The sequence below is a fragment of the Mauremys reevesii genome, linkage group 12, assembly GCF_016161935.1.
Source record: "Mauremys reevesii isolate NIE-2019 linkage group 12, ASM1616193v1, whole genome shotgun sequence".
NCBI classification, from domain to species: domain Eukaryota; kingdom Metazoa; phylum Chordata; order Testudines; family Geoemydidae; genus Mauremys; species Mauremys reevesii.
Genome location: NC_052634.1, coordinates 24,798,871 through 24,937,521, shown reverse-complemented (window position 1 = coordinate 24,937,521; position 138,651 = coordinate 24,798,871). Strand labels below are relative to the sequence as shown.

The 138,651-nt window shown below is 53.5% G+C and overlaps 1 protein-coding gene, 1 long non-coding RNA gene and 35 other non-coding genes across 37 annotated transcripts in view; 19 read left to right on the top strand and 18 right to left on the bottom strand.

The window, feature by feature from the left end:
- The window catches only part of LOC120375774 (zinc finger protein 250-like), a gene marked incomplete at its 3' end in the record, with an annotated part of 13,309 nt that extends 3,618 nt beyond the window's left edge, over positions 1 to 9,691 (bottom strand). The window contains exons 1-2 of the mRNA XM_039496703.1: positions 9,637 to 9,691; positions 7,212 to 7,433 (exon numbers count right to left, since the gene is read on the bottom strand). Coding sequence (XP_039352637.1) covers positions 7,212 to 7,433; positions 9,637 to 9,670 — 256 coding nt within the window. The remainder of the gene's footprint in view (positions 1 to 7,211; positions 7,434 to 9,636) is intronic.
- Positions 9,692 to 9,724: 33 nt separating this feature from the next.
- LOC120375777 lies at positions 9,725 to 12,007 on the bottom strand. Its single transcript, XR_005586769.1, has 3 exons — positions 11,973 to 12,007; positions 10,084 to 10,166; positions 9,725 to 9,763 (listed from the first exon to the last, which is right to left on the bottom strand). It is a non-coding gene; the product is annotated as an uncharacterized LOC120375777 (long non-coding RNA).
- An 11,067-nt stretch (positions 12,008 to 23,074) lies between these two features.
- Positions 23,075 to 23,146, top strand: TRNAE-UUC. The gene has a single exon. It is a non-coding gene; the product is annotated as a tRNA-Glu (tRNA).
- Positions 23,147 to 24,743: 1,597 nt separating this feature from the next.
- On the top strand, positions 24,744 to 24,815 carry TRNAA-UGC. Its single transcript has one exon. It is a non-coding gene; the product is annotated as a tRNA-Ala (tRNA).
- Positions 24,816 to 31,794: 6,979 nt separating this feature from the next.
- TRNAS-GCU lies at positions 31,795 to 31,876 on the top strand. The gene has a single exon. It is a non-coding gene; the product is annotated as a tRNA-Ser (tRNA).
- A 1,479-nt stretch (positions 31,877 to 33,355) lies between these two features.
- Positions 33,356 to 33,429, top strand: TRNAT-UGU. The gene has a single exon. It is a non-coding gene; the product is annotated as a tRNA-Thr (tRNA).
- Positions 33,430 to 38,016: 4,587 nt separating this feature from the next.
- LOC120376605 lies at positions 38,017 to 38,232 on the bottom strand. Its single transcript, XR_005587460.1, has one exon. It is a non-coding gene; the product is annotated as a small nucleolar RNA U3 (small nucleolar RNA).
- Positions 38,233 to 43,351: 5,119 nt separating this feature from the next.
- LOC120376379 lies at positions 43,352 to 43,546 on the top strand. Its single transcript, XR_005587261.1, has one exon. It is a non-coding gene; the product is annotated as a U2 spliceosomal RNA (small nuclear RNA).
- Positions 43,547 to 48,290: 4,744 nt separating this feature from the next.
- TRNAQ-CUG lies at positions 48,291 to 48,362 on the bottom strand. Its single transcript has one exon. It is a non-coding gene; the product is annotated as a tRNA-Gln (tRNA).
- A 1,563-nt stretch (positions 48,363 to 49,925) lies between these two features.
- On the top strand, positions 49,926 to 49,996 carry TRNAS-CGA. Its single transcript has one exon. It is a non-coding gene; the product is annotated as a tRNA-Ser (tRNA).
- Positions 49,997 to 56,371: 6,375 nt separating this feature from the next.
- On the top strand, positions 56,372 to 56,443 carry TRNAM-CAU. The gene has a single exon. It is a non-coding gene; the product is annotated as a tRNA-Met (tRNA).
- A 764-nt stretch (positions 56,444 to 57,207) lies between these two features.
- TRNAN-GUU lies at positions 57,208 to 57,281 on the bottom strand. Its single transcript has one exon. It is a non-coding gene; the product is annotated as a tRNA-Asn (tRNA).
- Positions 57,282 to 58,842: 1,561 nt separating this feature from the next.
- On the top strand, positions 58,843 to 58,914 carry TRNAM-CAU. Its single transcript has one exon. It is a non-coding gene; the product is annotated as a tRNA-Met (tRNA).
- A 764-nt stretch (positions 58,915 to 59,678) lies between these two features.
- TRNAN-GUU lies at positions 59,679 to 59,752 on the bottom strand. The gene has a single exon. It is a non-coding gene; the product is annotated as a tRNA-Asn (tRNA).
- A 4,052-nt stretch (positions 59,753 to 63,804) lies between these two features.
- TRNAM-CAU lies at positions 63,805 to 63,876 on the top strand. Its single transcript has one exon. It is a non-coding gene; the product is annotated as a tRNA-Met (tRNA).
- A 2,396-nt stretch (positions 63,877 to 66,272) lies between these two features.
- TRNAM-CAU lies at positions 66,273 to 66,344 on the top strand. Its single transcript has one exon. It is a non-coding gene; the product is annotated as a tRNA-Met (tRNA).
- Positions 66,345 to 67,116: 772 nt separating this feature from the next.
- Positions 67,117 to 67,192, bottom strand: TRNAN-GUU. The gene has a single exon. It is a non-coding gene; the product is annotated as a tRNA-Asn (tRNA).
- Positions 67,193 to 68,749: 1,557 nt separating this feature from the next.
- Positions 68,750 to 68,821, top strand: TRNAM-CAU. The gene has a single exon. It is a non-coding gene; the product is annotated as a tRNA-Met (tRNA).
- Positions 68,822 to 72,041: 3,220 nt separating this feature from the next.
- On the bottom strand, positions 72,042 to 72,115 carry TRNAN-GUU. Its single transcript has one exon. It is a non-coding gene; the product is annotated as a tRNA-Asn (tRNA).
- Positions 72,116 to 73,690: 1,575 nt separating this feature from the next.
- On the top strand, positions 73,691 to 73,762 carry TRNAM-CAU. Its single transcript has one exon. It is a non-coding gene; the product is annotated as a tRNA-Met (tRNA).
- Positions 73,763 to 74,530: 768 nt separating this feature from the next.
- On the bottom strand, positions 74,531 to 74,604 carry TRNAN-GUU. The gene has a single exon. It is a non-coding gene; the product is annotated as a tRNA-Asn (tRNA).
- Positions 74,605 to 76,173: 1,569 nt separating this feature from the next.
- On the top strand, positions 76,174 to 76,245 carry TRNAM-CAU. Its single transcript has one exon. It is a non-coding gene; the product is annotated as a tRNA-Met (tRNA).
- A 763-nt stretch (positions 76,246 to 77,008) lies between these two features.
- On the bottom strand, positions 77,009 to 77,082 carry TRNAN-GUU. Its single transcript has one exon. It is a non-coding gene; the product is annotated as a tRNA-Asn (tRNA).
- Positions 77,083 to 78,636: 1,554 nt separating this feature from the next.
- Positions 78,637 to 78,708, top strand: TRNAM-CAU. Its single transcript has one exon. It is a non-coding gene; the product is annotated as a tRNA-Met (tRNA).
- Positions 78,709 to 79,462: 754 nt separating this feature from the next.
- TRNAN-GUU lies at positions 79,463 to 79,538 on the bottom strand. Its single transcript has one exon. It is a non-coding gene; the product is annotated as a tRNA-Asn (tRNA).
- Positions 79,539 to 81,919: 2,381 nt separating this feature from the next.
- TRNAN-GUU lies at positions 81,920 to 81,995 on the bottom strand. Its single transcript has one exon. It is a non-coding gene; the product is annotated as a tRNA-Asn (tRNA).
- A 2,385-nt stretch (positions 81,996 to 84,380) lies between these two features.
- Positions 84,381 to 84,454, bottom strand: TRNAN-GUU. Its single transcript has one exon. It is a non-coding gene; the product is annotated as a tRNA-Asn (tRNA).
- A 2,413-nt stretch (positions 84,455 to 86,867) lies between these two features.
- On the bottom strand, positions 86,868 to 86,941 carry TRNAN-AUU. Its single transcript has one exon. It is a non-coding gene; the product is annotated as a tRNA-Asn (tRNA).
- Positions 86,942 to 88,511: 1,570 nt separating this feature from the next.
- On the top strand, positions 88,512 to 88,583 carry TRNAM-CAU. Its single transcript has one exon. It is a non-coding gene; the product is annotated as a tRNA-Met (tRNA).
- A 773-nt stretch (positions 88,584 to 89,356) lies between these two features.
- Positions 89,357 to 89,430, bottom strand: TRNAN-GUU. Its single transcript has one exon. It is a non-coding gene; the product is annotated as a tRNA-Asn (tRNA).
- A 2,406-nt stretch (positions 89,431 to 91,836) lies between these two features.
- Positions 91,837 to 91,910, bottom strand: TRNAN-AUU. The gene has a single exon. It is a non-coding gene; the product is annotated as a tRNA-Asn (tRNA).
- Positions 91,911 to 98,801: 6,891 nt separating this feature from the next.
- TRNAR-UCU lies at positions 98,802 to 98,895 on the top strand. Its single transcript has 2 exons — positions 98,802 to 98,839; positions 98,860 to 98,895. It is a non-coding gene; the product is annotated as a tRNA-Arg (tRNA).
- A 15,588-nt stretch (positions 98,896 to 114,483) lies between these two features.
- TRNAT-UGU lies at positions 114,484 to 114,557 on the top strand. Its single transcript has one exon. It is a non-coding gene; the product is annotated as a tRNA-Thr (tRNA).
- Positions 114,558 to 121,271: 6,714 nt separating this feature from the next.
- TRNAG-UCC lies at positions 121,272 to 121,343 on the top strand. The gene has a single exon. It is a non-coding gene; the product is annotated as a tRNA-Gly (tRNA).
- A 3,970-nt stretch (positions 121,344 to 125,313) lies between these two features.
- On the bottom strand, positions 125,314 to 125,385 carry TRNAC-GCA. The gene has a single exon. It is a non-coding gene; the product is annotated as a tRNA-Cys (tRNA).
- A 3,911-nt stretch (positions 125,386 to 129,296) lies between these two features.
- Positions 129,297 to 129,390, bottom strand: TRNAI-UAU. The gene is made up of 2 exons: positions 129,353 to 129,390; positions 129,297 to 129,332 (listed from the first exon to the last, which is right to left on the bottom strand). It is a non-coding gene; the product is annotated as a tRNA-Ile (tRNA).
- Positions 129,391 to 131,275: 1,885 nt separating this feature from the next.
- TRNAI-UAU lies at positions 131,276 to 131,369 on the top strand. The gene is made up of 2 exons: positions 131,276 to 131,313; positions 131,334 to 131,369. It is a non-coding gene; the product is annotated as a tRNA-Ile (tRNA).
- Positions 131,370 to 138,651: the final 7,282 nt, after the last annotated feature.

Sequence of the window (138,651 nt, the reverse complement as noted above, 5' to 3'; positions counted from 1 at the left end):
CCAAACCCAAGGCCCCGGGCTGTTGAGAACTATAGGAGAACTGTAACTGGGACGAAAGACACCGAGGAATGGCTCGAGGCCAGGAAGGGACCTGGGGGGTTGGGAAAAGAGGTGGGGGGCCAGCCAAATAGCCCCAGGCAGAGGGTGACAACCGGAGTAAGGGGGCGGTGTTATGAGTGTTGGGAATTGGGGCATATAGCAGCCCAATGCCCCAACAAGGAAGAACCTACGCAGCGTAATCTGGGGGATTACGGGGAGCAATGTGGCCTAATCGGCCTGGTAGGGGTCACAATGACCTCACATGGATATACCAGACAAGTAAAAATGAATGGTATAAAGACCATAGCATTAATAGATTGCGGGAGTGCTGTCACGCTGGTCTCAGGGAAGTTGGTGGGAACAGACCAACTAACCCGGGCCAAAACCACAGGGGTAACGTGCATACATGGCACTGTGAATTTTTACCCTACAATTCCGGTACGGATTGAGATCCAGGGGAATACTACCAGGGTTTCTGCAGGGGTGGTCCCCAAGTTCCCCTACCCTGTTTTAATTGGTAGAGACTTCCCCGGGTTTGAGAGCTTACTTACCCCAATAGAGCCAGGGGAGGGTAGCAACCCCCAGGCTGAGACAGAGGCAACTACAGATAGCCTCACCCCAATGTTTGCCGAATTTGCTCCAGAGTTATTCTCAGCCCCTGGGAAACCCCGAAAGTCTAGGCGAGAACAAAGGGCAGATAAAAGATTAGGGACCAGGATTCTAGCAGAGAATCAAAAAACTTCCCTTGTGGGTAGGCGAACCCGCTCAGGAGACCAGGAGATAATTCAGGCCAAGGAAGACTCGGAGGCGGTTCCTAGCCCAAGTGGGAGCACCCCAGGGGGAAGAGTAGAAATAGGCCCCCTAGAATTAGGTCAGTTCGGTACTGCACGTGAGACTTTTGGGCAGGACCAGGCCGATGATCCGTTATATGCAAACATGAGGGAGGAGGTAGCGGAAGTAAATGGTGTGCCTGTGGAAGGAAACATCAAAGGCCCAAGGCCATATTATGTGCTCAAACGCAATCTTTTGTCTACTTTCGCCGTCTCCGACTCAAAGAATACTTTCAGGACAACACTGAACAGCACACTGATACACAGTTACCCTCCCACCAACAGCACAAGAAGAAGAACTCCACATGGACTCCTCTTGAGGGTCGAAATGACAGTCTGGACCTATACACTGAATGCTTTCGCCGACGTGCACAGGCAGAAATTGTGGAAAAACAACATCGCTTGCCTCATAACCTAAGTCGTGCAGAACGCAATGCCATCCACAGCCTCAGAAACCATCCTGACATTATAATCAAAGAGGCTGATAAATGAGGTGCTGTAGTCATCATGAACAGGTCTGACTACCAAAAGGAGGCCGCCAGACAACTCTCCAATACCAAATTCTACAGGCCACTTACCTCAGATCCCACTGAGGAATACACTAAGGGTATGTCCATACTACCCGCCGGGTCGGCGGGTAGCAATCGACTTCTCGGAGTTCGATATATCGCGTCTCATCTAGACGCGATATAGCGAACTCCAAACGCGCTCCCGTCAACTCCGGAACTCCGCCACCGCCGTTCGACGGGGGAGCCGCGGACTTCGATCCCGCGGCGTCAGGACGGGTAAGTACTTCAAACTAAGGTACTTCGAGTTCAGCTACGCAAGCGTAGCTGAACTTGCGTACCTTAGTTCGAACTCTCCCCCCACCCCACAGTGTAGACCAGGCCTAAGAAACTGCATCATCTACTCAGGACACTCCCTACACTAACACCAGAACAAATCAACATACCCTTAGAGCCCCGACCAGGGTTATTCTATCTACTACCCAAGATCCACAAACCTGGAAATCCTGGACGCCCCATCATCTCGGGCATTGGCACTCTCACTGAAGGACTGTCTGGATATGTGGACTCTCTACTCAGACCCTATGCCACCAGCACTCCCAGCTACCTCCGTGACACCACTGATTTCCTGAGAAAACTACATTGGTGACCTTCCAGAAAACACCATCCTAGCCACCATGGATGTAGAGGCTCTCTACACAAACATCCCACACACAGATGGAATACAAGCTGTCAGGAACACCTATCCCTGATGATGCCACAGCACAACTGGTTGCTGAGCTCTGTGCCTTTATCCTCACACACAACTATTTCAAATTTGATGACAATATATATCTCCAGATCAGGAGCACCGCTATGGGCACCCGCATGGCTCCACAATATGCCAATATTTTTATGGCTGACCTGGAACAACACTTCCTCAGCTCCCGTCCACTCACGCCCCTTCTCTACTTACGCTACATTGATGACATCTTCATCATCTGGACCCATGGGAAGGAGACTCTGGAAAAATTCCACCACGATTTCAACAGCTTCCACCCCACCATCAACCTCAGCCTGGACCAATCTACACGGAAGGTCCACTTCCTAGACACCACGGTGCAAATAAGTGATGGTCACATTAACACCACCCTATACCGAAAACCTACCGACCGCTATACCTACCTTCATGCCTCCAGCTTCCATCCCGGGCACACCACAAGATACATTGTCTACAGCCAAGCACTGAGGTACAACCGCATCTGCTCTAACCCTTCAGACAGAGACCAACACCTACAAAATCTCCACCAAGCATTCTCAAAACTACAGTACCCGCACGAGGAAATAAACAGATCAACAGAGCCAGACGTGTACCCAGAAGCCTCCTACTGCAAGACAAACCCAAGAAAGAAACCAACAGGACTCCACTGGCCATCACATACAGTCCCCAGCTAAAACCCCTCCAACGCATCATCAGGGATCTACAACCCATCCTGGACAATGATCCCAAACTTTCACAGGCCTTGGGTGGCAGGCTAGTCCTCACCCACAGACAACCTGAAGCATATTCTCACCAGTAACTGCACACCGCACCATAGTAACTCTAGCTCAGGAACCAATCCATGCAACAAACCTCAATGCCAACTCTGCCCACATATCTACACCAGCGACACCATCACAGGACCTAACCAGATCAGCCACACCATCACCGGTTCATTCACCTGCACATCCACCAATGTAATATATGCCATCATATGCCAGCAATGTCCCTCTGCCATGTACATTGGCCAAACTGGACAGTCTCTAAGGAAAAGGATAAATGGACACAAATCAGATATTAGGAATGGCAATATACAAAAACCTGCAGGAGAGCACTTCAACCTCCCTGGCCACACAATAGCAGATCTTAAGGTGGCCATCCTGCAGCAACAAAACTTCAGGACCAGACTTCAAAGAGAAACTGCTGAGCTTCAGTTCATCTGCAAATTTGACACCATGAGCTGAGGATTAAACAAAGACTGTGAATGGCTTGCCAACTACAGAACCAGTTTCTCCTCTCTTGGTTTTCACACCTCAACTGCTAGAACAGGGCCTCATCCTCCCTGATTGATCTAATCTCGTTATCTCTAGCTTGCTTCTTGCTTGCATATATATACCTGCCCAGGAAATTTCCACTACTTGCATCCGACGAAGTGGGTATTCACCCACGAAAGCTCATGCTGCAAAACGTCAGTCAATCTATAAGGTGCCACAGGATTCTTTGCTGCTTTAACAGATCCAGACTAACATGGCTACCCCTCTGATACTCTCTCCATTTTGACAATTTAACATTTATTCCTGGTTTGTTTCCTCTCTTTTAACCAGATCCTTCTTAATCCATGACAGCGTACTTTGCTTAAGAGCCTTGGATGAGAGACCTTGTCAAAGGCTTTCGGACATCCAAGAACACTAGATTCATTGGCTCACCCTTGTCCACATGCTGGCTGACTCCCTCAAAGAATTCTAGTAGATTGGCGAGGAATGATTTTCCTTTACAAAAGCCATGTTGACTCTTCCCCAACAAATCATGTTCATCTATGAGTCTGATAATTCTGTTTACTAGAGTTTCAACCAATTTGCCCGATATTGAAGTTAGGCTTACTGGCCTGTAATTGCTGGGATCACTTCTGGAGCCTTTTAAAAAAAATTGGCATTGCATTAGCTATCTTCCAGTCATCTGGTACAGAAGCTGATTTCAGTGATAGCTTACATACCACAGTCAGCAGCTCTGCAATTTCACATTTGACTTCCTTCAGAACTCTTGGGTGAATCCCATCTGATCCTGTGGACTTACTGTAGTTTAATTTATAATTTTTTCCAAAACCTCTTCTAATGACACCTCAATCTGGGACAGTTCCTCACATTTATCACCTAAAAAGAATGGCTCAGATCTGGGAATCTCCCTCACAATCTCTGCAGGGAAGACTGACGCAAAGAATTAATTTAGTTTCTCCACAATGGCCTTATCATCCTTGAGTGCTGTTATAATACCTCGATCGGCCAGTGGTCCCCCTGTCTGTTTAGCAAGCGTCCTGCTTCTGGCATGCTTCAAAATTTTGTTGTTGTTACTTTTTGAGTCTTCGGCTAGCTGCTCTGCAAATTCTTTTTTGGCCTGCCGGGTTATATTTTTACACGTGGCTGTGACGTTCTCTGATTAAACTATGACCATATAGGTCATTGTTGCAACCACTGTTGTTAGAGCTTTGCAACCAATCTTCTACAAAACGGGGCACGGAAGATGTCTTTGGAAAGGCTATGGTTTGCTGAAGATGATTATGCTCTTAGCATGCATGTAGTTATGAATATTGGCTCTACCTGTATTTCAAACGTTTGCTCCTGGGGTAACACCCACACGGTAGTTAGCCAGCGCATCCTGGAGGGACTATGCAAATTGCGTAGCCCATTAAAGGAGGGAGGGACAGCTCAGTGGTTTGCGCATTGGCCTGCTAAACCCAGGGTTGTGAGCTGACTCCTTGAGGGGGGCCATTTAGGGATTTGGGGCAAAAATCTATCTGGGGATTAGTCCTGCCTTGAGTACCCTATTCTTAATGGACTTTCCTGCCAGGACTAAGTGAAGTCAGGCATTGCCACGTGACTCCAAACTCCATCTTGGACCTGTAATTTTCCACTAGCTGTGCAGAGGGCTTTGTTTGAAGCCATGGGTTTCCCTCCACGTGGCAGAAGCTATAAAAGGCCTTGGAAACACCTCCACCGTGTCTCTATCCTGCTCCACTCTGTTCCTACTCAAACCTCTGGACTATGGACTTATACTGATGGGACTCAGGGACTGAGGACCGTCCAGTTATCTAGAAGCAGCCAGAGACTTATCAAGCCAGAAGTTTATTCCATCACTGCTACAAGTCTGAACCAAGAACATAAGAACGGCCGTACCAGATCAGACCAAAGGTCCACCCAGCCCAGTATCCTGTCTACCGACAGTGGCCAATGCCAGGTGCCCCAGAGGGAGTGAACCTAAAGGCAATGATCAAGTGATCTCTCTCCTGCCATCCATCTCCATCCTCTGACGAACAGAGGCTAGGGACATCATTCCTTACCCATCCTGGCTAATAGCCATTCATGGACTTAACCTCCATGTTATGTATCCAGTTCTCTTTTAAACGCTGTTAGTCCTAGCCTTCACAACCTCCTCAGGTAAGGAGTTCCACGAGTTGACTGTGCGCTGCATGAAGAAGAACTTCCTTTTATTTGTTTTAAACCTGCTGCCCATTAATTTCATTTGGTGACCCTAGTTCTTGTATTACAAGAATAAGTAAATAACTTTTCCTTATCCACTTTCTCAACATCACTCATGATTTTATAGACCTCTATCATATCCCCCCTTAGTCCCCTCTTTTCCAAGCTGAAGAGACCTAGCCTCTTTAATCTCTCCTCATATGGGACCCTCTCCAAACCCCTAATCATTTTAGTAGCCCTTTTCTGAACCTTTTCTAGTACCAGTATATCTTTTCTGAGATGAGGAGACCACATCTGTATGCAGTATTCGAGATATGGGCGTACCATGGATTTATATAAGGGCAATAAGATATTCTCTATCTTATTCTCTATCCCTTTTTAATGATCCTTAACTCTCTTCTTTCTTTCTATAAATAAACCTTTAGATTTTAGATCCTAAAGGATTAGCAGCAGTGTGATTTTTGGGTAAGATCTGATTTGACCCGTGTGTGGGGCTAGTCCTTTGGGATCAGAAGAACCTCTTATTTGATGAAATTGGTTTTAAAGAACCACTCATTTCTAGTCTAGTGTTTTTGTTGGTGACACAAGGGACTGGAATTCCCAAGGAAACTACTGTTCTGCCTTCTTGTTAGCCAGTGTGGTGAAACGAAAGTTTACTTCTGTTGCTGGTCTGGTATCTCTCAGGGGAAAATAACCTCCTGTTTTGGGGTATCTCTGCCCTATTTCTCAGCAGTTTGTCCTGAATTTGGGTATTGTCAGTTGTGACCCACAAAGGCACGGTTCCCGTGGCTTTCCACAGTTTCTGTTCCTTTCTATTTTCCTCAGTAGGATTTTACTTCCTTTTTTGCCTCTAACAGCTTCTTTTACTTCGTAGGTTAGACACGGCGGCACTTTCTTGGTCGCCTTACTAGGTTTGTTTGTTTTTTAAATTTAGGACACATTTAATTCGGGCTTTCACTGTCGTGTTTTTAAGTTTCCATGCAGTTTGCATTTCTCTTTTGAGACCGTACCTTTTAATTTCTGGTAAACCAACGTCCTCATGTGGGTGCCAGTCCCCTTTCTGAAATTAAATGCTACTATGGTGGGGTTCTTTGGTGTTTTCCCCCTTCCACAGGGATGTTGAATTTAATTATATTATGGGCGCTATTACCAAGTGGTCCAGCTACATTCACCTCTTGGACCAGATCCTTGGCTCCACTTAGGACTAAATCAAGGATTGCCTCTTCTCTGGTGGGTTCCAGGACTAGCTGCTTCAAGAAACAGTCATTTATGGTGTCCAGAAACTTTCTCTCTGCATCCCGGCCTGAGGTGACATGGACCCACTCAACATGGGGATAGCTGAAATGTCCCATTACTGAGATTATTTTTACAGCCTCTCTAATCTCCCTGAGCATTTCATGGTCACTATCACCATCCTGGTCAACCAAAGAAGGGCTGGAAAGATGGACATAACTCAGGGACTGAATTTCCCCAAAATTCTTTCCCACGGGGTAGGGGGGATCAATTCTGCCTGTAAATCCCATCGAAGCACTCAGGGGAAGGGAGGTGAAGGAGGAAGCTACTGCCAGGTGTCGCACAGGATAGGTAGGAAGTCACGAGCGACATCTGCCCGGAGGATACATACCTGCTGGGGACAATCCTGAACTCGGAGAACTCCCAATGTCTCTGTCGGGCATTTCAGCTGTTTCCTTCAGCCATGGACAGATTTCGAATTGGCTGAATGATTCCTCCCTTGGGCAGGTACCGCTCAGGATCTCGCTTTCCTCTGAATCATGGAGATCTGGGACCCACGGGTCTCTGTCTTGTTGAGGCTGAGAGACCTCATCAGGTGGGAAAACTGGAAACTCTGCATGGGGAAAGGATATCAGGTGAGCTCAAGGGGATTGCTCACAAATGTATTATTATTTTAACCCAAGGCCATTTTAACCTAGCAATATGCTGAGGCTAGCGCCAAGGAGGCTCAAACGTGTAGGCCGTTCTGCTTAAAGAGGGATTAAACCCCATCTCTGCTGGGAAAACACCCTGCCAGACAATCATCCTCACAGGGGAGTCCTTAAAACACTGAGACTGTAGCTCCATGGCCTAGCAGGTGAAGATGGCAGCCAGCAGGGAAACCACCTGCTTCTTTCCGAGAAAGAGAGGACAAGCGAAAAACAGAGTCACACAGAAGGTGGGAAGAGTTGGTGGGGTTCAGAGATGTGATGCGTGTGATGCATTTTTCCTGCATTCTGCAGGAGCTCCTCTGGGGCGTTGTGCCCATCGAAACCACAATTTCTGGGCTAAGAGCAATATTTTACAGTGCTCTAATATCCACTGGCAGATGACGACTTGGTCTGTACTTTCGAACCTGGCAGCACACTTCACTTGGTCACACGCTTACAAGGTGCGAAGACTCACACCCTGAACCAAAAAAAAAAAAAAAGATAGTCTAGGCTCAGGGAATTCACTTAGGGTTGCCAATGGCTGCCGTGTCCCCTTCCAGAACGTGGACAGTGACTAATTGTAGAGCTCTGAAAACCAGGAAATGAAGCGTGAAAGTTCATACCATCCTGGCAATATCACCTTCACTCTGCCCTCTAACCCCTGACCATGGTGCAGTAAGGATGGTGCAATGGTTACTGTGCTACCGAGGAAACGGGATTCGCCTTCTCTTGGGAGTCTTCAAGTCAAGACTGGATGCCTTTGTGGGTGATGATTTAGTCTAACGCAAGGTGTTCGACTCAATACAAAAGGTACAGCAGAAAACGCTACGGTCGGTGTTATGCAGAAGGTCAGAGTAGACAACCGTACTCCCTTTGGCCATAAAATCTACAAATTTATAACAGATGAGGAAGGACTAAGAGAACTTGCCACTGTTTGTGTTGTGTTCAGAGATGGGAATCCCAGCATTTATCCGCACGCCCTCCAGCGGCGTGCCCAGGTCCAGCTGTAACTGGATGATGGAGGGAGTCGTTGGAGCAGCTTGGCAGAGCTGTGACTGATATAAAGGGAGAGGCGTGGGATCCTTGAAGGAGCAAAGATGCCTCATTTCATTCCCGAGTGTTGCAGGTTGCAACACTAAAGGCGCACAAGGGTGTGTTCTTGCCGTGCGTGTTGTCAGCACCCTGGGGGAAACACGTGCTGGCCCTCGAGAACGGTAATAGACGCAATGACTCAGAAGGAATCATTTGCAGGACGCTGGTGTGACGCAGGAGGGAGCGGGGCGGATTGACCGGGGAATGTCGTTTAGTTTTACTGGGACTATCTGCACGGGGGATGGGAGAGCAGGGGGTGACTTTAGGTGAGGGACAGGACCTGAGCCAGGAAGGGGGGTGGGCAGGGAAGCTGGACAAAGGGGGAGAGCCGGCTGGAGGGGTTTTGGTTTCAGTTTGGGGCTGGCTGGGAAGAGGCAAGAACCCCAAGTCTGGGGTCTAAGCTCCTTGCTCCCCAGAGGGACCTGGCTGAGGGGTCCTGGTTGTACCTACAGGCCCTGCTCGGGACTGTGTTCCTATTGTCTAATAAACCACCTGTATTACTGGCTGGCTGAGAGTCACGGTGAATCGCAGGGAGTGGGGGTGCAGGGCCCTGACTCCCCCACACTCCGTGGCAGCTGGGATGGATCCCTTGGTGATTCCCTGCTCTGTTCATTCCCTCTGGGGCACCCAGCATTGACCAATGTCGGCAGACAGGACATTGGGCTCGATGGACCTTTGGTCTGACCCAGCCTGGCCGCTCTTAACCCTCAGGGGCGAAGACGCGGTGATACTTTGCAAGTCTGAGATGGCTCGTGTGGTGTAGGCTCCACCTCTGCGGGCCCGGCCAGGGATCGGACGCTTCTGTTTGCTAGGCTGGACCTAAAGCCAAGTTTTGCCTCAGCCAAGAGAAGTTGTTCGACTTTGTGCTGTTCTCAAAGTGTTCTGCAGCAGGGGAGAGTCTCTGGTGGTGTGTGTGTGTCACTGGCATATTGGGGTGATGCTGAAACAGGACAGAGTAGAAGTGGCATTGGGGGGTAGCGTGAACCTTAACTCTGCATTTCTCCTTCCAAGAACTGAGGGGACAGGAATCCTTACCCAGCGAGGTCACAGTCTCATAGTTCTCCTGCATGACGTCTCTGTAGAGGGCTCTCTGAGCGGGGTCCAGCAGAGCCCACTCTTCCCTGGTGAAATACACAGCCACCTCCTTGAAGGTCACCGGCCCCTGAAAGAGCAAGAGTCCAACACTCAGAACCTGCTGCCCCACTCACAGCCCCAGTATTCCTGGGGGAGAGGAGCCCATCAAATGGATACAGTGTCAGGGGAATCCCACCCACAACCCAACCGCCACGTGGCTCTTCCTAAAAACTTGGCCCCAGGTTTACCAAGTCCCAGTAGGTCCATCGCACCTCGTCCTCCTCCCTTTCTCCACCCCGTGCATGGCCTGCACCCTCCCACCCTTAAATCAAACTCCCACTTCCCGTGTCTTCCCTGTCCCTCTGGCTCGTACGGGAACCCCCCCGAGCATGTCCTCAGCATCCCTACCTGAACCAGGTCTGCTGCATCCATTTCCCTTCCCTGGGCAGGCTGGGAGAATCTGGAGGGACCCGGGAATGTTATTCTGCAGCCTGTCGGGGGGAGAGGGGTTATTGGGGGGGGGGGGGTTCGGATCAGACTTTAGGTCATTTCACATCACAAGTCTCACTGGCGCTTTCTCTGCAGAGACGTTTTCGACTCCCACGCTGGGAAAATGCTCCATTGCGGCAGTGCAGACCCATCCCCTCCCACCAGGGCTAAACCCACTGAGACCCTTTACATCTGAGATGGTTCCCCAGGACAGAACATAAGAACGGCCACACTGGGTCAAACCAAAGGTCCATCTAGCCCAGTATCTGTCTACCGACTGGCCAGTGCCAGGTGCCTCAGAGGGAGTGAGCCTAACAGACAATGATCAAGTGATCTCTCTCCTGCCATCCATCTCCACACTCTGACAAACAGAGGCTAGGGACACCATTCCTTACCCATCCTGGCTAATAGCCATTTATGGACTTAACCACCATGAATTTATTCAGTTCACTTTTAAACCCTGTTGTAGTCCTAGCCTTCACAACCTCCTCAGGCAAGGAGTTCCACAGGTTAACGGTGCGCTGTGTGAAAAAGAACTTCCTTTTATTTGTTTTAAACCTGCTGCCTATTAATTTCATTTGGTGACCCCTAGTTCTTGTATTATGGGAATAAGTAAATAACTTTTCCTTATCCACTTTCTCCACATCACTCATGATTTTATAGACCTCTATCATATCCACCCCCCCAGTCTCCTCTTTTCCAAGCTGAAGAGTCCTAGCCTCTTTAATCTTTCCTCGTATGGGATCCTCTCCAAACCCCTAATCATTCTAGTTGCCCTTTTCTGAACCTTTTCTAGTGCTAGAATATCTTTTTTGAGGTGAGGAGACCACATCTGTACACAGTACTCGAGATGTGGGCGTACCATGGATTTATATAAAGGGCAATAATATATTCTCAGTCTTATTCTCTATCCCCTTTTTAATGACTCCTAACATCCCGTTTGCTTTTTTGACCGCCTCTGCACACTGCGTGGACATCTTCAGAGAACTATCCACGATGACTCCAAGATCTCTCTTTCCTGACTCGTTGTAGCTAAATTAGCCCCCATCATATTTTATGTATAATTGGGGTTATTTTTCCCAATGTGCATTACTTTACATTTATCCACATTCAATTTCATTTGCCATTGCAATCACTTAGTTTTGGGAGACAGCAGAGGGGGAACTACGCAAAACCTGTCCGGTGCCGAGACAGGAACTGGATCTGAGCCGGTCGGCACATTCCCCCAGCGCAGGGGGACGGATTTCTTATCTTCAGCAAAGGAAATCTCACTTCCTGCACGTTTCACCCTCAGGGACACCCCTTCTCCGTCAGCCTCTTGAGACGCACACATGCACGTTCTATAGGATCAGCCTTGTTATGGGTTTTATTCTTATTCCTTGCTAACTGTCAGGGGTTTGCCAAAAGAAAAAAAAATGGGGTGACCCCTTTTTTTGAAGTCAGTATGAAAAACGTGAACCCCCCTCCTCACGCCCGAGACTCTGCTGCCCACATCTGATCACTTCCACTCACTCGTGGAAGCTCTCAGACGCCTCAGGGTCTGGAGATTATTGTCCTTGTTTCATCCTCTCTCACACCATTCGGGTGGTTGTTCCTTTCCCCCTAGGGAAACACGCCCCTGAGATCCGGATTCGCTCTGAATCCCTGTCACACGTCACGGCAGGAGTGAGTCAGCCACGGGGGTCACCCTGCTTCACACTGTTCCACCATTTCCAGCTGCACATCGGGGCTGGAGGCTGCAATCCCCTGTCGCTAACATGGTTATGGGTCTGAAATCTCCCCATGGCCCGTCAGAGACAGACACGTACCTGTGTCGCTCCCCAGCTCCCGTCGCAGCGTCTCTAGGGGAAGGAGAAGATGGGAGAGGTGAGAATTCAGGCCCTCACATTCATGGAGAAACCCCCATTGCTTATTAATGGAACTGCTGTTAACGACGAGATGGTGACAGAGATCAGAGGCCGATTGTCTGCAGCAGCTGCGTTGAGCCAGCCCCACAGGGCTGCTCCATGGGGAAGGGTGACTCGCTGAGCTGGGCTGTGAGATGGAGCCGGGGTCAGTGACATCACTAGAGTCCCCAACTCCTCCCCAGGGTGAGGGTCGCTCTAACCAGAGGAGACGCCACCCCCAGACTCCAACTCACCTTTGAATCCCAGCAGCACCTCCTGCAGCATGGCACTTTGCAGAGAGAAATCACTGAGTCTCTTCTCCAGCTCCGCAAACGCCGGCTCTGGCTTCCGAAACGTCCCGTCCTCCCTGCTGGGGAAAGGAGGGGTGAGAAATAGGCCTGAGCCCCAGACCCTGAGCCCAGCAACCCCCAAACTTCACGAAACCTGGATCTGAGCTTTGTAGCCTGAGATGGTCAATGTCAGGGTGAGTCACCTCAGCCCTGTGCTCCCCAGAGACGGGAAGTGGGGAGACACTAGAGCAAGGAACGGAGACATTGTTCAGGGGCTTTCTCAGGGACGCTCTGGTTCTGTGGGGGGCAGAGCCACCCCCTACGCTGGTTTACGGCAGTAACAAGGGGCACCAGCATGGGGATTATCGTGGAAAGGGAGGAGACACAGACCAGAGAGTGGGCAGGTCCTACATGCTGACAGTGGCCACAGACAGAGCCCAGGGCTCCAGCAGGGAATGAACGTGAGCCCTTTAATGCCAAAACCCCCAAACCCTTCAGCTGAAGCAGTAACCCTGGGGTGTCCAGCTCATTTAGCAGAGAGGGCCACAGTGCCCTGTCCGTTATGGCCAGTGCATTAGGTTAGGACTCTGTGCCCTGCTCCATTCACAGCAGAACATCCACTGCTCTCCATGGGATACCCACGTACAAAGAACAAGGGGGGAATCTGCCCTTTGTATGGGAAATAAAATTTTAGTTCTTTGCCTGTCACACTCAGTGTCACTCAGGAGGAAAACAGCCCCTACCCGGACACCCTGTAGGGCCCTGCTGGTTCTTCCCCGTGTTTCCTGCCTTTCCCACCCTCCTTTCTCCATTTCTCTCTCGCTTCCTTGTCCTTGTGTCGCTCTTCTGTTCTTCCCTCCCTACAGCAACCCCCTATTCCCACCCCACAAAGGCTTCACTCCCGCCCCCTCCCCATTCCACCTGCTCGAGTGATCAGCCAGGGAACGTTTAATGTTCACATCAAAGTGCTGCCATTTCCATTGACACCCCGCTGACATTAACAGGGGACAGGAGAGTTCACGCTCTCAGAGCTACGGCTTCAGGCTGCTGGCAGCCCCAGCAAGGCAACACTGTCTCCGTTTACACTGGGGAGGTGCTGAGGGCCGGCAACTCACTTTAACAAAGGCGAAAGCTGAGATTCTGCTCCCTCTGAGTACATGACGCAGCCACGTCAGTCCAGGAGACAGGCCTGGTCTGTCCCATCGGCCCTGGGTCTAGCAGCCCTGCTGTGACCTCATTAGCGATCAGACAGTAACCGGCTTGTCTCCTACCTGAGTCAGCCACTAGGGGAGCCAGAATCACACGCCCCCAGGGCAGGGGGCAGCTTCCTATTCAGCGCAGTTATCAAACCTAACGGCCCATGAGAGGGAGTGAAATGGAGCCCAGGACTTACCTGCCCCCAGTGCTCCCAGCACCCTAAAGAGGGGGAGAAAGAGGAGGCCGTCAGGGGCAGTGTCCCTGGGTGGGGAGGCCTCCTGCTCTGCAGGGGTCACCACTGAGGCCTCAGGCAGTAGGGGAATTTCAGGTTTACATTCCCAGAGCAGCTGCTCTCCCCACCCCACAGGGACTTTCCCCTACGCAGCCCCAGCAATCCCTGCGGGCAGGTCCCACTGCGGGAATCTTCTCCCCGGGCACTTTCCAGGCAGAAGATATTTCTCTGCATTGAGAATCAAATTCCCCCCAGGGCTGAGAGACCCAGAAGGCCCCTGGCCCCACTAAACCCATTAACCTGCAGTGCGAGGGGCCTTGGGCCTGGCTCGGGACCTCAGCATGGTGGGGGAGGGGATTTCACCCTCCAAGAGCAAATGCAGAGAGACATTTCCAGGAGAGAAGGTCTTGGGGCTGCAGCATCCAGGACTCCCAGGGCCCACCCCTGGCGCCGCTGCCAGACTCACTGTGTGACCTTGGGCAGGGCTCTGCCCCTCCCTCTGCCTCACTTTCCCCATTTGTCCCAGAGGGATAATGCCCCGACCCCACTCTGCAAAGTGCTTTGTGGTCCAGGGCTCAGAAGCACCTATAGAAACGCTGCGTATGATCACTGCAATGACAGCCTGACCTGCAGGGGTTGGCTCAGCGGCTGCTGCCCCTTCTCTCCTCCCCTCTCGCTGAGCAGGGAAATCTCCCAGGACAGGCTGCAGATGCCCTCATCCCTTCTCTGGACAATGGCTCTCTCTAGCTCTTCCAGCCGGGCCAGCAGCCGCTGCTCCTGCTCCTCCAGAAACCCTCGCAGCTCCTGCCACTCCCAGACGATCTTCTGCCTCTCGGCTGCCGTCTGTTTCTGCAACAGGGAGAGGGCGGCTCAGTAACAGGGGAACATAGAACATAAGAACGGCCAGACTGGGTCAGACCAAAGGCCCATCTAGCCCAGTGTCCTGTCTACCGACAGGGGCCAATGCCAGGTGTCCCATGGATCAAGTGATCCATCCCCTGTTGCCCATTCCCAGCTTCTGGCAAACAGAGGCTAGGGACACCATCCCTGCCCACCCTGGCTAATAGCCACTAATGGACCTGTCCTCCATGAACTTATCTAGTTCTTTTTAGAACCCTGTTAGCGTCTTGGCCTTCACAACATCCTCTGGCAAGGAGTTCCACAGGTTGACTATGTGCTGTGTGAAGAAATACTTCCTTTTGTTTGTTTTAAACCTGCTGCCTATTCATTTCACTGGGTGACCCCTAGTTCTTGTGTTATGAGGAGTAAATAACACTTCCTTATTTACTTTCACCACACAAGTCACGATTTTATAGACCTCTACCATATCCTCCCCCCTTCCCCCCAAGTAGTCTCTTGTCCAAGCTGAACAGTCTCAGGCTTTGTCTACACTGGCACATCTCTCCTGCCAACAAACAGCAGCTACTCTGTGCGCCTGTTAGCGGCACGGCTGTAGCGGCACAGCCGTGTTGCTAAAAGCTGCGGCGTGTAGCCATAGCCTCAGTCTTATTCATCTCTCCTCATACGGAAGCTGTTCCGGACCCTTCATCATTTTTTTTGCCCTTTTCTGAACCTCTTCCAATTCCAATATATCTTTTTTGAGATGGGGTGACCAGATCTGCAGGCAGTATTCAAGGTGTGGACATACCATGGATGTATATACAGGCAATATGATATTTTCTGTTTTATTGTCTATCCCTTTCCTAATGATTCCCCACATTCTGTTTGCTTTTTTGACTGCTGCTGCACATTGCATGGATGTTTCCAGAGAACTATCCACAGTGACTCCAAAATCTCTTTCTTGAGTGGTAACAGCTAATTTAGACCCCATCATTTTATGTCCATTTGGTATTATCTTTTCCAACGTGCATTATTTTGCATTTATCAACACTGAAATTCACCTGCTCGGGAACAGGGGAAAATCATAAATGCGCCTGGGGGCGGGTGGCAGAGTTATTTACCAGAACACGAGATCTCTTGCGGTGTGTGATGGGAAGTTCATTTATCCCAGGAAGGGAGGCGGGATCAGGGCCGGGGTGAGCTGTACATCACCTACAGGAGGGACACTTCTCCCCGAAACCTCATCAACGTGCACTGAGCCAAAGCCTCCATCTCTGCAGCCCACATTTCATCTCCTTCCTCCCCATCCCCCGCAGGAGCTAGAAAAGATCCCTGGTCACTGTGACATCCAGACAGCCCGTGGGCAGGGGCTCTGGGCTAACACAGACTGACCCTCTCCTGCCCAGCAGCCTCCTGCGTCCTAAGGGCATCACGTTACCCCCGTGTCTGACCCTGCAGGCTCCCTGGGCTCCAGCGGGGATGGGTCCCTGGCTGAGGCTGGCAGGGTGGGCCCTGCACTCACCAGGTCATTCTTGTGCCAGGCAAACCTCAGTGGCGGGGGGCTCTGGGCACCTACCAACAGCTCCTCGCTCTGCTGCTCCTCCTCGGCTTTGGCTGCTTCTCTCTCTTTTCCCAGGGGGGGCAGATGCTTTTGTGGTGCCTCCTGGAAGAAGCAGGGGAGGGAGGGTTAGAAACTGCTGCAAACCTCCCAGCTGCCAGATTTCAGGGCCCGTCTTGCCCGGCAGACGCCTGTGCAGGGTCCCTGGGACTCAGACTGAGAGGAGCTGGTGAAACAGGGAGCAGCTTTTCCAAAGGAAACGCAGGGCCCCAGGCTGCAGGGACAGGGGTGCAGCCCAACCCCCGGCTCCCCGGGGCCTCACCCACATCCCAAGCAGCCAACTTCAGACAGTCCCCCACTTTCCCCAGTGCCAGCCCCCAAAGCCCCCGCAGGGCCAGATCTGAACATGGAGCCCCCCAAACATCCCCAACCCCCAGCTCTGAGCCCCCAGCGCACCCCAAACTCCCAACTCCCCCACAGTCCCCCCCAGCCCTGACCCCCCCCGCCACACCCCACACTCCCAGCAGCCCCACAGTCCCCATCCCCAGCCGCTCCCCCCACAGTCCGGCTCTGACACCCCAGATCCCACCCCCCGGGCCCAGCCGGGGCTCTGAGCTCTGCAGCCGATCCGCGCGCCGGCCTCCTGCAGCTCCCCGGCGCCGCCCCGCCCGGGCCACTCGCCCCCGCAGCCCTGGGCAGCCCCGCTCCGGCCGCAGGGAGCGCGGGGACCCCCCCGGGCAGGGGGCGAACCAGGCAGCCGGGCCCGGCCCCTCCTGGCAGGAGCGTGTCCGCCCCACGCGTGTCCCCGCCCCCCGGGCAGGGGCGGCTCTAGGCACCAGCAAAACAAGCTGGTGCCTAGGGCGGCAAAATCTAGGGGGCGTCCCCTGCGGCCGGGGGGGGGCGGCAGGCTGGGCCGGGGGACCTGCTGGAGTCATGCCTGCGGGAGGTCCACCGGAGCCCCGGGACGACTGGACCTGCCGCAGGCATGACTGCGGAGGGGGCGCTCGTCCCGCGGCTCGGCTGGACCTCCCGCAGGCATGACTGTGGCAGCTCAAGCGGAGCCGCCGGACCCGCGAACCGTCCGCAGCTGCGGGAGGTCCAGCCGAGCCGCGCGACCAGCGGTCCCTCTGCAGTCATGCCCGCGGGAGGTCCGCTGCTCCCGCGGCTCCGGGGCGCCTCCCGCGCATGACTGCTTGGGGGGCCAAAAACGTAGAGCCGCCCCTGCCCCCGGGCCCCGCCCCGCGCTGCCCCCGGCCCCACCGCGCCGCCCCGCGGGCTGCAGGGCTGGAGCAGCCCCCACGCCGCGCTCCCGGCCCCGGCCATGGCCCCGCTGCCGCACACCGGGGCGGGGGCCGGGCCGGGGGGGCAGGCAGGGGCGGCTCCTCCCCGGGCCTGGCCCCGCCCCCGGGCCCCCCGCAGGGGGGTTGGGACCCGCCTCAGCCCGGAGGGGGCAGGAGAGGGGCCGGGGCTCCCCAGGGGAAAAGCGGGGGCGGGGCTGGTGCTGCTGAACCATCGGACCAAGGAGCCCCCGGCGGAGAATGCAGCGAGCGCGGGTCAGTTCAGCGCTGGGGCTGGGACCCAGCACGTGTCAATCACCTGCCGCTAAAGCGTCTAAATCCCCTGGGCACAGCTCGCCAGGGCACAGCTCGGGAGCTGCACTGTGACTACATCCTGCAGGAAGCCCCCCTCCCCGCACAGCAGAGTTGCACAGCGGGAGCGTGCTGGGCTCATAACTCAGAGGTCGACGGATCGAAACCATCCTCTGCTAGTTTGGTTTTTATTACAGCCCTGGAAATAATCCAGCTGCCTGCGTGTGTTCAGAAAAGAAGAACAAATTCTCTCCCTGTTCACCCTTCCACGGTGATTAAAGGAAGGAAGAAAGCCCCAGCAGAGCCCTGCCCCACAGAGTCCCCTCCTGGAGGGCGAGAGCTGGGCAGTGACTAGGGCTCCAGCTCAGGGTTGCCAGGTTTATATAACTTTTGGTGATGCCCAGAATGGGTCCAAGTCCTGCCCCTTCCCCTCCCCTCCCCTCCCCTCCCCATCTCTGCCTAAGGCTCTGGGAGGGAGTTTGGGTACATGAGGTGCCGGTTCTGGGATGGGCAGGGCAGGGGAGGCAGTTTGGATGCAGGAGGGGGTGCATGCTCTGGGAGGGAATTTGGGTGCATGAGGTGCAGGCTCTGGGCTGGGGCAGGGGTTGGGGTGTGGGGGGGCAGTGGCAGACTCAGGGAGGGAGTTCGGGTGTGTGCAGGATCTGGGCTGGGGCAGAGTGTTGGGGTGTAGCACCTTAACTTGGGAAGCTCCTGAAAGTGACCCGCACCCACATCTGGCAGCAACTTCTACATGGAGGAGGCCGGGGGGGATCTCCTGGGGCCACTGCCCACAGGCACCACCCCTGTAGCTCCCATTGCTGCAGTTCCAATGGCAGAGTTGGTGCTTGGGGCAGGGGAAGCGTGTGAGAGACACACCCCACAGGGATGTGCCAGGTGCTTCTGGGAGTGGTGCGCCGTGCAGAGCGAGGGTGGGCAGGAATCCGCTTTAGCCCCACGGTGCTGCCGGTAGTAGTGGCAGGAGCCCCCAGGGCCTTTCTAATCACCCAGGGCCAGCTGATCTGACTTTCTGATAGGGAAGCCACAGGAGTGGTCATGCACCCCTCATGAGCAGTTCTGGGGAGTCTTTTTGGGGCTCCTGGAGTAGGCGGCAGAGAGGTGCAGCCTCACCACCAAGTCTGTTTTCCTGGAGAAGAGAGGGGGCTGCAAGGTGATCTCCCACCTCTGTGCTTTCAGGAGCCTCTGCTCCCCACTGTCATGCTGGAGCCTCCACATTTATTTATAGGCAAATAAAATTTGCAGAATTTGAAAATATTGTGCACAGAATTTTTATTTTTTGGTGCAGAATCTCCTCAGGAGTGAAACTGACTCAGGGAACCTCCTTGGATTGTCACTGCTTGGTGAACCACTCACCACCACACCAATGCACAGAGAGTGCCAAGTCCTGCTGCTATGTGGGGCTGGGGGCTGGGGTCGGGTCACACACATTCAGACTGTTCGCTCCCCCAGCTACAAACCGCTGCTGATTTCCCAGTTAGGACATTAGCCGTTACTGACAAGGTTTGTCCAGGTTCTTTTCTTTATCTCATGCTGCTAGCTAGAAGGATCAGTACTGATTTTGTTTTTCAAAAATACACAACCCCCTAAACCTGCTTTTAGCAATCAGAATAATTTACTGTCACCTTATTTTTGCCTGCCCCAGTACAAAAGAAGAGGCTTTTGTGGGTTTCCTGACTCAGAGGATGAAAATGACCGTGTGTCGGGCCGCACTGCTGTGAATCGTTGTCGAGCGGAACCCGTTGTTGGCATTGGTAGTGTAGACACAGCCTCAGACTCGGTGCTGGCCAGGGGAAGTATTGCCCCTAGAGACACCCAGGGGTGGTGTGGGATTGTCCCAGGTTACTGGGTGGGGGCTCAAGCGGGTTCTGTGTTGTGTTGTTAAAAAGGATCCCCAAGATATTGAACCCTGGGCCATGTTGCTGCTGACTCCCAGTGGCAGAAGGGTCACAGAGAGAAGCAGGGGGAGGGGAGGAGCACCAGTGAATTTATGCAGTTATTCAGTGAGGCAGAGGCCCAGCCGAAGGAACTACCTGTGCAAGCCCCCTGGGCAGAGAGGGGATCTGTGATGGCCTGGGCACTGGAGATACAGCCCAGGGATGGGGCAGTAACTGGAGCAGGGAAGATCTGTGAGCTGGGAACCCCTCTCCCCGGGGATTTCCCCTGCAGGCCTGTTTCAGGATCTCTCTTTGCTCTTTCCCTGTGTAACCCAGTGGGGCTCAAACTTTTGGCACTGGTGACCCCTTGCACAAAGCAAGGTGCCGAGTGCGACCCCCCCACCACCAATTCAAAACAATTTTTTTCATATTTAACGTTATTTGAAATGCTTAATTTATAACCCAATTCTTTCAAATGAGTTTAACTTTTCTCCCCACTTTTAAATTCAGCCTAGAACACACAGCGATTGAATTATTGTTATAAGCAGAAAAGGGTTTTTAAATAGTTCCTGTTTAATACTGGGGGTGTGAAGACATTTGTCAATATCACTTTTCACAGCAGACTTTGCTCCATTGCCACCCTCACTGCTGCTGCCTGCAGAGCCGGGCGGTTTGTGACCCCCACATAATAACCTCACCCCCCCCACGAGGGGCTGTAACCCCCCGTCTGAGAACTCCTGGGCTGCCCCCTTCCCACTCTGGCTGGGACACTTGGCCCCTGTCCCGTTCCCAGGGGACACCTGCTCTCCTGGAGCTGGATCGGCCACTCCTGAGGGGAGCCAGAGCCAGGGGGGGTAGGGGGGGTTGTCAGTGGGGCCAGCAGCGCTGGGAGCCACAGACACAGGGGGGCAGAGATGGGCTGAGGAGGGGCCGCTTGTGCAGAGTCACTTCCCTGCCCACCCCCAGCGCTTGCCCCGCCTCCATCCTCTGGGCCCTGCCTTAATTCAGACAGTCCATTTCCCGTCATATCCCCAGCACATCAGTGATTGCGATAGCAGGGGGCAGGTTTTCTCTGGGGCACTGAGCTTTGCCAGGGGGTTGGTGGCTCCTTTCTTTCCTCACTCTGGAGTAAACTCAGCTTTTTATTCCATCCTTGATGATTCATGGAATAACAACAGCAGCATGAAGAAAGAGGTGGGCACAGCGGGTCTCAGGGTGGGAGCAGAGGGTGGGCTGGACTGGGCAGGGGAGGGGACAGAGAGGTGTGGGTGGCAGGCAAGATGGGTGTCATGGATGGGGCAGAGAGGTGCAAGTGGTGGGCTGGTCTGGGTAGGGTAGGTCAGGGGAGGGGCAGAGAGGTGTGGGTGGCAGGCAGGATGGGTGTCACAGGAGGGGCAGAGAGGTGTGGGTGGCGGGCAGGATGGGTGTCACAGGAGGGGCAGAGAGGTGTGGGTGGTGGGCAGACCTTGGGGCAGAGGGTGTAGAGGCACGAGCAGCAGGTAAGGAGGAGGGAGGAGAGGAGCGAGCAAGAGGTGGACTAACTTCTAGGGAGCTTCCAGAGCTCATGCCCAGCCTCCCCACATGCAAGAGTCATGGGCCACCTGTTCTCTGGGTCGTCACTAACCAAGTCCCTCCCCAAGCTCTGTTGATGGAAGAAGCCCTCCTGTTGACACAGCGCTATCTGCACATGGGTTAGGTTGATAGAATTGCATTGCTTGGGGGGGGGGGGTAAATTTTTTTACAACCCTGAGTAATGTAGTTAAACCGACCTAATTTTGCAGCATAGACCTGTGCAAAGAATCACACACCCACCTTAGGAGTAAAACTTCACCTGCTCCTCTGCTTTACAGAATCCAAACAAAAGCAAAGCTTGTCAGGCCCCGGTGGCAATGGCAAGGAATCAAGTGTGGGTAGACACTGTGTTATAGCTACCCACAGGCACCCTGGCTTAAAGCATCTGTTTTGTAAACAGGAGATCCTGGGTTCAACTCCCAGTGGTGCCTGGTTGTTGGGGCACCTGCCATTGGCTACTGTCAGAAGACAAGGTTCAGAGCTAGATGGGCCTTTGGTCTAGCCCAGTGTGGTTTTTCTTATGGTTTAAATAACACTCACAGGCACTGATAATAGAGTTACTGAAAGTTTGGGAGTTAGGAGCAGGTAGGTCAGTGGTCCAGTCCCCACACAGATGACCCCCTCCCTCTGGGACAGGGGCAGGTCTGAGCTCTCACCCAAATGCTCATTGTGGCTGCCAGAATCTGTGGGCAGCTCATTTAGTTTACGCCAAAGGTTGAGTTCTGCTTTGTGCACCGTGTGTGAGACTGAAAATCCTAAACTGCCCTTTGAAATAACGAATGCAGCAGGACGTGTTACTGTCCCTGCCCCAAAGCAGACAGACCAATGGAGAAATGCCGTCGAGTCCAAGGTAACACTCCACTGCCATTTTACCTTTTTTGCTTGCTAAACTCCTTCTTCTCTGCCTGGCCCAGGCTGTTCTCTGCCTCAGCTGCTGCTCCCGGCCTGCTGTAGAGTCAAACACGCAGGGCCCCCAGGGGAACAGAGGCTGGGACAGGGCAGCAGCCTGGGTTGGGCTGGGAAGATGCTGGGAGTTCTCGTTCCCTGAGAACTGGCCTGGCTCCCTCCTCAACAGGGAACAAATCAATTCCACGCCCCTTCCCCAGAAAAACCAGCCTGGAGCCAAGGGCAGCAGGGGACGATTCCCTCCAGTTCCCACCGAGGCAGGAGAGAAGCCAGGGTGTTTCTAGCAGAGCTTATGGAACTGACGTGGGGAAACCAGCCTTTAACAAAAGGCAGTTCCAGTTTAAGCTAAGAGTTTTTAATAATTTCTACAATATTAAATAACCCTTTAATCGTAGTGTCACCATCCATAACATTGCATCAGCCTTATAGGTTCCCAAGTGCAAAACTAAACATTTCTTCAAATCCAAGGGAGTGGAGATCAGTCAGTGTTCAGAGTCATCCCACATAAAAGAACCATGTTGGGGTACATACTGGCTCCATCATGTGGCCATCGCCTTTCCCTCCTCCTTCAGAGTCAGAATGTGATCAGCTCACACTGAGGGGGTGCAACACCCCTCCCTTGGTCTCTATGCCAGAGCTCCTATCAGCTCAGTGTCCTTCCCACAAGAGTTGGCTGCTGAGAGGGTTGTGATGGGGTAAATGAAGGCAGAGGAGGATTGTTCCTGCTGGGTTTTCTTTGTGTTGCTCTGTGATCCTGCTGGAGGAAGCATCATTTGTGTTTGTTTCAGTGGCTTGGGTTGGGCTCAGGTTGTGACCCTGAGCACAGGGATTCCTGCGCTTTCTGCTCTTAGCCCCTCAGGGAATGGACAATGGAGCAACTTCAGAAATTGGATAGAAAGTAGCCTAAGAAAGTGTAACATAAATGAGAAGAAAAACAACACTATCACCTCCCTGGTGGTCTAGTGGTTAGGATTTGGCATTTTCACTGCCACGGCCTGGGTTCAATTCCCAGTCAGGGAAAAGCGACTTTAAACCAAAACTGCTTCAGTTTCTCACTTACAACATAAACAAATCCATGGTATTTTCCTGATTCCCCCCATCTTCCCAGTGTCTCCATAGCAGGGCCGGCTCCAGGCACCAGCACAGCAAGCAGGTCCCTTGGGCGGTCAATGGAAAGGGGAGGCTTCAGCAGCAATTCGTCCCTCTCAGAGCGAACGACTTGAGGCCAAAAGCAGCAGAGGTAGAACTGCAGCTTTTTTATTTTTTTTTCCACTTGGGGTGCCAAAAACGCTGGATCTGGCCCTGCTCCATGGAAGAGAATTTGTTAAATCCCAGATAAGTGCAGTTCTATCAGTTCTCAGCCTGAGTCCTTAGGTCTTAATCCTGAGGATATTGTCCCACCATGGGGCCATTTCCCGCCTCTCTTTCCTAGGGAAGCACAATTTTCCTTGCACAGACACAGGAACAGCAAGATCTTTCTCTGTCCCTTGTGCAAAGCAGGGGGCCAAATTCCATGGAAACAATGGACAAGCAGGGGGCCCTGGGCACATCCAGCCCTGGCCGTGAGATGTTCCCTCCCCTCTTTCTTTATGCTCCTGTTGTTATTTCATGGATTGTCTGGGATGGGGGAAAAGCTGAGTTCACTCCAGGTGGAGGGTAAAAAGGACCCTGAAAATCTCAGGCCCCAACCCCCGCTACCAGGATCACCGAGGTGCTGGGGATTTGAGCAGGAAAGGGACCGTGTGAATTGTCAAGGTGGGGAATAAATAACAATCTACAACTAGATCCACCTCATTAACCACTGACACAGGCTAATCCTGCTGCCGATAGAAGGGAAACTGGGAGTGATTCTTTGCTGTTCAGCCATGGAAACAGTGACCCAATTGCACCGCAGTGAATGTGCTGGGGAAAGCTGGACTTCACAGGCAGGTGGAAATAGCAGATCCTAGAAACACCTGGAGCTCCCCACACCATTGCTGCCACCAGGGTCAGGTGTTGAGCGACTCACAGTGCCCCTCCCCTCCCATTACCTTCCAGCAGGAGGTAGCAGCACCCCCCACCCAATGCGGGGGAGAGGGCTCAGTGCATCTCTGCACCCTGAGTCCAGGGCACCCACTCTCTCTGCCCCACACATCGAATCTGGCCCTGCTGCAAAGTGACCCTATGAACCAGCAATCTCCAGGACAGCAGGTTTGGCCCTCAGAGCAGGGAATGTGTCCCCCATGCTGCTCTTAGGCCACTGGATGCTCTGGAAACAAGAGGGCTCTGAGTGTAACCCAGGGGTCAGCAACCTTTCAGAAGTGCTGTGCCGAGTGTTCATTTATTCACTGTAATTCAAGGTTCCGCATTCCAGTGATACATTTTAATGTTTTTAGAAGGTCTCTTTCTATAAGTCTATAATATATAACCAACTATTGTTGTATGTAAAGTAAATAAGGTCTTTTAAAATGTTTAAGAAGCTTCATTTAAAATTAAATTAAAATGCAGAGCCCCCAAGACTGGTGGCCAGGACCTGGGCAGTGTGAGTGCCACTGAAAATCAGCTCGTGTGCCACCTTCGGCACATGTGCCATAGGTTGCCTACCCCTGGTGTAACCCGTAGCAAACAAAGACTATCTGGGGATATAGCTCAGTGGTAGAGCACATGCTTTGCATGTATGAGGTTCTGGGTTCAATCCCCAGCATCTCCAGGTTTCTTTTTCACCCTGCTGCTTTGCTCATGCCCAGCTGGGATGTGGCCCAGCAGTCTCCCTGCAGGAATTTCAATCCTGCTCAGTAAGGGGCAAGGTACCAATTGCATGGAAGGTTGGGGGGGTTCTGCTCCTAAGTAACCTCAGTACATGTAAGATTCCCACCCGCTATGCTGCTTGGGACAAGGGTAGATGAGAAGGGTGAATCCTCCAGCACTGGAGGGAAAGGTCCCATCTGCTCAGACTGAGAGGCAAGGAAACAGAGGGGCAGTCAGTGCTCAGAGAGGAGAGAGGTCAGTGATTCACACCCACCAGGGGACACTGTCTTTTTGAGGCGAGTGCAGTTTGCTTGGGATGGTGCTGACGATGGGTAGAAAAAAGGCTGGAGTCAATGACTGATGAGACCACAGAAGGGGAAGGGGAATGGCAGCCCCACAGAAGGTCCTGGGTGCTCAGATGCCCCAGTTATTGCACCCTGGCCTGTCACAGAGAGAGAAAAGACCCAGTGGGACCCAGCCCCCCTACAGTGATCCCATGGACAAGAACCTGGCTGGGAGTGGGGTGAAAGCTCCCTGTGGGCAAAGGGGAGCTGAAATCCCTCAGTGTCCTGGAGTTTAAGCAATGGAAGCTTCAAACCCTGCATGGGTGGGGGCTGAGGTGCATCAGCAGAAGGTTGGGCTGGACGGGGCGGCAGGTTTGTATAATTTTTGGTGGTGCCCAGAATGGGACCAAGTCCTGCCCAACCCCCACCCCCACCCCAGCTTTAGGCCGATTCTCCTGATTCCCCTGAATCGGGCCCCACCCCTAAGAGGGCCCCGTGCCCAAACCCTGGTACTGCGTACTGGCAAGAGCTGGTGCGCTGTACCAGGGTGGCCCGGCTTCCCCAGGGGGCAATTTAAAGGGCCTGGGGCTCCCAGCAGGGGCTGGGGTAGGGCTGTGGGGGGCTGGGGGCTATTTAAAAAGTCCAGGGTTCCCATTGCTTCTACCGCCCCAGCCCTTTAAATAGCCCCCAGAGCCCCGCAGCTTCCCCAGGGCTCCCTCTGCTATTTACAGGGCCGGGGCAGTGGAAGCAGGGAAGCCCCGGGCCATTTAAATAGCCCCCAAGCCCCAGGCTGCTGCTGCTACCCCGGTGCTGACGGAGGGAGGAGGGGGCACTTACCGTACAGGGTGGGCTGGACCCTCTGTACCTGCACCCCCTGCCCTGCCTCCAGCCCTTCACCCCCTGCCCTGCCTGCACCAGCCCCTGCCTCCAGCCAGCCCTGCACCCCCTGCCCTGCCTGCACCAGCCCCTGCCTCCAGCCAGCCCCACACCCCCTGCCCTGCCTCCAGCCCCTGCCCACAGCCAGCCCCACACCTCCTGCCCACAGCCAGCCCATCTCCAGCCAGCCCCACACCCCCTGCTCACAGCCAGCCCCTGCTGCACACCCTGCCTGCACCAGCCCCGCACCCCCTGCAGCCAGCCCCGCACCCCCTGCCCTGTCTCCAGCCAACCCCTGTCGTACCCCCTGTGGCTCTGCCTGAAGCCAGCCAGCTCCCCACACCCCCCTGCCCGCACCAGCCCTACACCACCAGCCCTGCAACTCCTGCCCTGCCTGCAGCCAGCCCCGCACCCCCTGCCCTGCCTGCAGCCAACCACTGCTGCACCCCCCTGCCTGAAGCCAGCCAGTCCCGCACACCCCGTCTCCAGCCAGCCCCGCACTCCTTGCCCTGCCTGCAGCCAGACCCTACCTCCAGTCAGCCCCTGCCCTGCCTCCAGCCAGCCCCATGTCCACTGCTGCCTGCAGTTCCCAGGGCAGTAACCCTGCACACCTGCTTCAATGAGGGGGGCAGGGAGCAGCTGGAACCCACACATGTGCACACCGTAGGGTGACCAGACAGCAAGTGTGAAAAATCGGGACAGGGGGTGGGGGTTATTAGGATCCTATATAAGAAAAAGTCCCAAAAATTGGGACTGTCCCTATAAAATCAGGACATCTGGTCACCCTAGCACACCCCCAGGGAGTGGCAGGGACCCACACATGTAAAACGGAATTCGTTTCTAGTTCAGGCCCATCTTTTTAAAAAAGAACTTTAGGTAGGGTTAACATACACCCGTATTTTCCTGGACATGTCAGGCTTTTTGGTTCTTAAATCACTGTCTGGGAGGAATTTTTAAAATTCAAAAATTTAAAAATTCCTCCTGGGAAAATACGGACGCATGGTAACACTATTGGTACAAAAAATACATACTGTGGCACATCCCTTAAATCAGAACTTTTTATAGGGAACCGGTTCCTAAGGAATGAAAGTCTTTTTTATATATACATATATATATCTATATAAATTTTTAGTTATCCCTGCTGGGGCCCGGCTGAAAATGACTGCCCAGAGTTCGAGAACTGTCCCTGTTCTCATTGGACAGATGGGGAGAAGCCTGAAGTACAAAGAAGGGAAGCGACCTTCCCAAGGGCCTACACAGCAAGCTGGTGGCAGAGCCAGAAAGAGAAGCCAACAGTCCTGACTCCTGTTCTAATGGACAAAAAAAAAAAAAAAAACAGAGAAAGGGATAGAGCCCAGGAATCGAGATGGTGGGGAAATTTCATTGAAACCATTTCTGTCAGAAAATCCCCTTCAGACTAAACCAGTTTGTTTCTCGAAATCAAAACAAGTGAGATGAAAGTTCTTTGCAAAAATATTTTGTTGCAAAACAAAAGCATCTCCTGTTTGTCACGGTGTGTTAAATTGTCTCGTCGCACACAAAGAGGAGACACTTAGATCTCAAACATTAGATAAGATGCTTCAGTCTGAGCTAAGTAATTGCTGCTCTTAACAATTTCAAAATAAAAAAATACAAATCAAACAGACTATTTCAGCTATTCTATTATGTCATAATCTGCTCTGAGTAAACGTGATAGGACACCGCATATTATGCACTACTCCTAGTTACACTCTCCAATGGATCCCCACCCACCGTGAGGTAGGTAGGAGAGGATCATTATTATCCCTACTTGAAAGAGGAAGAAGCTAAGGCTGAGAAAGGAGAATTGACTTGTCTTAGGTCACACAACCAGCCAGTGGCAGAGTTGGGAATAGGACCCAAGAGCCCTGATTTTCAAACTAACCATCGGATCTTGAATTTCAGACACTGAATGACCTGAGTAAAGTGCTCTCAGATGAGCTCCAGACCAACAACAGTGCACAATAAATATTCAGCAAGTATTTGAGGAGCACTGCAATGTTAGAGAGAATCATGAACTGCTCAGAGACAATTAATGCAGAGGAGCAGCAAAATTCATCAAACATATGACTGGTTCTGACTTATTTCCTTGGGCTTAAAAGAGAACAACAAGGACCTGAGTCTCCTCCCTGTCAATAACCCCCTGCTCAGCCAATCAGGTTAGAGACTGAGGACGGGAGGCTGAGGGTTCTCGCCCAAAGGATGGCCCAGGTCACCGGTGGGGATCACTGCCCAAGCACTATTTCAGCCCCACATTTTTGGGTGGACCTCCCAGAGTGGGAGCTGCAGAGCACTCCCCTGAGACACATACGCACACCCCTCCTGGTGTTGGGAGGGGAACAGGAGAAAGGACAAAAGAAGCAAGAGACAAAGAGAAAGGAGGAAGGGATGGATGGAGGAAAAGGTGAAACCAAAAGGACAAAGCCTAATGTCCCCAGTGATTCTAAGGACAAAATCCCAGGTGCACAATAAAATTCTGCCTCCTTAAGCTCGTGTTTTCCATGCCTAGAATTCAACTGTCACCAGATGGATCAGACTGAACAGGTTTCAAACCTCGAGGAGGCTCTTACCTTCTAAACAGGGACATCTGTTTTCTAGTAAAATCACTAAAGGGAAGGAGAAAACTCGAAAGAGGTTCCTCCTGGCGCTCACGTCCGTGAACCCGAATACTCTCTCAGTCCTCAGAGAGAGACCTGGAGAAGGAGACTTGCTGAAGCAAAGCCACAGGGGTCTCTGAGGTTTCCCTGGCCCCTCGCCCCTGTCCTGCCTGGCTGATGTCAGCATCTCTCTGTGAGGTCACCACCTCCCCACCACCTTTGACCAATAGTCTGAGGTCCTGCAAAAAGCCTTTGTGATGTCACTGCCACACCCCTCCCTTGCTCCGCTAATGTCCTGCCCCTGCCCAGGCACTTTGGAGGTTTGAGCTACTCCCTGTGGATCACCCCACTCAAGGAGCGTTTGTTCTAGGAAGCAAGCCAGCTAGACAGGAAAACATCAGACGCTGCTCCCAATGCTACACTCAGTTTTTCAGAAATTAGTCGACTTTATGGCCAGAAGAGACCATTAGAGCATCTAATCTGACCCCCTGCATATCATAGGCCTCCTGTATGACACCAGAGCTACTTTTGGGGCAAACACATTCCAGAAAGGCATCTAGTCTCCATTAGATGACATCAGGAGATGGCAAATCCACCACTTTCCTTGGGAGCTTGTTCCTGTGGTGAATCATCCTCGCTGTTGAATATTTGTCTTATTCCTAATATGAATTTGTCTCTTTTCACCTTCCAGCCATTGGGTCTTGTTATGCCTTTCTCTCCTCGATTAAAAAGCCCTTTAATACCCAATCTTTTGTCTCCATTAAGGCCCTTCAACACTTCAATGAAGTCACCTTTCAATCTTCTTTTGATAAGCTAAACAGGTTGAACTCGTTCAATAGCTCACTAGAAGGCATTTTTCTCCAGCCCTCAGAACAATTCGTGGCTCTTTGGTCATCAGACTCCTGAACTGCAGCTGGATGTGGTCCTTGTTCTTCTGCACAGCACAGCTCCTGGAGAAGTGGGATCTGCAAATGTACATTCGTATGATACCTTTGTTTAATTGATGAAAACATAAACTAGACACTTAGAGGACTGGAACTGATTTCAGCTGATGGACAGCTTTGCTAGGTTTTTATGCATTTGGACAGCGAAATGTTGAGTGTTTACATTCATATCAAGCACCCCCGTATAGTGGAGCTCCTGAACAGAATGGAGAATGGAAATGGAAATGTTTTCCTTTTTTTTAAAAAAAGAAAGAGGGTTATAAGAGAACACGGGGGTTTGAACTGAAGACTACATAAACTGCAGTCAAACACTCTAACACTGAGCAATATCCCCATGACAACAGGAGTATGGAACTGTGATGTCCAGCACTTTGAAGGACAGACCCTGCTTCATCGAGGTCCTTTGCCATTCGCAGACCACAGGTGGTTTTAAAAATGGGGTTTGATTAAACTTCTTAAATGTGGTAAACACCACAGCTTGCACACCCACCGATATAGCTTCTCCTACTGACAGAGCTGCCAACTCTTGCGAAGTGGATTAACTGCACCCACAGGAAAACTCTCTCCCATCACCATAGAGCAGGGGTTCTCAGAGTGTGAGTCAGGACCCCAAAGTGGGATGTGACCCTGTTTTAATGGGGTCACCAGGGCTGGCATTAGACTTGTTGGGGCCTGGGGCTGAAGCCAGAAGTCTGAGCCCCACCACCCAGGGCTGAATCCCTCAAGCTCTGGATTTGCTCTCCCCTAACTGGGGCAGGGCCCAGGCTTTGTCTCCCCTGCCTCTGCTCAGTGTGGAGGAGCTTGGTCCCTCTTTCCAGAGCCATGTAGTGAGGTTTTTTTAGCAGAAGGGGGTTGCAGTGAAAAGAAGTTGGAGAAACCCTGGCATAGAGCCTCTGAATATGTCTAGACTTGGCTCCCTGTGGCAGATCAGACACTGAAAGTACAGCCATGGAGACACCACGCACCAGCCTTGCCTAACAGGCAAGAATCAAAACTCCACAGAAAGATGCCTGCTGTTTTTAACCCATCTCCCTAAGCCCTCAGCCACCACCACTTAACAAAGGGGCTTTTCTACACTATGGTTCTGGTCTCACTGAAGGGTCATTTCCAGTTGTTTGCTCAGACCAGCATTAGGGGAAATGGTGCCCTGGGCAAAGCTTGTACTTTGGCACTTCCCCACTGCCCCTGGACGATCCCCACTCCCCCTTTACCGCTAGCTCCTGCACTCCCAACCCTTGCGCCTCCTTCACCCCTAACTCCTGCCCCCTCCTGTGCCCCCTTTGCCCTTAACTCCCTGGGCCACCAGCCATTGCCCCTCTCCTGCAGCCCCTTCACATGGCTCCAGTGCTGGGGGCCCCGCACTTGTTCTCCTTTTCCCTGGGCTTTGGCATCACTAGCCCCTGATTAGTGAGTAGGGTTCAGTGGTCCCCAAAATGTGGGGCATGACTCCTAGGGGGACACAGAGGAACATTCATGGGGGCACCTCAGTGCCTGAGCCAGCCCCCATGGAGGGAGCAGCACTCAGCCCCACTCTGTCCCAACTCTTCCCAAACCCCACCCTCAGCCTGGGCCTCTGGTGCCCAACTCGGCCTCGACCCCCTTACCCCTGTCTGCACCCCTCTCCTCAGCAAGCAACAGCCCCACTCCCAGCCTCGGTACATGACTGCGGCTTCCAAGGGGCCACAGCCATGGCTAAGAGGGCACAGTGTGAAATGTTTAGGGACCACTGGTTTAGGATGATGTTCTCAATCACTTCTATGAAGTCCAATAAAAGCTATTCCTCACCCACCTACCCCTCCATCAGGACGGACTAATCCACTTCCCCAAGTTAATCCACTTCCCAAGAGGTGGCAGCTATGTCAGTGGGAGAAGCTATATCGGTGGGTGTGCAAGCTGTGGTGTTTGCCACATGTTCTGCTGCCCTTCACTCATGCAGGAAGGATAATAACATTTCATTCCACTCAATGCTAAAGTGATTTGTAACCCACCACCAGCCAAAACTGGTCATTTTGGGAAAGCGGCCCCATCATGCTGCATACCTAGGCAGAGTAGGTGTGTCTATGCAAACACGGTCTGTTCCTGAAGTCTTTCCCCGAGCTCCTCACTAGATGTGAGGGGGGAGCTCATTCAGCCTCTGCTTCCGCTTAGTGTTTAGAAACTCCTTATTGTCCCTAGCTCTGCTGGCCTTAGATTTCTCCTCCTGTCTTTTTCTTGACCGCTCAGATGAGGTGGCCGAGTGGTTAAGGCGATGGACTGCTAATCCATTGTGCTCTGCACGCATGGGTTCGAATCCCATTCTCATCGGATGCATTTAGTCATTATCCCTCTTTTGTAGACAACCATGTCCCCCTTTGGTACAATGTTGCTTCTTGCAAACAAAAACCTTCTCAGAAACTCAGAACTCTATTGCTTTAAATAAAATGTCTAAATCCCAGATTTCTTAAAAAAAGAAAAATTCTCTAGTCCTGTATTTCTTAATTTTTATCTCAAAAGGTAACATCCTCGTCATGTCCTCCAAACACCCTGGGACCAGCCCAAATTATTAAAATACCCTCAACCCGAGCAAGGCCAGAGCAGTGAACCAGAGCTAGTATCTAGGCCAAGCTGTTCTGAAGGAGGCAACTCAAACATTTTCTCCCTGCTTCCCTTGGCAAGGTCTGACTGAGAAAACAAAATTCCCCAAACTGAAAAACCAATACTAATCTGTTTGGGGACTTTGGTTTGAAAGTATTATTGTTATTATTCTCTTCTGATTTCTGAATCAGTTCAGTTCAGTCTTTTTCCTCCAGGTGTGTTTCCAGCTAAAACCACATTGAGGGTACTGGACCACTGACCTATCATCTCTTAACACCTAAACTTTCTGTAACTCTTTATCAGTGCCTGCCAGTGTAATTTAAACCATAGGTTTATCTAGCTCTGAATCTTGTCTTCTGACAGTAGCCAATACCAGGTGCCCCAAAAGCCACTCCTTAAGGTACCACCAGGAGTTGAACCCAGGATCTCTTGTTTACAAAGCAGATGCTTTAACCAGCCAAGCCATGGTACCTGCTGTTACTTAAAGCAGCGTGTTTGCCCATACCTGACTCTCTGCCAATCCCCACTGGGCCCTGACAAGTGTTGCTCGTGTTTGGCTTCTGTAAAGCAGGGGAACAGGTGAAGTTTTGCTCCCAAGGTGTGTGTGTGATTCTTTGGACAGGTCTACACTATGAAATTAGGTTGGTGTAATTACATTACTTAGGCTGGCAATGCAGTTCTATCAAGCTAATCCCGGTGTAGATAGCGGCTCAGCTGTCAGAACTTTCTGGAGCTATGAAAAGGGAGGGGCCCAGCCTCTGTAGCAGGAATGCAGGGCAGGCGAGTTCACGGCAGGCATGGTGGGATACTGGTGGAGGCCAGTTATGGTGATATAATGACCAGCAGCATTTACAATGACAATTTGTCACTTTAAGTTTGCTCCACAAAGCTCTAGGCCTCTCGTCGAGGTGGTTTTATTTTGTCACCAAAACAGGGCAGTTTTGTCACCAGACGTGGCATTGCAGTGTGTGCACCAGCCAGAAGCTGCTGACCGAGGGAGCGTTGTGTGTTTTTCACACACCTGAGCTACATAATGATGCTGAAATAACTTTGCAGACCTGGCCAAAGATTCACTCACATACAGCTTGCAAGGAAAACATCACCTGCTCCTCTGCTTTGCAGAATCCAAACACAAGCAAAGCTTTTCAGGCCCCAGTGGGGATGGCAGGGAGTCAGGTCTGGGCAGACACTGAGTTTTAGCCACAGGCAGGCACCATGGCTTAGCTGGCTAAAGCACCTGCCTTGTAAACAGGAGATCCTGGGTTCAACTCCCAGTGGTGCCTTGTTGAGTACCTCTTGGGGTACCTGGTATTGGCTACTGTCAGAGAACTAAATGGGCCTTTGGTCCAGCCCAGTATGGCTGTTTAAATTATACTGATAACAGAATTACTGAAAGTCTGAGAGTTAAGAGCTGATAGGTCAGTGGTCCAGCCCATCACAGATGACCCCCCTCCCTCTGGGACAGGGGCAGGTCTGAGCTCTCACACCAAAGGGCTCATTGTGGCTTGCAGAATCTGTGAGAAGCTCATTTAGTTTGCACGGAGGGTTGAGTTCTGCTTTGTGCACTGTGTGTGAGAATGAAAATCCTAAACCGCCCTTTGAAATAACGAAAGCAGCAGGACATGTTATTGTCCCTGCCCCAAAGCAGACAGACCAATGGAGAAATGCCATTGAGTCCAGGCTAATACTCCACTGCCATTTTACATTTTTCGCTTGCTAAACTCCCTCCCACCCTTGAGGGCTCCCAGAGCCCAATATTGAGCTTGAGCTGAGATGTCTACACTGCAAATTTACCACCCCACGGCCCTAGCCTGGGAGCCTGCACTGGCATGGGACAGGCGTGGGTGTTTCATTGCAGTGTGGACATAGCCTAGCATTATGTCTACACTGCCATTAACACACCCAAGTCACTATTCTCAAACCCTGGGTCAGTTGATTCAGGCTTGTGGGGCTTGTGCTGCAGGGTTATAAAATTACAGTGTAGACACTTGGGCTTGAGCCCAGCCTCCGAGACCCCACGAGGGGTGAGGGTCTCCAAGCCTGGGCTCCAGTCTGAGCCCCAGGAGCCCAAATCAGATCATCCAGGCCAGCCGGGCCAGTGGGATTTTGTCACAGTCTAGATGCCCTCTCAGGGTATGTCTACACTGCAATGTAAGCCCAGGGTTAGCAGAAGTCATGTCAGCAGCCCCAACACATAAACATAACCCATGAGGGAAAGTCCCACCCCCAAATAAGCTGGGCAGTGTCCTTCTCCCTACGGTTCATAAGTCCAGCAACCAAAAGTCCTTTAACATGAGCCATCCCCTCACTGCACCCTACTCACAGCTGTTGTCCTTAGTCAGTGCAAGCCCAGAGGTGCCTCTGTACCATTCACGTGCCATCCTGGGTGGAAAAGGGGGAAAATAAGAAGGCCCCGTACTCACTATGGTGTCTAGGGACTCACTCATCCCTCCACAGCCACCCTGTCCTAATGTTGGTCTAACACCTAAATTTTTAGTATTGAAACCCAAGCCCCAGCCCATTTGGTTTTGGAATCCATGTCCCCTGCCTAGCAAGTGCTATTGAATTGAGGGTGAGTCCCTCAGTCGGGGTCTGCCAAGCACAGTTGTGCTGCCCTCGATTCACACAACAAGGATAACAACCCTTTATTTCTCCTGCCCCTATAACATGGAGACTGGGAATCCAACACCAGCCAAAAGTGATCATTTCGGCAAGCGACCCAACCTATTTCCAACATACTGTAAAATCCACATGCAGACTCCTATACTAAACCTTGCAAGAAAATCTTCCTGAGGGGGTCTGAAGCACCTGCTGCTGGAGGGAAGGAGGGAGCTGTGGGTTGGGATTGAGGAGCAGCATGAGGAGAAGGGGCCTGTGGGTTGGGATTGAGGGACACTGGGAAAAGAGGGGGCATGGGTTTAAGCTGAAGAGCATCCTCGTTTGGGGATCCAGCAGGACAGGGGAAGGCAGCAGGTGATTCTAATTCCTTAGGGATATTCTGTGTGTTTGTATGTGTGTGTGTGTGTGCAGGGAAGGAACATGCTCTATGCCCAGAGACCTTTATTCCTCCAGGCTGCAAGGACAGAGGGGCTGTCAGGAAGTTGCCCCTTCAAACCCACACACAAAAAGGCCCTTCTGAGAAAAGGGAAAATCCTGAAGAGAAAAAGTAACATCAAAGAGGACTCCAGCAAGACAGTTTAAGATCTTGGTGAGTAGTTTATCACCTGACCAGGGACTTGAACCCTGGACCCTCAGATTAAAAGTCTGATCCTCTGCCAACTGAGCTAGCCAGGCTCACAAAGCAAAAGAGCAAGTTGGTGCTGTGCAGAAACTAGTCAAGAAAACAAGAGCAGGAAACAATAGGGGAAACCTGCTGCTCTCTCTGGCCTGGTCAACACTATGAGTTTATATCGAATTTAGCAGCGTTAAATCGCATTAACCCTGCACCCGTCCACACAATGAAGGCCTTTATATCTATATAAAGGGCTCTTAATACCGGTATCTGTACTCCTCCCCGACGAGGGGAGTAGCGCTGAAATCGGTATTGCTATTTCGGATTAGAGTTAGTGTGGCTGCAATTCAATGGTATTGGCCTCCAGGCGCCATCCCACAGTGCACCATTGTGACCACTCTGGACAGCAATCTGAACTCAGATGCACTGGCCAGGTTGACAGGAAAAGCCCTGCAAACTTTTGAATTTAATTTCCTGTTTGCCCAGCTTGGAGCGCTGATCAGCACAGGTGACCATGCAGTCCCAGAATCAAAAAAGAGCTCCAGCATGGACAGTAGGGGAGATACTGAAGCTGATCTCTGTATGGGGCAATGAATCTGTTCTATCAGAACTCCGTTCCAAAAGACGAAATGCCAAAACATTTGAAAAAAATCTCCAAGGCCATGGTAGACAGAGGCCACAACAGGGACTCAACACAGTGCTGAAACTTAAGGAGCTGAGACAAGCATACCAGAAAGCCAAAGAATGAAATGGACGCTCATGGGGGGTGGGGCGACTGACATCTGTAGCTATCCCATAGTTCTCGCACTCTCTGAAAACCATTTGAATTCTTGGGTGAGTTCCCAAAGCCTGAAGGGTCAAAAATATTGTCGCGGGTTGTTCGGGGTCTATGTTGCCCCCCCCCCCAAAAGCAAATGGAAAAAAATTGTTTCTCGCTTTTTTTCAATGTCACCGTATGTCTACTGGATGCTGCTGGCAGACGCGGTGCAGCAGCATCCCCTTTCCTTCCCTTCCTGAGGGCAGACGTTATAGTAGGACTGATATCTGTCATCATCGTCCCGTGAGTGCTCCTGGCTGGCTTTGGTGAGGTCGGCTGGGGGTGCCTGGGCAAAAATGGGAATGACTCCCAGGTCATTCTCTTCTTTAAGCTTTGTCTAATGGAGATTCAGTCCTGCCTGGAATATCATAGCAGCTGGAGGCTGTCCCCCGCCCCTTTGAGCTCTACTTGCAGAGGCAATAACGTCAGTGTTGCTTCAAATTCCTGCATTCTTTATTACTTCATCACGCAAATGGGGGGATAACTGCCATGGTAGCCCAGGAGGGGTGGGGGAGGAGGGAAGCAATGAGTGGGGTTGTTGCAGGAGCACCCCCTAGAATAGCATACAGCCCATCATTTCTGCAGGATGTCTGGGGCTCTGACCTGGAGCAGCTGTCTGCCTCTTGTTCTTTAGTAGGCTTGTCTGATAATCTAGACAGGATTGACTCTCCCTTTAGACAAAACGTGAAGAAGGGAATGACCTGGGGAGTCATTCCCATTTTTGTCCATGTGCCCTTGGCCAACCTCACCAAGGCTGGCCAAGCGCACCCGTAACAGCAACAGATAGTACAGTATAACTTGCAACTATCATTGTTAATTTGCAAAGCAGCAGACGGTATATACTATGGCTGATAACTATCTTTCCTAACTTGCAAAAGGCAAGGGGATGCTGCTGTGTAGCGCTGCCGTACCGCGTCTGTCAGCACCATCCAGTAGACATACAGTGACAGTGAAAAAAGGCTGAACGGGCTCCATGGTTGCCATGCTATGGCATCTGCCCGGGCAATCCAGGGAAAAGGGTGCAAAATGATTGTCTGCCGTTGCTTTCACAGAGGGAGGATTGAGTGATGACATTTACTCAGAATCACCCATGACACTGTTTTTGCCCCATCAGGCACTGGTATCTCAACCCAGAATTCCAATGGGTGGGGGAGACTGCAGGAACCATGGGATAGCTATGGGATAGCTACCCACAGTGCAATGCTCCGGAAATCGATGCTAGCCTCGGTACATGGACGCACACCGCCGAATTAATGTGCTTAGTGGGACCGCGTGCACTTGACTTTATATAATCTGTTTCCAAAACTGGTTTCTGTAAAATCAGAATAATCTCATAGTGTAGACATACCCTGAGACAGCTTTAGAACCCTCTATGCACTATACAGCCAGGAGACAGCAACTGTCAGATCCTGAGTGGATTGTCTGATGTGCTTGGGGCCAAGAGCAAACTGCGTACCCCCTGCCAGAGCAGGAAAAGTAAAAATAGGGGCTTCCCAAAAATGGGAAGGGAGAAGAGAGAAGCGGAGAGGCAAGTGGAAAAGGAAGAGAACGTGCAGACACAGGACCCTACCTAAATTCTGAAATGGATTACAAGAAAAAAAGAGATAGAGCAGCATAAAGAAATTTTACATTTTTTTCAGTAAGTACTGAACTAGAAACCTTTAAAACACCATTTCCACACTACCTTTACTTTTCTTTCAAAATCTACCAAAACAAATTAAGACTCACCACTAAACAGATCTCAACAAAAGCTTTAAACAAATTCAGATAACAGAAAAGAAAACCAAAACATTTATTTTTAAACTTGCTTTATAGGAATTAATTATTTAGTTTATGTTCTTTCTCTTTCAGCTTCCCAAAAAGAAAACAAGAACAGTCATGAATAGCAAACAGCAGCTGTATTAAAAAACACTGTCCACTCACTTTATGCTCAGAAAAGAACACTTTAACTTCTTTTCATGATTAGCAAAATCAGACTCTTTCACCCACACTTCTCTAATTACAAATTATAGAAACAATTTCTGAAAGTATAATCTTAACAAAACTGTACTCGGCTACACACCCAGGCTAATGTGCACAAGCTTTCTTCCCACGGTGAATGTTTTCATACAACGGGTTTCACCCCCAGAGAATTAAAGACCAAAAATCTAAAACCAGGTTCCCATTTCATTAAAGCACAATTGAGACAGCTTTAGAACACTGTCCATTAGAAGATGTTTATGTCGCTATTTACAGAAACACACCTCCTGATTAGCATGTGGAGCTCCTAGCAACTAATCAAACCCTCTTGCTTTGGGATACCTCTCACAGGCTCCTCCGTACCACATGACAGCCTGTCAGGCACAGACAATGCGGACAGGTCAGCCCTTTCTAGCATGCTCCGCAGCTGTTTCTCTCTGGCTTGCTCTCAAATTCATCTGCACTAGAAGTTTTTGCAGGGTTCTATGTTACCGGTGGTACCTGCACTAAATCAGTGGCTCTCAGAGACACCTGTACCCCTTTCAGGAGTCTGATTTCTCTTGCATTCCCCCAAGTTTTACCTCACTTAAAAACTACTTGCTTACAAAATCAGATGCAATATTTATAAAAATAAATCACTTGAATATAAGTATTGTACTTACATTTCAGTGTATAGTAGTATAGAGAACAGTATAAACAAATCAATGTATGAATTTTAATTTGTTACGAATTTGCTAGTGCTTTCTATGTAGCCTGTTGTAAAACTAGGCAAATATCTAGATGAGTTGATGTACCCCCTGGAAGACCATTGGATACCCCTGTTTGAGAACCACAGCACTAACTCACCCTTACTTTTAGAACTGGTGCCACTTGAACCAAGGTATTCTGAACCATTTCAGGGCTAGTAGACAGTAGCAACACAGCTGCACTAGGTCTGTTGTTCCTCCCTGCACAATTCCCACTTGGAAAGAAGATATCTTCTGATCTGACCCTATTTACTATTGTGAGCTGCATAGGCAACTTTCTCTGTGTTATGTGAGCAGAATCCACACACTATATACTACCTGTATGGCCCTGAGGATGCCACATCGGCCGCAGCTGGTGATTGGGCCACAGGTTGAGAATCACTAGTCTATAATTTTGCAAAGTCATTGCCACAGGCTTTTCCCCCATGTCTGCTGTGAGACAAGAGCACATGAAATTCATAGCAATATAAATATGAGTGAAACCACCCAAATATAGTTACATAAAAACTAGATAGTCTCATTTTAAAACAAAGAAAAACACAGGCCACACCGGGAGTGCGGCAAGAGTTTCCAATGATTTATACCCTCTCCTACCCGCCATTCAGCATAAGAATTAACCTACATGGATCACGACTATTTAAATAGAGCATCTTTCTCCTACAAAGCAGAATAAGACAAAAGGTCGAGGTTGTTCCCCTTCACATTTGAGGGGGAGAGGAGAGGAGTAGAAGGATTTAGATGCTCAATCCACTTCAGATTATGAAAGAAACCAAGCAGACTCATGATTTACTCAAAACCCATCCCAGCAAAAAGAAAACCAGACTATCTGCACCTAAGCGTTATGCAAGTTTCTAAATAAAGCTATTATATCTAACCTTCCTCATAACTAGATTTCTGGTACACTGAAAAAACTCCTTCTTTTATTCAGTATACAAAGCCTAACCACTCAGTCTGTGCTCTCCCCTCTCGCTTTTCCAACTAGCAGTCTATACAGTAACTCCTCACTTAACCTTGTAGTTATGTTCCTGAAAAATACGACTTTAAGCGAAACGATGTTAAGCAAATCCAATTTCCCCATAAGAATTAATGTAAATGAGGGGGTTAGGTTCCAGGGAAATATTTTTCACCAGACAAAAGACTGTTTGTGTGTATACACACACACGCACACAGAGTATAAGTTTTAAACAAACAATTTAATACTGATACACAGTGATGATGATTGTGAAGCTTGGTTGAGGTAGAGGAGTCAGAGGGTGGGATATTTCCCTTGCTGCTAAATGATGAACTAGCAATTGGCTGAGCCCTCAAGGGTTAACTCTCTCACTCTGCAAGGCAGCGGGAATGGAGGGAGATATGTACATTTCCCTTAAGTACACTGCCTTGTTAATTAGATCAGCTTGCTGAGACCCCAGCTGCTGCAAGCTCTCTCCCTCCTGAGTCCTGCTCTATGGAAGATGGGGTAAGCGGGGTGCAGGAGCAGGGGGTAGGGGGACACCCTGACATTAGCCCCCCCTCTTCCTTCCCTCCCCCCAGCACAGCAAGCAGGAGTCTCGGGGAGCAGCTCCAAGGCAGAGGGCAGGAGCAGCACATGGCAGTGGGGGGAGGGACACAGCTGAACTGTAGGCAGCTGCTGCACAGGGAACTTAGGGGAGTGGGGAGCTGATAGGGGGCTACCGGTCCATCCTGGGTCCAAGCCCCCACCCAGGGGCAGCAGGTTATATGGGCTCGAGGTGCTCGAGCACCAGGAATATTCAAGACTGAGGGCTGTGCTCCACCAATATTTGGAGCTGGGTTTCTCTCCTGGCCCTGCCTGGAGCGTCCCCCGCCCCCCCACCTTGGAGCTTCTCTGCCTGAAAAAAAAAAACCAGCCAGTGCCTCTCTCCCTTGCTTGTGCTGCAGGCTGCCTGCAGCTGCTTCTGCCTAAGGCAGGGGTTGGCAACTGGTGGCTCGCGGCTCGCCAGGGTAAGCACCCTGGCAGGCCGGCCCGGTTTGTTTATCTGCCGCGTCGGCAAGTTCGGCCGATCGCGGCTCCCACTGGCCGCAGTTCGCAGTCCCAGGCCAATGCGGGAGGCAGGAAGCCGCGGCCAGAACATCCCTCGGCTCGCGCCGCTTCCTGCCTCCCGCATTGGCCTGGGACCGCGAACCGCGGCCAGTGGGAGCCGCGATCGGCCGAACTTGCCGACATGGCAGATAAACAAACCGGGCCAGCCCGCCAGGGTGCTTACCCTGGCGAGCCGCGAGCCACCGGTTGCCGATCCCTGGCCTAAGGCTATAGAGATCAGCGGCCGGCAGCCTGTTGGAGCACCGAGGGAGGGGGAGGGGGAGAGAGGAGTGGGGAAGAGGCATGTACGTGCTTGGGAGCCCTCTCTCCCGCCCCCACCCCCAGCACCCACCTGGAGGAGACGCCAAGGGGGACTCTGGCCAGGAGATGGACATCTGGAGTGGACCTCACTCACCTGAGCAGCTGCTGGGGCTTCTGTGAGGTTTGACCCTGTGATCCGCCCCCTCCCCCCACAGCCCCACTCCTGCCCAGTGCTGGGCAAGGGGCAGCCCCATCCCCAGTGAGACAAGAGTGAGGGGCAGCAGGCTGCAGCAGGGGAGGAAGGAAGCCGCATGTGCTGGCAGTTCCCCCTGCCCCCCAGCACCCACCCACCCACCACAGGGGAGATGTGGGAGGGGAGCTCCCTAGACTTGAGCAGCTGGGGCTTGGGTGAATTTTGTGACACCCTGTTTCCCCCCCCCCCCAGCCACCACCCTGCAGTCCCCACTCCTGCCCCACGCTGGGCAAGGGGCAGCCCCATCCCCCATCCCCAGTGAGGCTATGGTGAGGGTCAGCAGCAGGGGAGGCCACACTTGATGGCAACCCCCCGCCCGGTACCCACCACAGGGGAGGCGAGTGGGCTTTCTGGACCTGAGAGAGGCCCTAGGAGCATGTGCAGTGACCATGGTGCAGAGTGAGTGTGCTGCCTGGGGGGGGTCCTCTCTGGCCCTAGCCCTGGGGTAGCCTGTCTGCACCCCAAGTTCCTTATCTCCAGCCCTGCCCCACCCCAGAGCCTGCACCCCCAGCACCCCAACCCTGAGCACCCTCCTGCACTGTCAACCCCTCATCCCCAGCCCCACCCCAGAGCCCTCACTTGAGGGGAAAAACACTCAATTTAAATTTGGTGGTCAGTTTGGCGTATCATTGTGTTTAGCACAATACTTGATTATTTTACACCCTTTAAAGTGTATAACTAGTCGTATGCAGGTGTTACGAAGTGAGAATGTTCTTAATGTTTTCTCTGAATACTGCGTGGGTGCCTCAGTTTCCCCTATGCATTTCTCAAGGATCTAGTTGGTGGGATAAGGGGGTGTGATTGTTGTAGAGCCCTAGAGGGCCAGTGTGATGCCGTCTGCACAGAGAATGGCCGCAACCCTGTCTCCGGGCAACTGATGGCCTGGGCCACTCTCCTGCAAGGTGCCAACTGAAGGTGTTGGAGAACAAAGAGATCAGGTGGCCTCCTAATGCCTGGAAAAGAGACAAAGGCCAGAGGAGGGAGTGTCAGTGCCTGTGCGGACTTCTGGGAAGCGCATGGTGTGGAAGGGGATGCTGGGATGCTTTGGAACAACTCCATACAAAGCCAGCCAGGACTCTGGGGGAGCCTCCTTTCTCGGAGCAGACTGTCTCCAGGGCAAGAAGCTTACACCTTCCTGGGTCTGACCTCGGAGCATTCAGCATGCCCTTCCACATCATGCACTTTCCACAGCGAGTCTGCCCAGGCTGGTCCTGGGGCAACCAGAGGTCCCTGCACCCCCAACTCCGCAGTCAGATGTGACTCTCAGCCAGACAGTAAAACAGAAGGTTTATTAGATGACGGGAACACAGTTTAAACAGAGCTTGTTGGTACAGAAAACAGAACCCCTCTGTCAGGTCCATCTTGGGGGGTGGGGAGCCCAGACCCAAGTTCTGGGTCTCTCCCCATTTCCCCAGCCAGCTCCAAACTGACACTCCCTCCTCTGGCCTCTGTGTCTCTTCCGGACAGGGAGGCCACCTGATCTCTTTGTCCCCAACACCTTCAGTTGGCATCTTGCAGGGGAAACTGAGGCACCCACACAGTATTCAGAGAAAATATTAAGAACATTCCCACTTCATCACAACAGGTGCAACAAAATATAATACTGTATATTGAAGTAGGCAAGTGCTGCTTCTGACTTTCCACTTTTAATTGACCCTTGTAATCTTGTGGCACTGACACGTTGTAGCTTCATTTTATATCAGCTTACAGGGCGGGAGCAGGGGGGCACCACCATTTTGGGCCCCACCAAAAATTATACAAACCTGTCGCCTATGCTTCGAGTTACCTAGTTATCAAAGTGTCGGGAATGGTGTTTGGTGCGTGTCTGGGAGCTCCTCGTGCTGAAGTAGAAAGCAGTGGGGGAAGAGCGGCTGCCTAGCATCCGAGACTCTCAGCATCGCTTCTCGGCTCCTTGGAGCTAAGATCAAAAGCGTAGTGTCAGTTCTTATCAGTTTAATATCTGATCGGTCCTTTATTTGAGGACTGTATGTTAAATTGATTTTTGAAACAAGGGGATGGAATAGGAGCTTGCTCTGTCCACCCTATGCATTGACCTGGTATTGCAGTGTCTCCAGGACCAGTGCCTCTCCTTTTGGGGAAAACTGTCTGGTTAGAAAAGCAGAAAAAGTTTCACTCTAAAGATGCTGATTTGAGAAGATTTTTTTAAAGTAGTTAAAAAAATCAGGCCTCTTTAGCACTTTGGTTTCTTCATGACAACATATTGTTAAAATATCTTGGGAGTGCTTTCTGAGTCTACAGACGTAAGTTTCTTTGTCTTGCTAGAGGATTGTTTTAAAAGCTGAGATTCTTCTGTTTGCTTTGAGTCTTTTCAACAACATGAGAGACAAATGCTTTCCAGACTGAGGGTCTGTTTGGGAGATGGTTGGTTGGGGGGTTTTGTGTGTGTGGGGGGGGGAACACAGATTGGTAATATTCGAGGTCACATGTATATCAATAACTGGATGAGTTACACAGACTTCTCCCCACCCAGCCTACGTTCCATGTATCTTGACTGAGCCTGCCACCCACCATCCCAGAGCAGAAGCCTGAAGCCTGAGCCCCATCGCACTCCCTCAATTACAGCCCAGGAGGCTGTGGCCTCAATAAAAGCCCCTGGTGGCCACATTTGAGAAATGCTGGAGCCTCACAGTAAACAAATCCCAGCAGGTTTGCCACACCCTGTCCCCCACCCTGGGGATTTCCTGCCCTCTCCCACCCAGACCAACCTTCCTGGAAGAAGTTCCCACCCCCTATGTATTTACTGCCCTTTCTCCCCGCCAAGGGAACCCGCCAGCAACTCCCTGATCATCCCTCCCTCAACTGGCTCCACTGCAGCCATTTCCCTTCCCCGGCCCCTGGGAGGACGGAATGAGCTGGAGCAAAACATGGATGTTGCGCTGCAGCCTGTTAGGGCAAAAAGGGCAACTGGGGACATGACAGAACAGGAAATAATTTCCCAGCACAATTCCCCCCAGGCTCTTTCCCTGCACACAGATATTCCAGCTTGTCCTGCATGGGACAGAAAAATTCAAATCTAGGGCTGTCAATTAATCGCAGTTAACTTACGCAATTAGCTTTAAAAAAATCATGATTAATCTGTTTTAATCACACCATTAAAAATAGAATACTAATTTAAAATTACGGTATTATATTTTGTTTTTCTACATTTTCAATATATTGATTTCAATTACAACACAGAATACGAAGTGTACAGTGCTCACTATATATAGTTTTATTACAAATATTTACACTGTGAAATATAAAGTGCTGCAGTGCAATCTCTGTATCATTAAAGTGCAACTCGCATATGTAGCTACTGCTCCCCCCAATGTTGGGCTGTGCCCCCCTAGGGGGCTGTGAGGGGGGAGCAAGGAGCGACATCGGGGCTCCCTGCATCCAGGTCACCTTCCCCACCTGGGCTGCATAAGGAGAGGACAGAGCGCAGCAGCCCAGCCCCCTCCCCCGCTCCGGGACCGCCCCTGGCCGCGAGCGGGATTCGAATCCCAACGGCCGCAGCGCGCGCCCAAGCTGGGAGCGGCCGGGGCGAGGGAACCGGGGCCTCCCCCCACGCGCCGAGTCTCTGTCCCGCGCTCTCTCCGCCAATCAGCGAGCGGGGAGGGGCGCGGCGAAGTGACGAGCTACGGCCCCTCCTCCACTAGAAGGTCGCGTGTAAGAGAGAGAGCGAGAGAACTACGCTTCCCAGTGTGCACCGGGAGGGGGCGCATTGCCCGAGCAACTGTCCGTCACTTCCGCTCTGAGACGAGCCAGGAACTACAACTCCCAGCCTGCCCCGGGGCGCCTCCGTCCTCTCCAGCCCAGGTGAGGGCGGGTCCCTGGGTCAGCCTGACACCTCCCCCCCCCAACGCAACTCCTCATCCCCGCCCCGCCCCCAGAGAGCCCCGGCCCCGCCCCCCCGGTGCAGGGTCTGAAGCTGCCCCGCGTAGGCACGTGCTGCGCCGCTTCGCCCCTTTCACCCCCCGGCTGGTCAGGGCGGGGCCGGGTCTGGCTCTGTGCGGGGACTGGATCCCCGTGTCCGCCCCGCGGGGATGTTCCCGGCGCCCCTTGTTCGCTGGGTGTGAGCGGGCCCAGGCACCGGCCGCGTGTCACCCCCCGACTCCCGCTGCCCCCGGCCCCGCCCCCTCCCCCGGGTGAGCCCGGCTCCAAACACCCGCTGCAGGGACAGCGACAGCCCCAGACAGACCCGCCCCCGGCCAGAATGAGTCCTTCCCCCAGCCCCGCCCCCGCTGTGCCCGCCCCCAAAGCCCTGCCCCCGCCCCTTCCCCCAAAGCCCTGCCCCCCCGCTGTGCCCTCCCCCAAAGCCCAGCCCCCGCCCCTTCCCCCAAAGCCCTGCCCCCCGCTGTGCCCGCCCCCAAAGCCCTGCCTCCTTCCCCCGATGTCCTGCCTTCACGCTGCCCCTAACCCGAGGTCCCCTCACATCGCCTGTTCCCCCTAATCCCCGCCCCTGTCCCTGAAGTCCTGCCCTGCCCCGTCCGCCAAGGCCCCGCCCGCCCATTGCCCCGTGTCCCCCGGACCCCCCCCGCACACTGCCCCGTCCCCAACTCCCCACTCGCGCATTGCCCCCAATACACCCTCCCTAAGGGCCCACCCCACATGGCCCCTTTCCCCAAGTTCCTACCCTTGAGCTTCCCTTTCTCCCTAAGACCCTGCCCCTGCGCCCCTTCCCCTGGGACTCCGCCCTCACACTGCCCTGAGACCCCACCCCTGCACCACCTGTTCCCTCTAATCCCTGCCCCTGCATCGCCCCTTCCCCCGAGACCCCACCCACATGCTTCCCCTTTGCCCCGAGATCCCGCCCTCACAGCGCCTCTTCCCCCAAGCCCCAATGCCACACTGCCCCTTCCCCTTATGACCCCACCCCTGTACCACCCATTCACCCGAGACCCCGCCCTCACACTGCTCCTCCTGAGACCCTACACCACCCAGTAACAGGCCAGACTCTGGGAAGGGAGGGGGAGAAACATGCTTTGCTCTGCCACAGACTTCCCGAGTGTCCTTGGGCACATCACTCAGCCTCTCTGGGCCTCAGTTCTCCCATCCAGGAAATGGGGCTGGTGGCGTTTCCCGCCCTCGCACGAGCTGGGAAGAGAACTACCCTGTGAATTAAGAAGATGCTCCCAGTCCCCCTGCTCTCACCTCTAGACCCCCCTCTGCTCCCAGAGCCAGGGATAGAACCCAGAGGTCCTAGCACCCAGCCCCCTCCCTGTTCTGACCACTGACCCCCACTCCCCTTTTAGGCTCACTGCCTTTTCTATCCACCCACCCCACCTGTCCATCCCTTTGCTGCAGGTTTCTGGGGTGTCACCCCTGCTCTGCACTCCCCCAGTGCAGCCCAAGGCTTTTCCTCCCCCCAACCACACATCCTCTCCCCCTCATGCTGGATCATCTGCTTGGCCCCCCACCTCCTCTCGGGACGCGCTGTGCGGCGTGGCTGGGGATTGTGCAATGGCCCAGCACCAGGCAACGCAGAACGTAAACCACAGGCCCTGCCCCACCCCACTGGAGCTGCCCTCCAGGCGCATTTGAGCCCAGCACCTTGCATCTCTGCTCTCCTGTCCCACAAGGGGTGAGCTGCAGTCCCCACCATGCTCTGCAGCAGAGAGAAGGGTCAAGCCAACCAGCCCATTTAGGATGGGGGAATCAACACCCTTTTTTCTGCACAACCACTGACCATCAGCGGGATTCCTCCTCCCTCCTGTGCCTCAGTGCAATTAAATCTCTGTATCTAGACAGCCGGTGCGTCCACTGCACCCCAGTCCCCCATGCCTGAGCCTCCCTGGCAAAGCCCTGCACCTGGCTCCATAGAATTAAGTCTCACATCTCGCTGGGAATTCGACTTATTGTGCCCAGAGCGTCTCGGCCCCGCTCAGTAGATGACCTGAGAAACACAGTGTCCGGCTTTTCCAAAGAAGAGCTTAGACCCCCTCATCATGTGGCCTAAAGGATAAGGCATCTCCCTGTGGATCGGATGATTCAGGATTTGAGTCCCCTTGTGGTTGTGCTCACTTTGTGCTGCAAGTCCTGCTGCCTTCAGGGCTGGAACCTCTTCTTGGCCGCTCAGGCCAATGCTCTGGCTTCAGCTAGAGTCCCGGGAAGGAGTTGGGGGTTGGGTGTCACAAAGGCTGGGGCATGAGCCCCAGGTGCTTCCAGTCTCGCCTTTGCCCTTCCTGACTTGCCAAAGAAAATGGGCGGCTCCACTTCCAAAGTCAGCACCATGAGTGGGAACGGTCAGAGGCCCCATCAGGGGGCCCGGCCCTGCTTTCCTACCATCTCCTGATGTTAACCACAGAGCATCAGCAGCCGCCCTGCAGGCTGGCCTGAGGGTGGCCTTCAGTGGGGGTTCGGCATGGCAGGGAGCAGCCTGGCTGGGTGTCTCTGTGGCTGTCTGCTGGCCACGCATAAGTCATGGTCCTGCCCTCTTCTTGCCCACCTTCCATTGCTCTGTGGATTTTAAACCTTCCCTTGGAGCTGTCAGCACCAGCCGCCTCTGCTCCAGGTGCCCAGAGGAGGAGAGGTGCTGGGCTCCTGCCTGAGACTCTGTCTCCCTCCTGCCTACGAAGCCTGGCCCTGGCCCTCCTTCCTTCAAGCGCCAGGTGGGCAAGAGGAAAAGCACAAAGGCAAGTGCCAAACTTGTGGGCACCAGGTGAATCTGTGAGAATCCCAACCCTCAGGTGTCAGTTCTAGAGCCCTAACCCACCGCAGCCTCCCACCCAGAGGCCTGAGTCACCCAACAGGATGGGAAAGATTTGCTCTTGCACAACAGGACACAGGGAAGTTGAGCACTGGGAGCTCCAGGGCTTTACCACAAACCAACACAAGGTCCCACTGAGATTTGAACTCAGATTGCAGGATTCAGAGTCCTGAGTGCTGCCCATTACACCATGGGACCAGCTCATGCTGCCTTCTCTGCACATCAGTGACCCTCACGGGGCTGGCTCATGTAAGGGACTGTTGGCCCCTTACTAAAGCTTAGTGGGGGGTTTGGTTGGCTAATTCCCAGCACCAATAGAAGGGGGAAGGGCCAATGGGAAATCAGGACCCTGAGACTGACAGTCCCCTGGGCAATGGGGAGAGGCCAAAGCTCCAAGTTAGCCGGACTGACAGGCCAGGCAGTGTAATGAGGGAGTCACCAAGCCAGGGGGTCCCATCCTCCGTGTGAGCTGGAACTGCCTGGGGCAGAGTGGGGCAGAGCTAAGGCGAGAGCAGGAGCCCGAGAAGAGCCAGGGAGCAGAGCTGTGCAGGTGTAGTGCCAGAAACTGCTCCCTGTAGGACTTTGCTACCTGCAGCAGTTACTGATACCTGAGGTTGTTCTTATTTGCTGACTTGTCCTAATTGGATCAAACTTGACAGTGGTTTCTCTCGCAAAGGCCAATCCCGGGCCGCTTGGTCCAGACATCCTCATTCACATCAGGCTGGGGTGACCAGATGTCAAAGATGAAATATCGGGACGCGGGTGGCGGAGCAAAAAAAAAAAAGCCAAAGGCCCCCCCCCCGACCAGGCGGCAGTGGCACAGCCCCGTCTCCACCCAACTCTCGGCTCCGACCCCCGATACACTCCCAGCTCCCCCATCCCCTCACTCCTGGGCCCAGCCTGGGCTCTGAGCTCTGCAGCCGAGCCGCGCTCCAGGTCCCTCCTGCAGCTCCCGGGCAAGGGGAGAACCAGGCAGCCGGGCCCGGGCCCTCCTGGCAGGAGCGTGTCTGCCCCACGTGTGTCTCTGACCCCCGCCCACCTGGGCCCTGCCTGCTCCGCACTGCCCCCAGCCCCACTGCGCTGCCCCGCAGGCTCCAGGGCTGGAGCAGCCTCCATGCTGCGCTCCCGGCCATGGCCATGGCCCATGTGCAAACGTGGGAGGGAGGAGGATGCCGCCTGCTTGGGGAAGAGGCAGGGCCAGGGCGAGGATTTGGGGAGGGATCCAATGGGGCTGTGAGGGGCTGGGGCTGGGGGCAGGGCCAGGGCGGGGATTTGGGGAGGGATCCAATGGGGCAGTGAGGGGGTGGGGCTGGGGGCAGGGCCAGGCCGGGGATTTGGGGAGGGATCCAATGGGGGAAGGAGGGGGCGGAGTCGGGGGGGCGAGTGTCCCTTCGGGCTCTGCCTGTGTGCCGGGGCAGAGGGCAAAATTTTTGTTTGTCCAGTGTCCCGACCAAACATCAGTCGGGACGTGGGACAAACAAGCAAATATTGGGACAGTCCTGATAAAATTGGGACATCTGGTCACCCAACATCAGGCTTCAAGTTGAGAATCATTTCCCCTTCCCGCTCTGTGGGAGGGGAGACTTTTAAACGCGCTCTCTGTGCGACTGCACATGGCTAAGCAAAGAGAACAAACCCCCAATACCCCCTGTGCTTTGGGAGCCAGGTTTGCGGTGGGAATTCTGTAGTTCAGATGACTTCACGCCTGGGCATTGTGATTCTTTACCAGTTTCTCTGGCATTGGGCAATTTTGTGCTAACAGCTGTGATGGCCGAGTGGTTAAGGTGTTGGAGTCGAAATCCAGTAGGCGGGTTTGAATCCTGCTCACAGCGAAGCCTGTGTTTTAGCAGGTGTCTCACTGGGGCAATACCTCTGTACAACCCCCGAGACACTCTCAATTCTCTCCCCACCCCAAGTAAATCCTGTTCTGCTCCTTTCATAGAGATCCCTGGGACACCACCTCACACTGTGTCCCTGAGGGGTCGGGCAAACTCTCAGCATCTGAAGCCTCTGCCACTCACCTGGTGCCCCATAGATCAGCCATAGCCCTGGTTCTTCTCCTCTCTCTAGAGTGTGACAGGAGCCAAGTCAGCGACGCCATGGGAGCTACGGGGCTGCAGAACCAACAGAGGAAAAATAGGTGCTCAGCGCCCACTGGCAGCCAGCTCCCCCCGCCCCGCCACTACAGGCCTTGCTGACAAGCTCCTCCTCTTCCCCTTCAGTGACTTCCACTTGCCAGTGATCAGCTGTTCAGTGGGGTGCAGGAGGCGCTGGGCAGGGAGGGGGAGGAGCAGGGACTGGAGGAGGTGGGGGAGGGAGAGGAATGGGGCAGGAAGGTGCAAGCTGGGAAGAGATGGGACAGAGGTGGGGGCTTGGGGGAAGGGGTGGGGTGGGGGCAGGGCCTGGGGAGGAAAGGGGGGATTTGTCACAGACCCCTCTAGGGCCGGCCCTGAAGCAAAGCACCGACTATCACAGTGACAATAAAACTGACCAGCATTGCGGGGGAGGCTGAGGGAGATCCGCACTCACCAGCAGGGCCGTCCTTAGGATTTATGGTGCCCTAGGTGAGATTATTAAACTGGTGCCCCTGTGCCTATTCTGCTCTTAGCAACACAAACATAAGCATACAGTATTGGAAAACTTGCCACATTCACGTTATTAAAACCAGTTTTACTTAACTAAGCACACTGTAATGCTGATGGTCTAGCACTAAAGAAGTAGCACTATAGAAAAAATTCTGATTTGACAGAATGATGCAAATAATATAATTTTTTTAATTTGTCAAAATGAAGAGGTATTGAAACAAAGATTTGTTTTTAATTAAAAGCAATCTTTCTGGCTTTTTTGGCTGCAAAATCAGTTTAATAAGCTGGGTTTCCAAACAGTGGGAAAATATAACCCTAGTTTTACTGCTAGGTAAAGCACAAAGTGACCAAAATGAAGTCAGCACAGAATCATCTCATCTAGATTAAGGTAGCACAGAAATGTTACAGAAGTCCTATTGTGCCTTATTTTTGTTTGGAAAGACATTGGCAATAGCAGCACATTCATATGATAAAATACATGATAAATCACTGCCTCTAAAGTTCCATCAAAAACTGACATTTTCACAGCTCTAGCATGATCTGCTGTACAGATTCTTCACAAGGAAGTGTCCCTGGCCTTTTAAACTCATAGTAACTATGTATTTACTTTATGAAAGTTGGAGAAAATATTGTGAAAATGTAAAACATTGGCTGCCCAACTTCTGGGCTGGCAAAAGCTATACTGACTCACAGGGAAAAAAAAGCAGGAGAATCTTAGTACAACATATGGTCAGTCTATACCAGGGGTCGGCAACCTTTCAGAAGTGGTGTGCCAAGTTCACTGTAATTTAAGGTTTCTCATGCCAGTAACACATTTTAATGTTTGTAGAAGGTCTCTCTCTATGTGTATATTATATAAATAAACTATTATCTGAGGTCCTGGCCACCGGTCCTGCTCAGGCCACTGCCAGCTGAGTAAATGAAACCCCAGACCGGCAGCGGGCTGAGTGGGACTGGTGGCTGGAACCCTAGACAAGGATCCCAGGCCCTGCTCAGCCCACTGCTGGTCTGGGGTTCTGACCACCAACTCCTGCCAGCCAGGATCCCGGCCGCCAACCCCCCTCAGCCCGCTACCAGCCTGGGATTCTGCTCACCCAGGCTGGCAGGAGGCAGAGTGGGGCCGGCGGCTGGGCTCCTGACTGGCAAGGGGCCGGCAGCCGGAACCCCGGAGTAGCAGCAGGCTGAGTGCTGCCGGCACCCCAGACTGGCAGCAGACTGAGCCACTCAACCCCCCACCGGCCCTGCTCAGCCCGCCTCCAGCCCACCCAGCCCGCTGCCGGCTGAGTGAATGGATCCCCAGGCTGACAGCAGGTTGAGTGGTTCTGCCGGCCTGCTCAGCCCGCTGCCAGCCTGGGGTTCCTTGGGGGTCCCCAGGCCAGCAGCGGGTGCTGAGTGGGGCTGGCGGCCGGTATCCCAGCTGGCAATAGGGCAGCAGCCGGAACCCCAGAGCAGTGATGGGCTGAGCCGCTCAGCCTGCCGCTGCGTACCATCAAAAATCAGCTCACCTGCCACCTTTGGCATGTGTGCCGTAGGTTGCCGACCCCTGCTCTATACACTAGTAAGGAGATGAGCATATTACAGTTGTTGGAGGGCTCTTATCAGGAGTAACAGGCTATAGGAAAGTCAGTCAACATTTTTTGTTTCTCTGATGAAAACTGGCCTACTCCCTGCCTCAAACCAAACCTGTCACTAATAATTGTCAACAACTTAATTTTCTGTTTTTGGCTAAGAGATTGACTTTTTTTTTTTAAATATTGAAATTGGATTCAGGATTGTTAGCAAGAATTTTTGGCAAACAAAGTTGTTAAATGACAATCTAAATGGCAACACAGTACTGCTTTCATACTGCTGGTCCAACAGCTGCAGTAGACCCCAAAATCCACCTCTTGGGGTGCAGAGTGGCAACAGCAGCAGCAAACCCTCAGGTCCAATCACACGCCAATGGGCACCACCACCAGCCTTACGGACCATGGTGAAGTTAGCACAGCATCTGATCTCAGGGACAGGTCACCCATGGAGCCACAGCAGCTCATCCTGCCCTGTACAGCTCCCCCCGGATGAGGTGGATCGGTGGCAGCTGCCAGCCCGGGGGAGACACGCTCCCCAGCTAGGTTGACCAGATCCAGATGTCCTGATTTTATAGGGCCAGTCCCGATATTTGGGGCTTTGTCTTATATAGGCACCAATTACCCCCACCCAGAGTGACCAGACAGCAAGTGCGAAAAATCAGGACAGGGGGTGGGGGTGGGGGGTAAAAGGAGCCTATATAAGAAAAAGACCCCAAAATTGGGACTGGCCCTATAAAATAGGGATATCTGCTCACCCTATCCCAACCCCCTGTCCTGAGTTTTCACACATCTGGCTAACCCCAGCCCAGCCCCCTGTGACATTCCAATCCTGGCTCACTGCCCAGGAAGTGAGTTACTTTCACTTTCATTCCTCAGCAGGCAGGGAGCCAGCCTCCTCCCCCCACCTACCCCCCAGCACCTCACCCAACCCATCCCTGATGGAGGGGAGGGAGGAGAGAGAGAGAGGGATGCTCCTGGGGAGGAGGGAGAAAGGAGGGGGTGCTCCATGGGGCAGGGTGGGAGAAGAATGGATGTTATGGGGGACAACAGAGGATACTGGTTCCAGAGCCGCAGGGCCTGCCTCACCTCACCTCAGCCGGGGGAAAGAGTCACACTCACAGGTGAGCTCCCTCCCCAACCCCTCCCCTTCCCAGAGACCCCAGCAGCCAATCCCCTCCCTCAGACTGTGCTGCATTCGGCTCTCTCTAGGACCCAGCAGCCCTGCTCTTACATGCTCCACTGCTTCCCGTCTGTCCAGGCTCCCATCAGAGCAGTGCCCCCACACCTAGTGGTGCCCTAGGCAGCTGGCTATGGGTAAGGACGGCCCTGGACACATAAGAGAGAGATCAGGCTAGAGCAGAAAATGGTTAGGGGTGGGGGTGGAGAATTTGAAATGTAAGGAGAAGAAAAATCTTTCTTCTGCTCCCTCTCATCAGAGCATCTAAAAACCAGGTGAGAAATACCTCTCCCCCACTGCAACATCAACTCTGGTGGGCTTGGGCTGAGGAAGGAACTTCTCTTCCCAGCAGCTCCAGCTCACCTGGGCTGGGCCATGGACATCTGCCCCCCACAGATCTGGTACGCCTGGCCTGGGACAGGGGAGGGGCTCCTCTCCTCTCCATTGGGGACATGGCGGGATGAGAGATGTGACAGGGCTTTACGGGAAATCATTATTTGCCTGATTCATGTGCCAGTCCTAGTCCTTGCTGACCAAACAAACAGTATCCTGCATGCTGATGCCAATTTGGAGGGTCTGGGAGCACTCTCCTACCAGGAAGTGGAAAGTAAATGTAAATCTGTAGCCTTTGCCAGCTGAGGACTGTCTGATAGCAAATCTCACTATCCCATCCACCAGCTGCAGTTCTTGGCCTTGAAATGGGACATCATTGAGAAATTTCGAGACTACTTGTCTGGTGCTCAGTTTCAGGTATGCACAGAGAACAATCCACTGACTTATGTGTTAAGAAGGGCTAAGCTGGATGCTACAGGGCAGAGATGGGTGGCTACTTTTGCTAGCCATAACTTCAGCATTCAATACCAATGAGCTGGTATAATAGGGAGTGTGATTTATCAGGACCACCAACTCTTGGCTGTGGGGAGGATGTAAGCAGGGTCAGAATGAACTCTACCCTGCCATCTGTTGGTGATGTGTTGTAAAGGCTTTTGGTTGCTGATGTGCATGGTCACACCCACCCCGCATTGCATGATGGGGGTGCTTGTCCAAATGGTGATTTTGGCTGCTGTGGGATCCCCAAACACTTTCTTAATAGGGCAGGAGTAATAAAGTGTAGTAATCCTGGTCATATGAATCAAAAACAGTAGAACGGTACTTAGCAGTTAATGATTTCGGGACTCACCCGAACCTACATAAAAATCGATAGACAAGGGACATGGGTTCCAAAGAATAGCAATTTAAGAGAGATTGAAAATATATGTGTTTAACATCCTGAGATTCTGCCGAACTCTCTAAATACACATTTTATCGTTTTCTTCTCTCTTTAGTTGAAAAATAGAATTAATTATTATTCCACTATAAATAGTGTGTTAAAGCATACACTTAAAATCTTAGACAGATAAGTAAAAAATTGAGATATACTGAAGGAAGTGGACTGTGATGCTATTTAAAAGCTTAAGTTCATAGGAATACAGTTCGGAATGAGAACCTGGCAGAAAAGTTTTGCTGCAAGAGTTAGCAGAGTGAGATTGTTGGTCAGTGGGTGGGTTTATGCAAATCCTGGACTCTTGGACGGGGGCGGGGGGGGGGCACACGACTTCTGTGGCACATGCACCACCTCTGCAACTAACGTTTGCTACCTCACTCCCTAACAACACACCTTTTACCTCTCAGGGCCAAAATACACCGTGAAAGAGACCTAACGGCATAAGCTTAGGGTGAGCAACTGCAGCACTAACAACAATTTGAAGAGATTCAAAACCGCCTCTGCCTCTCCACACCAGGAACAGCAGAAAGGACATCAGCAGCACCTGCAAGAGACCAACAAACATCCATTTCTACCTCCCTCCATGCGCTGCCGTTAGGAACCCCTACCCCTTAATGGTGAGTACTTTTCAGGCGAGGGTGACGCTCTCAGGCCTCAAATGCCAGGTACAGTTACTCTGTCCTTGATCCAAAATCAACAGGAAAATACACTGGATTACTCCTGCCCCAATAACAAAGAGACTGGGGATCCCGCAGCAGCTGAAATGACCGTTTGGACAAGCACTCCCATCATGCAATCCGGGGTGGGTGTTACCATGCAAATGACATCAGCCCCAAAAGGCCTTGACGACAGATCACCAACAGATGGCAGGGTTGACTTCATACTGACCCTGCTTCAACTAGATTGTGGCAAAGATTCCCAAACACCGAACGTTAAAACTCACCTAACGCGGGTCAATCCATCCTCATCGTCGTAACCGCTCGTTATACTCCACACCTGAACGTAGCCCTCATATGGACAACATACCCTCCTAACTCAGTGGCTGTACGTTAACCTTTTACCCCCAGTCAGGGCTATTGCAGATTATGTATTTTTTATGCCACCCCATTTTAAACCGACCTTTGCACCCTTGGGTAAGCTGTACGTTGTTCCCTGAGCACCAGAAACTTCTACGCCGAAACTCTGTACCGTAGACTTTTTTTTTCTTTGAACTTCATCTTAATAAAATGTTGACTTTTGTTCGAGATCCCAGCTCCTCTTCCTTTGCAAGGCGTGTGCGTTCGCTCCGCGTTTTACTCTGCTAATACGGCGGGGGGTGATTGAGCCAGAGGTGCTTGCCTGCTGCAGACATGGATCCAAGGCTGAACCTCGTCCCCCACAAGCGTAACTGAAAACAGTTTAAGAAGTGCTCCCGTCTCTGGCACTCAGCTACCCAGCTCCCAATGGGGTCCAAACCCCAAATAGATCCTTTTTACCCTGTAGAAGCTAGCTGTAAAATCCTGTAACCAGGGCAGCTGCCTAGTAGCCTGCGCATCTGCCTGCCAGAGCGAGGGTGTGTAAGGCACTAATCCGGATAGTGGCAGCTAGGTGGCAGGGGGAGAGTGTGAAGAAGCAGCAGAGTGGCGCAGCGGGAGCGTGCTGGGCCCATAACCCAGAGGTCGATGGATCGAAACCATCCTCTGCTACGTGTGCGCTTGTTTCTTTTCCCTCTGGGCCTTCAAGCGAGCGGGTGACCAGCAGAGCCCCAAGAGCCTAGGCCATGAGGCAAGAGGTGGCTGAGGCGAAGTGGCGGCCTGCCAGGGAGCTCTCTGGCTGCCTGGGCTGAAGGCAAGAGGCAGGCCTGGGCGTGGCGAGGGCCTCCTGTCCAGGAATGGTGCTGCAGTGCTTCCTGGTCCCCTTTTCCCACCCACACCGGCAGGCGGCTGCTGCGGGAGAACACGAGGGAGGCTCTGGGGGCGCTAGGCAGCGCTGTGTGTGTGGCTGTCAGGGGAAAGAGCCGAGGCTCCCGACTCGACCTGCCATTGACTCGCGTGGCTCTACGCGCTGTCAGCCGGGGCGGGGCGGGCCAGGCCGCGGACGTGACTCAGGCTTGGGCCGCATGGCCGTGCTTTCCTGACGAGGCATGAGGCAGGCCAAGAGCTTTGCACAGCGTACAGGGAAGTGGGAGGGAGGTGTCTTTGAGCCGGCCTGTCTCCTCCGCTTCTCCCTTGCCGCTTGGGCGGAGGCGGGAAGGGAGCGAAATGTTCCCGGCTGAAAGTTTTTGTGCTCGGTTTTGAGGATTAAGCCTGAGCCTCCGGCACGGCTGCTGGCAGATGGGTTTCTGAATGGCATCCAGCCTGCTCTTTGGACCACCAGCTGAAAGCACTGAGGCCAAGAGGCAGCAAAATGGGACCTTTGAGGCTCCCCCCACAGGCCTCAGGGAAGCAAGGAAGTAGCACGGGCTTAGCGTCGTCCCTGGGTGGGCTCGAACCACCATCCTTTCGGTTAACAGCCGAACGCGCTGACCCATTGCGCCACAGAGACATGGAGGGGCAAGGCTGTATTGAGCACAAAAGCCCGGAATCAGCTCAGGGTACGGTATAGCACATGCATGCAGTGGTTAGCCAAGCAACAGCAAGGAACTGGACTGCTATGGAAGGAAACTTCTGCGGGAAGGAACCGAAAAGAGCACCGGGGCTGTGGTACAGTGCTCGCATACACTTTCTTTGGCCTGTTTTGCTGCAAGAGTTAGCAGAGTGAGATTGTTGGTCAGTGGGTGGGTTTATGCAAATCCTGGACTCTTGGACGGGGGCGGGGGGGGGGCACACGATTTCTGTGGCACATGCACCACCTCTGCAACTAACGTTTGCTACCTCACTCCTAACAACACACCTTTTACCTCTCAGGGCCAAAATACACCGTGAAAGAGACCTAACGGCATAAGCTTAGGGTGAGCAACTGCAGCACTAACAACAATTTGAAGAGATTCAAAACCGCCTCTGCCTCTCCACACCAGGGACAGCAGAAAGGACATCAGCAGCACCTGCAAGAGACCAACAAACATCCATTTCTACCTCCCTCCATGCGCTGCCGTTAGGAACCCCTACCCCTTAATGGTGAGTACTTTTCAGGCGAGGGTGACGCTCTCAGGCCTCAAATGCCAGGTACAGTTACTCTGTCCTTGATCCAAAATCAACAGGAAAATACACTGGATTACTCCTGCCCCAATAACAAAGAGACTGGGGATCCGCAGCAGCTGAAATGACCGTTTGGACAAGCACTCCCATCATGCAATCCGGGGTGGGTGTTACCATGCAAATGACATCAGCCCCAAAAGGCCTTGACGACAGATCACCAACAGATGGCAGGGTTGACTTCATACTGACCCTGCTTCAACTAGATTGTGGCAAAGATTCCCAAACACCGAACGTTAAAACTCACCTAACGCGGGTCAATCCATCCTCATCGTCGTAACCGCTCGTTATACTCCACACCTGAACGTAGCCCTCATATGGACAACATACCCTCCTAACTCAGTGGCTGTACGTTAACCTTTTACCCCCAGTCAGGGCTATTGCAGATTATGTATTTTTTATGCCACCCCATTTTAAACCGAACTTTGCACCCCTTGGGTAAGCTGTACGTTGTTCCCTGAGCACCAGAAACTTCTACGCCGAAACTCTGTACCGTAGACTTTTTTTTTCTTTGAACTTCATCTTAATAAAATGTTGACTTTTGTTCGAGATCCCAGCTCCTCTTCCTTTGCAAGGCGTGTGCGTTCGCTCCGCGTTTACTCTGCTAATACGGCGGGGTGATTGAGCCAGAGGTGCTTGCCTGCTGCAGACATGGATCCAAGGCTGAACCTCGTCCCCCACAAGCGTAACTGAAAACAGTTTAAGAAGTGCTCCCGTCTCTGGCACTCAGCTACCCAGCTCCCAATGGGGTCCAAACCCCAAATAGATCCTTTTTACCCTGTAGAAGCTAGCTGTAAAATCCTGTAACCAGGGCAGCTGCCTCGTAGCCTGCGCATCTGCCTGCCAGAGCGAGGGTGTAAGGCACTAATCCGGATAGTGGCAGCTAGGTGGCAGGGAGAGTGTGAAGAAGCAGCAGAGTGGCGCAGCGGGAGCGTGCTGGGCCCATAACCCAGAGGTCGATGGATCGAAACCATCCTCTGCTACGTGTGCGCTTGTTTCTTTTCCCTCTGGGCCTTCAAGCGAGCGGGTGACCAGCAGAGCCCCAAGAGCCTAGGCCATGAGGCAAGAGGTGGCTGAGGCGAAGTGGCGGCCTGCCAGGGAGCTCTCTGGCTGCCTGGGCTGAAGGCAAGAGGCAGGCCTGGGCGTGGCGAGGGCCTCCTGTCCAGGAATGGTGCTGCAGTGCTTCCTGGTCCCCTTTTCCCACCCACACCGGCAGGCGGCTGCTGCGGGAGAACACGAGGGAGGCTCTGGGGGCGCTAGGCAGCGCTGTGTGTGTGGCTGTCAGGGGAAAGAGCCGAGGCTCCCGACTCGACCTGCCATTGACTCGCGTGGCTCTGCGCGCTGTCAGCCGGGGCGGGGCGGGCCAGGCCGCGGACGTGACTCAGGCTTGGGCCGCATGGCCGTGCTTTCCTGACGAGGCATGAGGCAGGCCAAGAGCTTTGCACAGCGTACAGGGAAGTGGGAGGGAGGTGTCTTTGAGCCGGCCTGTCTCCTCCGCTTCTCCCTTGCCGCTTGGGCGGAGGCGGGAAGGGAGCGAAATGTTCCTGGCTGAAAGTTTTTGTGCTCGGCTTTGAGGATTAAGCCTGAGCCTCCGGCACGGCTGCTGGCAGATGGGTTTCTGAATGGCATCCAGCCTGCTCTTTGGACCACCAGCTGAAAGCACTGAGGCCAAGAGGCAGCAAAATGGGACCTTTGAGGCTCCCCCCACAGGCCTCAGGGAAGCAAGGAAGTAGCACGGGCTTAGCGTCGTCCCTGGGTGGGCTCGAACCACCATCCTTTCGGTTAACAGCCGAACGCGCTGACCCATTGCGCCACAGAGACATGGAGGGGCAAGGCTGTATTGAGCACAAAAGCCCGGAATCAGCTCAGGGTACGGTATAGCACATGCATGCAGTGGTTAGCCAAGCAACAGCAAGGAACTGGACTGCTATGGAAGGAAACTTCTGCGGGAAGGAACCGAAAAGAGCACCGGGGCTGTGGTACAGTGCTCGCATACACTTTCTTTGGCCTGTTTTGCTGCAAGAGTTAGCAGAGTGAGATTGTTGGTCAGTGGGTGGGTTTATGCAAATCCTGGACTCTTGGACGGGGGCGGGGGGGGGGCACACGACTTCTGTGGCACATGCACCACCTCTGCAACTAACGTTTGCTACCTCACTCCCTAACAACACACCTTTTACCTCTCAGGGCCAAAATACACCGTGAAAGAGACCTAACGGCATAAGCTTAGGGTGAGCAACTGCAGCACTAACAACAATTTGAAGAGATTCAAAACCGCCTCTGCCTCTCCACACCAGGAACAGCAGAAAGGACATCAGCAGCACCTGCAAGAGACCAACAAACATCCATTTCTACCTCCCTCCATGCGCTGCCGTTAGGAACCCCTACCCCTTAATGGTGAGTACTTTTCAGGCGAGGGTGACGCTCTCAGGCCTCAAATGCCAGGTACAGTTACTCTGTCCTTGATCCAAAATCAACAGGAAAATACACTGGATTACTCCTGCCCCAATAACAAAGAGACTGGGGATCCCGCAGCAGCTGAAATGACCGTTTGGACAAGCACTCCCATCATGCAATCCGGGGTGGGTGTTACCATGCAAATGACATCAGCCCCAAAAGGCCTTGACGACAGATCACCAACAGATGGCAGGGTTGACTTCATACTGACCCTGCTTCAACTAGATTGTGGCAAAGATTCCCAAACACCGAACGTTAAAACTCACCTAACGCGGGTCAATCCATCCTCATCGTCGTAACGCTCGTTATACTCCACACCTGAACGTAGCCCTCATATGGACAACATACCCTCCTAACTCAGTGGCTGTACGTTAACCTTTTACCCCCAGTCAGGGCTATTGCAGATTATGTATTTTTTATGCCACCCCATTTTAAACCGAACTTTGCACCCCTTGGGTAAGCTGTACGTTGTTCCCTGAGCACCAGAAACTTCTACGCCGAAACTCTGTACCGTAGACTTTTTTTTTAGTTTAACATCATCTTAATTAAATGTTGAAGTTTGTTGGAGATCCCAGCTCCTCTTCCTTTGCAAGGCGTGTGCGTTCGCTCCGCGTTTTACTCTGCTAATACGGCGGGGGGTGATTGAGCCAGAGGTGCTTGCCTGCTGCAGACATGGATCCAAGGCTGAACCTCGTCCCCCACAAGCGTAACTGAAAACAGTTTAAGAAGTGCTCCCGTCTCTGGCACTCAGCTACCCAGCTCCCAATGGGGTCCAAACCCCAAATAGATCCTTTTTACCCTGTAGAAGCTAGCTGTAAAATCCTGTAACCAGGGCAGCTGCCTCGTAGCCTGCGCATCTGCCTGCCAGAGCGAGGTGTGTAAGGCACTAATCCGGATAGTGGCAGCTAGGTGGCAGGGGAGAGTGTGAAGAAGCAGCAGAGTGGCGCAGCGGGCGTGCTGGGCCCATAACCCAGAGGTCGATGGATCGAAACCATCCTCTGCTACGTGTGCGCTTGTTTCTTTTCCCTCTGGGCCTTCAAGCGAGCGGGTGACCAGCAGAGCCCCAAGAGCCTAGGCCATGAGGCAAGAGGTGGCTGAGGCGAAGTGGCGGCCTGCCAGGGAGCTCCCTGGCACCTCTGGCTGCCTGGGCTGAAGGCAAGAGGCAGGCCTGGGCGTGGCGAGGGCCTCCTGTCCAGGAATGGTGCTGCAGTGCTTCCTGGTCCCCTTTTCCCACCCACACCGGCAGGCGGCTGCTGCGGGAGAACACGAAGGAGGCTCTGGGGGCGCTAGGCAGCGCTGTGTGTGTGGCTGTCAGGGGAAAGAGCCGAGGCTCCCGACTCGACCTGCCATTGACTCGCGTGGCTCTACGCGCTGTCAGCCGGGGCGGGGCGGGCCAGGCCGCGGACGTGACTCAGGCTTGGGCCGCATGGCCGTGCTTTCCTGACGAGGCATGAGGCAGGCCAAGAGCTTTGCACAGCGTACAGGGAAGTGGGAGGGAGGTGTCTTTGAGCCGGCCTGTCTCCTCCGCTTCTCCCTTGCCGCTTGGGCGGAGGCGGGAAGGGAGCGAAATGTTCCTGGCTGAAAGTTTTTGTGCTCGGCTTTGAGGATTAAGCCTGAGCCTCCGGCACGGCTGCTGGCAGATGGGTTTCTGAATGGCATCCAGCCTGCTCTTTGGACCACCAGCTGAAAGCACTGAGGCCAAGAGGCAGCAAAATGGGACCTTTGAGGCTCCCCCCACAGGCCTCAGGGAAGCAAGGAAGTAGCACGGGCTTAGCGTCGTCCCTGGGTGGGCTCGAACCACCATCCTTTCGGTTAACAGCCGAGCGCTGACCCATTGCGCCACAGAGACATGGAGGGGCAAGGCTGTATTGAGCACAAAAGCCCGGAATCAGCTCAGGGTACGGTATAGCACATGCATGCAGTGGTTAGCCAAGCAACAGCAAGGAACTGGACTGCTATGGAAGGAAACTTCTGCGGGAAGGAACCGAAAAGAGCACCGGGGCTGTGGTACAGTGCTCGCATACACTTTCTTTGGCCTGTTTTGCTGCAAGAGTTAGCAGAGTGAGATTGTTGGTCAGTGGGTGGGTTTATGCAAATCCTGGACTCTTGGACGGGGGCGGGGGGGGGGCACACGATTTCTGTGGCACATGCACCACCTCTGCAACTAACGTTTGCTACCTCACTCCCTAACAACACACCTTTTACCTCTCAGGGCCAAAATACACCGTGAAAGAGACCTAACGGCATAAGCTTAGGGTGAGCAACTGCAGCACTAACAACAATTTGAAGAGATTCAAAACCGCCTCTGCCTTTCCACACCAGGGACAGCAGAAAGGACATCAGCAGCACCTGCAAGAGACCAACAAACATCCATTTCTACCTCCCTCCATGCGCTGCCGTTAGGAACCCCTACCCCTTAATGGTGAGTACTTTTCAGGCGAGGGTGACGCTCTCAGGCCTCAAATGCCAGGTACAGTTACTCTGTCCTTGATCCAAAATCAACAGGAAAATACACTGGATTACTCCTGCCCCAATAACAAAGAGACTGGGGATCCCGCAGCAGCTGAAATGACCGTTTGGACAAGCACTCCCATCATGCAATCCGGGGTGGGTGTTACCATGCAAATGACATCAGCCCCAAAAGGCCTTGACGACAGATCACCAACAGATGGCAGGGTTGACTTCATACTGACCCTGCTTCAACTAGATTGTGGCAAAGATTCCCAAACACCGAACGTTAAAACTCACCTAACGCGGGTCAATCCATCCTCATCGTCGTAACCGCTCGTTATACTCCACACCTGAACGTAGCCCTCATATGGACAACATACCCTCCTAACTCAGTGGCTGTACGTTAACCTTTTACCCCCAGTCAGGGCTATTGCAGATTATGTATTTTTTATGCCACCCCATTTTAAACCGAACTTTGCACCCCTTGGGTAAGCTGTACGTTGTTCCCTGAGCACCAGAAACTTCTACGCCGAAACTCTGTACCGTAGACTTTTTTTTTCTTTGAACTTCATCTTAATAAAATGTTGACTTTTGTTCGAGATCCCAGCTCCTCTTCCTTTGCAAGGCGTGTGCGTTCGCTCCGCGTTTTACTCTGCTAATACGGCGGGGGGTGATTGAGCCAGAGGTGCTTGCCTGCTGCAGACATGGATCCAAGGCTGAACCTCGTCCCCCACAAGCGTAACTGAAAACAGTTTAAGAAGTGCTCCCGTCTCTGGCACTCAGCTACCCAGCTCCCAATGGGGTCCAAACCCCAAATAGATCCTTTTTACCCTGTAGAAGCTAGCTGTAAAATCCTGTAACCAGGGCAGCTGCCTAGTAGCCTGCGCATCTGCCTGCCAGAGCGAGGGTGTGTAAGGCACTAATCCGGATAGTGGCAGCTAGGTGGCAGGGGGAGAGTGTGAAGAAGCAGCAGAGTGGCGCAGCGGGAGCGTGCTGGGCCCATAACCCAGAGGTCGATGGATCGAAACCATCCTCTGCTACGTGTGCGCTTGTTTCTTTTCCCTCTGGGCCTTCAAGCGAGCGGGTGACCAGCAGAGCCCCAAGAGCCTAGGCCATGAGGCAAGAGGTGGCTGAGGCGAAGTGGCGGCCTGCCAGGGAGCTCTCTGGCTGCCTGGGCTGAAGGCAAGAGGCAGGCCTGGGCGTGGCGAGGGCCTCCTGTCCAGGAATGGTGCTGCAGTGCTTCCTGGTCCCCTTTTCCCACCCACACCGGCAGGCGGCTGCTGCGGGAGAACACGAGGAGGCTCTGGGGCGCTAGGCAGCGCTGTGTGTGTGGCTGTCAGGGAAAGAGCCGAGGCTCCCGACTCGACCTGCCATTGACTCGCGTGGCTCTGCGCGCTGTCAGCCGGGGCGGGGCGGGCCAGGCCGCGGACGTGACTCAGGCTTGGGCCGCATGGCCGTGCTTTCCTGACGAGGCATGAGGCAGGCCAAGAGCTTTGCACAGCGTACAGGGAAGTGGGAGGGAGGTGTCTTTGAGCCGGCCTGTCTCCTCCGCTTCTCCCTTGCCGCTTGGGCGGAGGCGGGAAGGGAGCGAAATGTTCCTGGCTGAAAGTTTTTGTGCTCGGCTTTGAGGATTAAGCCTGAGCCTCCGGCACGGCTGCTGGCAGATGGGTTTCTGAATGGCATCCAGCCTGCTCTTTGGACCACCAGCTGAAAGCACTGAGGCCAAGAGGCAGCAAAATGGGACCTTTGAGGCTCCCCCCACAGGCCTCAGGGAAGCAAGGAAGTAGCACGGGCTTAGCGTCGTCCTGGGTGGGCTCGAACCACCATCCTTTCGGTTAACAGCCGAGCGCTGACCCATTGCGCCACAGAGACATGGAGGGCAAGGCTGTATTGAGCACAAAAGCCCGGAATCAGCTCAGGGTACGGTATAGCACATGCATGCAGTGGTTAGCCAAGCAACAGCAAGGAACTGGACTGCTATGGAAGGAAACTTCTGCGGGAAGGAACCGAAAAGAGCACCGGGGCTGTGGTACAGTGCTCGCATACACTTTCTTTGGCCTGTTTTGCTGCAAGAGTTAGCAGAGTGAGATTGTTGGTCAGTGGGTGGGTTTATGCAAATCCTGGACTCTTGGACAGGGGCGGGGGCACACGACTTCTGTGGCACATGCACCACCTCTGCAACTAACGTTTGCTACCTCACTCCCTAACAACACACCTTTTACCTCTCAGGGCCAAAATACACCGTGAAAGAGACCTAACGGCATAAGCTTAGGGTGAGCAACTGCAGCACTAACAACAATTTGAAGAGATTCAAAACCGCCTCTGCATCTCCACACCAGGAACAGCAGAAAGAACATCAGCAGCACCTGCAAGAGACCAACAAACATCCATTTCTACCTCCCTCCATGCGCTGCCGTTAGGAACCCCTACCCCTTAATGGTGAGTACTTTTCAGGCGAGGGTGACGCTCTCAGGCCTCAAATGCCAGGTACAGTTACTCTGTCCTTGATCCAAAATCAACAGGAAAATACACTGGATTACTCCTGCCCCAATAACAAAGAGACTGGGGATCCCGCAGCAGCTGAAATGACCGTTTGGACAAGCACTCCCATCATGCAATCCGGGGTGGGTGTTACCATGCAAATGACATCAGCCCCAAAAGGCCTTGACGACAGATCACCAACAGATGGCAGGGTTGACTTCATACTGACCCTGCTTCAACTAGATTGTGGCAAAGATTCCCAAACACCGAACGTTAAAACTCACCTAACGCGGGTCAATCCATCCTCATCGTCGTAACCGCTCGTTATACTCCACACCTGAACGTAGCCCTCATATGGACAACATACCCTCCTAACTCAGTGGCTGTACGTTAACCTTTTACCCCCAGTCAGGGCTATTGCAGATTATGTATTTTTTATGCCACCCCATTTTAAACCGAACTTTGCACCCCTTGGGTAAGCTGTACGTTGTTCCCTGAGCACCAGAAACTTCTACGCCGAAACTCTGTACCGTAGACTTTTTTTTTCTTTGAACTTCATCTTAATAAAATGTTGACTTTTGTTCGAGATCCCAGCTCCTCTTCCTTTGCAAGGCGTGTGCGTTCGCTCCGCGTTTTACTCTGCTAATACGGCGGGGGGTGATTGAGCCAGAGGTGCTTGCCTGCTGCAGACATGGATCCAAGGCTGAACCTCGTCCCCCACAAGCGTAACTGAAAACAGTTTAAGAAGTGCTCCCGTCTCTGGCACTCAGCTACCCAGCTCCCAATGGGGTCCAAACCCCAAATAGATCCTTTTTACCCTGTAGAAGCTAGCTGTAAAATCCTGTAACCAGGGCAGCTGCCTAGTAGCCTGCGCATCTGCCTGCCAGAGCGAGGGTGTGTAAGGCACTAATCCGGATAGTGGCAGCTAGGTGGCAGGGGGAGAGTGTGAAGAAGCAGCAGAGTGGCGCAGCGGGAGCGTGCTGGGCCCATAACCCAGAGGTCGATGGATCGAAACCATCCTCTGCTACGTGTGCGCTTGTTTCTTTTCCCTCTGGGCCTTCAAGCGAGCGGGTGACCAGCAGAGCCCCAAGAGCCTAGGCCATGAGGCAAGAGGTGGCTGAGGCGAAGTGGCGGCCTGCCAGGGAGCTCCCTGGCACCTCTGGCTGCCTGGGCTGAAGGCAAGAGGCAGGCCTGGGCGTGGCGAGGGCCTCCTGTCCAGGAATGGTGCTGCAGTGCTTCCTGGTCCCCTTTTCCCACCCACACCGGCAGGCGGCTGCTGCGGGAGAACACGAAGGAGGCTCTGGGGGCGCTAGGCAGCGCTGTGTGTGTGGCTGTCAGGGGAAAGAGCCGAGGCTCCCGACTCGACCTGCCATTGACTCGCGTGGCTCTACGCGCTGTCAGCCGGGGCGGGGCGGGCCAGGCCGCGGACGTGACTCAGGCTTGGGCCGCATGGCCGTGCTTTCCTGACGAGGCATGAGGCAGGCCAAGAGCTTTGCACAGCGTACAGGGAAGTGGGAGGGAGGTGTCTTTGAGCCGGCCTGTCTCCTCCGCTTCTCCCTTGCCGCTTGGGCGGAGGCGGGAAGGGAGCGAAATGTTCCTGGCTGAAAGTTTTTGTGCTCGGCTTTGAGGATTAAGCCTGAGCCTCCGGCACGGCTGCTGGCAGATGGGTTTCTGAATGGCATCCAGCCTGCTCTTTGGACCACCAGCTGAAAGCACTGAGGCCAAGAGGCAGCAAATGGGACCTTTGAGGCTCCCCCCACAGGCCTCAGGGAAGCAAGGAAGTAGCACGGGCTTAGCGTCGTCCCTGGGTGGGCTCGAACCACCATCCTTTCGGTTAACAGCCGAACGCGCTGACCCATTGCGCCACAGAGGGGCAAGGCTGTATTGAGCACAAAAGCCCGGAATCAGCTCAGGGTACGGTATAGCACATGCATGCAGTGGTTAGCCAAGCAACAGCAAGGAACTGGACTGCTATGGAAGGAAACTTCTGCGGGAAGGAACCGAAAAGAGCACCGGGGCTGTGGTACAGTGCTCGCATACACTTTCTTTGGCCTGTTTTGCTGCAAGAGTTAGCAGAGTGAGATTGTTGGTCAGTGGGTGGGTTTATGCAAATCCTGGACTCTTGGACGGGGGCGGGGGGGGGGCACACGACTTCTGTGGCACATGCACCACCTCTGCAACTAACGTTTGCTACCTCACTCCCTAACAACACACCTTTTACCTCTCAGGGCCAAAATACACCGTGAAAGAGACCTAACGGCATAAGCTTAGGGTGAGCAACTGCAGCACTAACAACAATTTGAAGAGATTCAAAACCGCCTCTGCCTCTCCACACCAGGAACAGCAGAAAGGACATCAGCAGCACCTGCAAGAGACCAACAAACATCCATTTCTACCTCCCTCCATGCGCTGCCGTTAGGAACCCCTACCCCTTAATGGTGAGTACTTTTCAGGCGAGGGTGACGCTCTCAGGCCTCAAATGCCAGGTACAGTTACTCTGTCCTTGATCCAAAATCAACAGGAAAATACACTGGATTACTCCTGCCCCAATAACAAAGAGACTGGGGATCCCGGCAGCTGAAATGACCGTTTGGACAAGCACTCCCATCATGCAATCCGGGGTGGGTGTTACCATGCAAATGACATCAGCCCCAAAAGGCCTTGACGACAGATCACCAACAGATGGCAGGGTTGACTTCATACTGACCCTGCTTCAACTAGATTGTGGCAAAGATTCCCAAACACCGAACGTTAAAACTCACCTAACGCGGGTCAATCCATCCTCATCGTCGTAACCGCTCGTTATACTCCACACCTGAACGTAGCCCTCATATGGACAACATACCCTCCTAACTCAGTGGCTGTACGTTAACCTTTTACCCCCAGTCAGGGCTATTGCAGATTATGTATTTTTTATGCCACCCCATTTTAAACCGAACTTTGCACCCCTTGGGTAAGCTGTACGTTGTTCCCTGAGCACCAGAAACTTCTACGCCGAAACTCTGTACCGTAGACTTTTTTTTTCTTTGAACTTCATCTTAATAAAATGTTGACTTTTGTTCGAGATCCCAGCTCCTCTTCCTTTGCAAGGCGTGTGCGTTCGCTCCGCGTTTTACTCTGCTAATACGGCGGGGGGTGATTGAGCCAGAGGTGCTTGCCTGCTGCAGACATGGATCCAAGGCTGAACCTCGTCCCCCACAAGCGTAACTGAAAACAGTTTAAGAAGTGCTCCCGTCTCTGGCACTCAGCTACCCAGCTCCCAATGGGGTCCAAACCCCAAATAGATCCTTTTTACCCTGTAGAAGCTAGCTGTAAAATCCTGTAACCAGGGCAGCTGCCTAGTAGCCTGCGCATCTGCCTGCCAGAGCGAGGTGTGAAAGGCACTAATCCGGATAGTGGCAGCTAGGTGGCAGGGGGAGAGTGTGAAGAAGCAGCAGAGTGGCGCAGCGGGAGCGTGCTGGGCCCATAACCCAGAGGTCGATGGATCGAAACCATCCTCTGCTACGTGTGCGCTTGTTTCTTTTCCCTCTGGGCCTTCAAGCGAGCGGGTGACCAGCAGAGCCCCAAGAGCCTAGGCCATGAGGCAAGAGGTGGCTGAGGCGAAGTGGCGGCCTGCCAGGGAGCTCTCTGGCTGCCTGGGCTGAAGGCAAGAGGCAGGCCTGGGCGTGGCGAGGGCCTCCTGTCCAGGAATGGTGCTGCAGTGCTTCCTGGTCCCCTTTTCCCACCCACACCGGCAGGCGGCTGCTGCGGGAGAACACGAAGGAGGCTCTGGGGGCGCTAGGCAGCGCTGTGTGTGTGGCTGTCAGGGAAAGAGCCGAGGCTCCCGACTCGACCTGCCATTGACTCGCGTGGCTCTACGCGCTGTCAGCCGGGGCGGGGCGGGCCAGGCCGCGGACGTGACTCAGGCTTGGGCCGCATGGCCGTGCTTTCCTGACGAGGCATGAGGCAGGCCAAGAGCTTGCACAGCGTACAGGGAAGTGGGAGGAGGTGTCTTTGAGCCGGCCTGTCTCCTCCGCTTCTCCCTTGCCGCTTGGGCGGAGGCGGGAAGGAGCGAAATGTTCCTGGCTGAAAGTTTTTGTGCTCGGCTTTGAGGATTAAGCCTGAGCCTCGGCACGGCTGCTGGCAGATGGGTTTCTGAATGGCATCCAGCCTGCTCTTTGGACCACCAGCTGAAAGCACTGAGGCCAAGAGGCAGCAAAATGGGACCTTTGAGGCTCCCCCCACAGGCCTCAGGGAAGCAAGGAAGTAGCACGGGCTTAGCGTCGTCCCTGGGTGGGCTCGAACCACCATCCTTTCGGTTAACAGCCGAGCGCTGACCCAGTGCGCCACAGAGGGGCAAGGCTGTATTGAGCACAAAAGCCCGGAATCAGCTCAGGGTACGGTATAGCACATGCATGCAGTGGTTAGCCAAGCAACAGCAAGGAACTGGACTGCTATGGAAGGAAACTTCTGCGGGAAGGAACCGAAAAGAGCACCGGGGCTGTGGTACAGTGCTCGCATACACTTTCTTTGGCCTGTTTTGCTGCAAGAGTTAGCAGAGTGAGATTGTTGGTCAGTGGGTGGGTTTATGCAAATCCTGGACTCTTGGACGGGGCAGGGGGCACACGACTTCTGTGGCACATGCACCACCTCTGCAACTAACGTTTGCTACCTCACTCCCTAACAACACACCTTTTACCTCTCAGGGCCAAAATACACCGTGAAAGAGACCTAACGGCATAAGCTTAGGGTGAGCAACTGCAGCACTAACAACAATTTGAAGAGATTCAAAACCGCCTCTGCCTCTCCACACCAGGAACAGCAGAAAGGACATCAGCAGCACCTGCAAGAGACCAACAAACATCCATTTCTACCTCCCTCCATGCGCTGCCGTTAGGAACCCCTACCCCTTAATGGTGAGTACTTTTCAGGCGAGGGTGACGCTCTCAGGCCTCAAATGCCAGGTACAGTTACTCTGTCCTTGATCCAAAATCAACAGGAAAATACACTGGATTACTCCTGCCCCAATAACAAAGAGACTGGGGATCCCGCAGCAGCTGAAATGACCGTTTGGACAAGCACTCCCATCATGCAATCCGGGGTGGGTGTTACCATGCAAATGACATCAGCCCCAAAAGGCCTTGACGACAGATCACCAACAGATGGCAGGGTTGACTTCATACTGACCCTGCTTCAACTAGATTGTGGCAAAGATTCCCAAACACCGAACGTTAAAACTCACCTAACGCGGGTCAATCCATCCTCATCGTCGTAACCGCTCGTTATACTCCACACCTGAACGTAGCCCTCATATGGACAACATACCCTCCTAACTCAGTGGCTGTACGTTAACCTTTTACCCCCAGTCAGGGCTATTGCAGATTATGTATTTTTTATGCCACCCCATTTTAAACCGAACTTTGCACCCCTTGGGTAAGCTGTACGTTGTTCCTGAGCACCAGAAACTTCTACGCGAAACTCTGTACCGTAGACTTTTTTTCTTTGAACTTCATCTTAATAAAATGTTGACTTTTGTTCGAGATCCCAGCTCCTCTTCCTTTGCAAGGCGTGTGCGTTCGCTCCGCGTTTTACTCTGCTAATACGGCGGGGGGTGATTGAGCCAGAGGTGCTTGCCTGCTGCAGACATGGATCCAAGGCTGAACCTCGTCCCCCACAAGCGTAACTGAAAACAGTTTAAGAAGTGCTCCCGTCTCTGGCACTCAGCTACCCAGCTCCCAATGGGGTCCAAACCCCAAATAGATCCTTTTTACCCTGTAGAAGCTAGCTGTAAAATCCTGTAACCAGGGCAGCTGCCTAGTAGCCTGCGCATCTGCCTGCCAGAGCGAGGGTGTGTAAGGCACTAATCCGGATAGTGGCAGCTAGGTGGCAGGGGGAGAGTGTGAAGAAGCAGCAGAGTGGCGTAGCGGGAGCGTGCTGGGCCCATAACCCAGAGGTCGATGGATCGAAACCATCCTCTGCTACGTGTGCGCTTGTTTCTTTTCCCTCTGGGCCTTCAAGCGAGCGGGTGACCAGCAGAGCCCCAAGAGCCTAGGCCATGAGGCAAGAGGTGGCTGAGGCGAAGTGGCGGCCTGCCAGGGAGCTCTCTGGCTGCCTGGGCTGAAGGCAAGAGGCAGGCCTGGGCGTGGCGAGGGCCTCCTGTCCAGGAATGGTGCTGCAGTGCTTCCTGGTCCCCTTTTCCCACCCACACCGGCAGGCGGCTGCTGCGGGAGAACACGAAGGAGGCTCTGGGGGCGCTAGGCAGCGCTGTGTGTGTGGCTGTCAGGGGAAAGAGCCGAGGCTCCCGACTCGACCTGCCATTGACTCGCGTGGCTCTACGCGCTGTCAGCCGGGGCGGGGCGGGCCAGGCCGCGGACGTGACTCAGGCTTGGGCCGCATGGCCGTGCTTTCCTGACGAGGCATGAGGCAGGCCAAGAGCTTTGCACAGCGTACAGGGAAGTGGGAGGGAGGTGTCTTTGAGCCGGCCTGTCTCCTCCGCTTCTCCCTTGCCGCTTGGGCGGAGGCGGGAAGGGAGCGAAATGTTCCTGGCTGAAAGTTTTTGTGCTCGGCTTTGAGGATTAAGCCTGAGCCTCCGGCACGGCTGCTGGCAGATGGGTTTCTGAATGGCATCCAGCCTGCTCTTTGGACCACCAGCTGAAAGCACTGAGGCCAAGAGGCAGCAAAATGGGACCTTTGAGGCTCCCCCCACAGGCCTCAGGGAAGCAAGGAAGTAGCACGGGCTTAGCGTCGTCCCTGGGTGGGCTCGAACCACCATCCTTTCGGTTAACAGCCGAACGCGCTGACCCATTGCGCCACAGAGACATGGAGGGGCAAGGCTGTATTGAGCACAAAAGCCCGGGATCAGCTCAGGGTACGGTATAGCACATGCATGCAGTGGTTAGCCAAGCAACAGCAAGGAACTGGACTGCTATGGAAGGAAACTTCTGCGGGAAGGAACCGAAAAGAGCACCGGGGCTGTGGTACAGTGCTCGCATACACTTTCTTTGGCCTGTTTTGCTGCAAGAGTTAGCAGAGTGAGATTGTTGGTCAGTGGGTGGGTTTATGCAAATCCTGGACTCTTGGACGGGGGCGGGGGGGGGGGGCACACGACTTCTGTGGCACATGCACCACCTCTGCAACTAACGTTTGCTACCTCACTCCCTAACAACACACCTTTTACCTCTCAGGGCCAAAATACACCGTGAAAGAGACCTAACGGCATAAGCTTAGGGTGAGCAACTGCAGCACTAACAACAATTTGAAGAGATTCAAAACCACCTCTGCCTCTGTCTTTCCACACCAGGGATAGCAGAAAGGACATCAGCAGGACCTGCAAGAGACCAACAAACATCCATTTCTACCTCCCTCCATGCGCTGCCGTTAGGAACCCCTACCCCTTAATGGGGAGTACTTTTCAGGCGAGGGTGACGCTCTCAGGCCTCAAATGCCAGGTACAGTTACTCTGTCCTTGATCCAAAATCAACAGGAAAATACACTGGATTACTCCTGCCCCAATAACAAAGAGACTGGGGATCCCGCAGCAGCTGAAATGACCGTTTGGACAAGCACTCCCATCATGCAATCCGGGGTGGGTGTTACCATGCAAATGACATCAGCCCCAAAAGGCCTTGACGACAGATCACCAACAGATGGCAGGGTTGACTTCATACTGACCCTGCTTCAACTAGATTGTGGCAAAGATTCCCAAACACCGAACGTTAAAACTCACCTAACGCGGGTCAATCCATCCTCATCGTCGTAACCGCTCGTTATACTCCACACCTGAACGTAGCCCTCATATGGACAACATACCCTCCTAACTCAGTGGCTGTACGTTAACCTTTTACCCCCAGTCAGGGCTATTGCAGATTATGTATTTTTTATGCCACCCCATTTTAAACCGAACTTTGCACCCCTTGGGTAAGCTGTACGTTGTTCCCTGAGCACCAGAAACTTCTACGCGAAACTCTGTACCGTAGACTTTTTTTCTTTGAACTTCATCTTAATAAAATGTTGACTTTTGTTCGAGATCCCAGCTCCTCTTCCTTTGCAAGGCGTGTGCGTTCGCTCCGCGTTTTACTCTGCTAATACGGCGGGGGGTGATTGAGCCAGAGGTGCTTGCCTGCTGCAGACATGGATCCAAGGCTGAACCTCGTCCCCCACAAGCGTAACTGAAAACAGTTTAAGAAGTGCTCCCGTCTCTGGCACTCAGCTACCCAGCTCCCAATGGGGTCCAAACCCCAAATAGATCCTTTTTACCCTGTAGAAGCTAGCTGTAAAATCCTGTAACCAGGGCAGCTGCCTAGTAGCCTGCGCATCTGCCTGCCAGAGCGAGGGTGTGTAAGGCACTAATCCGGATAGTGGCAGCTAGGTGGCAGGGGGAGAGTGTGAAGAAGCAGCAGAGTGGCGCAGCGGGAGCGTGCTGGGCCCATAACCCAGAGGTCGATGGATCGAAACCATCCTCTGCTACGTGTGCGCTTGTTTCTTTTCCCTCTGGGCCTTCAAGCGAGCGGGTGACCAGCAGAGCCCCAAGAGCCTAGGCCATGAGGCAAGAGGTGGCTGAGGCGAAGTGGCGGCCTGCCAGGAGCTCCTGGCACCTCTGGCTGCCTGGGCTGAAGGCAAGAGGCAGGCCAGGGCGTGGCGAGGGCCTCCTGTCCAGGAAAGGTGCTGCACTGCTTCCGGGTCCCCTTTTCCCACCCCCACCGGCAGGCGGCTGCTGCGGGAGAACACGAGGAGGCTCTGGGGCGCTAGGCAGCGCTGTGTGTGTGGCTGTCAGGGGAAAGAGCCGAGGCTCCCGACTCGACCTGCCATTGACTCGCGTGGCTCTACGCGCTGTCAGCCGGGGCGGGGCGGGCCAGGCCGCGGATGTGACTCAGGCTTGGGCCGCATGGCCGTGCTTTCCTGACGAGGCATGAGGCAGGCCAAGAGCTTTGCATAGCGTACAGGGAAGTGGGAGGGAGGTGTCTTTGAGCCGGCCTGTCTCCTCCGCTTCTCCCTTGCCGCTTGGGCGGAGGCGGGAAGGGAGCGAAATGTTCCCGGCTGAAAGTTTTGTGCTCGGCTTTGAGGATTAAGCCTGAGCCTCCGGCACGGCTGCTGGCAGATGGGTTTCTGAATGGCATCCAGCCTGCTCTTTGGACCACCAGCTGAAAGCACTGAGGCCAAGAGGCAGCAAAATGGGACCTTTGAGGCTCCCCCCACAGGCCTCAGGGAAGCAAGGAAGTAGCACGGGCTTAGCGTCGTCCCTGGGTGGGCTCGAACCACCATCCTTTCGGTTAACAGCCGAACGCGCTGACCCATTGCGCCACAGAGACATGGAGGGGCAAGGCTGTATTGAGCACAATAGCCCGGAATCAGCTCAGGGTACGGTATAGCACATGCATGCAGTGGTTAGCCAAGCAACAGCAAGGAACTGGACTGCTATGGAAGGAAACTTCTGCGGGAAGGAACCGAAAAGAGCACCGGGGCTGTGGTACAGTGCTCGCATACACTTTCTTTGGCCTGTTTTGCTGCAAGAGTTAGCAGAGTGAGATTGTTGGTCAGTGGGTGGGTTTATGCAAATCCTGGACTCTTGGATGGGGGCGGGGGGGGGCACACGATTTCTGTGGCACATGCACCACCTCTGCAACTAACGTTTGCTACCTCACTCCCTAACAACACACCTTTTACCTCTCAGGGCCAAAATACACCGTGAAAGAGACCTAACGGCATAAGCTTAGGGTGAGCAACTGCAGCACTAACAACAATTTGAAGAGATTCAAAACCGCCTCTGCCTCTCCACACGAGGGACAGCAGAAAGGACATCAGCAGCACCTGCAAGAGACCAACAAACATCCATTTCTACCTCCCTCCATGCGCTGCCGTTAGGAACCCCTACCCCTTAATGGGGAGTACTTTTCAGGCGAGGGTGACGCTCTCAGGCCTCAAATGCCAGGTACAGTTACTCTGTCCTTGATCCAAAATCAACAGGAAAATACACTGGATTACTCCTGCCCCAATAACAAAGAGACTGGGGATCCCGCAGCAGCTGAAATGACCGTTTGGACAAGCACTCCCATCATGCAATCCGGGGTGGGTGTTACCATGCAAATGACATCAGCCCCAAAAGGCCTTGACGACAGATCACCAACAGATGGCAGGGTTGACTTCATACTGACCCTGCTTCAACTAGATTGTGGCAAAGATTCCCAAACACCGAACGTTAAAACTCACCTAACGCGGGTCAATCCATCCTCATCGTCGTAACCGCTCGTTATACTCCACACCTGAACGTAGCCCTCATATGGACAACATACCCTCCTAACTCAGTGGCTGTACGTTAACCTTTTACCCCCAGTCAGGGCTATTGCAGATTATGTATTTTTTATGCCACCCCATTTTAAACCGAACTTTGCACCCCTTGGGTAAGCTGTACGTTGTTCCCTGAGCACCAGAAACTTCTACGCCGAAACTCTGTACCGTAGACTTTTTTTTTCTTTGAACTTCATCTTAATAAAATGTTGACTTTTGTTCGAGATCCCAGCTCCTCTTCCTTTGCAAGGCGTGTGCGTTCGCTCCGCGTTTTACTCTGCTAATACGGCGGGGGGTGATTGAGCCAGAGGTGCTTGCCTGCTGCAGACATGGATCCAAGGCTGAACCTCGTCCCCCACAAGCGTAACTGAAAACAGTTTAAGAAGTGCTCCCGTCTCTGGCACTCAGCTACCCAGCTCCCAATGGGGTCCAAACCCCAAATAGATCCTTTTTACCCTGTAGAAGCTAGCTGTAAAATCCTGTAACCAGGGCAGCTGCCTAGTAGCCTGCGCATCTGCCTGCCAGAGCGAGGGTGTGTAAGGCACTAATCCGGATAGTGGCAGCTAGGTGGCAGGGGGAGAGTGTGAAGAAGCAGCAGAGTGGCGCAGCGGGAGCGTGCTGGGCCCATAACCCAGAGGTCGATGGATCGAAACCATCCTCTGCTACGTGTGCGCTTGTTTCTTTTCCCCTCTGGGCCTTCAAGCGAGCGGGTGACCAGCAGAGCCCCAAGAGCCTAGGCCATGAGGCAAGAGGTGGCTGAGGCGAAGTGGCGGCCTGCCAGGGAGCTCTCTGGCTGCCTGGGCTGAAGGCAAGAGGCAGGCCTGGGCGTGGCGAGGGCCTCCTGTCCAGGAATGGTGCTGCAGTGCTTCCTGGTCCCCTTTTCCCACCCACACCGGCAGGCGGCTGATGCGGAGAACACGAGGGAGGCTCTGGGGCGCTAGGCAGCGCGGTGTGTGTGGCTGTCAGGGGAAAGAGCCGAGGCTCCCGACTCGACCTGCCATTGACTCGCGTGGCTCTACGCGCTGTCAGCCGGGGCGGGGCGGGCCAGGCCGTGGACGTGACTCAGGCTTGGGCCGCATGGCCGTGCTTTCCTGACGAGGCATGAGGCAGGCCAAGAGCTTTGCACAGCGTACAGGGAAGTGGGAGGGAGGTGTCTTTGAGCCGGCCTGTCTCCTCCGCTTCTCCCTTGCCGCTTGGGCGGAGGCGGGAAGGGAGCGAAATGTTCCCGGCTGAAAGTTTTTGTGCTCGGCTTTGAGGATTAAGCCTGAGCCTCCGGCACGGCTGCTGGCAGATGGGTTTCTGAATGGCATCCAGCCTGCTCTTTGGACCACCAGCTGAAAGCACTGAGGCCAAGAGGCAGCAAAATGGGACCTTTGAGGCTCCCCCCACAGGCCTCAGGGAAGCAAGGAAGTAGCACGGGCTTAGCGTCGTCCCTGGGTGGGCTCGAACCACCATCCTTTCGGTTAACAGCCGAACGCTCTGACCCATTGCGCCACAGAGACATGGAGGGGCAAGGCTGTATTGAGCACAAAAGCCCGGAATCAGCTCAGGGTACGGTATAGCACATGCATGCAGTGGTTAGCCAAGCAACAGCAAGGAACTGGACTGCTATGGAAGGAAACTTCTGCGGGAAGGAACCGAAAAGAGCACCGGGCTGTGGTACAGTGCTCGCATAAACTTTCTTTGGCCTGTTTTGCTGCAAGAGTTAGCAGAGTGAGATTGTTGGTCAGTGGGTGGGTTTATGCAAATCCTGGACTCTTGGATGGGGGCACACTATTTCAGTGGCACATGCACCACCTCTGCAACTAACGTTTGCTACCTCACTCCCTAACAACACACCTTTTACCTCTTAGGGCCAAAATACACCGTGAAAGAGACCTAACGGCATAAGCTTAGGGTGAGCAACTGCAGCACTAACAACAATTTGAAGAGATTCAAAACCGCCTCTGCCTCTCCACACCAGGGACAGCAGAAAGGACATCAGCAGGACCTGCAAGAGACCAACAAACATGCATTTCTACCTCCCTCCATGCGCTGCCGTTAGGAACCCCTACCCCTTAATGGTGAGTACTTTTCAGGCGAGGGTGACGCTCTCAGGCCTCAAATGCCAGGTACAGTTACTCTGTCCTTGATCCAAAATCAACAGGAAAATACACTGGATTACTCCTGCCCCAATAACAAAGAGACTGGGGATCCCGCAGCAGCTGAAATGACCGTTTGGACAAGCACTCCCATCATGCAATCCGGGGTGGGTGTTACCATGCAAATGACATCAGCCCCAAAAGGCCTTGACGACAGATCACCAACAGATGGCAGGGTTGACTTCATACTGACCCTGCTTCAACTAGATTGTGGCAAAGATTCCCAAACACCGAACGTTAAAACTCACCTAACGCGGGTCAATCCATCCTCATCGTCGTAACCGCTCGTTATACTCCACACCTGAACGTAGCCCTCATATGGACAACATACCCTCCTAACTCAGTGGCTGTACGTTAACCTTTACCCCAGTCAGGGCTATTGCAGATTATGTATTTTTATGCCACCCCATTTTAAACCGAACTTTGCACCCCTTGGGTAAGCTGTACGTTGTTCCCTGAGCACCAGAAACTTCTACGCCGAAACTCTGTACCGTAGACTTTTTTTTCTTTGAACTTCATCTTAATAAAATGTTGACTTTTGTTCGAGATCCCAGCTCCTCTTCCTTTGCAAGGCGTGTGCGTTCGCTCCGCGTTTTACTCTGCTAATACGGCGGGGGGTGATTGAGCCAGAGGTGCTTGCCTGCTGCAGACATGGATCCAAGGCTGAACCTCGTCCCCCACAAGCGTAACTGAAAACAGTTTAAGAAGTGCTCCCGTCTCTGGCACTCAGCTACCCAGCTCCCAATGGGGTCCAAACCCCAAATAGATCCTTTTTACCCTGTAGAAGCTAGCTGTAAAATCCTGTAACCAGGGCAGCTGCCTAGTAGCCTGCGCATCTGCCTGCCAGAGCGAGGGTGTGTAAGGCACTAATCCGGATAGTGGCAGCTAGGTGGCAGGGGGAGAGTGTGAAGAAGCAGCAGAGTGGCGCAGCGGGAGCGTGCTGGGCCCATAACCCAGAGGTCGATGGATCGAAACCATCCTCTGCTACGTGTGCGCTTGTTTCTTTTCCCTCTGGGCCTTCAAGCGAGCGGGTGACCAGCAGAGCCCCAAGAGCCTAGGCCATGAGGCAAGAGGTGGCTGAGGCGAAGTGGCGGCCTGCCAGGGAGCTCTCTGGCTGCCTGGGCTGAAGGCAAGAGGCAGGCCTGGGCGTGGCGAGGGCCTCCTGTCCAGGAATGGTGCTGCAGTGCTTCCTGGTCCCCTTTTCCCACCCACACCGGCAGGCGGCTGCTGCGGGAGAACACGAGGGAGGCTCTGGGGGCGCTAGGCAGCGCTGTGTGTGTGGCTGTCAGGAAAGAGCCGAGGCTCCCGACTCGACCTGCCATTGACTCGCGTGGCTCACGCGCTGTCAGCCGGGCGGGCGGGCCAGGCCGCGGACGTGACTCAGGCTTGGGCCGCATGGCCGTGCTTTCCTGACGAGGCATGAGGCAGGCCAAGAGCTTTGCACAGCGTACAGGGAAGTGGGAGGGAGGTGTCTTTGAGCCGGCCTGTCTCCTCCGCTTCTCCCTTGCCGCTGGGCGGAGGCGGAAGGGAGCGAAATGTTCCCGGCTGAAAGTTTTTGTGCTCGGTTTTGAGGATTAAGCCTGAGCCTCCGGCACGGCTGCTGGCAGATGGGTTTCTGAATGGCATCCAGCCTGCTCTTTGGACCACCAGCTGAAAGCACTGAGGCCAAGAGGCAGCAAAATGGGACCTTTGAGGCTCCCCCCACAGGCCTCAGGGAAGCAAGGAAGTAGCACGGGCTTAGCGTCGTCCTGGGTGGGCTCGAACCACCATCCTTTCGGTTAACAGCCGAACGCGCTGACCCATTGCGCCACAGAGACATGGAGGGGCAAGGCTGTATTGAGCACAAAAGCCCGGAATCAGCTCAGGGTACGGTATAGCACATGCATGCAGTGGTTAGCCAAGCAACAGCAAGGAACTGGACTGCTATGGAAGGAAACTTCTGGGAAGGAACCGAAAAGAGCACCGGGCTGTGGTACAGTGCTCGCATACACTTTCTTTGGCCTGTTTTGCTGCAAGAGTTAGCAGAGTGAGATTGTTGGTCAGTGGGTGGGTTTATGCAAATCCTGGACTCTTGGACGGGGGCGGGGGGGGGGCACACGATTTCTGTGGCACATGCACCACCTCTGCAACTAACGTTTGCTACCTCACTCCCTAACAACACACCTTTTACCTCTCAGGGCCAAAATACACCGTGAAAGAGACCTAACGGCATAAGCTTAGGGTGAGCAACTGCAGCACTAACAACAATTTGAAGAGATTCAAAACCGCCTCTGCCTTTCCACACCAGGGACAGCAGAAAGGACATCAGCAGCACCTGCAAGAGACCAACAAACATCCATTTCTACCTCCCTCCATGCGCTGCCGTTAGGAACCCCTACCCCTTAATGGTGAGTACTTTTCAGGCGAGGGTGACGCTCTCAGGCCTCAAATGCCAGGTACAGTTACTCTGTCCTTGATCCAAAATCAACAGGAAAATACACTGGATTACTCCTGCCCCAATAACAAAGAGACTGGGGATCCCGCAGCAGCTGAAATGACCGTTTGGACAAGCACTCCCATCATGCAATCCGGGGTGGGTGTTACCATGCAAATGACATCAGCCCCAAAAGGCCTTGACGACAGATCACCAACAGATGGCAGGGTTGACTTCATACTGACCCTGCTTCAACTAGATTGTGGCAAAGATTCCCAAACACCGAACGTTAAAACTCACCTAACGCGGGTCAATCCATCCTCATCGTCGTAACCGCTCGTTATACTCCACACCTGAACGTAGCCCTCATATGGACAACATACCCTCCTAACTCAGTGGCTGTACGTTAACCTTTTACCCCCAGTCAGGGCTATTGCAGATTATGTATTTTTTATGCCACCCCATTTTAAACCGAACTTTGCACCCTTGGGTAAGCTGTACGTTGTTCCCTGAGCACCAGAAACTTCTACGCCGAAACTCTGTACCGTAGACTTTTTTTTTCTTTGAACTTCATCTTAATAAAATGTTGACTTTTGTTCGAGATCCCAGCTCCTCTTCCTTTGCAAGGCGTGTGCGTTCGCTCCGCGTTTTACTCTGCTAATACGGCGGGGGGTGATTGAGCCAGAGGTGCTTGCCTGCTGCAGACATGGATCCAAGGCTGAACCTCGTCCCCCACAAGCGTAACTGAAAACAGTTTAAGAAGTGCTCCCGTCTCTGGCACTCAGCTACCCAGCTCCCAATGGGGTCCAAACCCCAAATAGATCCTTTTACCCTGTAGAAGCTAGCTGTAAAATCCTGTAACCAGGGCAGCTGCCTGGTAGCCTGCGCATCTGCCTGCCAGAGCGAGGGTGTGTAAGGCACTAATCCGGATAGTGGCAGCTAGGTGGCAGGGGAGAGTGTGAAGAAGCAGCAGAGTGGCGCAGCGGAGCGTGCTGGGCCCATAACCCAGAGGTCGATGGATCGAAACCATCCTCTGCTACGTGTGCGCTTGTTTCTTTCCTCTGGGCCTTCAAGCGGGTGACCAGCAGAGCCCCAAGAGCCTAGGCCATGAGGCAAGAGGTGGCTGAGGCGAAGTGGCGGCCTGCCAGGAGCTCTCTGGCTGCCTGGGCTGAAGGCAAGAGGCAGGCCTGGGCGTGGCGAGGGCCTCCTGTCCAGGAATGGTGCTGCAGTGCTTCCTGGTCCCCTTTCCCACCCACACCGGCAGGCGGCTGCTGCGGAGAACACGAGGGAGGCTCTGGGGCGCTAGGCAGCGCTGTGTGTGTGGCTGTCAGGGAAAGAGCCGAGGCTCCGACTCGACCTGCCATTGACTCGCGTGGCTCACGCGCTGTCAGCCGGGCGGGCGGGCCAGGCCGCGGATGTGACTCAGGCTTGGGCCGCATGGCCGTGCTTTCCTGACGAGGCATGAGGCAGGCCAAGAGCTTTGCACAGCGTACAGGGAAGTGGGAGGAGGTGTCTTTGAGCCGGCCTGTCTCCTCCGCTTCTCCCTTGCCGCTTGGGCGGAGGCGGGAAGGGAGCGAAATGTTCCCGGCTGAAAGTTTTTGTGCTCGGCTTTGAGGATTAAGCCTGAGCCTCCAGCACGGCTGCTGGCAGATGGGTTTCTGAATGGCATCCAGCCTGCTCTTTGGACCACCAGCTGAAAGCACTGAGGCCAAGAGGCAGCAAAATGGGACCTTTGAGGCTCCCCACAGGCCTCAGGGAAGCAAGGAAGTAGCACGGGCTTAGCGTCGTCCCTGGGTGGGCTCGAACCACCATCCTTTCGGTTAACAGCCGAACGCGCTGACCCATTGCGCCACAGAGGGGCAAGGCTGTATTGAGCACAAAAGCCCGGAATCAGCTCAGGGTACGGTATAGCACATGCATGCAGTGGTTAGCCAAGCAACAGCAAGGAACTGGACTGCTATGGAAGGAAACTTCTGCGGGAAGGAACCGAAAAGAGCACCGGGGCTTTGGTACAGTGCTCGCATACACTTTCTTGGGCCTGTTTTGCTGAAAGAGTTGTCAGAGTGTGATTTTTGGTCAGTGGGTGGGTTTATGCAAATCCTGGACTCTTGGACGGGGGCGGGGGCACACGACTTCTGTGGCACATGCACCACCTCTGCAACTAACGTTTGCTACCTCACTCCTAACAACACACCTTTTACCTCTCAGGGCCAAAATACACCGTGAAAGAGACCTAACGGCATAAGCTTAGGGTGAGCAACTGCAGCACTAACAACAATTTGAAGAGATTCAAAACCACCTCTGCCTCTGTCTTTCCACACCAGGGACAGCAGAAAGGACATCAGCAGGACCTGCAAGAGACCAACAAACATCCATTTCTACCTCCCTCCATGCGCTGCCGTTAGGAACCCCTACCCCTTAATGGGAGTACTTTTCAGGCGAGGGTGACGCTCTCAGGCCTCAAATGCCAGGTACAGTTACTCTGTCCTTGATCCAAAATCAACAGGAAAATACACTGGATTACTCCTGCCCCAATAACAAAGAGACTGGGGATCCCGCAGCAGCTGAAATGACCGTTTGGACAAGCACTCCCATCATGCAATCCGGGGTGGGTGTTACCATGCAAATGACATCAGCCCCAAAAGGCCTTGACGACAGATCACCAACAGATGGCAGGGTTGACTTCATACTGACCCTGCTTCAACTAGATTGTGGCAAAGATTCCCAAACACCGAACGTTAAAACTCACCTAACGCGGGTCAATCCATCCTCATCGTCGTAACCGCTCGTTATACTCCACACCTGAACGTAGCCCTCATATGGACAACATACCCTCCTAACTCAGTGGCTGTACGTTAACCTTTTACCCCCAGTCAGGGCTATTGCAGATTATGTATTTTTTATGCCACCCCATTTTAAACCGAACTTTGCACCCCTTGGGTAAGCTGTACGTTGTTCCCTGAGCACCAGAAACTTCTACGCCGAAACTCTGTACCGTAGACTTTTTTTTTCTTTGAACTTCATCTTAATAAAATGTTGACTTTTGTTCGAGATCCCAGCTCCTCTTCCTTTGCAAGGCGTGTGCGTTCGCTCCGCGTTTTACTCTGCTAATACGGCGGGGGGTGATTGAGCCAGAGGTGCTTGCCTGCTGCAGACATGGATCCAAGGCTGAACCTCGTCCCCCACAAGCGTAACTGAAAACAGTTTAAGAAGTGCTCCCGTCTCTGGCACTCAGCTACCCAGCTCCCAATGGGGTCCAAACCCCAAATAGATCCTTTTTACCCTGTAGAAGCTAGCTGTAAAATCCTGTAACCAGGGCAGCTGCCTAGTAGCCTGCGCATCTGCCTGCCAGAGCGAGGTGTGTAAGGCACTAATCCGGATAGTGGCAGCTAGGTGGCAGGGGAGAGTGTGAAGAAGCAGCAGAGTGGCGCAGCGGGGCGTGCTGGGCCCATAACCCAGAGGTCGATGGATCGAAACCATCCTCTGCTACGTGTGCGCTTGTTTCTTTTCCCTCTGGGCCTTCAAGCGAGCGGGTGACCAGCAGAGCCCCAAGAGCCTAGGCCATGAGGCAAGAGGTGGCTGAGGCGAAGTGGCGGCCTGCCAGGAGCTCTCTGGCTGCCTGGGCTGAAGGCAAGAGGCAGGCCTGGGCGTGGCGAGGGCCTCCTGTCCAGGAATGGTGCTGCCGTGCTTCCTGGTCCCCTGTTCCCACCCGCCCCGGCAGGCGGCTGCTGCGGGAGAACACGAGGAGGCTCTGGGGCGCTAGGCAGCGCTGTGTGTGTGGCTGTCAGGGAAAGAGCCGAGGCTCCCGACTCGACCTGCCATTGACTCGCGTGGCTCTGGCGCTGTCAGCCGGGGCGGGCGGGCCAGGCGCGGACGTGACTCAGGCTTGGGCCGCATGGCCGTGCTTTCCTGACGAGGCATGAGGCAGGCCAAGAGCTTTGCACAGCGTACAGGGAAGTGGGAGGGAGGTGTCTTTGAGCCGGCCTGTCTCCTCCGCTTCTCCCTTGCCGCTTGGGCGGAGGCGGGAAGGGAGCGAAATGTTCCCGGCTGAAAGTTTTTGTGCTCGGCTTTGAGGATTAAGCCTGAGCCTCCGGCACGGCTGCTGGCAGATGGGTTTCTGAATGGCATCCAGCCTGCTCTTTGGACCACCAGCTGAAAGCACTGAGGCCAAGAGGCAGCAAAATGGGACCTTTGAGGCTCCCCCCACAGGCCTCAGGGAAGCAAGGAAGTAGCACGGGCTTAGCGTCGTCCCTGGGTGGGCTCGAACCACCATCCTTTCGGTTAACAGCCGAACGCGCTGACCCATTGCGCCACAGAGACATGGAGGGGCAAGGCTGTATTGAGCACAAAAGCCCGGAATCAGCTCAGGGTACGGTATAGCACATGCATGCAGTGGTTAGCCAAGCAACAGCAAGGAACTGGACTGCTATGGAAGGAAACTTCTGCGGGAAGGAACCGAAAAGAGCACCGGGGCTGTGGTACAGTGCTCGCATACACTTTCTTTGGCCTGTTTTGCTGCAAGAGTTGGCAGAGTGAGATTGTTGGTCAGTGGGTGGGTTTATGCAAATCCTGGACTCTTGGACGGGGGCGGGGGGGCACACGACTTCTGTGGCACATGCACCACCTCTGCAACTAACGTTTGCTACCTCACTCCCTAACAACACACCTTTTACCTCTCAGGGCCAAAATACACCGTGAAAGAGACCTAACGGCATAAGCTTAGGGTGAGCAACTGCAGCACTAACAACAATTTGAAGAGATTCAAAACCGCCTCTGCCTCTGTCTTTCCACACCAGGGACAGCAGAAAGGACATCAGCAGCACCTGCAAGAGACCAACAAACATCCATTTCTACCTCCCTCCATGCGCTGCCGTTAGGAACCCCTACCCCTTAATGGTGAGTACTTTTCAGGCGAGGGTGACGCTCTCAGGCCTCAAATGCCAGGTACAGTTACTCTGTCCTTGATCCAAAATCAACAGGAAAATACACTGGATTACTCCTGCCCCAATAACAAAGAGACTGGGGATCCCGCAGCAGCTGAAATGACCGTTTGGACAAGCACTCCCATCATGCAATCCGGGGTGGGTGTTACCATGCAAATGACATCAGCCCCAAAAGGCCTTGACGACAGATCACCAACAGATGGCAGGGTTGACTTCATACTGACCCTGCTTCAACTAGATTGTGGCAAAGATTCCCAAACACCGAACGTTAAAACTCACCTAACGCGGGTCAATCCATCCTCATCGTCGTAACCGCTCGTTATACTCCACACCTGAACGTAGCCCTCATATGGACAACATACCCTCCTAACTCAGTGGCTGTACGTTAACCTTTTACCCCCAGTCAGGGCTATTGCAGATTATGTATTTTTTATGCCACCCCATTTTAAACCGAACTTTGCACCCCTTGGGTAAGCTGTACGTTGTTCCCTGAGCACCAGAAACTTCTACGCCGAAACTCTGTACCGTAGACTTTTTTTTTCTTTGAACTTCATCTTAATAAAATGTTGACTTTTGTTCGAGATCCCAGCTCCTCTTCCTTTGCAAGGCGTGTGCGTTCGCTCCGCGTTTTACTCTGCTAATACGGCGGGGGGTGATTGAGCCAGAGGTGCTTGCCTGCTGCAGACATGGATCCAAGGCTGAACCTCGTCCCCCACAAGCGTAACTGAAAACAGTTTAAGAAGTGCTCCCGTCTCTGGCACTCAGCTACCCAGCTCCCAATGGGGTCCAAACCCCAAATAGATCCTTTTTACCCTGTAGAAGCTAGCTGTAAAATCCTGTAACCAGGGCAGCTGCCTAGTAGCCTGCGCATCTGCCTGCCAGAGCGAGGGTGTGTAAGGCACTAATCCGGATAGTGGCAGCTAGGTGGCAGGGGGAGAGTGTGAAGAAGCAGCAGAGTGGCGCAGCGAGCGTGCTGGGCCCATAACCCAGAGGTCGATGGATCGAAACCATCCTCTGCTACGTGTGCGCTTGTTTCTTTTCCTCTGGGCCTTCAAGCGAGCGGGTGACCAGCAGAGCCCCAAGAGCCTAGGCCATGAGGCAAGAGGTGGCTGAGGCGAAGTGGCGGCCTGCCAGGAGCTCCTGGCACCTCTGGCTGCCTGGGCTGAAGGCAAGAGGCAGGCCTGGGCGTGGCGAGGGCCTCCTGTCCAGGAATGGTGCTGCAGTGCTTCCTGGTCCCCTTTTCCCACCCACACCGGCAGGCGGCTGCTGCGGGAGAACACGAGGGAGGCTCTGGGGGCGCTAGGCAGCGCTGTGTGTGTGGCTGTCAGGGGAAAGAGCCGAGGCTCCCGACTCGACCTGCCATTGACTCGCGTGGCTCTACGCGCTGTCAGCCGGGGCGGGGCGGGCCAGGCCGCGGATGTGACTCAGGCTTGGGCCGCATGGCCGTGCTTTCCTGACGAGGCATGAGGCAGGCCAAGAGCTTTGCATAGCGTACAGGGAAGTGGGAGGGAGGTGTCTTTGAGCCGGCCTGTCTCCTCCGCTTCTCCCTTGCCGCTTGGGCGGAGGCGGGAAGGGAGCGAAATGTTCCCGGCTGAAAGTTTTTGTGCTCGGCTTTGAGGATTAAGCCTGAGCCTCCGGCACGGCTGCTGGCAGATGGGTTTCTGAATGGCATCCAGCCTGCTCTTTGGACCACCAGCTGAAAGCACCGAGGCCAAGAGGCAGCAAAATGGGACCTTTGAGGCTCCCCCCACAGGCCTCAGGGAAGCAAGGAAATAGCACGGGCTTAGCGTCGTCCCTGGGTGGGCTCGAACCACCATCCTTTCGGTTAATAGCCGAACGCGCTGACCCATTGCGCCACAGAGACATGGAGGGGCAAGGCTGTATTGAGCACAAAAGCCCGGAATCAGCTCAGGGTACGGTATAGCACATGCATGCAGTGGTTAGCCAAGCAACAGCAAGGAACTGGACTGCTATGGAAGGAAACTTCTGCGGGAAGGAACCGAAAAGAGCACCGGGGCTGTGGTACAGTGCTCGCATACACTTTCTTTGGCCTGTTTTGCTGCAAGAGTTAGCAGAGTGAGATTGTTGGTCAGTGGGTGGGTTTATGCAAATCCTGGACTCTTGGACGGGGGCGGGGGGGGGGGCACACGATTTCTGTGGCACATGCACCACCTCTGCAACTAACGTTTGCTACCTCACTCCCTAACAACACACCTTTTACCTCTCAGGGCCAAAATACACCGTGAAAGAGACCTAACGGCATAAGCTTAGGGTGAGCAACTGCAGCACTAACAACAATTTGAAAAGATTCAAAACCGCCTCTGCCTCTGTCTTTCAACACCAGGGACAGCAGAAAGGACATCAGCAGCACCTGCAAGAGACCAACAAACATCCATTTCTACCTCCCTCCATGCGCTGCCGTTAGGAACCCCTACCCCTTAATGGTGAGTACTTTTCAGGCGAGGGTGACGCTCTCAGGCCTCAAATGCCAGGTACAGTTACTCTGTCCTTGATCCAAAATCAACAGGAAAATACACTGGATTACTCCTGCCCCAATAACAAAGAGACTGGGGATCCCGCAGCAGCTGAAATGACCGTTTGGACAAGCACTCCCATCATGCAATCCGGGGTGGGTGTTACCATGCAAATGACATCAGCCCCAAAAGGCCTTGACGACAGATCACCAACAGATGGCAGGGTTGACTTCATACTGACCCTGCTTCAACTAGATTGTGGCAAAGATTCCCAAACACCGAACGTTAAAACTCACCTAACGCGGTCAATCCATCCTCATCGTCGTAACGCTCGTTATACTCCACACCTGAACGTAGCCCTCATATGGACAACATACCCTCCTAACTCAGTGGCTGTACGTTAACCTTTACCCCAGTCAGGGCTATTGCAGATTATGTATTTTTATGCCACCCCATTTTAAACCGAACTTTGCACCCCTTGGGTAAGCTGTACGTTGTTCCTGAGCACCAGAAACTTCTACGCCGAAACTCTGTACCGTAGACTTTTTTTTCTTTGAACTTCATCTTAATAAAATGTTGACTTTTGTTCGAGATCCCAGCTCCTCTTCCTTTGCAAGGCGTGTGCGTTCGCTCCGCGTTTTACTCTGCTAATACGGCGGGGGGTGATTGAGCCAGAGGTGCTTGCCTGCTGCAGACATGGATCCAAGGCTGAACCTCGTCCCCCACAAGCGTAACTGAAAACAGTTTAAGAAGTGCTCCCGTCTCTGGCACTCAGCTACCCAGCTCCCAATGGGGTCCAAACCCCAAATAGATCCTTTTTACCCTGTAGAAGCTAGCTGTAAAATCCTGTAACCAGGGCAGCTGCCTAGTAGCCTGCGCATCTGCCTGCCAGAGCGAGGGTGTGTAAGGCACTAATCCGGATAGTGGCAGCTAGGTGGCAGGGGGAGCGTGTGAAGAAGCAGCAGAGTGGCGCAGCGGGAGCGTGCTGGGCCCATAACCCAGAGGTCGATGGATCGAAACCATCCTCTGCTACGTGTGCGCTTGTTTCTTTTCCCTCTGGGCCTTCAAGCGAGCGGGTGACCAGCAGAGCCCCAAGAGCCTAGGCCATGAGGCAAGAGGTGGCTGAGGCGAAGTGGCGGCCTGCCAGGGAGCTCCCTGGCACCTCTGGCTGCCTGGGCTGAAGGCAAGAGGCAGGCCTGGGCGTGGCGCAGGCCTCCTGTCCAGGAATGGTGCTGCAGTGCTTCCTGTTCCCCTTTTCCCACCCACACCGGCAGGCGGCTGCTGCGGGAGAACACGAGGGAGGCTCTGGGGGCGCTAGGCAGCGCTGTGTGTGTGGCTGTCAGGGGAAAGAGCCGAGGCTCCCGACTCGACCTGCCATTGACTCGCGTGGCTCTACGCGCTGTCAGCCGGGGCGGGGCGGGCCAGGCCGCGGACGTGACTCAGGCTTGGGCCGCATGGCCGTGCTTTCCTGACGAGGCATGAGGCAGGCCAAGAGCTTTGCACAGCGTACAGGGAAGTGGGAGGGAGGTGTCTTTGAGCCGGCCTGTCTCCTCCGCTTCTCCCTTGCCGCTTGGGTGGAGGCGGGAAGGGAGCGAAATGTTCCCGGCTGAAAGTTTTTGTGCTCGGCTTTGAGGATTAAGCCTGAGCCTCCGGCACGGCTGCTGGCAGATGGGTTTCTGAATGGCATCCAGCCTGCTCTTTGGACCACCAGCTGAAAGCACCGAGGCCAAGAGGCAGCAAAATGGGACCTTTGAGGGTCCCCCCACAGGCCTCAGGGAAGCAAGGAAGTAGCACGGGCTTAGCGTCGTCCCTGGGTGGGCTCGAACCACCATCCTTTCGGTTAACAGCCAAACGCGCTGACCCATTGCGCCACAGAGACATGGAGGGGCAAGGCTGTATTGAGCACAAAAGCCCGGAATCAGCTCAGGGTACGGTATAGCACATGCATGCAGTGGTTAGCCAAGCAACAGCAAGGAACTGGACTGCTATGGAAGGAAACTTCTGCGGGAAGGAACCGAAAAGAGCACCGGGGCTGTGGTACAGTGCTCGCATACACTTTCTTTGGCCTGTTTTGCTGCAAGAGTTAGCAGAGTGAGATTGTTGGTCAGTGGGTGGGTTTATGCAAATCCTGGACTCTTGGACGGGGCGGGGGGCCACACGATTTCTGTGGCACATGCACCACCTCTGCAACTAACGTTTGCTACCTCACTCCCTAACAACACACCTTTTACCTCTCAGGGCCAAAATACACCGTGAAAGAGACCTAACGGCATAAGCTTAGGGTGAGCAACTGCAGCACTAACAACAATTTGAAGAGATTCAAAACCGCCTCTGCCTTTCCACACCAGGGACAGCAGAAAGGACATCAGCAGCACCTGCAAGAGACCAACAAACATCCATTTCTACCTCCCTCCATGCGCTGCCGTTAGGAACCCCTACCCCTTAATGGTGAGTACTTTTCAGGCGAGGGTGACGCTCTCAGGCCTCAAATGCCAGGTACAGTTACTCTGTCCTTGATCCAAAATCAACAGGAAAATACACTGGATTACTCCTGCCCCAATAACAAAGAGACTGGGGATCCCGCAGCAGCTGAAATGACCGTTTGGACAAGCACTCCCATCATGCAATCCGGGGTGGGTGTTACCATGCAAATGACATCAGCCCCAAAAGGCCTTGACGACAGATCACCAACAGATGGCAGGGTTGACTTCATACTGACCCTGCTTCAACTAGATTGTGGCAAAGATTCCCAAACACCGAACGTTAAAACTCACCTAACGCGGGTCAATCCATCCTCATCGTCGTAACCGCTCGTTATACTCCACACCTGAACGTAGCCCTCATATGGACAACATACCCTCCTAACTCAGTGGCTGTACGTTAACCTTTTACCCCCAGTCAGGGCTATTGCAGATTATGTATTTTTTATGCCACCCCATTTTAAACCGAACTTTGCACCCCTTGGGTAAGCTGTACGTTGTTCCTGAGCACCAGAAACTTCTACGCCGAAACTCTGTACCGTAGACTTTTTTTTCTTTGAACTTCATCTTAATAAAATGTTGACTTTTGTTCGAGATCCCAGCTCCTCTTCCTTTGCAAGGCGTGTGCGTTCGCTCCGCGTTTTACTCTGCTAATACGGCGGGGTGATTGAGCCAGAGGTGCTTGCCTGCTGCAGACATGGATCCAAGGCTGAACCTCGTCCCCCACAAGCGTAACTGAAAACAGTTTAAGAAGTGCTCCCGTCTCTGGCACTCAGCTACCCAGCTCCCAATGGGGTCCAAACCCCAAATAGATCCTTTTTACCCTGTAGAAGCTAGCTGTAAAATCCTGTAACCAGGGCAGCTGCCTAGTAGCCTGCGCATCTGCCTGCCAGAGCGAGGGTGTGTAAGGCACTAATCCGGATAGTGGCAGCTAGGTGGCAGGGGGAGAGTGTGAAGAAGCAGCAGAGTGGCGCAGCGGAGCGTGCTGGGCCCATAACCCAGAGGTCGATGGATCGAAACCATCCTCTGCTACGTGTGCGCTTGTTTCTTTTCCCTCTGGGCCTTCAAGCGAGCGGGTGACCAGCAGAGCCCCAAGAGCCTAGGCCATGAGGCAAGAGGTGGCTGAGGCGAAGTGGCGGCCTGCCAGGGAGCTCCCTGGCACCTCTGGCTGCCTGGGCTGAAGGCAAGAGGCAGGCCTGGGCGTGGCGCGGGCCTCCTGTCCAGGAATGGTGCTGCAGTGCTTCCTGGTCCCCTTTTCCCACCCACACCGGCAGGCGGCTGCTGCGGGAGAACACGAGGGAGGCTCTGGGGGCGCTAGGCAGCGCTGTGTGTGTGGCTGTCAGGGGAAAGAGCCAAGGCTCCCGACTCGACCTGCCATTGACTCGCGTGGCTCTACGCGCTGTCAGCCGGGGCGGGGCGGGCCAGGCCGCGGACGTGACTCAGGCTTGGGCCGCATGGCCGTGCTTTCCTGACGAGGCATGAGGCAGGCCAAGAGCTTTGCACAGCGTACAGGGAAGTGGGAGGGAGGTGTCTTTGAGCCGGCCTGTCTCCTCCGCTTCTCCCTTGCCGCTTGGGCGGAGGCGGGAAGGGAGCGAAATGTTCCCGGCTGAAAGTTTTTGTGCTCGGCTTTGAGGATTAAGCCTGAGCCTCCAGCACGGCTGCTGGCAGATGGGTTTCTGAATGGCATCCAGCCTGCTCTTTGGACCACCAGCTGAAAGCACCGAGGCCAAGAGGCAGCAAAATGGGACCTTTGAGGCTCCCCCCACAGGCCTCAGGGAAGCAAGGAAGTAGCACGGGCTTAGCGTCGTCCCTGGGTGGGCTCGAACCACCATCCTTTCGGTTAATAGCCGAACGCGCTGACCCATTGCGCCACAGAGACATAGAGGGGCAAGGCTGTATTGAGCACAAAAGCCCGGAATCAGCTCAGGGTACGGTATAGCGCATGCAGTGGTTAGCCAAGCAACAGCAAGGAACTGGACTGCTATGGAAGGAAACTTCTGCGGGAAGGAACCGAAAAGAGCACCGGGGCTGTGGTACAGTGCTCGCATACACTTTCTTTGGCCTGTTTTGCTGCAAGAGTTAGCAGAGTGAGATTGTTGGTCAGTGGGTGGGTTTATGCAAATCCTGGACTCTTGGACGGGGGCGGGGGGGGGCACACAATTTCTGTGGCACATGCACCACCTCTGCAACTAACGTTTGCTACCTCACTCCCTAACACCACACCTTTTACCTGTCAGGGCCAAAATACACCGTGAAAGAGACCTAACGGCATAAGCTTAGGGTGAGCAACTGCAGCACTAACAACAATTTGAAGAGATTCAAAACCGCCTCTGCCTCTGTCTTTCCACACCAGGGACAGCAGAAAGGACATCAGCAGCACCTGCAAGAGACCAACAAACATCCATTTCTACCTCCCTCCATGCACTGCCGTTAGGAACCCCTACCCCTTAATGGTGAGTACTTTTCAGGCGAGGGTGACGCTCTCAGGCCTCAAATGCCAGGTACAGTTACTCTGTCCTTGATCCAAAATCAACAGGAAAATACACTGGATTACTCCTGCCCCAATAACAAAGAGACTGGGGATCCCGCAGCAGCTGAAATGACCGTTTGGACAAGCACTCCCATCATGCAATCCGGGGTGGGTGTTACCATGCAAATGACATCAGCCCCAAAAGGCCTTGACGACAGATCACCAACAGATGGCAGGGTTGACTTCATACTGACCCTGCTTCAACTAGATTGTGGCAAAGATTCCCAAACACCGAACGTTAAAACTCACCTAACGCGGGTGAGTTGAGGCTCCCCCCACAGGCCTCGGGGAAATCAAAGAAGTAGCACAGGCTTAGCGCCGTCCGTGGGTGGGCTCAAACCACCATCATTTTAATTAACAGCCCAACGCGCTGACCCCTTGCATCACAGAGACACAGACAAGTAAGGCTGTATTGAGCACAAATGTCAGGAATCAGCTCAGGGTTCTGTATAGCACATGCATGCAGTGGTTAGCCAAGCAACAGCAAGGAACTGGACTGTTATGGAGCGAAAGTTCTGTGGGAATGAACCGAAAAGAGCACCGCGGCTGTGGTACAGCGCTCGCATACACTTTCTTTGGCCTGTTTTGCTGGAAGAGTTAGCAGAGCGAGATTGTTAGTTACAGGTTAGTGGGTGGGTTTCTGCAAATCCTGGACTCTGGGACCAGAGCAGGGGGGGGAACAACTTTTGTGGCAGACGCACCATCTCTGCAACCAACATTTGCTACCTCACTCCATAACACTACCCCCAGAGCAGCCTTTTACCTTTCAGGGCCAAAATATACCATGAAAGAGATCACATGGCATAAGCTTAGGGCAAGTGATTTTAACACTGCAGCACTAACAACAATTCTAAAAAATTTAAAATTGCCTCTGTCTTTCCACACCTGGAATAGCAAATGTAAGAACAAAACATACATCCATTTCTATCTCCCACAACTTTTTGCCGTTTGGAACCCAGACCCCTTAATGGTGAGTACTTTTCAGGTGAGGGTTAAGCTCTCAGGCCTCAAATGCCAGGTACAGTTACTCTGTCCTTGATGCAAACTAAACAGGAAAATACACTTGATTACCCCTGCTTCCTCTCCCACAATGCTCTGCTCGCACACATGCTCACGTGCCTCTGGCCCTCCAGTCAGGCCCCTCCCGCTGCCTGCCTGCCTGGCCCGGTGCACTCCCCTGGCCAGCCCGGGCTCTTCGGCGCTGAGAGCCCGGCTGCCAGCCCCACCAGGGGCCCTTGCCGAAGTGCCGCCTGGTCCCTGCTGGGGCCTCTGCTGGGCCCGCTGTCCGCGGCAGGCGGGCGGGCGGCTGCGTCAGGGGCTGCAGCCCAGCTCAGAAAAGGAGGGGGCCGGACAAAGCTGGAACCTGATTTCAAGAACACTTTAGTGATGCCCGAGAGTCCTAGCCAGGTCCAGTCCCAGGAATGATCAAACCTGAGATTTAAATCGGTTCAATTAAATGCTCTGCCGGTGCCCCTGACTCCCTGCCCGCAGCCCCTGCTATCCCAGCCCTGAGCTACCAGTCAGCGCTCTGCCTGTGCCTCTCACTCCCAGACCACAGCTCTGGCTTGTCGCTGGGGCACTGGGCAATGCGGTGGAAGTGCGCTATACACAGCCAGTCCGGATTCTGCGGGAGTTTCCTTTCTCTGAGCAGGCTGTCTGCAGGGCAAGAAGCTTATGAAGCTTCAACCTTCCTAGGTCTGACCCTTGAGCATTCAGTATCCCTGTCCCACCAGCCACATCCTGCTGTGCGACTGCACATGGCTAAGCAAAGAGAATGAACCCCAAATACCCCCTGTGCTTTGGGAGCCAGGTTTGCTGTGGGAATTCTGTAGTTCAGATGACTTCACACCTGGGCATTGTGATTCTCTGGCATTAGGGCATTACTGTGCTGATGGCTGAGTGATTAAGGCGTTGGAGTCGAAATCCAATAGGGTTCCCCTGTGCAGGTTGGAATCTTGCTCACAACGAGGCCTGTGTTTTAGCCAGTCCCTCACCCGGGCGATACCTCTGTACAACCCCCTGAGACACTCTCAATTCTCTTCCCACCCCAAGTAAATCCTGTTCTGCTCCTTTCATAGAGATCCCTGGGACACCACCTCACACTGTGTCCCTGAGGGGTCCGGCAAACTCTCAGCACCTGAACCGTCTGCTACTCACCTGGTGCCCTATAGATCAGCCATAGCCCTGGTTCTGCTCCTCTCTCTAGAGTGCGAAAGGAGCCAAGTCAGCGACTCCATGGGAGCCATTTCCCCACAGGAAGTGCATTGAGTGCCCCTGTGGTGCTGGGGGGCTGGTGCTGCTGCTGCCTATGGGGCTGGCAGGGGGGCTGATGTCTGCACAGACTCTCAACTGCCAGGCCGGAGGGGGCACTTGGGACCTTACCAGACTGGCTCAGTGAAGACGGGGGGTTGACAGAGCAATACAGACGCTCTCCAGAGCAGGGAGCAGGAGCCGCCCATGCAGCCAGGCAATGAGCATTTCCCACAGCCTGGAGCCGAGGGGGAGGCGGCAGCTGCTGTTCCAGCTCCTCGGGGACAGGCCCTGTCAGCCAACAGCCACTTCTTACTCCCCACAGCTAAGGGCGCCGGGTTCCTCCGGTGGGGGTGTGGAGCAGCCGTTCGTTTTCCTGTTCGCACTCCTCTGCGGTGTGAAAACCGGGGAAGGGAGGCAGAAGCCCCACTTCCCTCCCGAAATGACACCCAGTGGGGGAAGCCAGGACAACAGGGTGGGGCAGCAAGTGGTGGCCAGACTCTTGCTGCCAGGGTCTAGTCTAGCTCTGGGTCCAGCTCAACTTCCTCCCCGCACCACTGGCCCCCAGTCCCCTTCCACCACCAGGTCAACCTGGGCACTAGGGCAGGAACCGGGTGAGGCAGCAAGTCAAGTCAAGCTGAGCAAGGCAGGCAAAAGCGAGTCTTGTCTTCATGGGCCACTCACAATGACGTCCTTTTTGTGTGCAACTGCTGCAAGAAACTCCCGGAAAGAGAAGCAATAGGCCAAAATACTGCTTTACAGCTGCCAAAGTAGCTCAGTTAGGAGCATATTGGACTGAAGATCTTAAGGCTGTTTGTTTGATCCCAGATTTTGGCAGGCTCTTTCATCCCTTTTTGTACAGTGGTGGTTTGTCTTCTGGGAGCATGAAAAGTCCTCTGTGCAGCTGAGCAAGGGCAGTGCCCTGGAAGGGGCATCTGTGAAAATGGCCATTTGGAAGGTGGCAGGGATTTGGGGGCCCAGGAGGAGGCACTTGATGTTCATTGCCTTGGAGCAGCTGGGCTTGGACATGGTGGGTGTTCAGGAAATGCACATTAACAAGTCTAGGGTAGCTTGATGGGCAGAGGGTGATTGGTGGAAGGGCCCATCTCTCTGATCCTCCAGGCCAGTGAAGAATGATGGGGTTGGAGTCTTGTTCTTCACATTCATGGTGCGAGTACAGAAGGTGCTGGAGCTCAAATCAGGGAGGGCATTACTAGTGGGCTTTGTGCTCTGTAGCACTGGTTATGGCTATATTAATGTGTATGGTCCCCAGTTAAGGCGTGAAAGGAAAGTTCTATGAAGGAACTGGCTCCCTTCCTCTAGACTGTTTGGTGTTGAGCAGGATTTCAATTCCCTGACCCAGGGCAGAGGATATTGGAAGCTGAACATCCAGAGCTTGCAAGATAAAGGAGCAGAGGGGGAGGCCTGGTGGTGTTGGCAGAACGGAAAAGCATCAGAGGGTTCTATGGCAACCAGGGGGATTGGTGGGAGTCGGTGAGGGAGGAGTTGGCGGCTTTGTTGTGGCAGTCGGGCAAACACCACAACATTTAAGAAACCAATGGTGCCAAGTCCTGCAGCGTCACCTGTGGGATTTCCACAAGAGCATCCAGGCAGGGGAGCCAGTCAGCATGTGACTGTACGACCGGATCAAGCGACAGCTGGCCGAGTTCCAGGAGATGAGGCTGCAGCTGGCCGATATGAGCGGGAGCACCGAGTGAAGGGAAGGGTGGCCTCCCCTGACATTTTTGCAGCCTGCAGGGAATGGAGACAAAGCAGGGGGATGTGGGGTCTCAGGGCAGGATCCACGGATCTGGTAGAGCAGGACCACAGTCACTGGAGGAGGAGAGAGAGTCCCACGAGAGGAAGCCGCTGGTGGGAAGCAATAAGTGCAGAGTGCAAACCAGCCAGCTGAGAGTCACAGGGGTCTAGAGAACAAAACAGCAGCAGGTCCCATGGTCTAATGGGCAACACTCAGGGCTCTGAATCCTTGAATCTGAGTTCAAATCTCAGTGGGACCTCCTAGAGATATGTAATTTTGCTGCAAAGCCCTGGAGCTCAATGTGTTTGGCTACCTTCTCTCAGGGTGAACTAGAGTGAGTTTTTTTCTCTCACGCTGGGTGACTCATGCCCACTGGAGATAGGTCTCTGGTCTGGCTGATTCAATGTGCTGGCGGCTATAGGTTGGGGTCCTAGAACTTAACAGTCTGGCTAGAGATTCCTGTGGATTGACCATATGGTTGTTTCTCGCTGCTTCACCTGATCCCAAAACTTTGGTCCCTGCAGCTGCCACACTCTTCCTCTTGCCCACATGGCATTTAAAGGAAGGAGGGCCAGGGCCAGGCTTCATAGTCAGGGCTAGGCAAGAGGGAGGAAGAGTCCCAGGCTGGAGCCCAACACACCTCTCCTCCTCTGGGCACCTGGAGCAGAGGCGGCTGGTGCTGACAGCTCCAAGGGAAGGCTTAAAAGCCACAGAGCAACCAAGGGCAGGGCAAGAGGAGGGGAGAACCATGCCTATGTGTGGCCAGCAGACAGCCACAGAGACACCCGGCCAGCCTGCTCCCTGCTCCCTGGCATGACAAACCCCCACTGAAGGCCACCCACAGACCAGCATTCATTCTGCGGCCGGCCAGCATCACAAGGTGGTTGGAAAGCAGGTGGGGCCTCTGACCGTTCCCACTCAAGGGGCTCCTTTTGGCGGTGGGGCAGGAGATATTTCCCCCAAGAGGCTCTTTCCCAGCTGCTGAGAAGCACAGAAGTACCCGGTGTTTGCTCTTGCGGTGAAAGGGGTTAATACGTTTAGGCGGCCTGGCTAGCTCACCTGGCAGCACCTCTGGCTCTTACTCTGAAGGTTGAAGTGACAATTCCCTGTTTGGGTGCTTGGGGCTCCTCTTCAACAATACAACACACAATCTGCTTAAGCCCCCACCCAGTAACCTGGGGAAACTAACCCTGGCCACTGGGTGCCTCTAAGAGGCGATACTTTCCCCACTCAACCACTGAGTGTAGAAAAGAAACTTTAAGAAAAAGGAGGAAAATCACCTTGTATTAACTTGGGAAAACACAATCATAACACAACACTATGAGCAAAACACCCCCCACAGTGCGCTGGGCAGTGGCCTTTTGCCTCAGGCTCCTAAATCCAGACACCAGAAGCTCTGTGGATGTGCCCCTCCCTTCACTGCACCTCACCCACAGCTGCTGTCCTGGGTCAATGAAAACCCAGAGTTCACCTCTCACCTCCTGGGGGGAAAGCCCCTCTCTCCCTCCGCTGTCTGGCCACATTGCCGGCCACTTGCCGTTCCCCCCTGTCACCGCTCTGCTGGCCACCCTCTCTGCTCTGGGACGTCTTGTGGTCCCACCAGGAGCGGAACAGGTTCCCTAAAAGGAGCGGCCACCAGAGCCTGAACAGTAGCCCCACCCCTTCCACTTGAGGCCACGCCCCTGCCCCACCCCTTCTCCCCAAGGCCCCGCTCCTATGCTGCCTCTTACCCCCAGACCCCACTTCCCACTCACTGCTCTCCGTCCCCTCCCCACCCTCACTTGCCCTTACAGTCATTACAAAGTGGCAACGCAGAGCCCTCCCATTTTTAAAAGCCCTGGGGTGTTGTTCCCCCCTGTTCAGGCACCCCTGGGGCCCTGCACTTCACACAGCTCTCCCTGATTTCAGCTGTTAGTGAGGGAGCCTCACTGCTAGCGCAGACTGGGCAGTTTATTGCATGAGAGACACTGTCCCCAAAGCAGGACTAATGCTTAGAGCTGGTTATCAGTGATTTCAGATCTGTTGGTCTGCAGCAAGACTCTCCATTGAGTCTTAACCAGCTCTGATATTACACAGGGAAGAACAAAAGGGTGAAATGGGGCCTGGAAGCCTTAAGAAGAATCCATCCCCCCAAGTACCAACACTTGTTACTATCTGCTCTCAGCTCAGTTTTGGGGTCACTCCTTGCCTTTGTCAGCCTAGCAGGTCTCAGAGAATGATAACTAGCAGTTGCTCCAGTGGCGCAATTAGTTAGCGCACAGTACTTCTAGAGCAGTGCTGAGAGGAGCTATGCTGCGGTTGTGAGTTCAAGCCTCACCTGGAGCACTGGTTTTCATTAACCAAGTGGCATCACCCCCTCATTTGGCCCTGTGGAATGTAGAATTCTAGCCCTGGGACACTGAGGAGGGGAGGAGTCAATAATGCCCCCTTCACTTATTACCTCCTCTCCAGAGCACAGGTCAGAATCTACAATCCTTTCTTCCCCACCAGCCCCTGTGCCAGGATCCCTCAGGCAGAGCCTGGAGTCCTGCCCCTGGCGTCTGTACTATTGACAAACACTAAGTGACAGGGACAAAACACTCAAATCCCGCCTGGTGCGGGGAGCCAGGTTTGCTCTTCAAATTCTGTCGTTGGTACATTTCCAGGCCTGGGAATGTCCCACAACAGCATTGAATGGGAAGCTGCCTGCAGAACAGTTACACTGCACAGAGCTCCTGCGGAGGAGGGGTGGGAATTAGTAACATTTTGAGGATTGTTTGGGAAATGAGCCTTTGCTGACAAGGTTTGTCTCTGTCCATATTTCACTTTCAGGTGTTATGTTGAGGGATCTTTAGTGTATTTTTGTGAGGTTAATAACTATCTCCTCAACTTTATTTACTCAACTTAAAAATTGGTGTCACTTGATATTTGCATCTCCCTGTGAAAATACAACTGACACGTGCGGCTTTCTACACAGGGTCACGATGTTAAAGTTGGGGAATTCAGTCTCTACTTCTGGCGGGGGGGTGTTGCTTTTTTACAGCTGCCTCACGGCCAGGCACACGGGCCTGTTAGCTTTACCCACTGTCCTTGCCAGGGGCTCCTGCTGAACCCTGGGCGGCTGCACTGCAGGGCTGGAGTGACTCTGCAGGTGGAGAAGCTGCTGTGGAGCAATGTAGAGCAGGTGCAGGAAGGAAATGAGGTCACTATTCACATTCTGAACTGCACAATTTTCCAAATTTGGAAAAAGATTAATAGATTCATAGACTTAAGGTCAGAAGGGATCATTATGATCATCTAGTCTGACCTCCTGCACAATGCAGGCCTCAGAATCTCACCCACCCACTCCTGTAACAAACCCCTGACCTATGTCTGAGTTATTGAAGACCTCAAATCGTGGCTTTAAGACCTCAAGGTGCAGGGAATCCTCCAGCAAGTGACCCAAGCCCCTGCTGCAGAGGAATTCGAATGTCCCAGAACAATTCTAAGGGGAAGGTGAATGCAGAGCAATGACACTGGCGATGCCCAGACCTCAAATGGGGGCAGCGTGGAAATTAATAATGGGAAGATCATTTGCAAAATTAGTCATCACTGACAAGCTTTGTCTCTGTTCCTATTTCACGCTGTGGTGTTAGTTAGAGGAATCAGGACATATTTTTACTATATTAATTAAACACTTAATTTTATTTAATCAAGCCAAAAACTTAGTGTCACTTATTTTTTCTGTGTCCTAGCAAGAATGAATTGAATTTTGTGACTTTCTGGAAAGTGCAGCGAGATTAAATGCGGGGAATTCAGTCTCTGTGTTTGTGAGCTGATGTTTTCTTCTCACAGGTCAGTGCCTGCATTGAAATACCAAGAGGGATCTAAGGGCTGGTGTACGCTGGGCACTTCACTGGCAGAGGGACGTCTCTCAGGGTGTGAACCCCCCCCCCCACACACACACACATAGTTAAGGTGACCTAAGCCCTGGTTAGATAGTGCTAAAGAAAAGGAGGAATTGTTATGTCCATGTAGCTATTACATGGATGGGAAAACCTCTCCACTCACTGTCTACTCCATAGTGCTAGAGCAGTGCCACAGCAGCACTTTAAGTGTAGACCGAGTGAAAATAGATCTGGCTCCAGTTGGCACTCTGGATGCTCAGACACTAAGTCTACAGTAATAGTAACAACAGTGCAGCACTTGTGTAGTTAGCAGGATTTGAACCCGTGCGGTGAGACCCCAAAGGATTTCTAGTCCATCACTTTAACCACTCAGTCACAACTACTTGATGTACACTTATGTCATTACATGATAATTCTGTTCTCACTGAATTGTCACTTCAAATTGTTTGCCCAGACCAGCTTCCCCAGCACACTCACGGCTGCGCATCAGTGTAAGTGTGTCCTTGGGTGAACAGCGAGAATTCCTGCCCATTTCTCTTCCGGCTGGAGCAGGATGAGAGTGTGTTTGTGTTAATGACATTGCTGTGGATTGTTGTTCATTCTCCACTCTGACAATTCAGACAGTCCCTTTCCCATTCAAATCTCCAGCACATCGTTCCAATAGCAGGCGGTAGGATTTCTCTGGGTCACTGAAATTTTTTCAGGGGGCTGGTGGATGAACTCAGCATTGCATTCCACCCTTGATGTTTCATGGACTAACAACAGCAGCAGAAAGAGCCGAGCCAATATCTCCCTGGCAGGGATGCAGGTGCCACGTCCCCTCTGTCTGACCATCGCATTGCAGGAGAGAAGGGTTCACTGGAATCGAATGCCCTGGCTCAAACCAGACACACAGGGAGGTTTTGCTGTTAGAATCATAGAATCATAGAATCTCAGGGTTGGAAGGGACCTCAGGAGGTCATCTAGTCCAACCCCCTGCTCAAAGCAGGACCAAACCCAACTAAATCATCCCAGCCAGGGCTTTGTCAAGCCTGACCTTAAAAACCTCTAAGGAAGGAGATTCCACTACCTCCCTAGGTAACCCATTCCAGTGCTTCACCACCCTACTAGTGAAAAAGTTTTTCCTAATATCCAGCCTAAACCTCCCCCTCTGCAACTTGAGACCATTACTCCTTGTTCTGTCATCTTCTACCACTGAGAACAGTCTAGATCCATCCTCTTTGGAACCCCCTTTCAGGTAGTTGAAAGCAGCTATCAAATCCCCCCTCATTCTTCTCTTCTGCAGACTAAACAATCCCAGTTCCCTCAGCCTCTCCTCATGAGTCATGTGCTCCAGCCCCCTAATCATTTTTGTTGCCCTCCACTGGACTCTCTCCAATTTATCCACATCCTTCTTGTAGTGTGGGGCCCAAAACTGGACACAGTACTCCAAATGAGGCCTCACCAGTGCTGAGTAGAGGGGAATGATCACATCCCTTGATCTGCTGGAAATGCCCCTACTTATACAACCCAAAATGCCATTAGCCTTCTTGGCAACAGATCACCTTGTTCACGGATCTGTGCAAAGGAAATTGTGTCTCTGTGTGAAATTGAGGCAGGACATGAAACACCCAATGCCCTAAGGAATGTGGGTGAAGGACTCAGGCTGAGCAATGGTTTAACAGGGGTTTGTTTCAATTTATTGGCCTGATTATAACTATGGCTAAAAGCCCCCTGTAACAGGGGCTGCGGGACAGGACAGGCAGATCTGCGCATAGTGTTCAGAGCTGCCCCGTATCTGCCCTTTCTCTGCACCGCCCCTGCTCCCAGAATGCACCAGGCCCTGGACTGAACTCTTCCCCTGTGGGCCGAGCTGGTTTCATTTGCTGTGATCCTGTTGGCTTGGCGGGGGTGGGGGGGAAGTGACAGTCCCACCCCAGAGCCAACGCCCCCCTGTCACCCAGCCCCCTGACTCCCAGCAGGGCAGGTCAGCCAGGAGCTGGGCCCTGCCAGGCACTCAGGGGCATCTCCCCTGCAGCTGGGGGCTCTCCCCTGCGTGGTCTGTGGGAGCTCGCGCACTAATAGGGCAGTGGCAGCAGCCGCGTGGTGGGTTGGGCTGGTGACCCGCGTCCATCTCCTGGGATTGGCTGACTTCATGCACAGGCAACTAGCCCCAGCCACCGGCCATCCCACGGTCACGCTGCTGCTGTTACCGCACTAGCCCCTCACGCCCTCATTCCCTCACTGAAGCCAGGAGAAGGTTTGCAGGGAGGAGGTGGGGGGGTTTGACCCCAATATCCCAGAGCTGATTCTCCCCACAAAGGGGTGTGTGCATGTGGTGGGTGCCGTGTGCAACGCCCTGTGCCCATGAGGAGGGGACCGGAGCTCTGCCGGCAGGAAGATTTATCCTGCAGGAGCCCTGCCCCCCTCCCCCAGGGGTTCCCCTGGAGCAGAGAAGCTTTGAATCCTCGCTGGAGACTAGAGAAACCCGAGCAGCACAAGCTGCCTAGCAGAGGTTCTGGATCAGGATCTCACAGGCACATTGGGTTCATTCCCTCAGGGCTGCCCTGCCCAGTGCCAGGGCTGCTCTCACTCCCCAGCACAGAGGGGGCTGCAGGCTCTTTGCCAAGCTGGGTCCCAGCTCAAGGCAGATTTAATACTAGCAGGGGGCCCAGGCATGTGCTGGTGCCGCTCAGGGAGGGAATCTGGCCCAAAGACTGATTAGAAATTGAATAACACTAAAGTGGGACTAGAAAGACCCTTGCTGGGACGTGGGGGGTAGGTAGCCCCCATTGTGTACCGTGCCCTCGCCGAGAAGTCTCTGGGAGAGTGGATTCTTCCTGATGGGCCACCAACACGTCTCGTTGGTCCTGATGTCAGCTGCTCCTTTGTTGATACTGACAAGCTAGTTGTGGGCCTTCCCCACTCACCCCATAGCTCCGGAATGCACAGACAGCAACACAGGTGTGGAAGAAATGAACGCCACTCTCAGGTTTCAAGATCCTTAAGATCACTGACTTGCCAACATAATTGTCAGTGGGTATAGCTCAGTGGTAGAGTGTTTGACTGCAGATCAAGTGCTCTTTAGTTCAAATCTAAGTGCCCCCTTAAATGCCTGGCACTTCCACAAAAATAATTGCATAACCATTTGCATTATGTTCAGGAGCTGCACTGACTAGTGAGGCCCGAAATGAATGAGAACACTCCCCACTTTCCTGTGCAAATGTGTAAAAACCTAGCAAACATGTCCCTCCAATGAAATCAGTTCCAATCCTCTAAGTGTCTAGTTTATGTTTTCATCAATGAAACAAAGGCACATGAAGAGAGATTTGCAGGTCCTTGGCCTCCATGGGCTACAATGTGCAGAAGAACAAGAACCACATCCACGTGGGAGGCATGGATTAGTCTGTATTACATTTGGTAAGTAAGTTGCCATTGGGACTGAAAACTCTACTGGAGGTGGACAGGAGCCTGTTGCAAAAATAAAATAACCAAGATTTACCAAACTCCCTGTTACACATTCAATCCTCTCTTTTTTCTATTCTATTAAACTGGGAGCAAGTTACCAGTGACCCAGGGCTGGGGCGGAAGGAGGGTGCAAGTGGGGGGAGGAGCCCAGGGCTAGGGCAGCAGGGCGGGTGTGGGTAGGGGAGCACTGGTAGGGGGGAAGGGGAGAGTCGAGTGCTGGGGCAGCACAGGGTGTGTGGGGGGGAGAGCCCAGGGCTGGCTTGGCAGGGAGGTGAGGGTCAGGGGGTAGAGCCCAGGGCTGGGGCAGCAGGGGGGTGCCAGTGGTGGGAGGCCCAGAGCTGGGGAGGCGGGGGTGCAGGTGTGGGGAGGGGAGAGCCCAGGGCTCAGGCAGCAAGGGGATGGGGGGGCAGACAAAAATTTTTTTGCTTAGGGAGGCAAAAAACCTAGAGCCGGCCCTGCCTCCACATACCATGAGGTAGGTAGGAGCCAGGGGTGGCTCTAGGAATTTCGCCGCCCCAAGCATGGCAGCACTCCGCGGGCGGCGCTCTGGCAGTCACCGGTCCCACGGCTCTGGTGGACCTCCTGCAGACGTGCCTGTGGAGGGTCCGCTGGTCCCGCGGCTCCGGTGGAGCATCCGCAGGCACGCCTGTGGGAGGTCCACCGGAGCCGCCTGCCGCCCTCCCACCAACCAGTGGAGCGCCCCCTGCGGCATGCCGCCCCAAGCATGTGCTTGGCGTGTTGGGGCCTGGAGCCGGCCCTGGTAGGAGCGGATCATTAGTATCCCTACTTGATAGAGGGAGAAGCTAAGGCTGAGAAAGGAGAATTGACTTGTCTTAGGTCACACAGCCAGCCAGTGGCAGAGTTGGGAATAGGACCCAAGAGCCCTGATTTTCAAACTAACCATCAGATCTTGAATTTCACACATTGAATGACCTGAATAAAGTGCTCTCAGATGAGCTCCAGACCAACAACAGTGCACAGTAATTATTCAGCAAGTATTTGAGGAGAACTGCAATGTTAGAGAGAATCATGAACTGCTCAGAGACCATTAATGCAGCGAAGCAGCAAAATTCATCAAACATAGAACTGGTTATGACTTATTTCCTTGGTCTTAAAAGAGAACAACAAGGACCTGAGTCTCCTCCCTGTCAATAACCCCCTACTCAGCTAATCAGGGTAGAGACAGAGGACGGGAGGCTGAGGGTTCTCACCAGAGAGCCCAAAGGATGGCCCAGGTCACCGGTGGGGATCACTGCCCGAGCACTATTTCAGCCCCACATTTTTGGGTCAACCTCCCAGACTGGGAGCTGCAGAGCACTCCCCTGCAACACACACACACACACACACACACACACACACACACACACACACACACACACACACACACACACACACACACACACACACACACACACACACACACACACACACACACACACACACACCGCTCCTGCTGTTGGGAGGCGAACAGGAGAAAGGACAAAAGAAGCAAGAGACGAAGAGAAAGGAGGGAGGGATGGATGGAGGAAAAGGTGAAACAAAAAGGACAAACCTTAATGTCCCCACTGATTCTATGGGACAAAATCCCAAGTGTGAAATAAAATTCTGCCTCCTTAAGCTCGTGTTTTCCATGCCTAGAATTCAACTGTCACCTGATGGATCAGACCGAACAGGTTTCAAACCTCGAGGAGGCTCTTACCTTCTAAACAGGGACAGCTGTTTTCTAGTAAAATCACCAAAAGGGAAGGAGAAAACTCGAAAGAGGTTCCTCCTGGTGCTCACATCTGTGAACCCGAATACTCTCTCAGTCCTCAAAGAGAGACCTCAAGAAGGAGACTTGCTGAAGCAAAACCACAGGGGTCTCTGAGGTTTCCCTGGCCCCTCACCCCTGTCTTGCCTGCCTGATGTCAGCATCTCTCTGTGAGGTCACCACCTCCCCACCACCTTTGACCAATAGTCTGAGGTCCTGCAAAAGGCCTTTGTGATGTCACTGCCACACCCCTCCCTTGCTGTGCTAATGTCCTGCCCCTGGCCAGGCACTTTGGAGGTTTGAGCTACTCCCTGTGGATCACCCCACTCAAGGAGCGTTCGTTCTAGCAGCAAGCCGGCTAGACAGGAAAACATCAGACGCTGCTCCCAATGCTACACTCAGTTTTTCAGAAATTAGTCAACTTTATGGCCAGAAGAGACGATTAGAGCATCTAATCTGACCACTTGAGGATCACTTGAGCTGCAGTCAAGCACTCTACCACTGAGCTATACCCCCACAATGACCTGAGTAGGGAATCGTGATTTCCAGGACTTTGAAGGACAAACCCTGATTCATCGAGCTCCTTTGCCATTCCAAGACCACAGGTGGTTTTAAAAATGGGGTTTGATTAAACTTCTTAAATGTGGTAAACACCACAGCTTGTGCACCCACCGATATAGCTTCTCCCACTGACATAGCTGCCACCTCTTGCAAAGTGGCTTAACTACACCCACAGGAAAACTCTCTCCCCTCAGCATAGAGCAGTGGTTCTCAAGCTGTGGGTCAGGCCCCCAAAGTGGGACGTGACCCTGTTTTAATGGGGTTGCCAGGGCTGGCATTAGACTTGTTGGTGCCTGGGGCTGAAACCGAAAGTTTGAGCCCCACCACCCAGGGCTGAATCTTTCAAACTCTGGTTTTGCCCTCCCCTAACTGGGGCAGGGCTCAGGCTTTGTCTCCCCTGCCTCTGCGGAGGGGCTTGGTCCCTCTTTCCAGGGCCATGGAGTAAGTTTTTTTTTTTGGCAGAAGGGGGTTGCAGTGAAAGGAAATTTGAGAAACGCTGGCATAGAGCCTCTAAATATGTCTAGACTTGGCTCCCTGTGGCAGATCAGAGACAGAAAGTGCAGCCATGGAGACACCACACACCAACCTTGCCTGACAGGCAAGAATCAAACCTCCACAGAAAAACGCCCGTTGTTTTCTAACCCATCTCCCTAAGCCCTCAGCCACCAACACTTAACAAAGGGGCTTTTCTACACTATGGTTCTGGTCTCACTGAAGGGTCATTTCCAATTGTTTGCTCAGACCAGCATTAGGGAAAATGGTGCCCTGGGCAAAGCTTGTACTTTGGCACTTCCCCATTGCCCCTGGACGATCCCCACTCCCCCTTTACCGCTAGCTCCTGCACTCCCAACCCTTGCGCCTCCTTCACCCCTAAGTCCTGCCCCCTCCTGTACCCCCTTTGCCCTTAACTCCCTGGGCCACCAGCCATTGCCCCTCTCCTGCAGCCCCTTCACATGGCTCCAGTGCTGGGGGCCCCACACTTGTTCTCCCTTTCCCTGGGCTTTGGCATCACTAGCCGCTGATTAGTGAGTAGGGTTCAGTGGTCCCCAAAATGTGGGGCATGACTCCTAGGGGGACACAGAGGAACATTCATGGGGGCACCTCAGGGCCTGAGCCAGCCCCCATGGAGGGAGCAGCACTCAGCCCCACTCTGCCCCAGCTCTTCCCCAACCCCACCCTCAGCCTGGGGCTCTGGCTCCCAGCTCGGCCTCGACCCCCTTACCCCAGTCTGCACCCCTCTCCCCAGCAAACAACAGCCCCACTCCCAGCCTTGGTTCTTGACTGCGGCTTCCGAGGGGTCACAGCCATGGCTAAGAGGGCACAGTGTGAAATGTTTGGGGACCACTGGGTTAGGGTGATGTTCTCAATCACTTCTACAAAGTCCAATAAAAGCAATTCCTCACCCACCCATCCATCCATCAGGACCAACTAGGTATGTTCTGCTGCCCTTCACTCATGCAGGAAGGATAATAACATTTCATTCCATTCAATCCTAAAGTGATTTGTAACCCACCACCAGCCAAAACTGGTCATTTTGGGAAAGCGGCCCCATCATGCTGCATAGCTAGGCAGAGTAGGTGTGTCTGTGCAAACACGGTCTGTTCCTGAAGTCTTTCCCCCAGCTCCTCACTAGATGTGAGGGGGGAGCTCATTCAGCCCCTGCTTCCACTTAGTATTTAAAAACGCCTTATTGTCCCTCTTTCTGCTGGCCTTAGATTTCTCCTTCTGTCCCTTTTCTAACAGCTCAGTTGAGGTGGCCGAGTGGTTAAGGTGATGGACTGCTCATCCATTGTGCTCTGCATGCATGGGTTTGAATCCTATCCTCATCAGGTGCGTTTAGTTTTCACCCCTCCTTTGTAGACAACCATCTCCCCTTTTGGTACAATGACAGATCAAACAATGTTGCTTCTTGCAAACAAAAACCTTCTCAGAAACTCAGAACTCCCTTGCTTTAAATAAAATGTCTAAATCCCAGATTTCTTTAAAAAAGAAATTCTCTAGTGCTGTATTTCTTAGTTTTTATCTCAAGAGGTAACATCCTCATCTTCTCCCACAAACACCCTGGGACCTGCCCAAATTATTAAAATACCCTCAACCCGAGCAAGGCCAGAGCAGTGAACCAGAGCTAGTGTCTAGGCCAAGCTGTTCTGAAGGAGGCAACTCAAACATTTTCTCCCTGCTTCCCTTGGCAAGGTCTGACTGAGAAAACAAAATTCCCCAAACTGAAAATTTTCTGCTGAAAAACTAATACTAGTCTGTTTGGGGACTTTGGTTTGCAAGTATTATTGTTATTATTCTCTTCTGATTTCTGAATCAGTTCAGTCTTTGTCCTCCAGGTGTGTTTCCACCTGCTGAGTTGTGGGGGAGAGAGGCCAAGTCATGATGTCTCTTCCCCTCTTTCATAGTTTCTTCCAACTTGCTAGGAAGCTCCTTTGTTACCATGTGAGTCAAGCAGTGTCCATTGTCGCTGTGCTATCTCGGAGAAGCCTGCATTGCACACGGTTCCTGGGATAGTCCTTGGGAGTGTGGATCCCGTCAATGGGCCAGCAGCGAGTCTGGCTCCTCCCTTGTCACACCTGAAAGGCTGGTGGGGGGCATTTCTCAACTTCATAACATATCTCAGTAACACACACAGAGCAAAACTTCATAACTTCCCAACCAATGCGAGCACACACAATCCAACACGATATTAATGTTCAACAGATCAAGACTTTTGAAATGATACCTCACCAGGCAGACTTTGTACAAACCATCTCATCATTATATGAGAGTGGTGAATATGGGGCTTCCAGGTGCTGCTCTAAGCACAGCATGCCACACCTGGGCTTACATTGCAATGGAGACGTAACCTTAGGGCTTGTCTACACTACAGGACTATTTCGAATCTACTTAAGTCGAATTTGTGGATTCGACCTTAATAAGTCGAATTTGTGTATCCATACTAAATACACAAATTCGAACTTCTGAGTCCACATTCACGGGGCCAGCTTCGACTTTGGAAGCAGTGCACTGTGGGAAGCTATCCCACAGTTCCCGCACTCCCCGCTGCCCATTGGAATTCTGGGATTTCCCCCCAATGCATGCTGGGGGGAAAAATGTGTCGTCATTGAACCGTCAATCACGCCCTCCCTGTCTTCCTTGAAAGCGCCGGCGGGAAATCTGTTCGCGCCCTTGTCTGGTCGGTTACAGCGCGGATGCCACAGCACTGCGAGCATGGAGCCCGCTGCGATCATCGCTGCACTTATGGCCGTTGTCAACTCCTCGCACGTTATCGTACACCTCTTCCACAGTCAGATGCTGAGAAACCGGGCGAGGAGGCTCCGGCAGCACGGTGAGGAGAGTGGCGCAGACCTCTCAGAAAGCAGGGTACGCCGGGCAGTGGAGATCATGGTGGCAATGGGTCACGTTCATGGTGTGGAACGGCGATTCTGGGCCCGGGAAACAAGCACAGACTGGTGGGACCGCATAGTGCTGCAGGTCTGGGATGACACAGAGTGGCTGCGAAACTTCAGGATGCGTAAGGGCACTTTCCTTGAACTCTGTGACTTGCTGGCCCCTGCCCTGAAGCGCCAGGACACAAGGATGCGAGCAGCCCTGAGTGTGCAGAAGCGAGTGGCCATAGCCCTCTGGAAACTTGCCACGCCAGACAGCTACCAGTCAGTAGCAAACCACTTTGGCGTGGGGATTGCTGTCATTCAAGTAGCCCACGCAATCGTTGAGCAACTGCTCTCAAAGGTAGTGACTCTCGGAAATGTCCAGGTCATCATAGATGGCTTCGCCGCGATGGGATTCCCAAACTGCGGTGGGGCTATAGATGGGACTCACATCCCTATCCTGGCACCAGCCCACCAGGCCAGCGAGTACATTAACCGAAAGGGCTACTTTTCAATGGTGCTGCAAGCTGTGGTGGACCATAGGGGACGTTTTACCAACATCAACGTCGGGTGGGCGGGCAAGGTTCATGACGCGCGTGTGTTCAGGAACTCTGGTCTGTTTAGACGCCTCCAGGCAGGCACTTTCTTCCCGGACCACAAAATAACGGTTGGGGATGTGCAGATGCCTACAGTGATCCTCGGGGACCCGGCCTACCCGCTAATGCCCTGGCTCATGAAGCCCTATACAGGCGCCTTGGACAGTGAAAAGGAACTCTTCAACTACCGGCTGAGCAAGTGCAGAATGGTGGTGGAGTGTGCTTTCGGATGTCTCAAGGGGAGATGGCGGACCTTACTGACTCGCTCGGACATCAGCGAAAAGAATATCCCGTAGTTATTGCTGCTTGCTGTGTGCTCCACAATCTCTGTGAGAGCAAGGGCGAGACCTTTTTGGCCGCTTGGGAGGTTGAGGCAAATCGCCTGGCTGCTGTTTACGATCAGCCAGACACCCGTGCTGAGAGAATATCCCAGCGGGAAGCGATATGCATCAGGGAGGCTTTGAAAGCGAGTTTCCTCGCAGAGCAGGGTAACCTGTGACTGTCCACTTGATTTTAAGAAAGCCTGATCATAAACCAAGTTTCCCCACTTCGAAGGACGTTTTAAAACTAAGGACATGTTTTAGTAATTAATAATAAATCTTTCGTTGACTTTGCATTTCTCTTTCTTCGTTGAAACATGGAAGCATTCTGTGCTGGTTAAGGTGTGCACTGATGGGTGGGTTTGCAGGAAGGGGCGAGGGGTGCCGTCTTTGGATAGGGGTTAACATGACGGCTGTGGGTTTGGGCGTTGGAAGGGGTGAGGGGTGTGGGGGAAGGGTGAGTATCTGCCCCTGGATGAGGTCTCTTTTTGGGGCTCAGGGCACCGGGGAGGATCGTGACTACGGTCCAAGTGCATGTGAAGGGAAGCCTGCCTTTACATTCTGGGATGTCAGGCACCAGGACCCTGCACAAGCATACACATCAAGGAAAGACCCGGGGCAGCATACACCACACAGACTGTCCCTGGTGCCTAGTGACTGCAGTCTGTGTGTGCCCTGCAGTTGACCCTGCAGCCAAGTCTGTAGCATGGCACTGTGGGCTATGCACTGAAATTACAATTCCCCCCCCAGAACAACAGAAAGTCTTCTGACACCAGAAACGTGACGGAAACAGTCAGTAACACCAAACCGCTTTTAATAATGTAGTACACAGTGGGGGGTTTGAACTTGGAGTTGGGACTGGTTGATGCTGTAAGGAAAGAGCTTGTACAAATTTACAGCGCGAGAGTTGTCTCGAACATTATCGGTGTGCTGCGGTGCAGGGACAGTTCTCACGGCCCCTACCGCCCCTCCGTCTTGTCACTTTGGGTGAGGGGACAGGACTTCTTGGCGTTGGAGGCGGTTGCAGATGCACTGCAGGGGGGCTCTCTCCTCCTGACTGCGGTCTTGCAGAACATCTACAAGGCACCGGAGCGTGTCCGTTTGCTTCCTCATTAGACCAAGCAGCGTTTGAGTCGCCTGCTGGTCTTCCTGCCGCCACCTATCCTCCCGTTCCAGGTGTGTGCGATGCTGCTGACACAGGCTCTCCTCGACTGTCTCTGCTCTGCCGCCTCCGCTCTGGAGCTGGCCATCAGTTCCTGGAACATGTCGTCCCTAGTCTTTTCTTTCGGCATCTAATCTGAGCCAGCCTCTGCAGGAGGGGATGCCGGGCAGTCCGGGAAGGAGCCGAAGCTGTGTGATGCGAAAAAGTAGGTGATTTCCTTGAACAAATACATGTTTGCCAACAGTAAACACAGTCTAGTCAGTTTCAGTTAAGAAGACCAAACAGGGAACCAAGTCTCAGGAGATCTCGGAACTAGTCCGAGATTTCGGAATACGCTCTCATTGGCGCGCGATTGCACTGGATAGCGCACAAGCGAGGAGAGACAGCTGCATCCTCTCGCACAAAGTCCTGGTAAGCCTTACAGTACAGAGTGCTTATCAGTTAGTGCTTAGCTGTGCTCTCCTGCTGGAGGCAATGTGCAAAGCAGAAAAGATGACCGTTTTGCGGCACCTCCCGCCAGTGAACGGGAAAGATCCCTGTATGCTTTTCCTCTGTGGCCTGCAACACGTGGCTGTTAAGCGAGGGTCATTCTTATGCAAAGTAAAACTCTGTTAAGCGAGGGTCATTCTTATGCAAAGTAAAAGTCTACCATTCACAATAGTAACAGTACACTAATTCCACTAATTAGATGCAGCACTTCCACAACGACATCACCCTGAGGCGTGTCAGGAGGACTCAGAGAGAGCGGATGCTCACAGAAGCCCTGCACAGACCAGGACCATACGCTGCCATGCTCGTCGAGGCGATGGTCCCCGTTTACCTGAGGATGGCCTGGCGCGGAAGAGTGTGCTTCAACGGAGCACCCAACAAGGCACCTCTACCACGGAACCTCCTGCTGAGGCTTTTCCAGCTGCTCTCTGAGAGCTTTTTTGAACTGTCCCCAGAGGACTATTGCTCCATTCCTATCTGTGTAGACCTGCTGTTTGTATAGTTTCATATTTAAAAATTTTTATATAGTATTTCTATTTTTTATATATATCCCTGTTTCTTAAAAAAATAAATGTTTCCCTGTTTGTAGCACTTACCGCCTGATCCTTCCCCTGATTCCGAGTCCGGGTTAACGGGCGGGGACGGTTGGTAGAGGATCTCTGTGAGGGTGATGAAAAGATCCTGGCTGTCAGGGAAAGCGGGAGTGGGTTCGATGTCGCCTGCGCCGTCCTCAAAAGACCCTTCCTCATCTTCCCCATCGGCGAACAGGGAGGAGGAACTGTCCCGGTACACTATTCCGTCCTCGGAGTCCACCGTCACTGGTGGGGCACTGGTGGCAGACCCACCTAGAATGGCATGCAGTGCCTCGTAGAAGCGGCATGTCTGGGGCTGGGCTCGGGCGTCCGTTTGCCGCTCTGACTTTTTGATACCCTTGTCTTAGGTCCTTCACTTTCACGCGGCACTGCATCGCATCCCGGCTGTATCCTTTCTCTTTCATGGCTTTAGAGACCTTCTCGAAGGTCTTCGCGTTCCGCTTGTTGGAGCGCAGCTCCGAGAGCACAGACTCCTCGCCCCACACAGCGATCAGATCCTGGACTTCCCGGTCAGTCCATGCTGGGGACCTCTTTCTATTCTGGGATTGCCCAGACTCCTCTGCTGGAGAGCTCTGCATCGTTGCAGGTGCTGCGGAGCTCGCCCCGATGTGCAACCAGAACGTCAGATTCAAACTGCCCAGACAGGAAAATGAATTCAAATTTTCGCGGGTCATTTCCTGTGTGGCTGGCCAGAGAATCCAAGCTCGGACTGCTGTCCAGAGCGTCAACAGAGTGGTGCACTGTGGGATAGCTCCCGGAGCTGCTAAGTTCGATTAGCATCCACACCAAGCCTAATTCGAGCTAGCAAGTGCGAATTTAGCGTTACTCCACCTGCCGGGGTGGAGTACCAAATTCGAACTAAAGAGCCCTCTAGTTCGAATTAAATGGCTTCCTGGTGTGGACGGTTGAGCGGTTAGTTCGAATTAACGCTGATAAATTCGAATTAAAGTCCTAGTGTAGACCAGGCCTCAGAGTCCATCTCTCCTGGGATAAAGATGGCCCACACCTGACTCTCTGCCAATCCCCACTGGGCCCTGAGAAGTGTTGTTCATGTTTGTATTCTATAAAGCAGAGGAGCAGATGAGGTTTTGCTCCCAAGATGTGTGTGTGATTCTTTGGACAGGTCTACACTACAAAATTAGGTTGGTGTAATTACATTACTTAGGCTGGCAATGCAGTTCTATCAAGTTAATCCCGGTATAGATAGTGGCTCAGCTGTCAGAACTTTCTGGAGCTATGAAAGGGGAGGGGCCCATGGCTCTGTAGCAGGAATGCAGGGCAGGTGAGTTCACGGCAGGCATGGTGGGATACTGGTGGAGGTCAGTTATGGTGATATAATGACCAGCAGCATTTACACTGACATTTGTCACTTTAAGTTTGCTGCAAAAAGCACTAGGCCTCTCTTAGAGGTGGTTTTATTTTGTCACCAACACAGGGCAATTTTGTCGCCAGATGTGGTATTGCAGTGTGTGCACCAGCCAAAAACTGCTGACTGAGGGAGCGTTGTGTGTTTTTCACACATCTGAGCAATATAATGATGCTGAAGTAACCTTGTAGTGCAGACCTGGCCAAAGATTCATTCTCACACACACACACACACACACACACACACACACACACACACACAGAGCTTGCAAGGAAAACCTCACCTGCTGCTCTGCTTTGCAGAATCCAAACACAAGCAAAGCTTTTCAGGCCCCAGTGGGGATGGCAGGGAGTCAGGTGTGGGCAGACAGTGTGTTTCTGTCCCAGGCAGGCACCATGGCTTAGCTGGCTAAAGCACCTGTCTTGTAAACAGGAGATCCTGGGTTCAATTCCCAGTGGTGCCTTATTGACTAACTCTCAGGCAACCTGGTATTGGCTACTGTGGGAGGACAAAACACAGAGCTCTTTGGTCCAGCCCAGTATAGTTGTTTAAATTATACTCACAGGCACTGATAACAGACTTACTGAAAGTTTGGGAGTTAAGAGCTGATAGGTCAGTGTTCCAGCCTGTCACAGATGATCCTGCTTCCTCTGGGACAGGGGCAGGTCTGGGCTCTCACACGGAATGGCTCATTGTGGCTGGCAGAACCTGTGGGCGGCTCATTTAGTTTACACCGAGGGTTGAGTCCTGCTTTGTGCACCGTGTGTGAGAATGAAAATCCTAAACCGCCCTTTGAAATAACGAATGCAGCAGGACGTGTTATTGTCCCTGCCCCAAAGCAGACAGACCAATGGAGAAATGCCATCGAGTCCAGGGTAATACTCCACTGACATTTTACCTTGTTTGCTTGCTAAACTCCCTCCCAACCTTGAGGGCTCCCAGAGCCCAGTATTGAGACTGAGCTGAGATGTCTACACTGCAAATTTACCACCCCACAGCCCTAGCCTGGGAACCTGCACTGGCACGGGACAGCGCTGGGTGTTTCATTGCAGTGTGGACATAGCCTAGCATTATGTCTACACTGCCATTAACACACCCAAGTCACTATTCTCAAACCCTGGGTCAGTTGATTCAGGCTTGTGGGGCTTGTGCTGCAGGGTTATAAAATTACAGTGTAGACACTTGGGCTTGAGCCCAGCCTCCGAGACCCCACGAGGGGTGAGGGTCTCCGAGCCTGGGCTCCAGTCTGAGCCCAGATGTCTACGCTGCAGTTTTTAGCTCCACAACCTGAGCCCCAGGAGCCCAAATCAGACCATCCAGGCCAGCAGGATTTTATCACAGTATAGATGCCCTCTCAGGATATGTCTACACTGCAATGTAAGCCCAGGGTTAGTAGAAGTCATGTCAGCAACCCCAACACATAAACATAAACCACGAGGGAAAGACCCACCCCCCAGAAAAGCTGGTTAGTGTCCTTCTCCCTATGGTTGGTAAGTCCAGCAACCAAAAGTCCTTTAACATGAGCCATCCCCTCACTGCACCCTACTCACAGCTGTTGTCCTTAGTCACTGCAAGCCCAGTGGTGCCTCTGTAGAGTTCACCTGCCATCCTGGGTGGAAAAGGGGGAAAATAAGAAGGCACCCTACTCACTATGTTGTCTAGGGACTCACTCATCCCTCCCCAGCCACCCTGTCCTAACGTTGGTCTAACACCTACATTTTAGTATTGGGACCCAAGCCCCAGCCCACTTGGCTTTGGAACCCCTGTCCCCTGCCTAGCAAGTGCTATTGAATTGAGGGTGAGTCCCTCCGTCAGGGTCTGCCAAGCCCAGTTGTGCTGCCCTCGATTCACACAACAAGGATAACAACCCTTTATTTCTCCTGCCCCTATAACATGGAGACTGGGAATCCAACACCAGCCACAAGTGATCATTTCGGCAAGCAACCCGACCTATTTCCAACATACTGTAAAATCTACATGCAGACTCCTACACGAAACCTTGCAAGAAAATCTTCCTGAGGGGGTCTGAAGCACCTGCTGCTGGAGGGAAGGAGGGGCCTGTGGGTTGGGATTGAGGAGCACTGGCAATAGGAGGGGCCTGTGGGTTGGGATTGAGGGGCACTGGGAATAGGAGGGGGCTGTGGGTTGGGACAGAGGAGAAGGGTGAAGAGGAGCAGGCTCTGGTTGGGAGTGAGGAGCAGTGAGCATAGGAGGGACTGAGGGTTGGGACTGAGGGGCACTGGGAAAAGAGGGGACATGGGTTTAGGCTGAAGAGCATCTTCATTTGGGGATCCAGCAGGCCAGGGGAAGGCAGCAGGTGATTCTAATTCCTTAGGGATATTCTGTGTGTGTGTGTGTGTGTGTGTGTGTGTGTGTGTGTGTGTGTGTGTAGGGAAGGAACATGCTCTATGCCCAGAGGCCTTTATTCCTCCAGGCTGCAAGGACAGAGGGGCTGTCAGGAAGTTGCCCCTTCAAACCCACACACAAAAAGGCCCTTCTGAAGAAAGGGAAAATCCTGCAGAGAAAAAGTAACATCAAAGAGGACTCCAGCAAGACAGTTTTAGATCTTGGTGAGTAGTTTATCACCTGATCAAGGACTTAAACCTTGGACCCTCAGATTAAAAGACTGATAATCTGCCAACTGAGCTAGCCAGGCTCACATAGGAAAAGAGCAAGTTGGTGCAGAGGAGAAACTAGTCAAGAAAACAAGAGCGGGAAACAATAGGGGAAACCTGCTGCTTTCTCTGGCCTGGTGAGGGGGCTGTGCTGATCGGGTGTCCACACTAAGCTCAGCATCAATATGGTGATCTTGGGGAAGCTTAGGGTCCCCAGGTTGCCTAAGGAGGGGTGAACTGGCCCAGGTCGGAAATGGAGCAGGTCAAAACTCCCGTGCTGATCAGTAGTGGGATCACGCCTGTGAATAGCCCCTGCAGCGTAGCCTGGGCAAGACAGTGAGACACAGTCTCTTTTTATACACCCCCCCTCCCCCGCAGAGCCTGTATGGGGGGATGGGAGCACCCATTGTGGGGATCCTGAACTGGTGGGAGGGAGGCACCATGTACCAGGGATCCCGAAACGCAGAACAGGGACAGCCACACACCAGGTATCTTGCAGCAAGAGCTGCGGTCTTGATTTACAAACTGCAAGTGATGGGGAATTTACCACCTCCCTTGCGGAGCTTGTTCCACTAGATAATTAGCCTCACGGTTAAAAAATGGTCATTTCCAGTTGGGATTTTCTGACATCGACTGCAAGCCAATGGGGTCTTGTTCAGTCTTTGTCTGGTGAATTAAAGAACCCTTCAACTCACATATCCCCCCCTCTGGTAATTTGTAAAACGTATTTAAACCAGTGATTAAATCGCCTCTTAACCTCCAGTCAATGAAATCAATTGAGCTTCTTCAGTCTCTCGCTGTAGACATTTCCCTTGTTTTTAAAGGCAAAAATCCTGATCTTTCCAATGGGAGCTGCTGCTTCAATGTTCAGTTTGGGGAGGGATTTGGCTGCGCTCAGAGATCTGCCCGCGGGTTACAATCTGCGATCCGAAGGGTCGAACGCAAACAGCGTTTAGATGACAACGTTAGTGCCATTCCTGTGTGGCCAAAGATTAGAACTGACCAGCAGAGTTTACAGCTGGAGCCTGGGACGCTCCTGAACAAACTGGGCATAAAGCCTCTCGCGTGGGATCCTCGCTGTGCAGCAGAAGGCGGAGGGAAGCTGATTGTCAAGGCTCAGGGCAGCTCCCTGCCATGCTGAGCCGGTGTCTGTGCTAAGCTCGGCATCAATCAGGTGATTCTGGGAAGTTCGGGATCCCCGGGCTCCCAAAGGAGGGTGAAGCAGGTCACCCCTGGAGCAGGTTAAAGCTGCAGGGTGACAGTGGGGTTGCTGCCCCTGTGAACAGCTGCTGTAGCACCGCCTGGGCAGGACAGGGAGAGCCAGTTATACAACCCCCCAGCCTGTATCGGGGGATGGGAGCACTCACACCCTGGGGACCCACCCACCAGAGATCTACAGGGGGGGAGAGTGGCACCCACACACCCAGGATGTTGTAGGGGGGGACAAGGGCATCCACACTCCGGGATCCTCTGCAGAGGGACAGACACCCACACATCCAGGATTCTGTATGGGGGGGGAGAGGTACCCGGACACCTGGGCGGGGGAAGGGGGCACCGAAACATCCGGGATCTTACCTGGGAGGACAGCGGCGCCTGCAGCTCGACATGAGATGGGGGCAGGGGGAGCAGGAGCATTTCCCAGTTCCAGGCTGTCCCCGTCTGGCCAAAGCACAGAGCTCACAAGCAGAGTTTAAAGCTCCAGCTGCCAGGCTGCAAAACAAACTGGGCCCCGTGGCTGGTGCCTGTGATCCCAGCGCCTGGGGAGGCTGAGGCCGGTGGATTGCTTGAGCTCAGGAGTTCTGGTTTGCAGGGGGCTGTGCCAATCGGGTGTCCCTACTATGTTCAGTATCAATATGGTGATCCTAGGGAAGCTTGGGGTCCCCAGGTTGCCTAAGGAGGGGTGAACCGGCCCGGGTCGGAAATGGAGCAGCTCAAATCTCTCGTGCTCATCAGTAGTAGGATCACACCTGTGAATAGCCCCTGCAGCGTAGCCTGGGCAAGACATGGTCTCTTTTTATGCAGAGCCTGGATGGGGGGATGGGAGCACCCACACGCTGGGGATTCTGACTTGGGGGGGAGGGATGCACCCAAGCGACATGGATCTTGAAAAGGGGAACAGAGACACCCACAGATCCGGGACGGGGGCAGGCAGGGGAAACCACAAACTGGAGCTAGCTCATGGGGTGGGGAACAGAGACACCCACCAGAGATCCTGGATGGGAGCACCCACATGATGGGGATCTTGAACTGGGAGCAGGGAAGCACCATGTACCAGAGGTTCTGAACGGGGAACAGGGACACCCACACACCAGGTGTCTTGCAGCAAGAGCTGCGGTCTTCATTTACACACGGCAGTGATGGGGATTTAACCACGTCCCTTGCGGAGCTTGTTCCACTAGATGATTAGCCTCATTCAACACTACGAGTTTATATCGAATTTAGCAGCGTTAAATCACATTAACCCTGCACCCATCCACACAATGAAGCCCTTTATATCCATATAAAGGGCTCTTAATACCGGTATCTGTACTCCTCCCCGACGAGGGGAGTAGCACTGAAATCGGTATTGCCATGTCGGATTAGGGTTAGTGTGGCCACAATTCGACGGTATTGACATCCAGGCGCTATCCCACAGTGCACCATTGTGACCGCTCTGGACAGCAATCTGAACTCGGATGCACTGACCAGGTTGACAGGAAAAGCCCCATGAACTTTTGATTTTCATTTCCTGTTTGCCCAGCGTGGAGCGCAGATCAGCACAGGTGACCATGCAGTCCCAGAATCAGAAAAGAGCTGCAGCATGGACCGTACAGGAGATACTGAAGCTGATCTCTGTATGGCGAGATGAATCTGTTCTATCAGAACTCCGTTCCAAAAGACAAAATGCCAAAACATTTGACAAAATCTCCAAGGCCATGATAGACAGAGGCCACAACAGGGACTCAATACAGTGCTAAAACTTAAGGAGCTGTGAGAAGCGTACCAGAAAGCCAAAGAATGTAATGGACGCTCATGGAGGGAGGGGCAACTGACGTCTGTAGCTATCCCACAGTTCCTCTCACTCTCCGAAAACCATTTGAATTCTTGGCTGAGTTCCCAAAGCCTGAAGGGTCAAAAACATTGTTGCGGGTGGTTCAGGGTATATGTCGTTCCCCCCACTCCGCCCACCCCCCTGTGAAAGCAAAGGGAAAAAAATCATTTCTCGCCTTTTTTCAATGTCACCGTATGTCTACTGGATGCTGCTGGCAGACGCAGTGCTGCAGCGCTACACAACACCATCCCCTTCCCTTCCGGACTGATGTTGTGGTAGGACTGATATCTGTCATTGTCGTCCCGTGAGTGCTCCTGGCTGGCCTTGGTGAGGTCAGCTGGGGGTGCCTGGGCAAAAATGGGAATGACTCCCAGGTCATTCTCTTCTTTAAGCTTTGTCTAATGGAGATTCAGTCCTGCCTGGAATATCATAGCAGCTGGAGACTGCCTTCCCCTCCCACCTTTGAGCTGTACTTGCAGAGGCAATAAAGTCAGTGTTGTTTCAAATTCCTGCATTCTTTATTACTTCATCACACAAATGGGCGGATAACTGCCACGGTAGCCCAGGAGGGGTGGGGGAGGAGGGAAGCAATGGGTGGGGTTGTTGCAGGGGCACCCCCTAGAATGGCATGCAGCTCATCATTTCTGCGGGATGTCTGGGGCTCTGACCTGGAGCGGCCGTTTGCTTCTCTGGTTCTTTTGTAGGCTTGTCTCCCTTTAGACAAAACTTAAGGGAATGACCTGGGGAGTCATTCCCATTTTTGTCCATGCGCCCCCAGCCAACCTCACCAAGGCAAGCCAGGAGCACCCATGACAGCAGCAAACGGTACAGTATAACTGGCAACTGTCATTGTCAACTTGCAAAGCAGCAGTGGGATGGTATGGCTGGTAACCATCTCTGCTAACTTGCAAAAGGCAAGGGAAGAGAAAGGAAGGGGATGCTGCTGTGTAGCGCTGCAGTACCGCGTCTGTCAGCAGCATCCAGTAGAGATACGGTGACAGTGAAAAAAGGCTGAACGGGCTCCAGGGAAAAGGGCGTGAAATGATTGTCTGCCGTTTCTTTCACGGAGGGAGGATTGACTTACATTTACCCAGAATCACCCACAACACTGTTCTTGCCCCATAAGGCATTGGGATCTCAACCCAGAATTCCAATGGGTGGGGGAGACTGCGGGAACTATGGGATAGCTATGGGATAGCTACCCACAGTGCAACGATCTGGAAATCGACAGTAGCCTCGGTACATGGACGCATACCGCTGAATTAATGTGCTTAGTGTGTCCGCGTGCACTCGACTTTATACAATCTGTTTCCAAAAAACAGTTTCTGTAAAATTGGAATAATCCTGTAGTGTAGACATACCCTGTGATTAATAACTTTGGTGGCTAAATGAAAGGCTGATGGTTCAAACCCAGGTGAAGATGGAGGTTTTTTTTTTAGTGATGAGAATCCAGTACATTTTAACTGGCAGAAAATCTCCTCAATGCTGCTCTAGCCTCATTGGGCAAGCATAAGTGGCCCTTTTGCCAAATGCATTGGTGGTATAGTGGTGAGCATAGCTGCCTTCCAAGCAGTTGACCTGGGTTCGATTCCCAGCCAATGCAGACATGTGATGTTTTCTCTGCTGGGAATTGGTTTAATTTCAGTCACGTTGTATCAGTTTATCAATAGAATGAGAGAATCAATGCCCTGCAGGTCATTCAACACAGAAGAAAGGGGCGGGACTATACAATGAGCTGTTGGAGTTATCCTGGTATTACAATATTTGGTTTATTTTTTTTTAAATTTCTTTTCTTCCCTCTCCCTTTTAGACTCAGAGCCTTTAAGGTCAGAAGGGACCTTATCATCTAGTCCGACCTGCTGCACCTTGCAGGCCAAAAGACCCCACCCACCCACTCCTGTAATAGACCCAGGAGGGGAGGCAGCTCTGTGCACTGCCCCTACCCCAGGCAGCACATGGAGGCCCTCTGCTCCCCTCCCCCAATGGGTGTGCAGAGATGTGCCAGCAGCACTGAGGTGGCTCCCTGCCCACTCTGCCTCCATCCCTCCGTGCCACTCCCAGAAGTGGCCGGCATGTCCCAGCATCCCCTGTGGCGGGGGAGTGTCTCCATTCACTGCCCCTGCCCCGAGTACCAACTCCGCAGCCCACATTGGCCAGGAACTGCAGCCAATGGGAGCTCTGGGGGCGGTGCCTGCAGGCAGCGGCACATGGAGACCCCCTGGCCCCACCCACCTAGGACCTGCTTCCGCAGGGTTGTGTGTACCAGTCACTTTGGGAGCTGCACTGGTCGGGGTAAGCGCCACCCCTCCTGCACCCCAACCCCCCCCCCCCCAGCACAGAGCCCGCACCCCGCACCCAAATTTCCTCCAGAGCTTTGCTTGTCTTCCTTTCACCCAGAACCATCCTTCTTCTCCTGGGCTGCAAGTAGCCATCCCTGGGAAGCCAAGAGGCAGGCACAGGATTCTGCCTCCCAGCAGCCAACTGCACCTCCCCAGGCTTTGCAGAACGACTGGTGGTGCTCTACTAACCCCACTTAGCTGCACTGAGGCGCTTAGCTTCTGCCCTGCCTTCCTCAGCTCGACTTTCCTCTTTTGCCCAATTCCTGCCTCACTCCCTCCTTTGGCAAGTCACGCAGAAGAGCCGGCCGCCATAGGCCAATCTCCAAGGGCAGAGGAGACCAAGCCACAAGGCTTCAAAAGGTGAGTGGCCCAGATCCTCTAGCTTTCCCCTGCTGATGCCAAGGTTTCTTCTCAGCTCATTTCACCACCCTCTGCCATGCAGGAGTTGGGGTTATCACAGGGACGGACCAGTGGCAGCAGTAGGAGCGCCTTGCTGGACAGGCAGAAATAGTAAGCCCTCCTATTTCTGTCTGGTTTTGAGCCAGGGACCTTTTGTGTGGTAGGCAAACATGATAACCAATATACTACAGAAACTCTGTTGCAGTGCTTTCTCCCTCCCTTCATAAGAATGGCCATACTGGCTCAGACCAAAGGTCCATCCAGCCCAGTATCCTGTCTGCCAACAGTGGCCAATGCCAGGTGCCCCAGAGGGAGTGAACAGGTAATGATCAAGTGATCTCTCTCCTGCCATCCATCTCCACCCTCTGACAAACAGAGGCTAGGGACACCATTCCTTACACGGCCTGCCTAATAGCCATTAATGGACTTAACCTCCATGAATTTATCTAGTTCTCTTTTAAACCCTGTTATAGTCCTAGCCTTCACAACCTCCTCAGGTAAGGAGTTCCACAGGTTGACTGTGCACTGTGTGAAGAACCTCCTTTTATTTGTTTTAAACCTGCTGCCTATTACTTTCATTTGGTGTTCCCTAGTTCTTATATTATGGGAACAAGTAAATAACTTTTCCTTATTCACTTTAAGGTGTGGGGGCTGGGCTGGGCTGACTTTAGTCCCAGGCTTGGATCTCCTGAATGACGGGAAACATCCTTTGCTGCTACGCAGGGACAGCAGGCTACTGGTGACATACCAGGGCTGGGATGTGAGGGGAATGTTGCATGGACTTTATCATACAGGCCCCATCTTGCTTCTCACAGCCCACAGGCGAGAATCTAGAGAAGGGTGAATCATTTCTCAGCTGCATTCTCAGGAGAAGCCGGTAGCCGTCCTTGACCAGAGACCCAGGGGAGCAACCACAGCAGTTCTGCGGACAGCTCTGGCTGCCAGGGGATCCAGCTAGGAAAGGGAGTGCTGGGGGCTCTGCAGTTTTTGACGTGGGGCTGTCTCAGGAGTCACAGGTGGCTTTGTTGGGGGGGTGGGGAAGTAGGGACTACAGGATGTGAGGCTGGCTGAAATGAACCTGCACAAAAAACCTCCCCCTTTGCTCCAGCTAAGGCCCTACTTTGGCCTCTCCCCCTTTCATAAATATCTCCATATCTACCCCAGCTCTCAGAAACCCCCTCTCTCCCATGGGTATTTTCACGGTTTCTTCCTTTTTTCATGGAGAGAGAGAGAGAAAAAACAAACCTATTAATCTGAGCTACCGACACAGTTCACAGCATGAAATACACAATTTTGTGTTCAATGAGTTGTGTTCATTTACATAACATGAAAAATATGTTTTGGTCAATGCATGAAAACCTCACTGCATTGAACAACCCACTGGATATAGTTAATGTACTACAGAATATTTAAAGAAGTTAAGAAAGATGTGCTTATAAATTAACATGTTGTGCTATTTACACACGCACAAGACACAGAAGAAACTGGAATTTGAGCTACTAAAATTTCCATTTTCTCACAGCATTTTAGTTCTCAATATTGTTTTAATTTGCTTATTTTTTTGGAACTAGAAATGAGGAAAGAGTACACTGAAGTCAGTTGAATTACCGCAGTGAGGGATTAGTCTCATTATTTGCCAATAACAAAACCTTTGTTAACAGAGAGTTAACTTTGACTGTGAATATTTCTTACCTTCCAGAACATCAACTTCAGTAAAACTCAAACTCTGGAAAAACAGGGAATACAGAGTGATGGTATATGCCCAGATAACCTTAACTCTGCCCTCTAGAAGAGACTCCGTGATAGCATATGAGAACAAGGAAAGGTTTGGGGACAAATTACATTTACTTCCCAAGAGTTTGTTTCTTCTGTAATTAATTGATCCTGGCCCCATCAATTGATCCTGGCCTGGTGTCTGGCTGTGGAATTTACTGTTTACTATTTTTATCCCAGTATATTTAAAGGCAAAACTGCTTTACAAAAGCTCCTTTATTCTAGGTTATACAAACAAGTCACTTCCCCAGCTATTTCAAAGAGATGGAATTTTCCTGACCCACAGGGAACTTAAACTAACATGCTCAAGATCACACATTCCTTAGGAGAAAACGAAGGGGAAAAAAAACCCACCAAACCGTTGCTGTTTCTACCCAAATGATCAATGAGATCAGAAAGTGAGACTGTGCAATTAACTGTCTGGGACTACACTGACTCTGCAGTTACTTGGATGCAGACACACCCAGCTCTATGGTTGGTAAACGTACAGAGACTCTGCTGCTGCTCATGAACTAGAAGCACATGACCTCTGAACAGCTGCCATTCGAATGTATCTGAAAGTTACAAGGAACAACGATCTGTGTTAAAGGAAGATTGCCATTTATTAGAGCCCCAGTTGATGCCGTGTGCACAAACAGAGGATTGAATGTGTAACAGGGAGTTTGGTAAATCTTGGTTATTTTAGTTTTGTAACAGACTCCTGTCCACCTCCAGTAGAGTTTTCAGTCCCAATGGCAACTTACTTACCAAATGTAATACAGACTAGTCCATGCCTCTCACGTGGATGTGGTTCTTGTTCTTCTGCACATTGTAGCCCATGGAGGCCAAGGACCTGCAAATGTGTCTTCATGTGCCTTTGTTTAGTTGATGAAAACACAAATTAGACACTTAGAGGATTGGAACTGATTTCAGCTGGGGGACATGTTTGCTAGGTTTTTATGCATTTGCACAGGAAAATGTTGAGTGCTTCCATTCATTTCAGGTATCCTTAGTCAGTGGAGCTCCTGAACATAATGGAAATGGATATGCAATTACTATTGCTGTTGAAGGACCAGGCTTTTAAGGGGGCACTTGGATTTGAACCAAGGACCACTTGAACTGCAGTCAAACACTCTACCACTGAGCTATACCCCCTGACAATTACACTGGCAATGTCAGTGACCTTAAGGATCTTGAAACCTGAGAGTGGAGTTCATTTCTTCCACACCAGTGTTGCTGTCTGTGCATCCTGGAGCTATGGGGTGAGTGGGAAAGGCCCACAACTAGCTTGTCAGTATCAGCAAAGGAGCAGCCGACATCAGGACCAACGAGACGTGCTGGTGGCCCATCAGGAAGAATCCACTCTCCCAGAGACTTCTCGGCGAGGCACGGTACACAATGGGGGCTACCTACCCGCCACGTCCCAGCAAGGGTCTTTCTAGTCCCACTTCAGTGTTACCCAATTTCTAATCAGTCTTTGGCCCAGATTCCCTCCCTGAGCGGCACCAGCACATACCTGGGCCCCCTGCTAGTGTTAAATCTGCCTTGAGCTGAGATCCAGCTTGGCAAAGAGCCTGCAGCCCCCTCTGTGCTGGGGAGTGAGAGCAGCCCTGGCACTGGGCAGGGCAGCCTTGAGGGAATGAACCCAATGTGCCCGTGAGGCCCTGATCCAGAACCTCTGCCAGGCAGCTTGTGCTGCTCGGGCGTCTCTAGTCTCCAGCGAGGATTCAAAGCTTCTCTGCTCCAGGGGAACCCCTGGGGGAGGGGGGCAGGGCTCCTGCAGGATAAATCTTCCTGCCGGCAGAGCTCCGGTCCCCTCCTCATGGGCACAGGGCGTTGCACACGGCACCCACCACATGCACACACCCCTTTGTGGGGAGAATCAGCTCCGGGATATTGGGGTCAACCCCCCCCCCCACCTCCTCCCTGCAAACCTTCTCCTGGCTTCAGTGAGGGAATGGGGGCGTGAGGGGCTAGTGCGGTAACAGCAGCAGCGTGGCCGTGGGGCTCGGCCGGTGGCTGGGGCCAGTCGCCTGAGCATGAACCCAGCCGACCCCAGGAGATGGACCCGGGTCACCAGCCCAACCCACCACGTGGCTGCTGCCGCTGCCCCGTTAGTGCGCGAGCTCCCACAGACCACGCTGGGGAGAGCCCCCAGCTGCAGGGGAGATGCCCCTGAGTGCCTGGCAGGGCCCAGCTCCTGGCTGACCTGCCCTGCTGGGGGTCAGGGGGCTGGGTGACAGGGGGGCGTTGGCTCTGGGGTGGGACTGTCACTTCCCCCCCTGCCAAGCCAACAGGATCACAGCAAACAAAACCAGCTCGGCCGGCAGGGGAAGAGTTCAGTCCAGGGCCTGGTGCATTCTGGGAGCAGGGGCGGTGCAGAGAAAGGGCAGATACGGGGCAGCTCTGAACACTCCGCACAGAACTGCCTGTCCTGTCCCGCAGCCCCTGGTACAGGGGGCTTTTCGCCATAGTTGTAATCAGGCCAATAAATTGAAACAAACCCCTGTTAAATCATTGCTCAGCCTGAGTCCTTCACCCACATTCCTTAGGGCATTGGGTGTTTCATTTCCTGCCTCAATTTCACACAGAGACACAATTTCCTTTGCACAGTTCCGTGAACAGCAAAACTTCCCTGTGTCTCTGGTCTGAGCCAGGGCGTTCGATTCCAGTGAACCCTTCTCTCCTGCAAAGCGATGGTCAGACAGAGGGGACATGGCCACCTTCACCTCTGACAGTGAGATATTGGCTCGGCTCTTTCTTTCTGCTGCTGTTGTTAGTCCATGAAACATCAAGGGTGGAATGCAAGGCTGAGTTCATGCACCAGCCCTCAGTGCCCCAGAGAAATCCTGCCACCTGCTATTGGAACGATGTGCTGGAGAGTTGAATGGGAAAGGGACTGTCTGAATTGTCAAAGTGGGGAATGAACAACAATCTACAGCAATGTCATTCACACAAACACACTCTCATCCTGCTACAGCCGGAGGGGAAATGGGCAGGAATTGTTGCTGTTCACCCAAGGAGACACTTACACTGATGAGCAGCCTTGAGTGTGCTGGGGAAGCTGGTCTGCGCAAACAATTTGAAGTGACAATTCAGTGAGAACAGAATCATCATGCAATGACACAGGTATACATCAAGTAGATGTGACCGAGTGGTTAAAGTGATGGACTAGAAATCCTTTGGGGTCTCACCGCACAGGTTCAAATCCTGCCAACTACACAAGTACTGCGCTGTTGTTACTATTACTGTAGACTTAGTGTCTGAGCATCCAGAGTACATACTGGAGCCAGATCTACTTTCACTCTCTCTACACTTAAATCGCTGCTGTGGCACTGCTATAGCACTATGGAGTAGATAGTGACTGGAGGGATTTTCCCATCCATGTAATAGCTACATGGACAGAACAGTTCCTCCTTTTCTTTAGCACTATCTAACCAGGGCTTAGGTCACCTTAACTGTGTGTGTGTGGGGTGGGGTGCTTCACACCCTGAGAGACGTCGCTCTGCCAGTTCAGTGCCCAGCGTACACCAGCCCTTAGATCCCTCTTGGTATTTCAATGCAGGCACTGACCTGTGAGAAGAAAACATCAGCTCACAAACACAGAGACTGAATTCCCCACATTTAATCTCGCTGCACTTTCCAGAAAGTCACGAAATTCAATTCATTCTTGCTAGGACAGAGAAAAAATAAGTGACACTAAGTTTTTGGCTTGATTAAATAAAATTAAGTGTTTAATTAATATAGTAAAAATATGTCCTGATTCTTCTAACTAACACCACAGCATGAAATAGGAACAGAGACAAAGCTTGTCAGTGACGACTAATTTCACAAATGATCTTCCCATTATTAATTTCCACGCTGCCCCCATTTGAGGTCTGGGCATCGCCAGTGTCATTGCTCTGCATTCACCTTCCCCTTAGAATTGTTCTCGGACATTCGACGTCCTCTGCAGCATGAGGCTCTGGTCACTTGCTGGAGGATTCCCTGCACCGTGAAGTCTTTAAGCCATGATTTGAGGACTTCAATAACTCAGACGTAGGTCAGGGGTTTGTTACAGGAGTGGGTGGGTGAGATTCTGTGGCCTGCATTGTGCAGGAGGTCAGACTAGATGATCATAATGGTCCCTTCTGACCTTAAGTCTATGAATCTATTAATCTTTTTCCAAATTTGGAAAATTGTGCAGTTCAGAATGTGAATAGTGACCCCGTCTCCTTCCTGCACCTGCTCTACATTGCTCCACAGCAGCTTCTCCACCTGCAGAGTCACCCCAGCACGGCAGTGCAGCCGCCCAGGGTTCAGCAGGAGCCCCTGGCAAGGACAGTGGGTGCAGCTAACAGCCCTGTGTGCCTGGCCGTGAGGCAGCTGTAAAAAAGCAACACCCCCCCCCCCCGCCAGAAGTAAAGACTGAATTCCCCAACTATAACATCATGACCCCCTGTAGAAAGCCACACGTGTCAGTTGTATTTTCACAGGGAGATGCAAAAATCAAGTGACCAATTTTTAAGTTGAGTAAATAAAGTTGAGGAGATAGTTATTAACCTCACAAAAACACACTAAAGATCCCTCAACATAACACCTGAAGGTGAAATATGAACAGAGACAAACCTTGTCAGCAAAGGCTCATTTCCCAAACGATCCTCAAAATGTTACTAATTCCCACCCCTCCTCCACAGGAGCTCTGTGCAGTGTAACTGTTCTGCAGGCAGCTTCCCATTCAATGCTGTTGGGGGACATTCCCAGGCCTGGAAATGTACCAACGACAGAATTTGAAGAGCAAACCTGGCTCCCAGCACCAGGCGGGATTTGAGTGTTTTCTCCCTGTCACTTAGTCTTTGTCAATAGTACAGACGCCCTGGGCAGGACTCCAGGCTCTGCCTGAGGGATCCTGGCACAGGGGCTGGGGGCAGGAGAAAGGATTGTAGATTCTGACCTGTGCTCTGGAGAGGAGGTAATAATTGAAGGGGGCATTTCCAACTCTTCACCTTCTCAGTGTCCCACAGCTGGAATTCTACATTCCACAGGGCCAAATGAGGGGGTGATGCCATGCGGCTAATGAAACCCAGTGCTCCAGGTGAGGCTTGAACTCACAAGCCCAGCATAGCTCCTCTCAACACTGCCCTATAAGTACTGTGTGCTAACCAATTGCACCACTGGAGCACCTGTTAATTGTTTTTCTCCCAGTTCCCTAGGTTGATACAGCCAAGGAGTGACCCCAAAACATTCTCAGTGGGGCTGAGAGCAGGTAGTGACAAGTGTTGTACTCGGTGGGGTGGATCCTTCTTAAGGGTTCCAGGCCCCATTTGACACCCTCACTGCACCTCACCCACAGCTGCTGCCCTGGGTCAATGAAAACCCAGAGTTCACCTCTCACCTCCTGGGGGGAAAGCCCCTTTCTCCCTCCGCTGTCTGGCCACATTGCCGGCCACTTGCCGTTCCCCCTGTCACCGCTCTGCTGGCCACCCTCTCTGCTCTGGGACGTCTTGTGGTCCCACCAGGAGCGGAACAGGCTCCCTAAAAGCAGGGCCGCCCAGAGGATTCAGGGGCCTGGGGCAAAGTAGGGGACTGGACATAAAAAAGGCGCCACCCGCTGCGGCACTTGTACTCACTGGGCGGCGTCCGAGTCTTCAGTTGCAGCAGGTCCTTCACTCGCTCCGTGTCTTCGGCAGCACTGAAGGACCCACCACTGAAGAGTCGCCAAAGACCCGGACCGCTGCCGGGTGAGTAAAAATTAAAAAGGCGCCTCTAGCCAGGGAAGGGATTCTTGGCCAGGGCTTGTGGGGCAAATTGCCCCACTTGCCCCCGCATTTGCCCTGCTTAAAAGTGGCGGCCACCAGAGCCCAAACAGTAGCCCCACCCGTTCCACCCAAGGCCACGCCCCTGCCCCCCCTTCTCCCCAAGGACCCACTCCTACGCTGCCTCTTCCCCCAAGACCCCACCTCCCGCTCACTGCTCTCCGTCCCCTCCCCCCCTCACTCGCCCTTACGGTCATTACAAAGTGGCAAGGCAGAGCCCTCCCATTTTTAAAAGCCCTGGGGTGTTGTTCCCCCTGTTCAGGCACCCCTGGGGCCCTGCACTTCACACAGCTCTCCCTGATTTCAGCTGTTAGTGAGGGAGCCTCACTGCTAGCGCAGACTGGGCAGTTTCTTGCATGAGAGACACTGTCCCAAAGCAGGACTAATGCTTAGAGCTGGTTATCAGTGATTTTAGATCTGTTGGTCTGCAGCAAGACTCTCCATTGAGTCTTAATCAGCTCTGTTATTACACAGGGAAGAACAAATGAGTCAAATGGTGCCTGGAAGCCTTAAGAAGAATCCACCCCACCAAGTACCAACACTTAGAATCATAGAATCTCAGGGTTGGAAGGGACCTCAGGAGGTATCTAGTCCAACCCCCTGCTCAAAGCAGGACCAAACCCAACTAAATCGTCCCAGCCAGGGCTTTGTCAAGCCTGACCTTAAAAACCTCTAAGGAAGGAGATTCCACTACCTCCCTAGGTAACCCATTCCAGTTCTTCACCACCCTACTAGTGAAAAAGTTTTTCCTAATATCCAGCCTAAACCTCCCCCTCTGCAACTTGAGACCGTTACTCCTTGTTCTGTCATCTTCTACCACTGAGAACAGTCTAGATCCATCCTCTTTGGAATCCCCTTTCAGGTAGTTGAAAGCAGCTATCAAATCCCCCCTCATTCTTCTCTTCTGCAGACTAAACAATCCCAGTTCCCTCAGCCTCTCCTCATAAGTCATGTGCTCCAGCCCCCTAATCATTTTTGTTGCCCTCTGCTGGACTCTCTCCAATTTATCCACATCCTTCTTGTAGTGTGGGGCCCAAAACTGGACACAGTACTCCAAATGAGGCCTCACCAGTGCTGAGTAGAGGGGAATGATCACATCCCTCGATCTGCTGGAAATGCCCCTACTTAAACAACCCAAAATGCCATTAGCCTTCTTGTTGCTACCTGCTCTCAACTCCACTGAGAATGTTTTGGGGTCACTCCTAGGCTTTATCAGCCTAGGGGGTCTCAAAGAAAAGCAACTAACAAGTGCTGCAGTGGCGCAATTGGTTAGCGCACAGTACTTATAGAGCAGTGCTGAGAGGAGCTATGCTGAGGTTGTGAGTTCAAACCTCACCTGGAGCTCTGGCTTTCATTAACCACATGGCATCACCCCCTCATTTGCCCCTGTGGAATGTAGAATTCCAGCCCTGGGACACTGAGGAGGGGAAGAGTCAAAAATGCCCCCTTCACTTATTACCTCCTCTCCAGAGCACAGGTCAGAATCTACCATCCTTTCTCTCCCCCCCAGCCCCTGTGCCAGGATCCCTCAAGCAGAGCCTGGAGTCCTGCCCATCCCTGAGCCTGGAGGGAGAGGAGCAAGGAGCCATTTAGAGGGTTTTCCTTTCCTCGCCCACTTCCCTGGCTCTTGTCACGCAAGCAGCAACAGACCAGAAGTGGGAAGCGCAGACAAAGGGATGTTTACTGGGGTTAGTTTCCAAGCAGGCAGATTCCGAAGCCCTTCACACCAGTCGGGCTTATCTCTATACACCCACAGAGTCTGTTCCCCAGTGTCCCCCTTCCCAGCTCTGACACCGCAGTTCTGAAAGTCTAGGCCTGCACAGGCAGCCTGAATATCTCTATTCTAACAGCCATCGGTCCCTGTGGGAAAATGATCTATTCAGGGTTGTCCCTAGACATTTTGGTGCCCTACACAGCACCCCTGTCCCCCAGCCCGAGCTGGCAGAGCGGAGCAGGCTGGGGCCAGGTCACTCCACTTCCCGCCGCCGAGTAATTGCAGGGCAGGCACGACCCCACACTCAGGGGGCGGCGGGAAGTGGAGTGATCCGGCCCCAGCCTGCTGCACTCTGCTCCCAGCCTTGGAACTTGGGGGGTGGGGGGGAAACACCCCCCAGCACTCACCAGTGGCGCGGCTGGGAGCTGGTGGAGCAGAGCAGGCTGGGGCCAGGTCGTTCCACTTCCCACCGCCCGGTGAGTGCCGGGTGCGCCTGATCCCTCCTGCCGTCCACCGGGATGTAGCTCAGGGGAAGGCGGGGGGGATGGGGTGGAGCAGGGGTGGGAAGAGGGTGGTGGGGGTAGACCGGGGGTGGGGGGCTGTGGGGAAGAGGTGGAGCAGGGGCAGGGGCAGCTTTCCTGGCCAGCTCAGCCAGCCGGGGGATCGAGCTCGCCGCTGGAGCAGTACGCAGCTGCGTACGGTACCAGGAAATTTGGGGCAATTTGGTGCCTCCACATCCCTTAACCAGGCAGTGTCCCTGTGGTGTGGGCTGTCTTCATAGGTCCTTTCTCAATCTTTCTCGCCCTCTTGTCTGGAGTCTCCTGTGTCTCTGCTTTCTAAGCACAGACTAACTCTGGCTGTTCAGAGGAGGGGAGGACCATGACTCTGTGTGGCCAGCAGACAGCGACAAAGACCCCCAGCCAGCCTGCTCCCTGCCATGCCAAACACCCACTGAAAACCACCCACAGCCAGCTGCTGATGCTCTGTGGCCAACATCAGAAGATGGTAGGAAAGCAGGGCCAGCCCCCCTGGTGGGGCCTCTGACCATTCCCACTCAAGGTGCTCACTTTTGCAGTGGGGCAGGAGATTTTACCCCGAGAGGCTTTTCCCCAGCGGGCGAGAAGCAGAGAAACACCCAGGCTCCCAAGGTGCTATGTAGCAACCCCCTCAAGCACAGGGACAGGCTCACACTTGGAAGAGGGAAACTGCTCCACACGCTAGCCCGGGCAGCCGCCCATTTTCTCTGGCAAGTCAGGAAGGGCAAAGGCGAGACTGGAAGCACCTGGGGCTCATGCCCCAGCCTTTGTGATGCCCAACCCCCAACTCCTTCCCGGGGCTCTAGCTGAAGCCAGAGCATTGGCCTGAGCGGCCAAGAAGAGGTTCCAGCCCTGAAGGGAGCAGGACTTTCAGCACAAAGGTAAAACTGCACAAGCACAACCACGAAGGGACTCGCACCCTCAATTACCTGATCAGAAGTCAGATGCCTTATCTATTAGGCCACACAGTCACTCTAGAAAAACCTCTCCAAGTACTTCTTTAGTGAAGATGGACACTGTGTTTCTCAGACTCAGGTCATCTACTGAGGGGGCCTGAGACTCTCTGGGCACAAGAAGTCAAGTTCCCAGTGAGATGTGAGACTTAATTCTCTGGAGCCAGGTGCAGGGCTTTGGCAGGGAGGCTCAGGCATGGGGGATTGGGGTGCAGCGGACGGACCGGCTGTCTAGGTGGGGAGATTTAGTTGCACTGAGGCACAGGAGGGAGGAGGAGGAGGAATCGTGCTGATGGTCAGTGGCTGTGCAGAAAAAAGGGTGTTGATTCCCCCATCCTAAATGGGCAGGTTGGCTTGACCCTTCTCCCCTCTGCGGAGCATGGTGGGGACTGCAGCTCACCCCTTGTGGGGCAGGAAAGCACAGGTGCAGGGCGCTGGGCTCCGATGCACCTGGAAGGCAGCTCCGGTGGGGTGGGGCAGGGCCTGTGGTTTACGTTCTGCATTGCCTGGTGCTCGGCCATTGCACAATCCCCAGCCACGCCGCACAGCGCATCCCGAGAGGAGGTGGGGGACCAAGCAGATGATCCAGCATGAGGGGGAGAGGATGTGTGGTTGGGGGAAGAAAGGCCTGGGGCTGCACTGGGGGAGTGCAGAGCAGGGGTGACACCCCAGAAACCTGCAGCAAAGGGATGGACAGGTGGGCTGGGTGGATAGAAAAGGCAGTGAGCCTAAAAGGGGAGTGGGTCTAGTGGTCAGAGCAGGGAGGGGGCTGGGTACCAGGACCTCTGGATTCTATCCCTGGCTCTGGGAGCAGAGGGGGGTCTAGAGGTGAGAGCAGGGGGACTGGGAGCATCTTCCTAATTCACAGGGTAGTTCTCTTCCCAGCTCGTGTGAGGGCGGGAAGCGCCACCAGCCCCATTTCCTGGATAGGAGAAGAGAGGCCCAGAGAGGCTGAGTGATGTGCCCAAGGACACTCTGGAAGTCTGTGGCAGAGCACAGCATGTTTCTCCCCCTCCCGCCCCGGGGTCTGGCCTGTTACTGGGTGGTGCAGGGGCGGGGTCTCAGGAGAAGGAGCAGTGGGAGGGCGGGGTCTCGGGTGAATGGGTGGTGCAGGGGTGGGGTCATAGGGGGAAGGGGCAGTGTGGGGGCGGGGACTCAAGGGGAAATGGGCAGTGTGGCATTGGGGCTTGGGGGAAGAGGCACTGTGAGGGCAGGGTCTCGGGGTAAAGGGGAAGCATGTGGGTGGGGTCTCGGGGGAAGGGGCGATGCAGGGGCTGGGATTAGAGGGAACAGGTGGTGCAGGGGTGGGGTCTAGCGGCAATGTGAGGGGCAGAACTTTGGGGGAAGGGGAGGTGGGGCTTTGGGGAGGGCAGAGCTGGGGGATAGGGGCAGGCCTTTGGGGGCAGGCACAGCGGGGGCAGTGCTTTGGGGATGGGGACAGCGGGGGTAGGGGCAGGGCTTTGGGGGCAGGCACAGCGAGGGGCAGGGCTTTGGGGATGGGGACAGCAGGGGTAGGGGCAGGGATTTGGGGGCAGGCACAGTGGGGAAGGGCTTTGGGGGCAGGGCTTTGGGGGCAGGGCTTTGGGGAAGGGGGGGCAGGGGCAGGGCTTTGGGGAAGGGCACAGCGGGGGCAGGGCAGGGCTTTGGGGGAAGGGGCGGGGTTTTGGGTGCGGGCACAGCGGGGGCAGGGCTTTGGTGGGCAGGCAGAGCGAGGAGGCAGGGCTTTAGGGAAGGGGCGGGCGGGGCAGGGCTTTGGGGCAGGGGCGGAGCAGGGCTTTAGGGGTATGGGGGGCAGTGGCAGGGCTTTGGGGCGGGCACAGCGGGGGCAGGGGCAGGGCTTTGGGGCGGGCACAGCGGGGGCAGGAGCGGGGCTTTGGGCGGGCACAGCGGGGGCTGGGGAAGGAGCAGGACTCATTCAGGCCGGGGCGGGTCTGTCTGGGGGTGTCGCTGTCCCTGCAGCGGGTGTTTGGAGCCGGGCTCCCCCGGGGAGGGGCGGGGCCGGGGGCAGCGGGAGTCGGGGGGTGACACGCGGCCGGTGCCTGGGCCCGGCGGACCCACCCGGACCCGCTCACACCCAGCCGGGGGGGGGGGGGTTACAAGGGGCGCCGGGAACATCCCGCGGGGCGGACACAGGGATCCAGCCCCCGCACAGACCCAGACCCGGCCCGGACCCGCCCCTGCTGCTTTGTGCCGGGGGGGCGAAGCGGCGCAGCACGTTCCTGCGCGGGGCAGCGTCACACCCTGCACCGGGGGGGCGGGGCCGGGGCTCTCTGGGGGGCGGGGCGGGAGGTGTCAGGTGACCCAGGGACCCGCCCTTACCTGGGCTGGAGAGGACGGAGGCGCCCCGGGGCAGGCTGGGAGTTGTAGTTCCTGGCTCGTCTCAGAGCGGAAGTGACGAGCAGTTGCTCTGGCAACGCGCCCCCTCCCGGTGCACTCTGGGAAGCGTAGTTCTCTCTCTCTCTCTCTCACACACGCGGCCTCTATTGGAGGCGGGGCCGTAACTCGTCACTTCGCCGCGCCCCTCCCCTCTCCCTGATTGGCGGAGAGAGCGCGGGACAGAGACTCGGCGCGTGGGGGGAGGCCCCGGTTCCCTCGCCCCGAGGCTTCGCTGCAGGGCCGCCCAGAGGGGGGGGGGGCAAGAGGGGCAATTTGCCCCGAGCCCCACGGGGGCCCCCACCAGAGTTTTTCGGGGCCCCTGGAGCGGGGTCCCTCACTCACTCCGGGTGCCCGGGAAACTCTTGCGGGGCCGGGCGCAGGAGCTTCTGCCGCTCCCGGTCCTCGCCGGCGGGGGGTCCTTCCGCTCCGGGTCGAAAGGACCCCCCTACCGCCGAAGACGGAGTGGGACCCGCCGCTGAAGTTCAGCCCGGTCTTCGGCGGTAATTCGGCAGCGGGGGGCCCTTCCGTTCTGGGACCCGCCGCCGAAGTGCCCCGAAGACCCGCGGCGGGGACATCCCCCGCCGCCGAATTACCGCCGAAGACCGGGCTGCGCTTCGGCGGCCGGTCCCGCTTCAGCGGTAATTCGGCGGCGGGGGGGCCCCCGCCGCGGGTCTTCGGGGCACTTTGGCGGCGGGTCCTGGAACGGAAGGGGCCCCCACCGCCCAAGACCCCGGGCCCCCGGAATCCTCTGGGCGGCCCTGCTTCGCGGCCCCCCCCCCCGGCGCGCGCTGCGGCCGTTGGGATTCGAATCCCGCTCGCGACCAGGGGCAGCCCCAGCCCGGGAGCCGCGGGGCTGCGCGGCTCAGTCCCGCGGCGGCACCAGTGGGACCCGCCCGGCGCTGCTGGGGTCCCGGAGCGGACGCGGGGCGGGGCCGGTCCGAGGGGCGCTGGGGCGGGACGGCGAGTGGCGGCTCCGCACGGGGGGACCAGGGGCTCAGACCCCCAGTTCCAGGCGCCAGGCCCAGCCCCTGCCGCGGGAGCAGCCCACAAGCGGCAGCCTGGGGCCGCGGGGCCGGGCGATGTCCCATCCCGTGTGCGCAGGGACCCAGGGGCAGAATCAGTCTGTGAGTTGTCGCAGTTCAGGGGCTGCAGCCTCGTCACCCACCCGGTCACTGACTGAACTGCAGAGCAGCCCGGGATCCACCTTCCCCTTCCCCGCGGCCCCGCCCCGCTCACCCCATCCCCCTTCCTCCGTCGCTCGCTCTCCCCCACCCGCACGCACTTTCACCAGGCCGGGGGGGCAGGCTCTGGGCTGGATTAACATGGGGGCAAATCAAATCAGGACATGTCCCTGTGGGGAGGGGGTTTCACTTGTTGCTAAAGGGCCAGGGGAGCCCTCAGTATCTGGCTGATTGTGTCTCTCTCGCGCCTCAGGATATTGGGGTTGAGTTTCCTCTGTCAGACGCTGCTGATTCAGAAAAGGATTAGGCATTTATATGGACAATATCATCTTAACTTCGCTGGTATACAAAATTTAGAAGGGATATAAATCTTCATGCGTCAGGATATAAGCCTACCACTAACTGATGGGGGTCAGGAAGAAACTTCTCCTATGGGCAGGTTAATCCATAATTGTTTTTCTATGGGGTTTCTCAGACTTTCCTCTGTCATAGCTGGGCCTGTGACTTGCCCTGAAAAATAGATCATTGGTGAGCCTTTATATTATGGGGCTGATCATTTTTGGTTTACAATAGTGTTTAGCTGTCCCAACCAAAATTCAGGGTCCCGTTACAAAAACATAATAAGAGATTGTCCCGTGCCTCAGTTACAAGCTAAACAAATAGACAAGATAGGCAAACAGTAGCATAAAGAAGTATTAACCTCCATTTATAGATGGGGAACTGAGACAGAGAGGAAGGACCAGATTTTCAAAGGTATTTAGGTGCTTAAGATGCAAACAGATGCTTAAAGGTGCTTTTGAAAATCCCACCAGCAGGTTAGGTGCATAACACCCACCGATTTCAATAGGAGTTAGGTGCCAAACCTAACTTAAGCCCTACTGGTCTATTTCCTGTTCCAATTTTCACCAAAACCAATACGGTTCTGCTCACTGATGCCTAGAATATTGCTGGAATTTTAGAATTGCTTGGATGTGGTGTTCACAAGTTCATGTTACAAACAGAGAAATGCTATCAAGTAGAGTGAAGAACTCACATTACTCAGTAAACAAGTTTTCAAATGTTTTCCTCACACAGATCACTTCTTCAGATAAAGAATATTTCTTCTCCCAACCCGCCCTGCCTCACACGTACAGTACCCCACAGCAACAAGAGAGCATGAGAAGGTAATTTTAGGACAGGATTAAGGGCATGGGTGCAAACCAAGTGGTTTAAAAGTGATGGGTGCAGTCAGTCATTACATGATGATGGACACAGTCTGTGACATCACACTCCATTGCTAAGGAAACAATTGTGACATCTCATGCAGAGGAGTGTAAACAAGAAGCGGGCAGCATTATCTCCTGCAAATATAAACTACTTGTTTGTCTGAGTGATTGGCTGAATAAGATATTATATTATGCCCATAACATCGCAGGCCATAGATGGTCAAAACACCTGGCTTTATGGTCACTGCTGTGGTGATGGCACTTTCACATCACTGGTACCTGATGGCCGTAGATGGTCAAACCTTGTGGGATTTTTCCTTATATGGACACTCAGAGCCACAAGTAACAGGTGACCCATCTCAAGCAAGTAATAAAGAGATTGTGTGACACACCAGCCAGCCTCTGCCTATAAAGGCTGGAGCTGCCAGTTCAGCTCACAAGCTCCAGAAATTCCAGCAAGAACAGGCTGGCTGCCTCCTGTAGGCAAGACTTGAAAGCCAGACGCCTAGCGTGATGGAAACAAATAGAAGGCACAGAAGCTGTGACAGGTTAGATCACAGGGACCTCTGAAAGGGAGGGATGGAACTAGGGTGACCAGATAACAACTGTGAAAAATCAGGACAGTGGTGGGGGGTAATAGGAGCCTATATAAGAAAAAGCC